Source organism: Nicotiana tomentosiformis, chromosome 2 (genome assembly GCF_000390325.3).
Source record: "Nicotiana tomentosiformis chromosome 2, ASM39032v3, whole genome shotgun sequence".
In the NCBI taxonomy this organism is placed as follows: Eukaryota; Viridiplantae; Streptophyta; class Magnoliopsida; order Solanales; family Solanaceae; genus Nicotiana; species Nicotiana tomentosiformis.
In genome coordinates this window covers 55,436,331-55,580,509 of record NC_090813.1, presented here as the reverse complement: position 1 = coordinate 55,580,509, position 144,179 = coordinate 55,436,331, and the positions used below count along the sequence as shown (strand labels likewise).

Genomic DNA, 144,179 nt, shown 5'->3' with positions numbered 1-144,179 from the left:
TTTTTAATACCGAACCGAAAACCGAATGCCCACCCCTAGTTCCAGTACCAAGTTTGAATATAAAAACTGAAGAAAAATCCGAAGCGTAAGAAATTATACTACCGTGTCACACTGTCTCTGAAATTTTGCAATGCGGCACATGGGGGGCGCATGGAATGTCGCGCCTGTGCAATATTACTACTAAGTTTTCTCACTTCAGCTTAGAGAGGGTAGTTTGATCCGGGTCCATCTCTACTTGGTATAAATATACTCAAAATACGTTTTTCAAGGGACTTTTGACCTACGAAAGATTGAGAAAGCATTGAAGACCTCAAGATACTAAGACTTCATCATCCTTCCATCAATTCAATACGCGAGTTTAGATTGTAACATTGGATTAATATTTTCTTATTCTACAACTTCATCTGTGCTGATTTCTCATAACATTATAGAGTAGATTACCTTAAGTTTGACATGGTTTGATGACTTGATTGTTATTTATGGATTTAATTATTGTTTAATTGCTTGAATTTGTTGGATGAGCTTTAATTCTATTTGTGATTTTATTCATTATCGTGTATAATTGAAAGAAACATAATATTGATTATTGAATATTATCACAACACATGCGTTAATTTATTTTAGTGGTTCTTTAAAATAATCGAAAGAGCTTTGTGATTCACTATTTGAATTAAGATTGAGAAATATTCGCGAGACATTTCTCTTAGACTATTCCTATAAATTACACGAGTTGGGTTTAATTGAGAGATGGATCTAAGTCAGAAGAATAAAATAATAACCTATTGAATTCGTGAGAATCAATAGAATCTACCACATTGTCAAATCCGGGATAGCAATCTTGCACCTATCATGCCATGACCCTTATTTCTCATATTGATAACTGTCATGCCCCAAAATTGGGGAGCGCGATCGGCGCTCAACCGAGTGAACCCGACCGAGCAAGCCTGTTAAAATTTCCTTCTACCCAAACTCATCCATGAATAATAATAATACATATTTTTGTTAATTATACAATAAGGTGATCATGTATACAATACCAATTCATTACCATTAGTTACTCAATTAATAATTACCAAAACACACACGTACACCTCTTCATGGTTCAAAGTGGAACAAGTGATTTAATCACAACACAACTTGTTTAACATTCCCAACACCCATACAAAACCCACACTTAGTCTATAGAGCCTCTAAAAATACCAAATAGTACAATGATAGTGCCGACAATAAGACTCCAGCTATACCTCAAAATACATATGAAACAAAAGATGTACAATCCCGGAATAAGATAGGGCTCACCAAGTCAGCTGGGAAGAACGAGCACTGCTGTCACTGGTTAGTATCTTCTGCTGTGGAACCACATGCATCCATTAAAGATGCAGCGCCCTTGGCAAAAGAGACGCTAGTACATATCGAATAGTACTAGTATGAAAACCAAACACCAATTTAAGTACTCAGAAATATAGTATGCATATGATGAATCAAGGCGACAACAGAATAGCATAGATAGCCGTTTAAACCAAAGCAAACTTATCAAGAGCTGTCATTAACATTTATAGAACTTAAGATGAGATCCTTTGTAACCATTTTCACACAAAGCGGCACCGCAGCCTCACCCCAATATATGCAGGTGGAGGTGTAAGCACAATACCAAAACTCTACTCAAACGGCCTTGCCGCCTCACCCCAATGTATGCGGGTGGAGGTGTAAACACAATACCCATTTCACACAAAGCGGCTTCGCCGCCTCACCCCAATATATACGGGTGGAAATGCATCAACGATACCAATACCTACACAAAGCGGCCATGCCGCCTCACCTCAATATATATATATGTGGGTGGTGGTGCAACAATAATACAAAAATCATACACAAAGCGGTATGCGGGTGGAGGTGTAATCCCAATCACAATCTATTTACAATTTAGCATAATAATTTCCACATAAATTACGACTTGGAATCAAAATATGTAGATACGCAATCTATAGTTTGGAACTAAGGGTGGCAAGTGGGCCGGTCCAGGCCCAGGACCGGCCCGGGTCGCGGGTCAAACGGGACCGTTTGGCCCAGTTTTAGCGGGCCTGGGCCGGTCTCGTGGGCCGGTCCTATGATTTGGGCCCGTCAGGCCCCAGACCGTTTAGTCCGCAGGGTGCGGGACCGGTCCGGTCCCTTAGCGGGCCAAACGGTCCCAACGGCGCTGTCAAAAATAGCCGTTGGACTGTCAAAAATAGCCATTTAACCCCCCAACTTTGTTTTAATCTCAAACTTTTTATAATTATACTTTTTTCTTATTTTCAACTATAAATACCCCATCATTCTTTCATTTTTTCTTACAAAATCATCAATCTATCACAATCTCTCTCTAATTTTCTTCTATAATTGCTACTATTGCTTACTTTATTGTTACAATTTGTGATGTTACACCAACTAGTCATGCTCCTGTTGTTAACCCAACTAGTGGTAACCCTGCTAATCCAAATGATGCCCCATTTGATACTCATGTTACTACCCCTACTTTTTCTAGACAACCTAACAAACAGACGAAAACATCTCCCGTTTGGCCATTTTTTACTCAACTAATTTCAGAAAATAAGGCTAAGTATAAAACTTGTAGCACGAAGTTAGTTTTTAAATATTTTGGATCGCGGGGGGGAGGGGGGGAGGGGGGAACTTTGGCTAGACACATAATGAAACACCCTCAAGATAAAGTGAGATATCTTCGTCTGAAAGCTTTGGCCGAGGGGAAAAATCTACCTACTCCTAGTCAGGTTGACCCTAGTACCGGTTCAAATCAATTTCAACAGGGAATTAACACTGTTACCGGTGGTATTTTATATTATGATCCAAAAAAAGATCGGGAAGAATTGGCAAAAATGATAACTGTTATGTGTTTACCCTATAGTTTTCCTTCTGATCCTAACTTTGTGCATTATATTAGAAATTTTTTTAATCCTACTTATAAAGGTTTTTCTCGCACAACTGTAAAGAGCGATATTTATAAATATAAACATGAATATGAACAATATTTACGCTATTTATTTACTCATATAAATTATCGTGTTGCTATTACAACTGATATTGGTAGAAGTGGTAACGACTATGATTACCTTACTGTTACCAGTCATTGGATTGATGAGGATTGGATAATGCAAAAGCGCATTATTTCTTATAGAATAATTAATTCACGTCACACATGACAGTTTATTGCTAGCACAGTTACAGATATTTGTAGATATTTTTGCATTAGTGATAAAATAATGTCAATTTTAATGGATAATGCTACTAGTAACACAAATGCTATAGCCTTGCTTACCACTACGCTAAATCCTACATTTACTGATATTTTTCATGTTAGATGTATTTGTCATATTTACTATTTAATTGTGGGTGATGGTATGAGAATTTTAAATATTAAAATTGAAAAGGTTAAAATGGCTCTTAACTGGATTTTTTATTCAAACCGTAGAAGTAGACTTAGAGAATATTTTAAAAGATGCGATGAATTTGGCCTAAGAGAAAGAAAGGTTCCTAAACCTTGTCCAACTAGATGGAATTACATGTATGAAAGTTTGGTTGTTGCATATGAATATAGAAATCCCATAAACTCAATATTTAATACACATGTAAGTGATGATGATGAGCACCTTACAAATGGAGATTGGGCTAATGTTAAAATACTTGTAGAATTTTTAGAAAAATTTTATATTGCTACAAATGAATTTTCTGGGCAATATTATCCTACTATTTCTAACTGTTTAGTTTATATTGCAGAACTTGCAAATTTGTTTGTTCATTTTTCAGAGGGTGGGGAAATTTATAAACTTGCTATTGATTCTATGAGAAAAAAGTTTAAAAAATATTTTTCCCTATTCCCCCTATTTATGGTGTTTCTGTTTTGTTAAATCCTTGTATGAAATTAGGAGGTCCTCATTTTTGGTATGAAACTGTTTATAATAGTTTAGCACTTAAAGATGAGGAATTGTCTCAACTTTCGGAAACAATAGCCTCAAGTAGAATAAATGCTCAAACTATTTTTAATATTTATCAAGTTGCATTAAATCATGCTAGACCAAATATTCCAACTCATTCTTCTTCTGATTCTCAATCATCTAAAAGAACTGCGGGAGTGAGAGTACTTAGTGCTTGGGCGGGGTTTAGGGGTTCTCAAGGTTCTAGTAGTAGTGATTTTTCACAACTAAATGAGCTTGAAGTTTATTTATCGCAGGGAATTGAGGAAGTGAATCCCGACGGTTCCTTTAATCTTTTGGAATGGTGGAAGGACAAAGAAAAATACTTTCCGGTTCTTTCAAGGATGACCCGAGATATTTTAACTATTCAAGCTTCAACAGTGGCATCAGAGAGCGCTTCCAGTCAAGCAAGACTTCAACTCGGTGATTATAGAGCGTCTATGAGGGAGAGTTTGGAAAACATCAGTACTTTTCAGAGATTGGATCCGGTCGGAAGAAGAAATTATGGACTTGCTGAATCACAACCAGATAAAGACGAAGCTTACGAAGAAATGCTAGCTGAACTTGCGGAGGATGTTGCTTCGCCCAGAAGTGGCGATGACCAAGCAACTTTTCCGCCACCACCAACGGAAATTCCTCCAGACCTTGATAGATTTATGAAGTTTGTAAGAGATACCATGTAACTTGTATGAACAAAAATTAGTATGTATTATGTAACTTATATTTTGGCACATCTTGATTAGTTTCTTTTTCTTCTCAATGGTGGTATTAGCACCTTGTTGTGCTCATTCCATAGGGGGATGAATACTAAGAAAGATATTGCCATATTTTTTTAATGCTATAATAAAATTACAAGGCATATCTCTTTACAATATTTTTGTCTTTAGACTTAGATATTATTTTTAACATCCTTTTGTCTTTAGACTAATATATATACTATACTATATATATACATCTTATATATAGTATATAAGCTGTATATATAGCTTATCGAATATAACTTTTATATATATATATATATATACATCTTATATATATATATATATATATATATATATACATCTTATATATATATACTATACTATATATAGTATATATATATACTATACTATATATAGTATATCTTATATACTATATATATATACTATACTATATAATATATATTATATGGCTTAAAAGCAATTTCTACCATACCAATATACAAATAATTATATAGTGTTTATAAATATCTACATCATGCTTGTTTAACAAACGAATAGTCTGTTCAGACGAATTCAAAGCTAAAGATTGCTCAGTTGTTTTAACAAGTTGTTTCGAAGAGAGTTTATCAAACCATCCATAATCATAGATTGTTCTAATAGGGACTTTAGGAATAGTCCATTTGTTTAACAAATCAAGGTTTTGAGGTATATCTACCTCTTCCAACCTAGATGTCATCAATTACCTCTTTCTGGATTCCATTTGTGTATCCAGGGAATGGTAATCCGCCATGCCTTCTCAACTAAGCTAAAACAGAAATCAACGTTTTACCGGGAACTGGGCTTGTTTCACACCTCACATCTGACATTTATATGTCTGGAAGGTTTCCACCAGTTAAAGATTTCTATTTTAACATACTTGAGAATTCTTAATCTAGCTAATTCAGCACCCTTATATTTAAAGACTGGCGGTAATCCGCACAATCAGTAAGGATAAGAATTGAAATATATTTGAATTTTATATATAGTTTAATGACTGTATGGAAGGTTAAAAACCTTAACTCAAGCAAGGGATCTGTCATAATATAACACATACTTTTATTGAGCCCATGTGTCTAGCAGTTCTAACCGTGAAAGAAGATGCCCTTTTAACTCCTTTATCGGGCTGAGGTTCACGGCTGGCTAGACGAAGTCACTAAGGCAAAGCCAATAAGGGCAGTGTTATATTAGACTGTACCGACCATCTTGACACCAAGTCAAAACTTTATATATAAAGTTCATTTATATTTAAATAGATGTCGTCTCTTTCTTGGTTTATATAAGAGAGAAGTTAGATACTCAACATAGATATGTAGTCTCTTAGCCGGACATCGTCACGGCCAGAGAGGAGAGACTAGAAGAAAAGCTAACTAAGAAAGAAATAAGAAATATGTAGCTTGTGGCCAAGATGCAAGGCCCTCAAGATGAAAAACTGAAAACTTTATTTACTTTTGTTCTTCTATTACAAGCTACCAGCTACAAACTCTTACTTACAACTTAGAGAGAGAGAGAGAGAGAGTTTGAGAGAGAGAGGGTCTCGACTTCGCTTCCCTTCCTTCTGAACGAATGAATCTATAAATAGAAAAAGAAAAGGAATTTATGAACAGTAAAAAATGGGTCCCGTGGATCCCTGTTACAGTGTTTCTACTGTTGAAACAGTGTATTTACTGTTGATAAACAGTGTATTTATTTTAACAAGTTGTTTAGAAGAGAGTTTATCAAACCATCCATAGTATATAAGATGTATATATAGTATAGTATTTATATTTTATATATATATATATATATATATATATATATATATATATATATATATATATAGATGTATATATAGTATATCGATATAAGATGTATATATATATAAGCTATATTCGATAAGCTATATATACATCTTATATACTATATATAAGATGTATATATAGTATAGTATATATATTAAATGTATATATATATATATATAAGGTATATTCGATAAGCTATATATACAACCATCCATAATCATAGATTGTTCTAATAGGGACTTTAGGAATAGTTTATTTGTTTAACAAATCAAGGTTTTGAGGTATATCTACCTCTTCCAACCTAGTATTTTTCATACTAGTTTCTCCTAAATCCATATTTCAGAAACATATCTATGTCGAATATTTCATATCTATCTTATATATACCATGAAAGTACCTAGGCTCTGATACCATTTTAACAGGATCAAGTGGCGGGCGGTAATCCGCCATGCCTTCTCAATTAAGCTAAAACAGAAATCACCATTTGACCGAGAACTGGACTTGTTTCACACCTCACATCTGACATTTATATGTCTGGAAGGTTTCCACCAGTTAAAGATTTCTATTTTAACATACTTGAGAATTCTTAATATAACTAATTCAGTACCCTTATATTTAAAGACTGGCGGTAATCCGCACAATCAGTAAGGATAAGAATTGAAATATACTTGAATTTTATATATAGTTTAATGACTGTATGGAAGGTTAAAAACCTTTACTCAAGCAAGATGTCTGTCATAATATAATACATACTTTTATTGAGCCCATGTGTCTAGCAGTTCTAACCGTGAAAGAAGATGCCCTTTTAACTCCTTTATCGGGCTGAGGTTCACGGCTGGCTAGACGAAATCACTAAGGCAAAGCCAATAAGAGCAGTGTTATATTAGACTGTACCGACCATCTTGACACCAAGTCAAAACTCTATATATAAAGTTCATTTATATTTAAATAGATGTCGTCTCTTTCATGGTTTATATAAGAGAGAAGTTAGATACTCAACATAGATATGTAGTCTCTTAGCCGGATATCGTCACGGCCAGAGAGGAGAGACTAGAAGAAAAGCTAACTAAGAAAGAAATAAGAAATATGTAGCTTGTGGCCAAGATGCAAGGCCCTCAAAATGAAAAACTGAAAACTTTATTTACTTTTGTTCTTCTATTACAAGCTACCAGCTACAAACTCTTACTTACAACTTAGAGAGAGAGAGAGAGAGAGAGAATTTTAGAGAGAGAGGATCTCGACTTCGCTTTCCTTCCTTCTGAATGAATGAATCTATAAATAGAAAACGAAAAGGAATCTATGAACAGTAAAAAAAATGGGTCCCGTGGGTCCCTGTTACAGTGTTTCTACTGTTGAAACAGTGTATTTACTGTTGATGAACAGTGCATTTACTGTTTAAGTGGGGTCCGGCGGCTTCACTATTCTTGTGGGGTCCAGCTGTTTCACTGTGCTGGTCTTTTGTCTGTTTCTTTCATTTTGCGGATGAATTCTTCCGCATTCCGCAAATCTTCATCAGAAAGTATTTTTTCTGATTCAAAGGGTTGAGAATCTTCAGCGATATCATCGTTGCTGGTTTCACTCTGCATAGAACTGTCTGATTTCTCATATTGATTAATGAAATGAAGTAAATTTCTTTTGACCTCTTCCAAGTAATTATTAATCATTTCTGCTTTATCTCCTTCTTGAAAGGAGATCCTTCTGGCAATATGCCTGACTGAGCTGTCATCAATTACCTCTTTCTGAGGTTGGCTGGAATATTCTTGGATTTTTATTTCGATTGAATCCAAGAGTTCTTGACCATATAAAGTCTTTATTTTGGGATCCTTCTTCATTAACTTGTCCCAAAAGTTATTGTAAAAAGTCCTGTATAAGCATGAGACTTGTTCTTCGGTGAATCCGACTTCTGGATTCCATTTGTGTATCAAGGGAATAGAGAATTCCAGAAAGAAATAAATCTGGTTAATTTTATCTGGGTAACAAATATGATCTGAGTGATATAAGTTGTTTATAAAAGAGAAAATTTTTATCCATTCTTTGTATAACCTAAGAAATAGATCTGGTAAAATTTTTGTTGTTGGATCGTGGTATGACCACCAGTTCAGAAACCAATTAGGAACAGCCTCTGCAAATATCTTTGCACATACTTTAATAATCCAAGTATGTTTGTATCTATCATTATTGTAGTATAACACTTTATCAAATGCCTAGATATAATCCCAATAGGTAAAATTCATTCTAGATTTTTTAAGGCTTATCTGCCTTTCTTTCATTGTGGATATACCCCAGTCTTCAACAGATATAATTTGTTTAATTATAATTTTTGAGAAGTTATAAACGTTCTCGTCTGTGCTATACCCAGAAAAGTGCTGAAAATCTGCACTGCCAGTACTGGTTAATATTATTTCATAATATGAGCGGGTTTTGTATGACTCACCCGGATAATATAAACCATTTATTAAATACCTTTGGAATATCTTCCACGGTTCCTCTTTTCTCTGAATGTCAAAGTTTTCTAAAAGAAATATCATTTCCCTTTTTGACACTTTCTCATATGACTTGATATCATCATTGTCATCTTTTGTGATGGAAGCAAAAGTATCACTTTGCTTGGCAGAAGTATCTTTCTGTTTTTGAGCAGTCAAATATGCCTGCAAATGTGCGTATAACAGATTATCTTCTGGAATATCTTCCAGATGGACAGATGGTCCGATTAATGATTCTTCTCTGAGAGATATCCTCTCATTGGTTAAACTCTTTCTTCCCATTTGTATAACCGGGGAGTTTGACGTGGATCCGTATAACGATCCTGAAGGTGATGATCTTCCTCTGGACTGTGGGGATGATCTTCCCCAACCTCTACCTCTTCCCCTATCCCAGGGGGTTCCATCCTGTAAATATTCACGGGATAAGAAATCTGGCAGAGAATTATCAATTCCCTTTTTATATTGTATTTCAAAATCAAAAGGGGCTAATTGAGCCTGCCATCTTGCAAATATCATTTTTGAGGCATCATGTTTAAAGTCTTTGTTAAACATATATTTAATAGATTGTGCGTCAGTTTTTATCAAAAACTTTTGATTGTATAAGTCGTCTTGAAATTTTAAAACACATTTTACTATGGTTAGCATTTCATGTGCCACAGTAGCGTATTTTCTCTGGGCTTCAGACCATTTACCAGAGTAGAATCTAATCAGATATTCATGCTTATCATTGGGATTTATTTGTTTTAAAATCCCTCCGTAACCAATATTAGACGTATCAGTCTCTATAATTTTTTGCCATGCAGGATTAGCAAGGGTTAAGCAAGGTAAAGATTTAACACGTTGCTTAATATTTTTAACCAAAGTAGTATGACTATCAGTCCAAGGATTACTATAATATATATATATATATATATATATATATATATATATATATATATATATATATACATTTAATATATATACTATACTATATATACATCTTATATATAGTATATAAGATGTATAAATAACTTATCGAATATAGCTTATATATATATATAAGATGTATATATTATATATATTCGATATTAAATATTGAATATTAAAATTTAGGATGTTAAATAAAATTTAGGTCACAATTCTATAATATAATTTACAAAGCATTGCCTTAGATATTTTTTTAACATCCTTTTGTCTCTAATATCTATTTAATTATTTTAAAAAAATATATATATGTTGGGCCCACCTAGCCCGTTTAGCCCGCGGGCCGGGACCGTTTAGCCCGGGACCAAACGGTCCCGATCCCGGTCCATACAAAAAGCCCGTTTAGGCCCAGGTCCGTTTGGCCCGTTTAATTTGGGACCAGCCCGGAACCGTTTGGACCGGCCCACTTGGCCCGTTTAGGCCCGGGACCGCCCCCACTTGCCAGCCCTATTTGGAACACATCCTCAATTTATAATACAATATAATAAGACCATTTGAAACACGAATTGACCATATATCTTTGTCACAAAACTTATTCGGAATATTCAATTTGTAATAAATATCTTGAAACTTACAAGGATATTAGAGTTCCAATTCTTAAAGAAGAGTTTAGCCAACATACCTCAATTGAGCTTTCTTAAACTCTAAAATGTTCCGAAAATCTTAGCAACTTCAATCTATTTTAGAAATATAACAAGTTGAACTAAAATTAGAAAGACGATCATGGTTCTAGCTCATTTGAGCATTTTATCAAACACTAGGTATGCATTAAGGTATCAAAGTCCTTTTATGGAGGATTCCATCACCCCACAACTCATTCTTTATCATTTTTAGCTCAACATTTTTTCTACACCCCTTTGATAACACATGCATGCAAAATAACCAACTCCCGTATCCAAGAATTATTTTACTAATTACCCAATTCTAGATAAAATTCGAGATTGAGGATTAGGGTATAGAATCTTACCTCTAGGATGAAGACCTAGTGAGTTTTCCTTGTTAATCTTCAAAGATTTGAGTAAGAATTGAAGGACATTTTGTTGAAGATCACTCTCCCACTCTTGGGCACTCTCTCACTTACAAAATATCAGGTTTTTGCTCAAAATAAGGTCATTTGCGTATATATAACGAAGTAGAGTCGAGTTATGAAAATCCAAAAATGAAACTCCAGAACAGGATATGCGGTTGCATATGCGATCATAGAATGGATATGCGGTCTGCATATTGGCCGCATAACTTGGTGCCAAAAACTAGAAAAATCTGCGTGGGTCTGCGGTCACTATGCGGCCCGCAGACTTGTTCTGCGGTCGCTCTGCGGTCGCATAGTCGATCGCAGAATGACATCCAATCCAGCCCATACCTGCCTCACTCTGCGGCCATTATGCGTCCCGCAGAGTGATTCTGTGGTCGCATAATAGACCGCAGAAACGCATTTCTTTGCCAAAAATTTTCCTTTACTCCTCAATGCATTGTTCGATCCAAAAAGTCCGAGCCGCGGTGAGCAAGTTCGCCGCGAAGAATTTCTACAATCCTCAAACATGTAAGCCTAGTCCGGCATCATGAAACATTATTTTCCTTTGCGAAATTTTACGGGGCCTTACAATAACAACCCGTTTAGCTCAACTCCATAGTTTTTCTGTGAATGAATTTGCTAATCATAGTTTTAGTTTAATAATTATAGTTAGTAATCATTCAAAATTAAAGTGTTGATCATCCTGGATAGTATTTAAGCCAGAAATTTACTGAAATATTATTTAATTAAATTCCTATGATGACGATAAATAATTTATATTATCTTTGACTAGCAAACTAAGTTTTAATATACTGATTTTGTGCTAGTCAGTGGGTGATCAATCAAATTCTAATTCTAGAAGGGTCAAAGTACTTGGTTATAACTATAACACTGATGGTTTACTTTTTACTAATTAAGCCGACCTCCTACCAAAAATTGAGAAAGAGAATTCAACTATACTATGTGTTGTTTGGATGAATTTAAAGATTGAATAGCTCAACATATTGTTCTGTGGGTGCTAATATAGAAGGTCCTTTTATTTCTTTTGCCTTGATGTTATGAATTGTACTAGTTGATTTACACTACTCCTTAATCTCTACAGTAAACTGTAGATTTCCGTTATGTATTTGATATGAGTTGAATAGTTTATTTAATTAGCTGTATTATATTTTATGTTATGTTCTGGATTAAGCTGAGCATTATGGAAAGGGATTTTAAGCAGTAAGCATGCATGTTGTGTTGAATTATTTATAAGCAGTTTAGATTGGACATATTAAGTTGATTCGATCAGTGAGATAAACTAACCCACTACATGCCGGTTTTTCGATGCGACATAAATCAGGTAAAGTAGTTGAAGTAAACCAAACTTTTGATAGCAACTAATAGGGGAATTTTATTCAACAAACAGAAAGGAAATATAAAAGCTGGAAACAGAAGGGTAAGAGGTGAGAAGGGATTACACCAAGAGAGTGGGGAGGAGACAGAGAAAGAGCTGCAACATTAGATATTAACGATACCACTACTGATACTAAACATGTCTATTATTATAACAATATAATATTCCCTTAGAACCAACCAGCTATTGACACTTGTGCCTCATCCAGCTTGCCATATAAAATCCCCCCAAAACCTATTGGGCTGTTTCAATGTTGAGGCAATTTCACTTTTAGCCACTCGGCCGAAACTTTTGACAAGTTCTAGCCCATAAATCTATTATACAATTTGAAGTCATAAACTAACTAATGACTTTTTTTACACGTTTGATCCTTTTTTAACTATTATTTAAAAAAAAAAATAGTATCATTTATTGTTTATTCCATAAAGAACATTTTTTTTTTCATTATTAGCATATTATAAAAATTAAGCTCAATATTTAATAAGTTAACTGACTCACTAATCACATGAAGTACTTTTTTTTGTCTATCTCTATTCTCCCTTTCCAACATTCATCTTCTTCACTCCATTTTTGAAAATCTGATGCATATGTGAATGCCACATAAATTCAAGATGTATTGATTTATACGTCTTTTATACTTTGTATAACAAGTATTACTTTAATTCAAAATGTATTTTTATGTATATAATTGTTGTATATTTATTTGTGAAGTGCCGTCTTATTTTAAGATGTATTTTTAATGTATATTTCAAATATATTTTATATGTCAAGTGCCACTTTAATTCAGGATGTATTTTTTATGTATATGTTTTTTTATATATTTATATGCCATCTTAATTAAATTTAAGATATATTTTTATGTATATTTTACATTTCTAAGTGTCATCTTAATTGAAGATGTATTTTTTATGTATATTTTTATAAATATATTTTATATATTTTAATTCAATGTATATTTTTTATATATGCGTTTTGTATATATTAAAATATATTATTATCGAAGTAAGATCTTTATGTTAAGAAAGGAAGAAAGAAGGAAGAGTAAAACTTAAGAAAGATAATTAAAAAGAAAATAAAAGGAACAAATTTAGAAAATATATTGGTTTCGGCAGAAAATAAAATTAAGAAGATGAAGAAAAAGAAGGAAAGCTAATAGATAAAGAGAAAAAAGGCATGATTTTTGTACAAAGAATTATTGACTCTCCATTGAAATTGCTTATGTTTAGGGATTAATAATTAATATTCCTATTTTAATGGAACTGTGTGTTACAAATATAAATATTTTTTTGCCACAACTATAATATTAGATTTCATGCTAAGAATTTATTATATTGTTTTAAAACTGTGACAATTATGTAAAGTTCCCAAAACTAATTAAATGCAGTTGATCCCCAGGCCCAAATGGTCTTCCAGCCCAACTACAACATTATCCAACATTGGGTCCAATATCACGGTAGTCGTTTATCTATTTTAGCATTCATCTCTTAATATCGATTCTAAATGTAAACTCATAATCCTTAATTAAATGCTTGTATTGTTTTCGTTGCTGCTTCCAGTTGCATTTTGTTTTAATCATGAAAAGGTTGTATTTTGTAAAGTCCACGTACTATGGGGATATACCAAGTCAACATCAAACCTCGTTCCAAACACGTGCCTGCCTAATTCAGCTGAACTGAAAACTTATTTCATCACTGGCTAAAAAAAGCACAACTTAAATTAGAGTTTGGATAAACATGTGGTCCGTATTTGTAAGTACAATGTCCACTTGTACATATTTAAGTTTATAGAAAACTATATATATATGGTCCAGTTCATGCCTTTGCTAATAGCGTTTACTTTTATTTTTCTATTATAGAAAACTAATTTTGGCTAAGTTATTGAATTGCATCATTATAGAAAACATATTCTATTTAATTTTTTATAAGATGAAGGGGAGCCTTGGCGTAACTGGTAAAAAGTTGCTTCCATGTGATCAGGAGGTCACGAGTTCGAGCCGTGGAAACAGCCTCTTGCAGAAATGCAGGGTAAGGTTGCGTACGATAGACTCTTATGGTCCGGTCCTTCCCACGAGTTCGAGCCATGAAAACAGCTTCTTGTAGAAATGCAGGGTAAGATTGCGTACGATAGACCCTTGTGGTCTGGTCCTTCCTCGGACCCCGCGCGTAGCGGGAGCTTAGTGCACCGTGCTGCCTTTTTTGTTTATAAGGTTATGGAATGAGAATGATTGGGCATGTTGATCACATTAGCTTAGTCGGTGAACCCACTTAATGCTGATATTTCTCTTGTGACATAAATTAATCAGATAAACTAGTTTATCTATTTTAGCATTAATCATTTGTGGATATTGAATGTAATTCACAATCATCAAATTAAATATTGCTTTTATTTCATTTCATTCACCCTTTCTTTCAGTTACATATTTATTAATCATGAAATGGTTGTATCTTGTAAATTCCACGCATGAATTGAAACCACGAAGTCAACATCAAAACTCGTTGCAAACACGTGGTTTCGTAATTAAGAACAGCAAACAACTCCTTAAAACACACATACCCTTTGTCGTTTTGGAATTAGGATGCACATGTCCGTATTTGTAAGTACAAACTCCATTTGTACTGAATTAAGTTTACAAATCATTTAGGTGCAGTTCATGCCATCGCTAATATAGTCGTTTACTTCTATTTCTCTATTCTAAAAATATTCTTGTGGCTGATTTCAGCTACGGCATGCCATATTGTTCATTCCATTATTTTTTAATCCTAGCACAAGAAATCAAAAAATTCTACGTATATATATATAGTTGCCCCCAGAAAACATAACTCATAACACCAAACAAAAGAAAAACACATTATCACTCAAACAATGGTTAGTTATAAGCACATAGCCATAATCTTAATTCTCATCTCAATTTTCACACCTCAAGCTTTATCAGTAGTAGAAGATTGTGGGGCAGAAGAAGACAACTCATGTGTCAACAAATCAAAAGCTTTAGGCTTAAAAATCATAGCCATAGTCTCCATCTTAATCACAAGTATGATTGGAGTATGTCTTCCACTGGTCACACGTTCAATCCCAGCCCTAAGCCCAGAACGTAGCCTTTTCGTGATCGTCAAGGCATTTGCTGCCGGAATTATTCTAGCCACCGGTTTCATGCACGTGCTTCCCGATTCATTCGACATGTTGTCGTCAAGTTGCTTGAAAGAGAACCCTTGGCATAAGTTCCCCTTCACTGGATTTGTTGCAATGTTGTCTGCTATTTTTACTTTGGCTATTGACTCCATGGCTACTAGTTTGTACAGCAAGAAAAACAAAGCTGGTGTAATTCCAGAAAGTCAAGCTCAAGGTGGTGATCAGGAAATGGGAGCTGGAAACCATGTTCATTCCCATCATCACCATGGATCCTTTTCGACTAAAGATGGAGTTGATGGCACGAAACTACTTCGATACAGAGTGATTGCCATGGTTAGTTTCCTATTCTGTTACTCCTTCCGTCCCATTTTATTATGTGATATATTTTACTTTTTAGTTTGTCCAAAAAATAATTTAACTTTAAATTTTTTATTTTATCTTTTAATTTAATTTTATAGCTACAAAAATATCATGGTAAGATCACAAATTTAAAAAAAATGGACGGAAGGAGTACTGATAATTAATTTGCTTTATGTCATTTTTAATTCCACATGGTAGAAATTTTGAAGCATGTCGTCACAATAGTTTGGAGATAATTAACTAACTTATCAAAGTGTAAATATACTAAAGGGAGTTAGAAAAGATTGGATTAGTTTGTAAGCTCTTTGATTATGTTATTATGTTTTGATAGAGACCAACTTAATTATTGTTCACTGTGTTGCTACGTTGTTGACGTTAGATTGTTATGTTATTTTAATTAGAATAATAAAACAGATTGATATCATCGAACTAGACAGTGAAGGATGGGAGAAAAACGAACACGGTATTGTTATCTAAGCCATGTGTATTGACTCAATGTACGATGGTCCTTTTAATATTTTCCGTATTAAGTTATGAAAACGGTAAATGTCCAAATATGTCCTTGTACTATAATAAATTGAGCACATTTGGCATTCGTTAATATTTTAGCTCAAATATGCCCTTACCGTCACATAGTTGGTCCATATATGCCCTTAGAGTTACACAGTTGGCCCATATATGCCCTTTTCGAAACGGAATTCACCCAAACTAATTAGTTCTTTCGTTAATTATATTAAAGTGTATTACAAAAACTATTTCCTTTTTATTAGTATTTTTTTCTTTACCTTTTTCTTTTCTTTCTTCTTTTTTCTTTTCTTCTTTTTTTTCCTTTTTCTTTCTCCTTTATCCGATTTCCTCCATTACTAATGTCTTCTCCATTTTTGTCACCAATTTCACTTGACAAAACTCATGAATTCCAATTACTAAGAAAATTCTCCCATAAGGTAATCAAGTTCCAATTTCACTGGCCCTCTAAATAAACGAAATTAAATTATTCCAAAAATTATGGTTTAAACTTTAAAATAATAAAAATATTTCAATACTCAAAAGACCAAAATATTTAAATTCTTTCCAGAAAGATAATTTAATGATTAAAAGCCTAGAGTTCAAGTTGTAGTGTTATAAATTTGAGTTTTTCATATTTTTTCAGCTAGATATTTTCTATTTTTTTTATTAACTATGTAAATTAGGGGTGTACATGGAACGAGTTGGTTCGATTTTTGTCAAAACCAAACCAAACCAATTATATCGGTTTGGATTGTTCGGTTTTGTTAGATTTTTAGAATTTTTTTTACATAAATATTATTTCAATCTTACTTTGTTAAATTTTTTAGAACTAAATATATGTTCAGTAAAAATTAAAAAATTGACAAACATATGATCTATAAAAATATTCTTATGGGAGAATTTTCTTAGTAATTAAAATTCATGAGTTTTATCAAGTGAAATTGGTGACGAAAATGGAGAAGACATCAGTAATGGAGGAAATCGGATAAGGGAGAAAGAAAAAGAAAAAAAAAAGAAGAAAAGAAAAAAGAAGAAAGAAAAGAGAAAGGTAAAGAAAAAAGTACTAATAAAAAGGAAATAGTGTTTGTAATACACTTTAATACAATTAACGAAAGAGCTAATTAGTTTGGGTGGATTCCGTTTCGAAAAGAGCATATATTGGCCAACTGTGTAACTTTAAGGGCATATATGGACCAACTATGTGACGGTAAGAACATATTGAGCTAAAGTATTAACGAATGGCAAATGTGCTCAATTTCGTATAATATAAGAACATATTTGAACGTTTTATGAAAATAATACTCTCATTCGATCTATATTCATAAAATATCCACACACAAAGAAAATAGCTAGTTGGTTATTTGACTCTTGGGAATTGAAATGGCTCCACTAGTTTGAGATGTGTGAAATGATTTGTGTTCAAGGATAACAATAGTATGTTAATTATTTTGTTACAGATAAATAATTGAGAATTAATGCCTTATTCTTGAAACATTTTATGTCAACATTTTCTTATCGTTATGTTGAGTTCCGCAAAATAATTTAAAATTACGGAAATGTTTTTTGGCAGGTGTTAGAGCTGGGAATCATTGTTCACTCGATTGTGATAGGGATTTCTCTAGGTGCTTCAAATAATACTTGCACAATTAAAGGACTTGTCGCTGCTCTTTGCTTTCATCAAATGTTTGAAGGAATGGGACTTGGTGGTTGTATTCTCCAGGCAAGTTTTTATTTTACGACATATAATAAAAATAATTCTCAGTTCACTTTCAATATAATTCATTGTTTACATTTACTAATTCATATACACTTGTTTTAATTCAGGCTGAGTACAAGTTCTTGAAGAAAGCAATAATGGCATTCTTCTTCGCAGTAACAACCCCATTTGGTATAGCACTTGGGATAGCACTTTCAAGCACTTACGAGGAGAACAGTCCTCGGGCATTAATAACCGTTGGATTGCTCAATGCGTCATCTGCTGGCCTTCTTATTTACATGGCTTTAGTAGATCTTCTTGCTGCAGATTTTATGGGTGAGAAGTTACAAGGCAGCATTAAGCTACAGATCAAGTCTTACATGGCTGTTCTTCTTGGTGCCGGTGGCATGTCTCTTATGGCCAAATGGGCCTAAGATTTGTTTCCTTGATTGTTTTAGGAAATAAGTTTTTGTGTGAATCCTCCCCCCTTTTTTTCTGTCCCTCCTTTCCTCCAATTTTAAAATTGTAATTTGGTATCATTTTCATTTTCGTGACTCATTGTGAGTTTTAACATATTGTGTAAAATATGTCTCCTCTTTTTTCCTTAAATGTTTGCCAATGACCAAATCGACATATCTTATATAAGTCTTTCTAGTGAGTGAATCTTTGCAACTATACTCTTTAGAAATCACTAGAATTTTTTTTTTGTCTCTACTGACTACTATTCTTTTGTCCTTTTGTCATGACCCAAGTAGGGATGACCATCACTTAGTTGGCTTAGTCCCCAACCATGCGAACCAACTTAACTCATAACCTTCTCCAAGCTACACAACGCAACTGAACTTAGCAACTGAAATCCGTAAATTCAAAACTCAAGAACTAACAAAGATTATATGGAGTAACTCAAGATATGTGGCCGTTGGACAACAGAAAAGTGAATATAATCCATTCGTTCCCACGGAAAGACCTCGGATGCTAGCTCAACACAAGAATGCCATAAAAATTATCTAGACTTTTTAAACAAATTCAGTCAAACATACAACAAATATACAATTTGTATATAATTTTTTATTGTAAAAAATCCGTACAAATACATACATCTTGCATGTAACTTGCACAATTATGTTATTTGTATATATTTTGTATGTCATTTGTATACCTGACATAAAATTTGCTTACAATTTATCTATGTTTTTCTCTTCGAGTTTCAATTTGACTAATCAAAACCAACTCGAGGTTTCACCGAACTCTCTCAAAATTGAGATATAAACTCCAAAGTATATTACAATCATTCGCAATAATACCAATCCAAACAAATAACAATGTCGCAAAACCCGATTTTCGAATTCTAACGCTTCGAAACTTTTAAATAAATGTCAATAGAGTTTTTAATGGAGTTTAATTAGGTTTATTATTTTGGATAAATGATTGAGATCTACTACTATTAGTCAAGGTTTATATTTCGCGATAACATAGAATTAAAATAATCCTCAGTTCAATTTCATTAATTCATTGTTTACATTCACTAATTCGTACTTTCTTTTAATTCAGGCTGAGTACAAGATCATATAGAAAACAATAATGGCATTCTTCTTCACAGTAACAACCCCATTTGGTATAGCATTTCGAATAGTGTATACGGTAGAAATCGGGTACTATTTGATGGAAGAGCTAGACATTGAGTCCGAAATCGAAGCCTTCTTCTAGATCGAGGTCGTTATCAATCGAAGCCAGAAGAGACAGACTTCGTGTAATATCAGGATAGCTTTGTAACGGAAAGAGCGAGATATCCGTGATTGGTCAAGGATCGTGGCGTGAATCTCGGAACGGATCAAATCGGCAGCGGTTAATCAGCTGTTTATACGATTTCCTTCTGTAATTAGAAGTATACCATAATTAGAATTCTTCTACTATATAAAGAGGATTTTCAGTCATTTGTAATCATCATTGTTCATTAAGAAAAAGCTATACAATCATTTCTCTCTTGCTTATTGTTCTGCTTATTGTTCATCAGAGTTATTTTATCTTACTCGTTCTTGTACTACTATCACCTCGAGAATACATCATTTCGAGGTCGAGGCTCAGCTTGCATACTAGTTTGATTTATTTTATAGTTTAATTTAGTCATTTACTTTCTCATTTATCAATTGGTATTGGGTGAAATCGCATATCCTTAAAACCATAATATAAGTTTAATTGTTATCCAAATTTTAGAGTAAACAGTTTGGCGCCCACCGTGGGCTAAGGATAATAGTGATTATTCAATACCGATTCCAATAACACACACTACTTTACGCTTATTCTTGTCAAGTATTTTTGCTTTCAGGATAAAAACATGTCAAACTCATAAACCGTACTCACACATGGTGACAATGGCCTCGGATTTCAAGGGGAAAACGACAATGTAATTGCTCCAGGGGTCGAGGCGCCATAAGCTGATCTCGGGGGAGCACCAGTTTTCAACCCAGTCGACGTCAGTTCACATATTGCTTTGAATGCGAATCTAGGCGCGGACCCCAAAGGGAGTGTACGTAGAGAAGGCCGACCCGGTGGTCAACTTACACAGGGTGGAGGAGATGGAGGAGTCAGTCTCCAAGTGATATTCGAAATGCTACAGGCCCAACAAACTGCTATTGCACAACTACAAAATCAACATCGAACTCCGAGTGGGGCCGAATCGGAAGCCGCCCACCGAACTGAGCTAGTACCAGAAAGGCCGAATGCCAGTGAATAGGGGACTGATCCCGCGATAATGAAGATGCTCGAGGAGCTCACCAAATGAATTGAGTCAGGATAGAAGAAAATTGAGGCAAATGATAAGAAAGTAGAAACGTACAACTCTCGAGTTGATCGCATAGCGGGGGCACCGCCAATTTTGAAAGGGATGGATTCAAAGAAATTTGTGTAGAAGCCATTTCCTCCAAGTGCGGCTCCGAAGCCCATTCCCAAAAAGTTTCGTATAACGGATATACCTAAGTACAATGGGACCACCGATCCCAATGAGCATGTCACCTCCTACACATGCGCCATCAAAGGTAACGATTTGGAAGATGACGAGATCGAATCTGTTCTATTGAAGTAGTTCAGAGAGACTCTATCGAAGGGGGCAATGATTTGGTACCATAATCTACCGCCAAATGTCATTGACTCATTTACCATGTTAGCGGATTCTTTCATAAAGGCACATGTCGGGGCCATAAAGGTTGCGACGAGGATATCAGACCTTTTCAAAGTAAAATAGAAGGATAATGAAATGCTTAGGGAGTTCGTGTCCCGATTTCAAATGGAACGCATGGAGTTGCCACTGGTCACGGACGATTGGGCTGTTCAAGCCTTCACTCAGGGGTTGAATGAACGAAGTTCGATAGCATCACGTCAACTGAAGCAGAACTTGATTGAATATCCAGCGGTAACCTGTGCCGATGTACATAATCGGTACCAGTCGAAGATCAGAGTCGAAGATGACCAATTAGGAACTACTTCTGGTTCCGTATATCCGAACAGGTCTGCCGCTAGAAATCAGGGATAGCACTTTCAAGCACTTACGAGGAAAACAGCCCACGGGCATTAATAACCGTTGGATTGCTCAATGCGTCATCTGCTGGCCTACTTATTTACATGGCTTTAGTAGATCTTCTTGCTGCAGATTTTATGGGTGACAAGTTACAAGGCAGCATTAAGCTACAGATTAAGTCTTACATGGCTGTTCTTCTTGGTGCCGGTGGCATGTCTCTTATGGCCAAATGGGCCTAAGATTTGTTTCCTTGATTGTTTTAGGAAATAAGTTTTTGTGTGAATCCTCCCCTTTTTTTTTCTGTCCCTCCTTTCCTCCAATTTTAAAATTGTAATTTGGTATCCTTTTCATTTTCGTGACTCATTGTGAGTTTCAACATATTGTGTAAAATATGTCTCCTCTTTTTTCCTTAAATGTTTGCCAATGACCAAATCGACATATCTTATATAAGTCTTTCTAGTGAGTGAATCTTTGGAACTATACTCTTTAGAAATCACTAGAAAAAAAAAAGATTTACTGACTATTATTCTTTTGTCCTTTTGTCATGACCCAAGTAGGGATGACCATCACTTAGTTGGCTTAGTCCCCAACCATGCGAACCAACTTAACTCATAACCATCTCCAAGCTACACAACGCAACTGAACTTAGCAACTGAAATTCGTAAATTCAAAACTCAAGAACTAACAAAGAATATATGGAGTAACTCAAGATATGTGGCCGTTGGACAACAGAAAAGTGAACATAATCTATTCGTTCCCACGGAAAGACCTCGGATGCTAGCTCAACACAAGAATGCCATAAAAATTATCTATACTTTTTAAACAAATTCAGTCAAAACATACAACAAATATACAATTTATATATAATTTTTTATTGTAAAGAATCCGTTCAAATACATACATCTTGCATGTAACTTGCACAATTATGTTAGTTGTATATATTTTGTATGTCATTTGTATACCTGACATAAAATTTGCATACAATTTATCTATGTTTTTCTCTTCGAGTTTCAATCTGACTAATCAAAACCAACTCGAGGTTTCACTGAACTCTCTCAAAATTGAGATATAAACTCCAAAGTATATTACTAATCATTCGCAATAACACCAATCCAAACTAATAACAATGTCGCAAAACCCGATTTTTGAATTCTAACGCTTCGAAACTTTTAAATAAATGTCAATAGAGTTTTTAATGGAGTTTAATTAGGTTTATTATTTTGGATAAATGATTGAGATCTACTACTATTAGTCAAGGTTTATATTTCGCGATAACATAGAATTAAAATAATCCTCAGTTCAATTTCACTAATTCATTGTTTACATTCACTAATTCGTACTTTCTTTTAATTCAGGCTGAGTACAAGATCATATAGAAAACAATAATGGCATTCTTCTTCACAGTAACAATCCCATTTGGTATAGCACTTCGAATAGTGTATACGGTAGAAATCGGGTACTATTTGATGGAAGAGCTGAGACATTGAGTCCGAAATCGAAGCCTTCTTCTACATCGAGGTCGATATCAATCGAAGCCAGAAGAGACAGACTTCGTGTAATATCGGGATAGCTTTGTAACGGAAAGAGCGAGATATTCGTGATTGGTCAAGGATTGTGGCGTGAATCTCGGAACGGATCAAATCGGTAGCGGTTAATCAGTTGTTTATACGATTTTCTTCTGTAATTAGAAGTATACCATAATTAGAATTCCTCTACTATATAAAGAGGATTTTCGGTCATTTATAATCATCATTTTTCATTAAGAAAAAGCTATACAATCATTTCTCTCTTGCTTATTGTTCTGCTTATTGTTCATTAGAGTTATTTTATCTTACTTGTTCTTGTACTACTATCACCTCGAGAATACATCATTTCGAGGTCGAGGCTCAGCTTGCATACTAGTTTGATTTATTTTACAGTTTAATTTAGTCATTTAATTTCTCATTTATCAATTGGTATTGGGTGAAATCGCATATCCTTAAAACTATAATATAAGTTTAATTGTTATCCAAATTTTAGGGTAAACAGTTTGGCGCCCACCGTGAGGCTAAGGATAATAGTGATTATTCAATACCGATTCCAATAACACACACTACTTTACGCTTGTTCTTGTCAAGTATTTTTGCTTTCAGGTTAAAAACATGTCAAACTCATAAACCGTACCCACACATGGTGACAATGGCCTCGGATTTCATGGGAAAAACGATAATGTAATTGCTCCAGGGGTCGAGGCGGCACAAGCTGATCTCGCGGGAGCACCGGTTTCCAACCCAGTCGACGTCAATTCACATATTGCTTTGAATGCGAATCTAGGCGCGGACCCCGAAGGGAGTGTACTTAGAGAAGGCCGACCCGGTGGTCAACTTACACAGGGTGGAGGAGATGGAGGAGTCAGTCTCCAAGTGATATTCGAAATGCTACAGGCCCAACAAGCTGCTATTGCACAACTACAAAATCAACATCGAACTCCGAGTGGGGCTGAACCGAAAGCCCCCCACCGAACTGAGCTAGTACCAGAAAGGCCGAATGCCAGTGAATAAGGGACTGACCCCGCGATAATGAAGATGCTCGAGGAGCTCACCAAACGAATTGAGTCGGGAGAGAAGAAAATTGAGGTAAATGATAAGAAAGTAGAAACGTACAACTCCCGAGTTGATCATATAGCGGGGGCACCGCCAATTTTGAAAGGGATGGATTCAAAGAAATTTGTGTAGAAGCCGTTTCCTCCAAGTGCGGCTCCGAAGCCCATTCCTAAAAAGTTTCGTATGACGGATATACCTAAGTACAATGGGACCACCGATCCCAATGAGCATGTCACCTCCTACACATGCGCCATCAAAGGTAACGATTTGGAAGATGACGAGATCGAATCTATTCTATTGAAGAAGTTCAGAGAGACTCTATCGAAGGGGGCAATGATTTGGTACCATAATCTACCGCCAAATTCCATTGACTCATTTGCCATGTTAGCGGATTCTTTCATAAAGGCACATGTCGGGGCCATAAAGGTTGCGACGAGAATATCAGACCTTTTCAAAGTAAAACAGAAGGATAATGAAATGCTTAGGGAGTTCGTGTCCCGATTTCAAATGGAACGCATGGAGTTGCCACCGGTCACGGATGATTGGGCTGTTCAAGCCTTCACTCAGGGGTTGAATGAACGAAGTTCGATAGCATCACGTCAACTGAAGCAGAACTTGATCGAATATCCGGCGGTAACCTGTGTCGATGTACATAATCGGTATCAGTCGAAGATCAGAGTCGAAGATGACCAATTAGGAACTACTTCCGATTCCGTATATCCGAACAGGTCCGCCGCCAGAAATCAAAGAGATATCGATAGGGAATCTCGGTCGAACAAAGACCGATATCAACCATACATCGCAGATCGTAGGAACGACGGTCCTGGATGCAATTCCACCCGAAATGACCGAAGAAGTGATCAAGGACAGAGTTCTCGGGGACTTATGAGCAAAAGTGGTTTTGATAAGCACACTGATCCCACAAAGGCACCTCGATTGTCGGAGTATAACTTTAATATCGATGCATCATGTATTGTATCGGCAATTGGACGAATCAAAGATACTAGATGGCCCAGGCCCATACAGACCGATCCTTCCCAAAGAAACCCCAATATTATGTGTAAGTATCACGGCACACATGGCCACAGAACTGAGGATTGCAGGCAACTAAGAGAGAAGGTAGCCCGTCTATTCAACGAGGGTCACCTTCGAGAGTTCTTATGTATTGAGCCAAGAATCATTTCAGAGAAAGGGATGCCAACAGGAAAAATGAACAGGAAGAGCCACAACATGTGATCCATATGATCGTCGGTAGGGTCGATATTCCACAAGGGCCTGTGTTCAAACGCACCAAGGTATCAATTACTAGGGAAAATCGGACCCGAGATTATGTGCCAGAAGGCACCGTATCATTCAACGATGAGGAAGCAGAAGGAATTTCTCAACCCCACAACGACGCTCTGGTAATTTCTATCTTTATGAATAAAGTTCAAGTTAAGCGTATTTTAGTGGATCCAGGTAGCTTGGCAAATATCATCCGATCGAGGGTCGTGGAGCAGCTCGGCCTACAAGACCAAATCGTGCCTGCAGCTCGGGTCTTGAACGGTTTCAACATGTCCAGCGAAACGACTAAAGGATAGATCATTTTACCAGTGAACGTGGCTGGAACTATTCAAGAAACCAAGTTCCATATAATTGAGGGCGACATGAGGTACAATGCCCTACTCGGGAGGCCCTAGATTCATAATATGAGGGTAGTCCCTTCGACTCTCCACCAAATATTGAAATTCCCGATGTTGGATGGGGTGAAAACAGTATATAGGGAGCAGTATGCTGCAAAGAAAATGTTCGCGGTCGATGAGGTAATACCAATATCGGCACTTTCGACGTCAAAGGGATCGGAGGTCAAAGGAAAACAGGAGGCCAAATAGCAACCACAGCCACCAACCTCGGCTGAATCGGAGAAGCATGGAATGGAAGAAGAAGACGACGATTATTGGATCCCTCGATCCTTCGTTATTCCCGAAGATTCCGACGACACCAAATCAACAGTCGAAGAGCTGGAACATGTTATATTGATCGAGTACCTACCCGAATGAAAGGTATACCTGGGTACGGGGTTAACCCCCGAACTCAGGAAGAAACTCATTAAATTTCTTATTGATAACATAGATTGTTTTTCTTGGTCCCACTTAGACATGATAGGGATCCCACCAGAGATAACAACACATCGATTGAGTCTGGACCCAAAGTTCAGGCCAGTGAAACAAAAGAGAAGGTCCCAGTCCGAGGTAAAACACACATTCATCAAGGACGAGGTAACTAAACTTCTCAAAATAGGATCCATTCGGGAAGAAAAATCTCCTGAATTGTTAGCCGATGTAGTTATAGTCCCTAAAAAACACAGGTTCTACCTACCAATGCCTAGTAAATAAAATGTTCGAAGAACAAATAGGTAAGTCAATAGAAGTATATATTGATGATATGCTAGTTAAGTCCCTACGCGCAGAGGACCATTTGACACATTTGTAGGAAACGTTCAAGATACTGAGAAAATACAACATGAATCTCAACCCCGAGAAATGTGCTTTCGGGGTCAGTTCGGGCAAGTTCCTTGGCTTTATGGTGTCGAATCGGGGGATCGAGATCAACCCCGATAAAATCAAGGCTATCGAAGACATCACAGTCGTAGAAAGTGTTAAAGCCGTATAAAGGCTGACAGGGCGGATAACTGCTTTAGGTCGATTCATCTCGAGCTCGTCAGATTGGAGCCATAGGTTCTTCTCACTACTCAAAAAGAAGAACAATTTCGCCTGGACCCCGGAATTCCAGCATGCGTTAGAAGAATTAAAACGATACCTCTTGAGCCCACCATTGCTTCATACTCCAAAGGCATATGAGAAGCTCTACTTATACCTAGCAGTCTCGAAAATTATGGTAAGTGGTGTCCTAGTTCGAGAAGAGCAAGGTACGCAATTTCCTGTTTATTATGTAAGTTGAACTCTAGAGGCAGGGTCTCGAAAATCGTCGCCGGTTTAGAGGACTTGGTGGTCTCGGCAGTCTTCCTCACTCGTGTCACAAGTACCGAGTCACCACGCTTGTTTTCTTCTTCTTCTTCTTCTTCTCTCTGCGTTTGGACTGACTCTACAGTCAGAGGGATAACATTCCCCCTGCATCTTCGAGCTGCTGCCTTTTTGGGTTTGGGGTCCTCGGATGTCGAGACCCTCTTTCTTTTATTATCTTTCCCCGGCTTCGGAGCCGGGGCCATAGCCTCTTCCTCGCTGCTCGGAGGCCTCAAAACTGCATCTTTGTTAAGTCCTGCACAAGAAAGAAGTAAGTAAAACACACATAACCAATGCCTCAGAAATAAGAAAACGGAAACTCACCATGGTTCTTTGCTTCCCACCGACCTTTTGCCATGTCACACCAACAGCGCTCAGCATAGGAAGAGGTCGAAACCAGCTTTTGAACCCAGTCCTCAAGGTTAGGGACTGCTCGAGGCATCCAAGCAACCGATGCACGACGAAGGAAGATGTTAAATGAAGCAGAAAATAAAAACATTGAAATTGATAATTAGAGTGCTACTTAAGCTTCGGGTTCCATTTCTTAGGAAATGGCATTTTCTCCTTCGGGATAAGGTCACAAGTCCTCACCCGAACGAACCGACTTATCCACCCCCAGTCCTTGTCCTCGTCGATACTCGAGAACAACATCTTGGTCGCTCAATGTTGCAGTTTGATCAACCCTCGAAAGATTCAAGGGCTGTATAACCTGATGAGGTGATCGAGGGTGAACAACAACCCCCCAGCTTTGCTAGTGAAGAATCGAAGCATGATCACAATGTGCCAAAAGGAAGGGTGTATTTGGCCTAGAGTCACCTGATAGTAACGGCAAATGTCAATGATGACCGGATCGGGGGGGACCAACGTGAAAGGATAAGTGTAAACACTTAGATACCCTTCCACGTGGGTAGTAATGCTTTCTTCAGGAGAAGGGATCTCTACAACTTTGTCCCCCCAGTTGCAATCCTTTTTGATATCCTCGAGATATCCCACCATTATCGAGCACATATACCTCGATACGTGCTCACATCGACCAGATATCGATGGAGGATTTTTGATTTTGAAGTCAGATTTAAGAACACACGGGTCGGGAACATACTCCCCAGGGAGCGGTTCCGCCGGCGTTTTATCACCTGCCGGCCGTGAAGAAGAAGAGGAAGCTTTTTCCTTTTGTGGAACAGTTTTGGATGTTTTCGCCATTATATGAGTTGAAGAAAGAGGAAAGTAGTAAGTTCTGGTGGTTCGAAACTAGCGGAGATAATCTAAGAAGTAATGAAAGATAAGAGATTAAGAGAGTTAAAAGCTTAGAAAAACTGATGAAGATGAAAGTAAAGTTTGATTCAGCAAAAAGAAGCCATATTTGTAGATTTACGGTGACGGCACGACGGCACTAGTGGCCGACCGCCCAGTGACGCGCATTAATTGTTTGGGGAACTGTACCGACGGGATGTTTCGGTCACTCCCATCGCTTATGTCACGAGGATGACATCATTATCTATCGAGTTCATAGAAAAATCAAGGCTCAATTCATTTCTTATCATTATATTCCAAGAAACAAGGGATTTATCTATATACAGTAGAAATCGGGGCTACCCGATTTCACTATTTGATCGAAGAGCTGAGACATTAAGTCCGAAATCGAAGCCTCCTTCTAGATCGAGGTCGATATCAATCGAAGCCAGAAGAGATAGACTTAGAGTAATATCGAGATAGCTTTGTAACGGAAAGAGCAAGATATCCGTGATTGGTCGAGGATCGTGGCGTGAATCTCGGAACGGATCAAATCGATAGCGGTTAATTAGCTGTTTATATGATTTCCTTCTGTAATTAGAAGTATACCATGATTAGGATTCCTCTACTATTTACAGAGGAGTTCCAGTCATTTGTAATTATCATTATTCACTGAGAAAAAGCTATACAATCTTACTCGTTCTTGTACTACTATCACCTCGAGAATAAATCATTTCTAGGTCGAGGCTCAGCTTGCATACTGGTTTGATTTATTTTACAGTTTAATTTAGTCATTTACTTTCTCATTTATCAATTGGTAATGGGTGAAATCGCATATCATTAAAACCATAATATAAGTTTAATTGTTATCCAAATTTTAGGGTAAACAAATAGCACTTTTAAGAACTTACGAGGAAAATAGCCCACAGGCATTAATGACCATTAGATTACTCAACGCATCATCTGCTGGCCTTCAGATCTATATGGCTTTGGTAGATCTTCTTGCTGCAGATTTTATGCGTGACAAGTTACAAGGCAGTATTAAGCTACAGATCAAGTCTTACATGGCCAAATGGGCTAATATTTGTTTTCTTGATTGTTTTAGGAAATAAGTTTTTGTGTGAATCCTCCCCCTTTTTTTTCTGTCCCTCCTTTCCTCCAATTTTAAAATTGTAATTTGGTATCCTTTTCATTTTCGTGACTCATTGTGAGTTTCAACATATTGTGTAAAATATGTCTCCTCTTTTTTCCTTAAATGTTTGCCAATGACCAAATCGATATATCTTATATATTACGTCTCCATATATTGTACTTATTCTTACAATCTATATACGAGGTAGGGGATAATGCCTAACCCCCATCACCTCAGGCCAGTATTGTAACGACCCGACTGGTCGTTTTGACAAATTGCATCCGTCTCGGCAGTTTGAGGTCACGAGTAGCTTCACACAGTGTATTATGACTTGCGTGCATCATCGGTTTGGGATTTTGGGAGGTTCGGAAAGGGTTTTTAGGAGTTACTCTCATTTGAGAAGCTTGAAGTTGAAGGAAATGACCTAGGGTTTGACTTTTGAGTATTTGATCTCGGATCGGAGTTTCGATGGTTCCGGTAGGTCCGGACAGTGATTTTGGTCTTGGGCGTATGCCCGAAATTTTATTTGGATATTTCTAAAAGGTTTCAGCATCATTAAGGCTATCGGGTCCGGATTGTGGTTTCGGAACTTGAAATAGGCTCGTTTCTTCATTTGGAACTTGGCTGCAAAATTTGGTATCATTTGGAGTTGATTTAATATGGTTCGGACGCTCTGTTGCGATTCTAGAAGTTCATTATGTTTTCACGTGTTTTGGCATTCGAATCGTGATTCTAGAGGTTATTTTGATATTTTGATCGCTCGAAGGAGTTCATGTTATGTTTTCAGACTTGTTAGGGTGTTTGGTTTAGAGCCCTGAGGGCTTGGATGAGTTTTGTACGCGTTTCAGAGTGTTGGATGAATGTTCAGTTATGCTGGTGTCTCTGTTCTTGCATTTGCGTGGTTTTCATCGCATTTGCAATGTCCGCATTTGCGAGATCATTCTCGCATTTGCGACGATAGGCTGGGGCATGGTACTTCTCATTTGCGAACTATTTCATCGCATTTGCGATTAGGCAACTCCGCATTTGCGACACAAGCAGTCGCTTTTGCGAAAACTCCGAGCTCACATTTGCGAGTCTTATGTCGCATTTGCAACTTTGATAGACCTGGTCAGCCTTCGCTTTTGCGATACTTTTGTCTCATTTGCGAGCATCGCATTTGAGATTATGATGTCGCAGAGGCTGGTATTAAGACTTCCATTTCGGGACTTAGCTTTATTTTATCATGTTTTGAACCCTAGCCTCGATGGGAGGCAATTTTGTAGAAGAATTTTCATACTAAATCATTGGGTAAGTACCTCTTATCAATTTTCAATTGTATTTTGTGATTGTACATTAGATTTAACATCAAATTGATGAGAATCTAAAGAAAAATTTGGGAAAAATTGTAAAATCTTTCAAAATGAAAAAAATGATGATTTGAAGGACGCTTGGTATCCGAACTTGATAATTTTGGTATGGTTGAACTTGTATCGGAATGGGTGTTCAGGTTTTGTAAATTGTATCGGGTTCCGAGGTGCAGGCCCCTTGGGGGGGGGGGATTGACTTTTGTTGACTTTTTGCAAATTGTATAAAGATCATAGCTTTGTTTATTGAAGTTGTTTTCTTTTGCATTGCTTGATGTATTTAAGTCGTCTTTAGCTAGATTGAGCCGAGCGGAGGTGAATTTGTAAAGAAAAATCTAATTTGAGTATTGATTTGGCCGAATTGAGGTAAGTGTCTTGCCTAACTTTGTATAGGGGAAGCTACTCGTTAGGAATTGAGTTAATTGTGCTATCTTGTTATGTGAAAGCCGTGTACACAAGGTGACGAGTGGGTACATGGTCTATATGTGGTATTTGATCGGTTTAGATTGTCTAGTGTCATTCCATGCCTTTAATTGAATTGTCACAACATGTAGTATCTCGTTGTTAGTCTACTCTTACATGCTTTATCTGACGTTGTTAGCACCTAACTGTACTTCTTACTCGTTATTTGGCCTTATATGCCTTAGTTGAAGTTATTGCCTTCTTTATGGTCTTGTTACAGCTTAATTGTTGAGTTTCTTCTATGTTTTGTACTTATCTGCTACCTGTACTAATTGTTGCGATTGCATACTTAGTTATCACGTGCCTTACCCGTCTGGTGATTTTTGTAAAGTTTGTTGTGTTCCTCCGGGTTCTATGTGGTTCCTTTGTTGTTGCGTACTGATACTCTTGATTGTAGAAATTCTTGTAAATGGAGTTATTAAATTGTTGTTGTTGATTTAAATTATTGTAAGGGGGATCAGGTTGCACGCCACAACATGTGAAATAAGGGAGGTGGTAAAATAAGTAAGGATGTTTATATTGTGATATTGTTATTATACGGTGGGATCGGGTTGCACGCCGGAACAGGTGAAATAAGAGTGAATTGATGTGGTGAAATAAGGGTGAATTATGATATTGATATTATATGGTGGGATCGTGTTGCGTGCCGCAATATATTTTATTTATTGGTATGATATTGATATTATACGGTGGGATCGGGTTACACGCCGCAACATGTGAAATAAGGGTGAATTGATATGGTAGAATAAGGGTGAATTTTGATATTGATTTATATGGTGGGATCGGGTTGCGCGCCGCAACATATTTTGTGTTTTGTATTCCATGTTTTGTGCATTAGTTTCAGTTCTTTCATACGAGATTCTGAGAATTTGTATTCCCGGTTCTTTACTGTTTTTCGAGGATTGAGTTATTGTCGTTGACTTAGCGCCTTGATGTCACTTCCTGAGTACTTTTTCCTAATACTATTATTCTGGTAAATTAATTTTCTAGGTGAATTTACTACGTTGAGTCATTGCCTCATGTCCTGCTGAGTTGTTAGTAATATAGTGATTTTAGATAAATAAAAGAATTAATATCATGCTGCCTTGTGTGACTTTTAAGTTAAAATCCGCCGTTTATTTCGATACTTACCATTTTCTACTAGTTGTCATATTTTACTTCAATTGATTTCTCAACTTAATCTCCTTGTCCCTTCTGAGTTTTTTTATTTTACTTTAAAAGGAATCGTTATTATATTGTAATTCAATAAATTCTATATTAAATTCAGTAGCTTATTCGATGTTGTATTTATTTGAAAAAGGTTATTTTCATTACCCAAATGATTTCCAAAATAAACTCATTTTTCTCATTGATTTCCTACTTGGTTCAGAAGCTGTAGTTTTACTTTTCGATATATATACATAAAGTTTCTTGAATATCCTAATTAGCATTTGTCACGGATATTATGTACTGTGTAGCACGTGAATTTTGCCATGCAATGTGAGATGGAAAGATGTGGGCACAAGGTGCCGTGGGTGTTAAAGGTTTGAAAGATGTGATCTATGGTATGAGATTACGAGAATTGGGATTATTGGAGTCGTGTATTAGAAACAATTTGATTGGTTGAGTTGACATCATTTTCCCTACTTGAGCACATTTACCCTTGTATGTATCCCAACTATGTTGTTGTCTAATTACTTGGTTATTTCTCGTTGCCGGTCGCATTTCCCCTATCGTTACTACTGTTTGTAATCTGATTCTGTTTGCTATTGACATTTTTTTAATATTCCTTTCTTGCTAGCTTTATGTCATATCCTGCACAAGTTAAGATGTTTAACGAGTGTCTTGACCTGGACTCGTCACTACTCTACCGAGGTTAGGCTCGATACTTACTAGGTACCACCGTGGTGTGCTCTGCTTCTACACATTTATTTTGTGTAGATCCAGGTACTTCGGATTGAGTCGGTTTTGAGACTCATGCTTGGTGTGACTGGAGATTTCAAGGTACACCTGTCGGGTGTTCGCAGGCTCCGAAGTCACCCTCTAATGTATTTGTTTCCATTGTTTCCTTCTATTCCGGAACAGTGATGTATTCATTATGTAAAATTTCTCCTAAAAAGGCTTATGACTTGTACTACCAGTTTTGGGATATTGTATCATACTGAGACTATTAGTTTATCCAGAATTTCTGGTTCATGTTCAATAGCTGTTTATTAGAATCTGTTATCTTTTTGGTATGTGTTAGTATAACGACCCGTCCGGTCATTTTTAGTATTATAATCCCGTTTCCCCATTTATTGATTAATTTATACTTAACAGTTATTTTATGACTTACCGGATTAGTTGGTTCGGGTCCGGAAGGAATTCGGAGTGAAACGAGATACTTAGTCTCATAATTGAAAATTTTAAGTTAGAAAAGTTGACTGAATATGGACTTATATGTAAACAACCTCGGATTTGAATTTTAATGATTTCAATAGATCCGTATGGTGATTTTGGACTTAGGAATGTGTCCGGAAAATTATTTTGGAGGTCGCTAGAGGAATTAGGCTTGAAATAACGAAAGTTAAATTTTTGAAAAGTTTGACGAGGGGGTTGACTTTTTGATATCGGGGTCGGAATCCGATTATAAAAATTGGAATACGTCTGTTATGTCATTTATGACTTGTGTGCAAACTTTGAGGTCAATCGGACGTGATTTGATAGGTTCCGGCATCGTTTATAGAAATTGGAAGTTTCAAAGTTCATTAGGCTTGAATCTATGTGTGATTCATGTTTTTAGTGTTGTTGGATGTGATTTGAAGACTCGACTAAGTTCGTATGATGTTTTAGGACTTGTTGGTGTATTTGGTTAAGGTCCCGAAAGCTTTGGGTGAGTTTCGAATGGTTAAAAGATCAAAAGTTGGACTAAAACAACTGTTGCAATTTCCTTCTGCTGGAAATTCCTTCTGCCAGAAATCGAGCCCAAAAATCGAGGGCCATGATTGAAGGCCAGGGTCTAGGGCCATGATTGAAGCCAGGATTGAGGGCCATGATCGAGGGTCAGAATCGAGGCCCAGGACCGAGGCCCAGGATCGAAGGCCAAGATCGAGGCAGGACCGAGGGCTGCCTAGACAGAATTATAAAGTAGGGGACTTCATCCCATTCGCCAATTTTGACAAATTGGAGCTTGAGGATAGGCGATTTTTGATAGATTTTCAAGGAAAACCATTGGCGTAAGTGATTCTAACTCGGATTTGGTAAATATACGCGAATATATCATTGTTTACACCATTTAATTAGTGTTTTGAGATTGATATTTGGAAAATTTTTAGAAATCTCATATTAACGAATTTTTGAGATTTCGGTGTCGATTCGGAGTCAGATTTGAGTCAAATTAGTATGGTTGAACTTGTAATTGGATGAGTTGTCGGATTTTGTGAGTTTCGCTGGATTCCAAGACGTGGGCTCCACTGGCTATTTTTGAACTAAATTTTGGATTTTTATGGAAAATTAGTATTTTCTTATGGAATTAATTCCAATAAATTTTATTGACTGGATCGAATTATTTGTGGCTAGATTCAAGGTGTTTGGAGGCCAATTCACGAGGCAAAGGCTTAGCGGTATAAGAATTTCACTGTTTGAGGTAAGTAACAGTTATAAATCTGGTCCTGAGGGGATGAAATCCCGGATTTTGTGTCATGTGATTATTCTGGAGGTGACACACATGCTAGGTGACGGGCGTGTAGGTGTGCACCGAGGGGATTATGACTTGGTACGTCCCGTGAAACTGTAAAGTTGAATAACTTGTTGTTAGTTATATGCCCTCTATGTGTTAAAGAAATTTTACTTTAAATCATGTTAGAAATCATGCTTAGGGTATGTTGGTCCTGTTGGGACCCGCATAGGTCGCGTACTTGTTGAATTATTTGCTAATTGCTGTCTTGTACTCAGTTAGGATTTTACTTGCATATCATACCTCAGTCTTTCTTGATTTTGTTGATACACTATGTTATCTTTGTTTGGACTGATCTTTGTAATTTTTGAGAGCCGAGAGCCGAGAGACGAGAGAGGTTGAGGACTGAGTAAGGCCGATGGCCTGTCGGTGAGGTAAGAATACTATAGCACGTGAGTTCTCCGTGCAGGATATTATAGCACGTGAGTTGTCCGCAGCACGTGAGTTGTCCATGCGGATTATGGCGCTTGGGATGTAGGAACCCCTCAGGAGTCTGTACACCCCCAGTGAGCGCGGGTACCCATTGAGTGTGAGTGCTAAGGGCTGAGAGCCGAGTGGTTGAGCTGTTGTGACAAGTTGAGTAACTGTTGCCTTGAGAGGCTGTACTTGTTTTTCATTTGTTGTTGCACTTAGTTGCTATCTGTCATTGTTGTGAGATTATCTAAAAGATTTTATATCCGGATTACATGAATTTGAACTGTATAAAATTGATTTGACTTAAACTGCTGGATTTGAAAGCATGTCTACTCTCTGCTGGAATTACTCAAAATGAACTATAAATGTGTAGCTACTCATTATCTTTAGTTCCTTAGTTATTATTGTTACTTGCTGAGTTGGTTGTACTCATACTACACCCTACACTTCGTGTGCAAATCTAGGTGTTTCCGGACAGAGTGGGTGTTGATTCTCTCGTACAGTTCATTTTTCGGAGATTCAGAGGTAGCTGATGTGTTTCACAGACCTTGTCTCTCCTTCCTTATCTCTTTGTTTACTGTATTTGGTTTTAGACTATTATAGACCGTATTTTCCAGACTGTATTCATATTAGATGCTCATGTACCCAGTGACACCAGATTTTGGGAATATTTATATTTGTACTAGTGAAATTGCTTTCGCTGAATTTAATCATTCTATTTTCAAATTTGAAAGATATGTGATTCATTGAGATTGTCGGCTTTCCTAGTATCAAGATAGGCGCCATCACGACGGGTGGGATTTTGGGTCGTGACAAGTTAGTATCAGAGCCCTAGGTTACATAGGTCTCACGAGTCATGAGCAGGTTTAGTAGAGTCTTGCGGATTGGTACGGAGACGTCTGTACATATCTTTGAGAGGCTGCCGAACCCTTAGGAAAATTTCACTTTCTTATATTCTGTCGTGCAAATTTGTTGATTCTGAAAACTAAATTTCTGTTATTATATTCTCTCACAGATGGTGAGAACACGCACTACCAGATTAGACGGTCAGCCACCAGTGCCACCAGTTAGGGCCGTGAGAGGCCTGGACCGTGGTAGAGGCTGGGGCAGAGGTAGAGGTCGAGGTGGAGCTCATTCTACAGTTGGACCAGCACATGTAGTACCACTAGTTGCTCTAGCTCAGGAGCAGATTAAAGATATAGCCGAGCCGACATGACCAGCTCAGGCACCAACTATGCCTATTGAGATTTCAGGCCTTCAGGAGACTTTGGCCCAGATATTGATAGTTTGCACTGGTCTTGCTTAGGTGGTTTCGGCTTAGGCCGCACCTACCACTTCTCAGGTCAGGGGAGGTACTCATACCGCTGTTGCTCGTACTCCAGACCAGGTAGTACAGGGACTTCATATACCGGGGGTACTACCAGCCCAGCCGGTTGCAGCTGCTCAGGCCTCGGTAGTTCCTGTTATGGAAGATGATAAGCACAGGAGACTTGATAGATTTGAGAGTCTTCGACTTCCACCATTTAGCAGTTCTGAGTCAGAGGATGCTCAGGGTTTTCTAGATAAGTGTCAAAGGATACTTCAGACAGCAGGTATTTTGGAGTCCAGTGGGGTCTCGTTCACTACTTTTCAGTTTTCAGGGGCTACCTTCAGATAGTGGGAAGCTTACGAGAGGCGTAGGCCGGTCGGCGCAACACCCCTTACCTGGCAGCAGTTCACCAGTCTATTCCTGGAGAAGTTCGTGCCTCAGTCCCGCAGAGAGGAGCTGCGCAAACAGTTCGAGCAACTTTGTCAGGGTGATATATCCGTGACACAGTATGAGATGAGATTTTCAGAGTTGGCCCGTCATGCTATCTGGTTGATTCCCATAGACAGAGAAAGGATTAGGAGGTTCATAGATGGCCTCACTTTTTAGCTGTGATTACTCATGACTAGAGAGAGTGTCTGGTGCTACTTTCGATGAGGTTGCCGACATTTCTCGTCAGATTAAGATGGTTCGCAGCCAGGAGCGAGTTAAGAGGGAGGCTAAGAAGCCTCGTGTTTCAGGTGATTTCAGCGGTATTCCTTCAGGGGGTTAGTTTTACCGCGGTAGGGGTCGTTCTTTCAGACACGCTTAGGCGACTCGTCTAGTTCATCGTGGTGCATCAGCTAGCCACAGTTCTTACAGTGCTCACTTAGGCCAGTCTTTATTCAGTGCACTACCAGCGCAGAGTTCTCATCATGCCTCGTCCGCTCAGGCTTCTATAGGTAATTCTTCGGGTTATCAGGAGCAGCAGTTCCGTTAGAGGAGGGGTTGTTTCGAGTGCGGAGAATTAGGTCATTTCAAGAAAAATTGTCCTAGGCTGTTGAGTGGGGCTCTACAGCAGAGTTCTCAACTAACGGCACCAGCACCAGCAGTTACACCACCCACCCACCTAGCTCGGGGTGGGGGTCAGGGAGCTAGGGGTCTCCCAAGAGGGGGATGCCGATCAGGTGGCGGTCATGCCCGATTCTATGCTTTTCCTGCTAGGCGAGATGCTGTTGCTTCAGATGCAGTGATCACATGTATTGTTTCAGTGTGCCACAGGGAAGCTTCTATATTATTTGACCCTGCCTCTACTTATTCTTATGTATCATCGCATTTTGCTCATTATCTGGATATGCCCAATGAGTCCTTAGTTTCACCTATTTGTGTATCTACACCGGTGGGCGATGTTATTACTGTAGACCGTGTGTATCGGTCGCGTGTGGTAACTATTGGGGAACTGGAGACTAGAGTTGATCTCTTATTACTCGGTATGGTAGATTTCTATGTAATCCTGGGTATGGATTTGTTGTCTCCATGTCATGCTATTCTGGATTGTCACGCAAAAACTGTAACGTTGACGATGCCGGGGTTGCCAAAAGTTGAATGGAGAGGTTCTCTAGATTTTGTTCCTAGCAGGGTAATTTCTTATTTGAAGGCCCAACGTATGGTTGGAAAGGAATGTTTGTCATATTTGGCCTTTGTGAGAGATGTTGATACAGATACTCCTATTATTGATTCAGTACCGGTCGTGCGAGATGTTTTAGATGTATTTCCTGCAGACCTGCCAGGTATGTCACCCGACAGGGATATTGATTTCGGTATTGACTTGGTGCAAGGCACTCAGCCCATTTCTATTCCTTCGTATAGTATGTCACAAGCTGAGTTAAAAGAATTGAAGGAGCAACTTTAGGAACTTCTTAAAACGGGGTTTATTAGGCCTAATGTGTCACCTTGGGGTGCACCGGTTCTATTTGTGAAAATGAAAGATGGTACTATGCAGATGTGCATCGATTTTAGGCAGTTGAACAAAGTTACAATCAAGAATAAATATCCCTTGCCGTGTATTGTCGACTTATTTGACCAGCTTCAGGAAGTGAGGGTGTTCTCCAAAATTGATTTGAGATCTGGGTATCACCAGTTGAAAATTCGGGATTCGGATATTCTATAAACGACATTCAAAACTCATTATGGCCACTATGAATTTCTTGTGATATCTTTTGGGCTAATCAATGCCCCAGTAGCATTTATGCATTTGATGAATAGTGTATTCCAGCCATATCTTGATTTATTTGTCGTAGTATTTATTGATGATATCCTGGTGTACTCACGTAGCCAGGAGGAGCATGTATAACACTTGGGTATTGTATTACAGAGGATGAGAGAGGAGAGACTTTATGCCAAATTCTCTAAGTGTGAGTTCTCGCTTAGTTCGGTGGCATTCTTGGGACATATAGTGTCCAGTGAAGGAATTAAGGTGGATCCGAAGAAAATAGAGGCAGTTCAGAGTTGGCCCAGGCCATCTTCAGTTACTGAGATTCGGAGTTTTCTCGGCTTGGCCGGTTATTATCGTCGCTTCATGGAGGGTTTCTCGTGTATTGCATCGCCTATGACTAAATTGACCCAGAAATGTGCTCCGTTCAGGTGGTCGGATGAGTGTGAAGAGAGCTTTCAGAAATTCAAGACAGCTTTGACTACAACTCCAGTATTGGTGTTGCCTATAGGTTCAGAGTCTTATACTGTGTATTGTGACGCGTCGCATATTGGGCTCGGCGTAGTGCTTATGCAAGACGGTAGGGTGATTGCCTATGCGTCCAGGAAGTTAAATGTACATGAGAAGAATTATCCGGTCCACGATCTTGAGTTAGCAGCTATTGTTCATGCCTTGAAAATTTGGCGGCATTACTTGTATGGTGTCCAGTGTGAGGTATATACCGATCATCGGAGTCTACATCATTTGTTTAAGCAGAAGGATCTTAATTTGCGGCAGCAAAGGTGGTTGGAGTTGCTTAAAGATTATGATATCACCATTCTCTATCATCCCGGAAAGGCCAATGTAGTGGCCGATGCCTTGAGTCGTAAGGCGGAGAGTTTGGGCAGCTTAGCATACTTACCGGTAACAGAGAGGCCTTTAGCCTTGGATGTTCAGGCCTTGGCCAACCAGTTTGTTAGATTGGATATTTCCGAGCCGAATCAAGTTTTGGCTTGTGTAGTTTCTCGGTCTTCTTTATATGATCGCATCAGAAAGCGCAGTATGATGATCCACATCTGCTTGTCCTTAAGGACACGGTTCAGCACGGTGATGCTAAGGAAGTCACTATTGTAGATGATGGTGTATTACGGATGCAGGGCAGGCTATGTGTGTCTAATGTAGATGGTTTGTGTGAGTTGATTCTCCAGGAAGCTCACAGTTTGCGGTACTCTATTCATCTAGGTGCCACGAAGATGTATCAGGATTTGAGGCAGCATTATCGGTAGAGGCGAATGAAGAAAGATATAGTTGGGTTTGTAGCTCGGTGTTCAAATTGTCAACAGGTGAAGTATGAACATCAGAGGCCGGGGGGATTGCTTCAGAGACTTGAAATTCCGGAGTGGAAATGGGAGCGTATTACCATGGATTTCGTAGTTGGGATTCCACGAACCTTGAAGAAGTTTGATATTGTTTGGGTGATTGTGGATCTGTTGACCAAATCTACGCATTTTATTCCAGTTGGTACTAATTATTCTTCAGAGCGGTTGGCTGGGATTTATATTCGCGAGATTGTTCGCCTACACGGTGTGCTAGTGGCCATCATTTCAGATCGGGGCACGCAGTTTACATCACAGTTTTGGAGAGTAGTGCAGCGAGAATTTGGCACGCAGGTTCAGTTGAGTACAACATTTCACCCTCAGACGGACGGAGAGTCCGAGCGCACTATTCAGATATTAGAGGATATGCTACGCACTTGTGTCATTGATTTTGGGGGTTCTTGGGATCATTTTCTGCTACTCGCAGAGTTTGCTTATTATAATAGCTACCAGTCAAGAATTCAGATGGCTCCGTATAAGGCTTTGTATGGGAGACGGTGACGGTCTCCGGTGGGTTGGTTTAAGCCGGGTGAGGCTAGGCTATTGGGTACTGACTTGGTTCAGGATTCTTTAGAGAAGGTCAAAGTGATACAGGAACGGCTTCACACGGCGCAGTCTAGACATAAGAGTTATGCCGACAGGAAGGTTAGTGATGTGGTTTACATGGTTGGGGAGAAGGTTCTGCTCAAGATTTCACCCATGAAGGGTGTGTTGAGGTTCGGGAAGAAGGGCAAGTTGAGCCCTCGGTATATTGGGCCTTTTGAGATACTTAAGAAAATTGGAGAGATGGCTTATGAACTTGCTTTGCCACCTAGTCTATCAGGTGTTCATCCAGTGTTCCATGTATCCATGCTCCGAAAGTATGTCGTGGATCCGTCTCATATTCTGAATTTCAGTACAGTACAGCTGGTCCGTAATTTGACTTATGATGCGGAGCCGATGGCTATTTTAGACCGGCAGGTTCGAAAGCTGAGGTCAAAGAACATAGCATCAGTGAAGGTACAGTGGAGAGGCCAGCCAATCGGAGGAGCTACTTGGGAGATTGAGTAGGAGATACGATACAAATATCCACACCTATTTGAGACTCCAAGTATGATTCTAAACCCGTTTGAAGACGAACGTTTGTTTAAGAGGGAGAGAATGTAACGACCCGACCAGTCGTTTTTAGTATTATAACCTCGTTCCCCCATTTACTACTCAATTTATTCTTTACAGTTATTTTATGACTTACCGAGTTAGTTGGTTTGGGTCTAGAAGGAATTCAGAGTGAAACGAGACACTTAGTCTCATAATTAAAAATTTAAGTTTGAAAAGTTGACCAGATGTGGACTTATGTGTAAACGACCTCGGATTTAAATTTTGATGATTTCAATAGCTCCGTATGATAATTTGGACTTAGGAACGTGTCCGGAAATTTTTTTTGGAGATCGGTAGAGGAATTAGGCTTGAAATGGCGAAAGTTGAATTTTTGGAAAGTTTGACCGGGGGGTTGACTTTTTGATATCGGGGTCGGAATCCGATTCTGAAAATTGGAATACCTCTGTTATATCATTTATGACTTGTGTGCAAAATTTGAGGTCAATCGAACATGATTTGATAGGTTCCGGCGTCGTTTGTAGAAATTGGAAGTTTTAAAGTTCATTAGGCTTGAATCTATGTGTGATTTGTGTTTTTAGTATTGTTGGATGTGATTTGAAGACTCGACTAAGTTTGTATAATATTTTAGGACTTGTTGGTGTATTTGGTTGAGGTACCGAGGGCTTTGGGTGAGTTTCGGATGGTTAACGGATCAAAAGTTGGACTAAAACAGCTGCTGCAATTTCCTTCTGCCAGAAACCGAGCCCAGAAATCGAGGGCCATGATTGAAGGCATGATCGAAGGCCAGGGTCGAGGGCCATGATCGAAGCAAGGATCGAGGGCCAGGATCGAGGGTCAGAATCGAGGCCCAGGATCGAGGCAGGACCGAGGGCTGCCTGGGCAGAATTATAAAGCAGGGGACTTCGTCCCATTCATCATTTTTGACAAATTGGAGATTGAGGAGAGGAGATTTTTGATAGATTTTCAAGAAAAAATATTGGGGTAAGTGATTCTAACTCGGATTTGGTCAATATATTCGAATATATAATTGTTTTTACCATTTAATTAGTGTTTTGAGATTGATATTTGGGACAATTTTAGAAATCTCATATTAATTTTTTTGAGATTTCGGTGTCGATTCGGAGTCGGATTTGAGTGAAATTAGTATGGTTGAACTTGTAATTGGATGGGTTGTCAGATTTTGTAAGTTTTGTCGGATTTTGAGACGTGGGCCCCATGAGCGATTTTTGAGCTAAATTTCGGATATTTATAGAAAATTAGTATTTTCTTATGGAATTAATTCCAATAAATTTTATTGACTGAATCGAATTATTTGTGGCTAGATTCAAGGTGTTTGGAGGCCAATTCACGAGGCAAAGGCTTAGCGGAATAAGAATTTCACTGTTTGACGTAAGTAACAGTTATAAATCTGGTCCTGAGGGTATGAAACCTCGGATTTTGTGTCATGTGATTATTTTGGAGGTGACGCACATGCTAGGTGACGGGCGCGTGGGTGTGCATCGAGGGGATTGTGACTTGGTCCGTACCGTAAAACTTTAAAGTTGAATAACTTGTTGTTAGCTATATGCCCTCTATGTGTTGAAGAAATTTGACTGTAAATTATGTTAGAAATCATGCTTAGGCTATGTTGGTACTATTGGGACCCGCAGAGGTCGCGTACTTGTTGAATTATTTGCTAATTGTTGTCTTGTAATCAGTCAGGATTTTACTTGCGTATCATACCTTAGTCTTTCTTGATTTTGTTGATACACTATGCTATCTTTGTTTGGACTGATCTTTGTGATTTTCGAGAGCCAAGAGACCAGATAGGTTGAGGACTGAGTAAGGCCGATGGCCTGTTGGTGAGGTAAGGATACTATAGCACGTGAGTTGTCCGTGCAGGATATTATAGCACGTGAGTTGTCCGTACGGATTATGGCGCTTGGGCTGTAGGAGCCCCTCCGGAGTCTGTACACCCCCAGTGAGCCTGAGTACCCATTGAGTGAGGGTGCTGAGGGCTGAGAGCCGAGTGGTTGAGCTGTTGTGACGAGTTGAGTGAATGTTGCCCTGAGAGGCTGTACTTGCTTTTCATTTGTTTTTGCACTTAGTTGCTATCTGTTATTGTTGTGAGATTCTCTGAAAGATTTTATATCCGGATTACATGAATTTGAACTGTATAAAATTAATTTGACTTAAACTGCTGGATTTGAAAGCATGTCTACTCTCTGCTGGAATTACTGAAAATGAACTATAACTGTGTAGCTACTCATTATCTTTAGTTCCTTAGTTATTATTGTTACTTGCTGAGTTGGTTGTACTCATACTGCACCCTGCACTTCGTGTGCAGATTCAGGTATTTTCGGACATAGCGGGTGTTGATGCTCTCGTACAGTTGATTTTCCGGAGATTCAGAGGTAGCTGCTGTGTTTCGCAGACCTTGTCTCTCCTTCCCTATCTCTTTATTTACTGTATTTGGTTTTAGACTATTATAGACCGTATTTTCCAGACTGTATTCACATTAGATGCTCATGTACCCAGTGACACCAAGTTTTGGGAGTATTTATATTTGTACTTGTGAGATTTCTTCCGCTGAATTTAATCATTTTGTTTTCAAATTTAAAAGATATGTGGTTAATTGAGATTGGGATTTTGGGTAGTGACAGTTAGGCTTACCTAGTTTTAGAGACTAGGTGCCATCACGACTCTATCGGAGGGATTTTGGGTCGTGACAAGCATAGCCCGGGTGAATGGTTTATAACCAAAAAAAAAAAAAAAAAAAAAAACTCCTAGCTACATACAACTTAATGAAATCTACGGCTTAATGAGTGTAATTGCAACTGAACTTAGCAACTGAAATCCGTAAACACAAAACTCAAGAACTAACAAAGATTATGTGGATCGAGCAACTCAAACTATGCGGCCGTTGGACAATAGAAAAGTGAAACATAATCAATCCATTCGTTCCGACAGAAAGATCTTGAAAGCCAGCTCAACACAAGGATGCCACAAAAAGAATCTAGCTAGAGTTTTTTTTTAAAACAAAATATATTCAAATTCCGTCAAAACATACAACCTTTTTTTGCACAAAATTTAGTCAAACACATATTGTATCTCGTTTTTACACCTCAAATACAACTTATTTACGTCTTTCTCTTCGAGATTCAATATGAAATTCTAACGAAAACCAGCTCAAATATTCACAAAACTCTCTCAAAATTGAGGTCTAAACTCCTAAGAATATTTTCAATCATTTGCAACAACGCATAATCAAAACAAATAACAATTTTGCAAAACCTAATTTTCGAATTATAAAGCTTTGAAATTTTTTAATAGCTGTCATGGAGTTTAAAATGGATTTTAATTAGGTCTATTATCTTGGATGAAATGATTTAGACCGTCTACTATTGATCAAGGTTTATATTCTGATCTATAATAAATTTCAGTGGTCATACTTCAATTTAATTCATAGTATCATATGTTTGAATCTTAATTGATCTTCTAATCATTACTGTCCAATTGAATCTTGTAGATCTGCTCTAATTTAAACTTTATGAAGAAAAGAAAAACCTCTAGTCAGAGAAATATGGGAATGATATGAAGTGTCATCAAGTGGTAAAAAAATTGGGTTTGAGAAAGAAAAAAGGGTGAGAGAGAATGGAAAAGAGGGAATGAAATTAGGAAAGATTGAAGTCTAATATTTTATTTAATAAATAATTGGTAATTATGTATAGGATATGTAATTAATTGAGAAGTCCTCTCTAATATTGATAATTAGGTTCATAATATAGCATAAATAAGTAAGAATCCCTTGTATTTGATTTAAGTCATTTGAATTAAATAATTAATCCAAGGTTATTGATGTAAAAAAATGACTTGGTCCAATGTGCCTTAAATTAAGGATCCAACCCAACTTTGTATTGACTGATCTAAGAAATTTCTTCTTCTTTTTTTTTTTTTTGGGCCAAAGAAAATTTTGATGTCTACAAATACGATAAGACATGTAAGAAGAGAAGGCTAAAGTTAAAAGCAAAGGGTTAAAACTTAGAGTTTTTGTTAAATGTATAAGATATGTTATACTACTATATATGCACTATATAACATATTATATACTTGGATCATTTGAGATATGAGTTTGTTGTGCATCGTGTGTTGCATTATATATTGATGATTTCAGAATTAGTATGTCCAAATCAAGTCTTGGATTGGATTACTACTCACTTAGTCATGCAAACTGATCCCTCAATCGTTATGTCTTTCAAGTATAGATCTGGGCAGACGTGCTGATAAAGATTTGTAGAGGCTGACACCTTGTGAGCGCCACATACGTTCGTGGATGCTGGTTGTTTTGTACTGTTTGCAAGCTTTGTTTATGTTCTAAATTTTAGAGTGATGATTATCACTCACCGGTTGTATATTAATATAAGGCATTTTAATTTTACCACCAAAAAAACGTTTGACTAATTTGACAATGAAAAGCTCCAAATAGGCACACAGTAATTTTGAGGGGAAAGAAAAAGAGAGAAGACACATTTTACAGAATATTTTGCCAACTCAAAATCTGTCATATAATTAAGAAGAAGGCGAAATTACAATTTTAAAATTGGAGGAAATGAGTGATGGAAAAAGGGGGACAAGGTTCACACAAACTTCTTTCTAAACAAATTAAGGTACAAATCTTAGGCCCATTTGGCCATGAGAGACATGCCACCGGCACCAAGAAGAACAGCCATGTAAGACTTGATTTGTAGCTTGACACTGCCTTGTAACTTGTCACCCATAAAATCTGCAGCAAGAAGATCCACCAAAGCCATATATATCAGAAGGCCAGCAGACGACGCATTGAGCAATCCGACGGTTATTAATGCCCGTGGACTGTTTTCCTCGTAAGTGCTTGAGAGTGCTATACCAAGTGCTATACCAAATGGAGTTGTTATTGTGAAGAAAAATGCCATTATTGCCTTCTTCAAAAACTTGTACTCAGCCTGAATAAAAAGAAGAGTATATGAATTAGTGCATGTAACAATGAATTAGTGAAAGTGAACTGAGAATTATTTTTATTATATGTCGTAAAATGAAAATTTGCCTGGAGAATACAACCACCAAGTCCCATTCCTTCAAACATTTGATGAAAGCAAAGAGCAGCGACAAGTCCTTTAATTGTGCAAGTATTATTTGAAGCACCTAGAGATAGCCCTATCACAATCGAGTGAACAATGATTCCCAGCTCTAACACCTGCAAAAACGTTTCCGTTTTTTATGATGAATTTGCTTGGCTAAATATAATTTAACAATATTTTATTTTTGGTTTAGAGAATAAATAAGAATTTATAACAAGTATAGATAACTTGCTAAAAGTGAATATTGCCCTTGTGCATTTCTTAGGTTTAGAAACGGAGTGTACATCAAAACTTTGCCCATCAACTTTTCCAATTCCTTTAAAATTTGAAGGAAAAAAAAAAAGAAATAAGTGGTAAAGTTATTTATTTAAATCCTTCCCAGGTATGAACGAAAAGAAAAACAAGTACACTATTCAACGAAGGTATGTAAACAATTCGTCGCTGATTAATGAATCCTATATTCATCTTTTAGTTCAATGATTGAAGAACCAATTACCGATCAAGAAGCAATAAACTCAGTCAAAGGGACAAAACAATATGAAAATGATAAAAATGACAGTATAACAAAAATAAACAAATAGATAAGTTGCTTGTAAACTAAGAAGACCAGATCCCGACTATGCAACTCGTCTCTAATTCAGCCGTGGTACTTGAATCACTATCAGGCAAGTACACCAAATAATTGATCGTTTGACTTTCACCTTATTGAACGGTTTCTTTTCTTAAAAATGATGAATGCATGCAAGATTCTTTATTATATAAGGATCCATAAGATATCATCAATATAAGTCACGACAACTATTGCCACTCCATTTTATCTGATATAGTTTTTCCGATCATTTTGAAATACTTGATACTTTACCATTATTTATAAATGATGACACGATGATAAGAACAACAAAATTAACAATAATAATGTCATAATCATCATCATAAATAAATAAGTAAATAGATAAAAATAAATGAATTAGATGAGTAATGATAATGAAAACTACGACCACGAGAACAACGATTAAGTGGTTATTCGTTATATATCAAACATACTACCGATATATTCAACAGGTTTTCAAACTAATCCAGCCTTTTCTTCCCTATTTCAACTAGATATTTCACAACGATAAGATTATTAAATTATCTTCAAAATATTTGTGAGTGCTTAGCCAAATTTCTACCACATTAATATTAATTAAAATAATGATTTATTTGTGTACACCAACCGCGTAAAACAATTAATAGCATGTAACTTACTTTATTGTCCAGGTTACTAATTTTACAAGCAAAAAATTATATTTGTGGGGGATAGGGCATAGATGTTAAAAGAAAATAAGAGAGCAAAGGCATGACCACTAATAGATCGAATAGGAAACTAACCATGGCAATCACTCTGTATCGCAGTAATTTCGTGCCATCAACTCCAACTTTAGTCGAAAATGATCCATGGTGATGATGGCCATGACCATGACCAATTCGTCCTTCAAATCATCATTTTTTTTTTATTTTGAAAGATTTTACAATTTTTCCCAAATTTTTCTTTAGATTCTCATCAATTTGATGTTAAATTTAATGTATAATCACAAAATACAATAGAAAATTGATAAGAGGTACTTACCCAATGATTTGGTATGAATATTCTTCTACAAAATTGCCTCTCATCGAGGCTAGGGTTCAAAACATGATAAAATAAAGCTAAGTCCCGAAATGGAAGTCTTAATACCAGCCTCAGATATTGCATTTGCGACATCATAATCTCAAATACGATGCTCGCAAATGAGACAAAAGTATCGCAAAAGCGAAGGCTGACCAGCTCTGTCAAAGTTGCAAATGCGAGCTCGGAGTTTTCGCAAAAGCGACTGCTTGTGTCGCAAATGCGGAGTTGCCTAATCGCAAATGCGATGAAATAGTTCGCAAATGAAAAGTACCATGCCCCAACCTATCGTCGCAAATGCGAGAATGATCTCGCAAATGCGGACATCGCAAATGCGAGAACAAAGACACCAGCACAACTGAACATTCATCCAACACTCCGAAACGCATACAAAACTCATCCAAACCCTCAGGGCTCTAAACCAAACACCTTAACAAGTCTGAAAACATAACATGAACTCTCTCGAGTGATCAAAACATCAAAATAAACTCTAGAATCACGATTCGAACGCCAAAACACGTGAAAAACACAATGAACTTCTAGAATCGCAACCGAGCGTCCGAACTATATTAAATCAACTCCAAATTATACTAAATTTTACAAGCAAGTTTCAAATAAAGAAACGGACCTATTTTAAGTTTCGAAACCACAATCCGGACCCGATAGCCTTAAAGTTAAACCATGGTCAAATTTAGAAAACATTTAAACCTTTAAATTGCCAACTTCTGCCAAATGATGTTGAAACCTTTTAGAAATATCCAAATAAAATTTCAGGCATACGCCAAGACCAAAATCGTTGTCCGGACCTACCGGAACCATCGAAACTCCGATCCGAGATCAAATACTCAAAAGTCAAACCCTGGGTCATTTCCTTCAACTTCGAGCTTCTCAAATGAGAGTAACTCCTAAAAACCCTTTCCGAACCTCTCAAAATCCCGAACCAATGATGCACGCAAGTCATAATACACTGTGTGAAGCTACTCGTGACCTCAAATTGCCGAGACGGATGTAATTTCTCAAAATGACCAGTCAGGTCGTTACAATGCTGGCCTGAGGTGATGGGGGCTTGGCATTATCCCCTACCTCGTATATAGATTGTAAGAATAAGTACAATATATGGAGACATAATATATAAGATATATCGATTTGGTCATTGGCAAACATTTAAGGAAAAAAGAGGAGACATATTTTACACAATATGTTGAAACTCACAATGAGTCACGAAAATGAAAAGGATACCAAATTACAATTTTAAAATTGGAGGAAAGGAGGGACATAAAAAAAAGGGGGAGGATTCACACAAAAACTTATTTCCTAAAACAATCAAGGAAACAAATATTATCCCATTTGGCCATGTAAGACTTGATCTGTAGCTTAATACTGCCTTGTAACTTGTCACACATAAAATCTGCAGCAAGAAGATCTACCAAAGCCATATAGATCTGAAGGCCAGCAGATGATGCGTTGAGCAATCCAATGGTCATTAATGCTTGGGCTATTTTCCTCATAAGTTCTTGAAAGTGCTATTTGTTTACCCTAAAATTTGGATAAGAATTAAACTTATATTATGGTTTTAATGATATACGATTTCACCCAATACCAATTGATAAATGAGAAAGTAAATGACTAAATTAAACTGTAAAATAAATCAAACCAGTATGTAAGCTGAGCCTCGGCCTAGAAATGATTTATTCTCGAGGTGATAGTAGTACAAGAACGAGTAAGATAAAATAATTCTGATGAACAGTAAGCAGAACAATAAGTAAGAAAGAAATGATTGTATAGCTTTTTCTCAGTGAAAAATGATGATTACAAATGACTGGAATTCCTCTGTATATAGTAGAGGAATCCTAATCATGGTATACTTCTAATTACAGAAGGAGATCGTATAAACAGCTGATTGACCGTTATCGATTTGATCCGTTTCGAGATTCACGCCACGATCCTCGACCAATCACGGATATCTTGCTCTTTCCGCTACAAAGCTATCTCGATATTACTTTAAGTCTATCTCTTCTGGCTTCGATTGATATCGACCTCGATCTAGAAGGAGGCTTCGATTTCGGACTTAATGTTTCAGCTCTTCGATCAAATAGTGAAATCAGGTAGCCCCGATTTCTACCGTATACAGATAAACCCCTTGTTTCTTGGAATATAATGATAAGAAATGAATTGAGCCTTGATTTTTCTATGAACTCGATAGATAATGATGTCATCCTCGTGACGTAAGCGATGGAAGTGACCAAAATGTCCCGTCGGTACAGTTCCCCAAACAATTAATGCGCGTCACTGGGCGGTCGGCCACTAGTGCGGTCGAGCTGTCACCGTAAATCTATAAATATGGCTTCTTTTTGCTGAATCAAACTTTACTTTCATCTTCATAAGTTTTTCTAAGCTTTTAACTCTCTTAATCTCTTCTCTTTCATTACTCCTTAGGTTATCTCCGCTAGTTTCGAACCACCAGAACTTACTACTTTCCTCTTTCTTCAACTCATATAATGGAGAAAATATCCAAAACTGTTCCACAAAAGGAAAAAGCTTCCTCTTCTTCTTCACGGCCGGCCGGTGATAAAACGCCGGCGGAATCGCTCCCTGGGGAGTATGTTCCCGACCCGTGTGTTCTTAAATTTGTCTTCAAAATCGAAAATCCTCCATCGGTCTATGGTCGATGTGAGCACGTATCGAGGTATATCTGCTCGATAACGGTGGGATATCTCGAGGATATAAAAAAGGATTGCAACTGGGGGGACAAAGTTGTAGAGATCCCTTCTCCTGAAGAAAGCATTACTACCCACGTGGAAGGGTATCTAAGTGTTTACACTTATCCTTTCACGTTGGTCCCCCCCGATCCGGTCATCATTGACATTTGCCGTTACTATCAGGTGACTCTAGGCCAAATACACCCTTCTTTTTGGCGCATTGTGATCATGCTTCGATTCTTCACTAGCAAAGCTGGGGGGTTGTTGTTCACCCTCGATCACCTCATCAGGTTATACAGCCCTTGAATCTTTCGAGGGTTGATCAAACTGCAACATTGAGCGACCAAGATGTTGTTCTCGAGTATCGACGAGGACAAGGACTGGGGGTGGATAAGTCGGTTCGTTCGGGTGAGGACTTGTGACCTTATCCCGAAGGAGAAAATGCCATTTCCTAAGAAATGGAACCCGAAGCTTAAGTAGCACTCTAATTATCAATTTCAATGTTTTTATTTTCTGCTTCATTTAACATCTTCCTTCGTCGTGCATCGGTTGCTTGGATGCCTCGAGCAGTCCCTAACCTTGAGGACTGGGTTCAAAAGCTGGTTTCGACCTCTTCCTATGCTGAGCGCTGTTGGCGTGACATGGCAAAAGGTCGGTGGGAAGCAAAGAACCATGGTGAGTTTCCGTTTTCTTATTTCTGAGGCATTGGTTATGCATTTTTTACTTACTTCTTTCTTGTGCAGGCCTTAACAAAGATACAATTTTGAGGCCTCCGAGCAGCGAGGAAGAGGCTATGGCCCCGGCTCCGAAGCTGGGGAAAGATAATAAAAGAAAGAGGGTCTCGACATCCGAGGACCCCAAACCCAAAAAGGCAGCAGCTCGAAGATGCAGGGGGAATGTTATCCCTCTGACTGTAGAGTCAGTCCAAACGCTGAGAGAAGAAGAAGAAAAAAAAAATAAGGGTAGTGACTCGGCGCTTGTGACATGAGTGAAGAAGACTGCCGAGACTGCCAAGTCCTCTAAACCGGCGATGATTGTCGAGACCCTACCTCTAGAGTTTGACTTACATAATAAATAGGAAATTACGTACCTTGCTCTTCTCGAACTAGGACACCACTTACCATAATTTTCGAGACTGCTAGGTATAAGTAGAGCTTCTCATATGCCTTTGGAGTATGAAACAATGGTGGGCTCAAGAGGTATCATTTTAATTCTTCTAACGCATGCTGGCATTCCGGGGTTTAGGCGAAATTGTTGTTCTTTTTGAGTAGTGAGAAGAACCTATGGCTCCGATCTGACGATCTCGAGATGAATCGACCTAAAGCAGATATTCGCCCTATCAGCCTTTATACGGCTTTAACGTTGTCTACGACTGTGATGTCTTCGATAGCCTTGATTTTATCGGGGTTGATCTCGATCCCCCGATTCGACACCATAAAGCCAAGGAACTTGCCCGAACCGACCCCGAAAGCACATTTCTCGGGGTTGAGCTTCATGTTGTATTTTCTCAGTATCTTGAACGTTTCCTACAAATGTGTCAAATGGTCCTCTGCGCGCAGGGACCTAACTAGCATATCATCAATATATACTTCCATTGACTTACCTATTTGTTCTTTGAACATTTTATTTACTAGGCGTTGGTAGGTAGAACCTGTGTTTTTTAGGGACTATAACTACATCGGCTAACCATTCAGGAGATTTTTCTTCCCGAATGGATCCTATTTTGAGAAGTTTAGTTACCTCATCCTTGATGAATACGTGTTTTACCTCGGATTGGGGCCTTCTCTTTTGTTTCACTGGCCTGAACTTTGGGTCCAGACTCAATCGATGTGTTGTTATCTCTGGTGGGATCCCTATCATGTCTAAGTGGGACCAAGCAAAACAATCTATGTTATCAATAAGAAATTTAATAAGTTTCTTCCTGAGTTCGGGGGTTAACCCCATACCCAGGTACACCTTTCATTCGGGTAGGTACTCGATCAATATAACATGTTCCAGCTCTTCGACTGTTGATTTGGTGTCGTCAGAATCTTCGGGAATAACGAAGGATTAAGGGATCTAATAATCGTCTTCTTCTTCTTCCATTCCATGCTTCTCCGATTCAGCCGAGGCTGGTGGCTGTGGTTGCTATTTGGCCTCCTGTTTTCCTTTAACCTCCAATCCCTTTGACATGGAAAGTGCCGATATTGGTATTACCTCATCGACCACGAACATTTTCTTTGCAGCATAATGCTCCCTATATACTGTTTTCACCCCGTCCGCAATCAAGAATTTCATCATTTGGTGGAGAGTCGAAGGGACTGCCCTCATATTATGAATCCAGGGCCTCCCGAGTAGGGCGTTGTACCTCATGTCGCCCTCGATTATATGGAACTTGGTTTCTTGAATAGTTCCAGCCATGTTCACCGGTAAAATGATCTCTCTTTTAGTCGTTTCAGTGGCCATGTTGAAACCGTTCAAGACCCGAGCTGCGGGCACGATTTGGTCTTGTAGGGCGAGCTGATCCACGACCCTCGATCGGATGATATTTGCCGAGCTACTTGGATCCACTAAAACACACTTAACTTGAACTTTATTCATAAAGATAGAAATTACCAGAGTGTCGTTGTGGGGTTGAGAAATTCCTTCTGCTTTCTCATCGTTGAATGATACGGTGCCTTCTGGCACATAATCTCGGGTCCGGTTTTCCCTAGTAATTGATACCTTAGTGCGTTTGAACACAGGCCCTTGTGGAATATCGACCCTGCCGACAATCATATGGATCATATGTTGTGGCTCTTCCTGTTCATTTTTCCTGTTGGAGTCCCTTTCTCTGAAATGATTCTTGGCTCGATACTTAAGAACTCTCGATGGTGACCCTCGTTGAATAGACGGGCTACCTTCTCTCTTAGTTGCCTGCAATCCTCATTTTTGTGGCCATGTGTGCCGTGATACTTACACATCATATTGGGGTTTCTTTGGGAAGGATCGGTCTGTATGGGCCTGGGCCATCTAGTATCTTTGATTCGTCCAATTGCCGATATAATACATGATGCGTCGATATTAAAGTTATACTCCAACAATCGAGGTGCCTTTGTGGGATCAGCGTGCTTATCAAAACCACTTTTGCTCATAAGTCCCCGAGAACTCTGTCCTCGATCACTTTTTCAGTCATTTCGGGTGGAATTGCGTCCAGGACTGTCGTTCCTGCGATCTGTGATATATGGTTGATATCGGTCTTTGTTCGACCGAGATTCCCGATCGATATCTCTCTGATTTCTAGCGGCAGACCTGTTCGGATATACGGAACCAGAAGTAGTTCCTAATTGGTCATCTTCGACTCTGATCTTCGACTGGTACCGATTATGTACATCGGCACAAGTTACCGCTGGATATTCAATCAAGTTCTGCTTCAGTTGACGTGATGCTATCGAACTTCGTTCATTCAACCCCTGAGTGAAGGCTTGAACAGCCCAATCATCCGTGACCAGTGGCAACTCCATGCGTTCCATTTGAAATCGGGACACAAACTCCCTAAGCATTTCATTATCCTTCTATTTTACTTTGAAAAGGTCTGATATCCTCGTCGCAACCTTTATGGCCCCGACATGTGCCTTTATGAAAGAATCCGCTAACATGGCAAATGAGTCAATGACATTTGGCGGTAGATTATGGTACCAAATCATTGCCCCCTTCGATAGAGTCTCTCTGAACTACTTCAATAGAAGAGATTCGATCTCGTCATCTTCCAAATCGTTACCTTTGATAGCGCATGTGTAGGAGGTGACATGCTCATTGGGATCGGTGGTCCCATTGTACTTAGGTATATCCGTTATACGAAACTTTTTGGGAATGGGCTTCGGAGCCGCACTTGGAGGAAATGGCTTCTACACAAATTTCTTTGAATCCATCCCTTTCAAAATTGGCGGTGCCCCCGCTATGCGATCAACTCGAGAGTTGTACGTTTCTACTTTCTTATCATTTGCCTCAATTTTCTTCTATCCTGACTCAATTCATTTGGTGAGCTCCTCGAGCATCTTCATTATCGCGAGGTCAGTCCCCTATTCACTGGCATTCGGCCTTTCTGGTACTAGCTCAGTTCGGTGGGCGGCTTCCGATTCGGCCCCACTCGGAGTTCGATGTTGATTTTGTAGTTGTGCAATAGCAGTTTGTTGGGCCTGTAGCATTTCGAATATCACTTGGAGACTGACTCCTCTATCTCCTCCACCCTGTGTAAGTTGACCACCGGGTCGGCCTTCTCTACGTACACTCCCTTTGGGGTCCGCGCCTAGATTCGCATTCAAAGCAATATGTGAACTGACGTCGACTGGGTTGAAAACCGGTGCTCCCCCGAGATCAGCTTATGGCGCCTCGACCCCTGGAGCAATTACATTGTCGTTTTCCCCTTGAAATCCGAGGCCATTGTCACCATGTGTGAGTACGGTTTATGAGTTTGACATGTTTTTATCCTGAAAGCAAAAATACTTGACAAGAATAAGCGTAAAGTAGTGTGTGTTATTGGAATCGGTATTGAATAATCACTATTATCCTTAGCCCCACGGTGGGCGCCAAACTGTTTACCCTAAAATTTGGATAACAATTAAACTTATATTATGGTTTTAAGGATATGCGATTTCACCCAATACCAATTGATAAATGAGAAAGTAAATGACTAAATTAAACTATAAAATAAATCAAACTAGTATGCAAGCTGAGCCTCGACCTCGAAATGATGTATTCTCGAGGTGATAGTAGTACAAGAACGAGTAAGATAAAATAACTCTGATGAACAATAAGCAGAACAATAAGCAAGAGAGAAATGATTGTATAGCTTTTTCTTAATGAACAATGATGATTACAAATGACTGAAAATCCTCTTTATATAGTAGAAGAATTCTAATTATGGTATACTTCTAATTACAGAAGGAAATCGTATAAACAGCTGATTAACCGCTACCGATTTGATCCGTTCCGAGATTCACGCCACGATCCTTGACCAATCACGGATATCTCGCTCTTTCCGTTACAAAGCTATCCTGATATTACACGAAGTCTGTCTCTTCTGGCTTCGATTGATAACGACCTCGATCTAGAAGAAGGCTTCGATTTCGGACTCAATGTCTAGCTCTTCCATCAAATAGTACCCGATTTCTACCGTATACACTATTCGAAATGCTATACCAAATGGGGTTGTTACTGTGAAGAAGAATGCCATTATTGTTTTCTATATGACCTTGTACTCAGCCTGAATTAAAAGAAAGTACGAATTAGTGAATGTAAACAATGAATTAATGAAATTGAACTGAGGATTATTTTAATTCTATGTTATCGTGAAATATAAACCTTGACTAATAGTAGTAGATCTCAATCATTTATCCAAAATAATAAACCTAATTAAACTCCATTAAAAACTCTATTGACATTTATTTAAAAGTTTCGAAGCGTTAGAATTCGAAAATCGGATTTTGCGACATTGTTATTTGTTTGGATTGGTGTTATTGCGAATGATTGTAATATACTTTGGAGTTTATATCTCAATTTTGAGAGAGTTCGGTGAAACCTCGAGTTGGTTTTGATTAGTCAGATTGAAACTCGAAGAGAAAAACATAGATAAATTGTAAGCAAATTTTATGTCAGGTATACAAATGACATACAAAATATATACAAATAACATAATTGTGCAAGTTACATGCAAGATGTATGTATTTGAACGGATTTTTTACAATAAAAAATTATATACAAATTGTATATTTGTTGTATGTTTGACTGAATTTGTTTAAAAAGTCTAGATAATTTTTATGGCATTCTTGTGTTGAGCTAGCATCCGAGGTCTTTCCGTGGGAACGAATGAATTATGTTCACTTTTCTGTTATCCAACGGCCACATATCTTGAGTTACTCCATATAATCTTTGTTAGTTCTTGAGTTTTGAATTTACGGATTTCAGTTGCTAAGTTCATTTGCGTTGTGTAGCTTGGAGAAGGTTATGAGTTAAGTTGGTTTGCATGGTTGGGGACTAAGCCAACTAAGTGATGGTCATCCCTACTTGGGTCATGACAAAAGGACAAAAGAATAGTAGTCAGTAGAGACAAAAAAAAAATTCTAGTGATTTCTAAAGAGTATAGTTGCAAAGATTCACTCACTAGAAAGACTTATATAAGATATGTCGATTTGGTCATTGGCAAACATTTAAGGAAAAAAGAGGAGACATATTTTACACAATATGTTAAAACTCACAATGAGTCACGAAAATGAAAAGGATACCAAATTACAATTTTAAAATTGGAGGAAAGGAGGGACAGAAAAAAAAGGGGGAGGATTCACACAAAAACTTATTTCCTAAAACAATCAAGGAAACAAATCTTAGGCCCATTTGGCCATAAGAGACATGCCACCGGCACCAAGAAGAACAGCCATGTAAGACTTGATCTGTAGCTTAATGCTGCCTTGTAACTTGTCACCCATAAAATCTGCAGCAAGAAGATCTACTAAAGCCATGTAAATAAGAAGGCCAGCAGATGACGCATTGAGCAATCCAACGGTTATTAATGCCCGAGGACTGTTCTCCTCGTAAGTGCTTGAAAGTGCTATCCCAAGTGCTATACCAAATGGGGTTGTTACTGCGAAGAAGAATGCCATTATTGCTTTCTTCAAGAACTTGTACTCAGCCTGAATTAAAACAAGTGTATATGAATTAGTAAATGTAAACAATGAATTATATTGAAAGTGAACTGAGAATTATTTTTATTATATGTCGTAAAATAAAAACTTGCCTGGAGAATACAACCACCAAGTCCCATTCCTTCAAACATTTGATGAAAGCAAAGAGCAGCGACAAGTCCTTTAATTGTGCAAGTATTATTTGAAGCACCTAGAGAAATCCCTATCACAATCGAATGAACAATGATTCCCAGCTCTAACACCTGCCAAAAAACGTTTCCGTAATTTTAAATTATTTTGCGGAACTCAACATAACGATAAGAAAATGTTGACATAAAATGTTTCAAGAATAAGGCATTAATTCTCAATTATTTATCTGTAACAAAATAATTAACATACTATTGTTATCCTTGAACACAAATCATTTCACACATCTCAAGCTAGTGGAGCCATTTCAATTCCCAAGAGTCAAATAACCAACTAGCTATTTTCTTTGTGTGTGGATATTTTATGAATATCGATCGAATGAGAGTATTATTTTCATAAAACGTTCTTATATTATACGAAATTGAGCACATTTGCCATTCGTTAATACTTTAGCTCAATATGTTCTTACCGTCACATAGTTGGTCCATATATGCCCTTAAAGTTACACAGTTGGCCAATATATGCTCTTTTCGAAACGGAATCCACCCAAACTAATTAGCTCTTTCGTTAATTGTATTAAAGTGTATTACAAACACTATTTCCTTTTTATTAGTACTTTTTTCTTTACCTTTCTCTTTTCTTTCTTCTTTTTTCTTTTCTTTTTTTTTTCTTTTTCTTTCTCCCTTATCCGATTTCCTCCATTACTGATGTCTTCTCCATTTTCGTCACCAATTTCACTTGATAAAACTCATGAATTTTAATTACTAAGAAAATTCTCCCATAAGAATATTTTTATAGATCATATGTTTGTCAATTTTTTAATTTTTACTGAACATATATTTAGTTCTAAAAAATTTGACAAAGTAAGATTGAAATAATATTTATGTAAAAAAAAATTCTAAAAATCTAACAAAACCGAACAATCCAAACCGATATAATTGGTTTGGTTTGGTTTTGACAAAAATCGAACCAACTCGTTCCATGTACACCCCTAATTTACATAGTTAATAAAAAAAATAGAAAATATCTAGCTGAAAAAATATGAAAAACTCAAATTTATAACACTACAACTTGAACTCTAGGCTTTTAATCATTAAATTATCTTTCTGGAAAGAATTTAAATATTTTGGTCTTTTGAGTATTGAAATATTTTTATTATTTTAAAGTTTAAACCATAATTTTTGGAATAATTTAATTTCGTTTATTTAGAGGGCCAGTGAAATTGGAACTTGATTACCTTATGGGAGAATTTTCTTAGTAATTGGAATTCATGAGTTTTGTCAAGTGAAATTGGTGACAAAAATGGAGAAGACATTAGTAATGGAGGAAATCGGATAAAGGAGAAAGAAAAAGGAAAAAAAAGAAGAAAAGAAAAAAGAAGAAAGAAAAGAAAAAGGTAAAGAAAAAAATACTAATAAAAAGGAAATAGTTTTTGTAATACACTTTAATATAATTAACGAAAGAGCTAATTAGTTTGAGTGAATTCCGTTTCGAAAAGGGCATATATGGGCCAACTGTGTAACTCTAAGGGCATATATGGACCAACTATGTGACGGTAAGGACATATTTGAGCTAAAATATTAACGAATGCCAAATGTGCTCAATTTATTATAGTACAAGGACATATTTGGACATTTGCCCTTTTCATAACTTAATATGGAAAATATTAAAAGGACCATCGTACATTGAGTCAATACACATGGCTTAGATAACAATACCGTGTTCGTTTTTCTCCCATCCTTCACTGTCTAGTTCGATGATATCAATCTGTTTTATTATTCTAATTAAAATAACATAACAATCTAACGTCAACAACGTAGCAACACAGTGAACAATAATTAAGTTGGTCTCTATCAAAACATAATAACATAATCAAAGAGCTTACAAACTAATCCAATCTTTTCTAACTCCCTTTAGTATATTTACACTTTGATAAGTTAGTTAATTATCTCCAAACTATTGTGACGACATGCTTCAAAATTTCTACCATGTGGAATTAAAAATGACATAAAGCAAATTAATTATCAGTACTCCTTCCGTCCATTTTTTTTAAATTTGTGATCTTACCATGATATTTTTGTAGCTATAAAATTAAATTAAAAGATAAAATAAAAAATTTAAAGTTAAATTATTTTTTGGACAAACTAAAAAGTAAAATATATCACATAATAAAATGGGACGGAAGGAGTAACAGAATAGGAAACTAACCATGGCAATCACTCTGTATCGAAGTAGTTTCGTGCCATCAACTCCATCTTTAGTCGAAAAGGATCCATGGTGATGATGGGAATGAACATGGTTTCCAGCTCCCATTTCCTGATCACCACCTTGAGCTTGACTTTCTGGAATTACACCAGCTTTGTTTTTCTTGCTGTACAAACTAGTAGCCATGGAGTCAATAGCCAAAGTAAAAATAGCAGACAACATTGCAACAAATCCAGTGAAGGGGAACTTATGCCAAGGGTTCTCTTTCAAGCAACTTGACGACAACATGTCGAATGAATCGGGAAGCACGTGCATGAAACCGGTGGCTAGAATAATTCCGGCAGCAAATGCCTTGACGATCACGAAAAGGCTACGTTCTGGGCTTAGGGCTGGGATTGAACGTGTGACCAGTGGAAGACATACTCCAATCATACTTGTGATTAAGATGGAGACTATGGCTATGATTTTTAAGCCTAAAGCTTTTGATTTGTTGACACATGAGTTGTCTTCTTCTGCCCCACAATCTTCTACTACTGATAAAGCTTGAGGTGTGAAAATTGAGATGAGAATTAAGATTATGGCTATGTGCTTATAACTAACCATTGTTTGAGTGATAATGTGTTTTTCTTTTGTTTGGTGTTATGAGTTATGTTTTCTGGGGGCAACTATATATATATATACGTAGAATTTTATGATATGGTATGCAAGTTGGGACTAAAATATAGTAGTAGTATATATTCTTTTAGCCCAATATCTAAATATTTTTTGTTAAACAACTATAGAGTGATCAACTAATTGGTGGTTATTTTCCATTAAAGAGAATTATAAAATAACATTGAAGCCAAATGGCAGTGCAGCCAAAGCATGTGGCGGCATGAATGATTCATGCCAATGCCATAGCTGGTGGAATCAGCTAAAAAGGACATTTACAATAGAAAAATAGAAAGTAAACTCTATAAACTTAAATATATACGTACGTACAAGTGGGTACTTGCGCGTATATACCAATAAGGGCATGTGTATGTATGTGGTTTTGACAAGTGAATTGAATTATTTAGCTTTCCTGCATTACACAGGCACGTGCTTGGAACGAGTTTGAAAGTTGATTTCTCGTAATTTCTTTTCCTGCGTAGGATTAAAATTATACCACACCCTTCATGTTAAAAAGAAAAGGCGAATGAAGCAATGAATTCTATTTATGAGGGATGTAGTAGTTTCTTAGGTGGTAGTTGTAGTAGTAATTAATTTTCTTTTTCACCGCCATTTCATATATACTTTCTATTCTAATAACTCAATATTCAGTAATAATTTATATTCAATTGTTTCAAACATTTTAGCAGATTATAATACACTGCAAGAGTAGTGTTAGAAGGGAAATCACAACCTCTTGAATACAACTTCAACATTTCTTGATTGAGCTAGGACTCATAGTTGGACCTGGAGTGAAATTAATTTTGTTTAGCACAAAATCAAGTGCATATGAATTTTTACACTTCTGAGATATCAGGTTTAATTTAGTATAGTTCAAAGTTTTTCTTTAACAAATCGGAATTCTTGTATTATCCCGCCACCATAGGTTATTAAATCCTGTGGCTACAATACTGTGATCGGGCTAGATTTTCTAGATTGCTAGTCAATGAGCTAAAAGCAGTTATAAAACTCCACATGATAATCCAATATTTATTCATCTCACCATTATCCGTTCATTATTAGCACCAAATAGCCCAGTCTGTTTTCTAACTTAACAAAGGAAACACTTCTTAAGACATTTTTGTTCCTTTCCTTTCTCTTCATATTCCTATTCCTAGATCCCATATTAAATCCTCCCTTAATCCATATTGTCTTTTGCACATCCTTTAAAAAAAGACAGTTTAACCGATTTGCTTATAAATATTTTTTGTGTAAACTATCATTTACCTCTTCTTAAATGTCTCACTTTATTAACACTACATGAACTACTGATAAGTAATTTCATATTTTTTCTAAAATATTATATATTTTGAAACAAATTTAATTTGTTAAAACACTACTACAACTTTTAGGACAGGATGGAGCAATCTTGAAAACAATTCTCCAAGTCAACTGCCAAAACTGGGGATAATTAATATTGATTAAAAAAACAAGGAGAGATTCTCGGAATGCAAATGGTACTGTTCATCAGAACAGCTAATTGTTGGTGATTTTTTTAAAAGCAACGACGGCATAGATAAATTTATTTATTAATAAAAAAGATTTGGTATAAAAGAAAAACTAAAGAACGTTTGGTAATATTTATACCTCATGACAGTAGAGTGGAATAATTCTCTCTATTAAAAAAAGAATGGAATAATGAGAAGTCATCTTTGAGATTTAAATCTTTAACTTTTAAATTAGACACATATAGTTATATTGTTTAGGAACCATTTAGCTTGCTGTTAGTAAAATGAAAAAAAAACTATCACCAAAAATTAAAGAACAGTTGATTTTGGTGTAAAATTTGTCTAATTCAAACAGCTAGATGGTGCTTTAATTTTTTGTCATTTAATAAAATTAAGGTGGGGTTTGCAGATAATTCATCTACATCTTTTCTTTTCTCATATTTACTTATTTATATCTTTTTTCTTTATACTTTGGCCCTTTCTTTTAGTGTGGTTGGCATTTGCTTCAAATAGTTGGCTCCTTCTCTCATTTGACTTCCGACAAATAAACTCAGAATTCAAACATTCGTCTAACGTATAAATTTCATGATTTTTTACCAAGAAAATGACAAAATTGACAAACTACATAAAGGTTTTTGTTTACCCGTAAAACGGTACAGTTGAATTTATACATGATTTTTAGACAAGTGAACTAATTTGATCCTAAAATAATGCAATAATTGAAGAAATGTACAATACTTAGCCTTGAAATATAGACGAAACAACAGAGATGACGGTTCCGGGAACAAGGTTTCTGCGCACAGCAATGATGAGATCATATAGTAAGCTTCGTATAGAATATAGTATAAGTTTTGCCTGAAAATTCGTATTCTTTACAATAATAACTGAGATCACTATTTATAGTTATGTTTAGGGAAGGGGGTCCTAGGATCGTTCCCTCCTTTAATGTCAATTATGAGAGTCATTGATGAAGATGTAACGGTGAATATAAATGTCGAATTCTCTATAACGGATCGTCGCTCTTAATGCTGCAGAATATTCCCTATTAAATGCTACCGGGCACAGAGCATTTAACACACCTTTATGAACATTATCCTTTCTGGTGAGCGGAATGACTGCGTTCGGTCTTCGTCCATCCCTGTCTTGGGTTCCACGTGTCCTCCCTTTAGACGATCACGTGTCATATCATATTTTACCCTATACAGATAGTCCCCCTGCTATCCGGTGACATAACTTTGTGTTACCGAAAAGTTGATAGAAATACCCTTTTTGCGGGAATTACTATAACTCCCTCTGAATATCCCTGACAGTTGATTAGACGCACGTCTCTCCGCATAAAATGTCCCGAACACGCGTCATCCTATGATTCAGCACAACTTTTACCGATTATCGAGGTAATCATGTCCATGAATTTAGTCGCCAAAATTTTACTTATACGCAACATTCTTTTCCTTTGCGTTTCACAATTTGTCGAGCTTCTGATTTGCATCTTTGTTTTTCATCCTTTCTCTAATTCTCTTCAAACACAAAACCTTTTTCTTCTTCTTTTTCAATGGCTTCTTCCACCAAGCGTGCTGGTCCTTCAAACCAAGCTTGTTGGTCCTTCATCCACTCTTCCATCAAAAGTTGCTATAGCACCTCCATCGGCCGCATCTGACCATAAAGAATGTTTCTGTTCCACAGTCCCCAGTTCATAGGAATCTGGGAAAAATTTATGATGCCCCTTCTAAAGATACACAAAGGGGAAGGAATGTTACTCTTTCGGTCTCTATCGGATACAACTTGCTATCCCGACCGGTGGAGCTTGCTAATTATCTGAAGCCTTTGGCTTCAGAAAAAGACTGGGAAAAGATTCAGGCACTCTCGGGAGAGTGAACAATGCCATGCACAACGCCGCAGCAGTACGTCCTTCTCTTCCTTCATTACTTCTTCTATTTTTGTATGAATGTATTCTAAGTTTTACTTCTTCTTGTCTTGTAGGCCAACTTTCTTGCTTCTGAGAACCTTCAAAGGTTGATTCGTGAAAAGGAAGAACTTACTTCTGAACGGAATCAAATTTTGGTGGAACGAGATCAAACTGTTCTCTGCCTCTCGTAACTGGAAACTAAAGTTACTGAGGCCGTTGTTTTGAAGGCTCGTTTGCAGCAAAGAGACCAAGAAGTGGCAACCTTTATCCAAGAAATTGGCCCTTTGAGGGTTAGATTTGATGAAGCTAAGGCCAAATAGGCTGAAGTCCAGGACGTCGTTCTTGCTGCAACCGAGTGTGAGGCTGCTACTGCCAAAAAAGTGACTAACTTAGAAGCAGCCCTGAATTCCAAACTCGAAGAGCTTGCTGCTGTGGGGGCGAAACATGCCCAGCTAGAAGAGAAGTACAAGAAAACTATCGATCATAATAGGCTCTTTAGTTCAACTGTCTACGACCTTGAAGTCAGCCTCAAATCTGCTAGGTCCGCCCTGGAAAGCCTTTCTGTCGAGGTTACCTGACTCAAAGAAGAACTTAAGCACCGACCGGCTTCCCTCGTTGTTGAAAAAACTTACGCCATGTATAGCATGAGGAGAAAACCTTAAAGGAGGCCAAAGTTGGTATCATCGACTTTGATGCCGAAATTGCTAAGCCCCGAGAGCTTGAGTTAGCTGCTAAAAATGGACTCTCGGTGCAGTCTGATACTCCTGGTTCTTCTGGTTCCGGTTCATAGTTTTCGAAAATCGAAGAGAATCGGAAGGTGACGACGCTGAAGACAAAACTAGGGAAAACGTCTAGCCATTGGTGGATCCACCTATTTCTCCCAAGAATACGGACACTTCTTTTCCTCCTGGTTCCGGAGGCGCTGCAGTTTAGCTTTTCTTTTCTTTTTCCCATTTTGAACTTTTACCGTTTTGACACATTTTTGTAAATAAAGACATACTTTTGCTCAAGTATCGTTTTGTATTACTTTCGTTTGAATATCCATGCAAGTTTTTAATCTTTGCATTTGCTCAAGAATTCTGCGCATATTTTCGTGTTCGCGCTTTACTATGTGTAGTCTCGAATGTATTTCCCTCGAAGCACTTTGGTTCCGAGCATTATCCCTTTTACGTGAGGGTTTTTATAAGTATTTGCGCGAGTTTACTTTTTGCGTCCTTTTCATATATGGCTTCGGGTGTATTTTCCCCGAAGGCACTTTTGATTTCGGGCATAAATTCTTCCGGAACCAACCCTTTAACGTGAGGGTTTTTATAAGAGAGGGCCCTCTTATATTTACGGTGCTCTTAAAGAGGACGTCTCTTATTCATTATGGCACTAACATTTGAAGTACTTGTTTAACTTTCAAATGACAAAGTTTATTCATTGTTCAGACAAGAAACAAGATAAAAACAAAAGGATTTCATTTTATTCCTTCTATTTTCAAAAAATACATAAGCATTTGCTATGCAGAAAAGAAATTGCCATTACTTATGGCTATCTTGTACAACTTGTTTCTACGGGGTTGGCTGTGCAATCCTCGGTCCCGATGATGCGTTTAGTTTCCGGATTTTCGATCCCCGGTTGACATGGCAGTCGTTGTTGTCGTATCCTCATATCATTCCCCCTCAGTGTTCGAATGCGAAGAGTGCAAATTGGAATACTGGAAGTCTTGTATCTTCAAAGATCCCACTAATGAATTGCTAGATAATCCTCAACTTGGTAACACAATTTTACTTCCCCTCAGGAATTTATGCTATCGAGCGAAGGAATATATAACAATCCTCTAGTGGTTTGTGCTCGTGAACGGTTCGGTAACATTTGTTCGGTAGCAAACTTAATTTCCCAGTGGGAATTTTCTATCGAACTAAAGATTATCTAATTGTCCCCTAGTGTAAGCTTGCTTGTTTGCCTTGCTATTAAAGATCTTATTGTTACTGTCTTCATAGTATGCTTTTTGTTATTGCCTCGTTAAAAACCTTGCCAGAAAAACCCAATTGGGAAAAAAACTAAACGAAGGAAAAAAGAGTGAAACACATACTTTCCGCTTGATTAATGCTCATCATCAATAATATCTTTTGAGGTGTGCCACGTTCCAGTTGCTAGGCAACTTGTCTCCATTCTAGTTCTCCAACTCGTATGAACCTTTCCTAGTGATACCTGAAATCTGGTAGGGACCTTCCCATGTTGCACCTAGCTTCCCCGCATTGAGCTCCCGTGTATTTTGGGTTACTTTTCTAAGAACCAAGTCTCCTACTTTGAAATAACGGAATATGGCTCTTCGATTATAATATCGCTCAATCCTCTGCTTTTGAGATACCATTCTTACATGCGCCAAGTCCCTGCGTTCTTCGAGCAGTTCCAAGTTTATTAACATCGCTTCGTTGTTCGATTCTTCATCTGCCGGAAAATATCTCAAAGTGGGTTCACCTACTTCCATCGGGATTAGGGCTTCAGCACCGTACACAAGGGAAAATTAGTTTCTCCTGTACTTGATTTGGTTGTTGTTCGATATGCTCATAGAACTCCGGGCAATTCTTCGGGCCATTTGATCTTTGCTTCTTCCATCCTGAGGTTTTGAATAATCACTTTGTTTGTTGACTCTACTTGACCGTTTGCGCTTGGATGATAAGGAGAAGATGTGATCCTCTTTATCTTCAAATCTTCCAGGAATTTTGTAACTTTTGCACCGATAAATTGTGGCCCATTGTCGCATGCTATCTCTTTTGGTATTCCTAACCTACAAATTATATTTTTCCATAGGAAATCGACCACTTCGCATTCTCCGATCTTCTGATAAGGACCTGCCTCTACCCATTTAGAAAAATAGTCAGTCAAAATTAAAAGAAACCTTACCTTTTCAGGAGCTGGTGGTAGCGGTCCGACGATATCCATCCCCCATTTCATGAACGGCCATGGGGACAAAACCAAATGTAAGGGTTCTACTGCTTGATGTACTAGTGGTGCGTAGCATTAGCACTTATCACATTTTCGTACGAAGTCTTTGGTGTCTTGTTCCATGCTAGGCCAGTAATATCCTACCCGTACTAACTTCAGCATCAAAGAATTTGTGCCCGAGTGATTGCCGCATATACCTTCGTGGACTTCTCTCATGACATAATTAGCTTCTGACGCTCCTAAGCATAGGGCCAGTGGGCCTTGGACAGATTTTCTATACAATTGGCCTCTCTTGAAGCTATAACATGCAGCTTTGGCGCATAACGCTCGTGATGCTTTGGGGTCTTCGAGCAACTTCCCGTGCTCGGGATAGTTGATTATTTCATTTCTCCAGTCCCAGACCAGACTAGTCGAATTTACCTCATAGTAACCGTTCGTATCCAGGACTGAGCTCATCAGTTGTACTACCATCCCGGATTCTGATCCATTTATTTCCGTCGATGATCCTAAGTTTGCTAATGCATTCGCTTCTCCGTTATCCTCCCTCGGGATGTGAGTAATTGACCACTCCCAGAATCGTGCCAAAAAAGCCTAGACCTTTACCACGTATTGTTTCATATGTTCTTCTTTGGTATCAAAGATCTTGTAGACCTGATATACCACCTGTTATGAGTCATATTTAATTTTCGATAACTTTGGAATCAAGTCCCCGAGCCAATTCGAGCCCTGTAATCAAAGCTTCATACTCTGCTTCATTGTTAGTTAAAGGGATCGTTCTGATGGCTTGCCTTAGGGTTTCCCCCGAAGGCGTGATTAAGACTATTCCGAGCCCAGACGCATTTACATTTGAAGCTCCATCCGTAAATAAGGTCCAAACCCCTGATGTCGATTCTAACACTATTACTACCTCCTTGGTTGCTAGAGGCAGTAGTCCCGGACTGAAATCGGCCACGAAGTCAGCCAAGACTTGTGACTTAATTGCAGTCCTTGGTTTATATTCTATGTTGAACTCACTCATTTCGACGACCCATTTTGCTAATCTGCCAGAGAGCTCGGGTTTATGGGGGATGTTCCGCAAAGGGAAAGTAGTCACCATAGCTATCGAGCCTCAGCTTCCGAGCGGCGACTACGAGAACTAAGGCCAGTTTTTCAAAATGTGGGTAGCGATTTTATGCTCTCGTTAAAATTTTGCTAACGTAATAAATGAAAAATTGCATACCTTCGTCCTCCTAGACTAAAACCACATTTACCGCAACTTTTGAAACCGCGAGGTAGACTAGCAATGTTTCACCTTCTTTTGGTTTTGAGAGAAATAGAGGGCTCGATAAGTACTTCTTCAGATCCCTCAGAGCCTGCTGGCCCTCCGGTGTCCATTCAAAATTATTCTTCTTATTGAGCAGTGTGAAGAAGCGATGACATTTTTCCGATGACCGAAAAATGAACCTGCTCAAAGCTGCTAATCTTCCTGTGAGCCTTTGGACTTCCTTTACGTTCGACAATTGATCCAGGATATCCTCTATGGCCTTGATTTTGTCAGGGTTTACCTCAATTCCCCTTTGTGAGATCAGAAATCCCAGAAACTTACCAGAACTGACCCCATAGGCGCACTTCTCGGGATCAAGTTTTATATTATGCTTCCTGAGGATGTCGAAAGTTTCTTGCAGATGCTTATCATGGTCACCTGAATTCATAGACTTAACGAGCATATCATCTATATAAACTTCCATAGTTTTTCCTATTTGCTTTTCGAACATCTTATTTATGAGTCGTTGATAAGTGGCTCCGGCGTTTTTCAACCCAAAGGGCATTATATTGCAACAATATGTACCGAAATTCGTTATAAATAAAGTTTTTTCCTGATCTTCCGGTTTTATCTTGATTTGGTTATACCCGGAATAAGCGTCGAGGAAGCTCATCAATTCGTGTCCGGCCGTGGCATCAATCATTTGATCGATATTTGGCAGTGGGAACGAGTCTTTCGGGCATGCCTTATTAAGGTCTTTATAGTATACACACATGCAAAATTTATTGTTCTTCTTAGGAACTACTACTACATTGGCTAGCTAATATGGATATCTTACCTTTCGTACCTAACAGATTTTAAGCAAGCGGGTTACCTCTTCTTTGACGAATTTATTCCTCACCTCGGCAGTATGGCATTTCTTATGCCTTACTGGATGTATGTTGGGATCCAAACTCAGCTTGTGCACGGCTATTTCCGCCCGGATACCTGTCATATCCTCGTGCGACTATGCAAAACAATCAGCATTAAATTTAAGGAATTCAATAAAAACCAAACCTAAGCTCCGGGTGCAGTCCTGTCCACAAATGGAATTTTCTTTCTGGGAATTCCTCGAACAATGCAACTTGCTCCAGTTCCTCCACCGTGAACTTCGTTGCGTCCGTCTCTTCTGGAACTTGGAAATATCGTGGCACCTGATATTGTTCTGATAACTCTGTTTTCGGGCTAACTCCTTCTAGTTCGGGAATAGGTGCCAGTTCCTGTAATTGCTATGCCATGCGTTCCTTCCTTTTGCTACTGGAAACTGAGATTGAATTCATCTCCCTTGCTGCCGGTTAATCACCTCTTATCTGCTTGATGCCTTAGGGCGTTAAACACTTCAACAATTGGTGATATGTTGATGGTACAACTTTCATCTCGTGTAACCATGGCTTTCCTAGGATAATATTGTATCCCATTTCACCATCTACTACTTCGAAGAGAGTTGTTTTCATTACTCCTTCAGCATTTGTGAGCAACAAAATCTCTCCCCGGGTCGTCACACTTGCAAGGTTGAATCCAGCAATGAGCTTTGTTGCCGGAATAATGCTTCCGATGAGTTTAGTTTGCTCCAATACTCTCCATTATATGATATTAGCTAAATTTCTTAGATCCACTAGAATACGTTTAATCTTAAAATCTAACACATTTAAGGAAATTACCAGTGTGTCGTTGTGTGGAAACATCAATCCGTATGTGTCCTCCTCCGTGAAAGTGATATCGTCTTTTCGGAGTCTTTTACTATGATTTATTGATACTTTTGTCTTCTTCGCTACCGAAAAAGTGACCCCGTTAATCTTATTCCCCCCGAAGATCATATTGATCGTTTGGCGCGGGGGGTTCTTCTCCTGCTTTCAGAAGTTCCACGTTATCTCTGTTACAACCATAATTGTTATTAGCTCGGTCACTCAAGAATTCTCTAAGGTGACCATTCTTCAATAATGTTGCCACCTCTTCTAGGAGGTGTCGGCAGTCCTCTGTCCGATGACCGTTTGTCCCATGGTACTCGCACCATAAGTTAGGATCTCTCTGGCTGGAGTCAGATCTCATAGGTCTCGAGAATTATGTATCTTTAATGTTTCTCATGGCTAACTCCAACTCCACTATACTGGCATTGAAGTTATATTCTGATAACTTGGGGTAAGAAGGATCCCGAGACCTCGACATCTCCTTATCCTGGAGTGATCTATTATTTCGACCACGATCACTCCCTCTATCAGCGATGAACTTCTTTGTTGCCCGAAAGTTTCTGCCACGTCCTTCGGTTCGCTCGTAGGGCAGAAACCAGCCCCTCGAAGTTCGTCTGTTCGCGTCGTAGTCATCCTTTGATTTTTCCCTGGTCTTCTCCCATCCTTTGGCCGATAATGTGGAACTGACCTGGTCATCTTCAATCCTTATCTTTGACTTGTACCGGTTATGGACATCTGCCCAAGTTGTTGCTTGAAACTCAAGCAGGCTCTCCTTCAGCTTCCGGGAAGCGTCTGAGCTTCTCGGGTTCAATCCTTTGGTGAATGCTTCAGCTGCCCATTCATTCGGGTCAGCCGGGAGCAACATTCTTTCTTTTTGGAATCGGGTAACGAATTCTCATAATAATTTGGATTCTCTCTGTGCGATCCTGAATATGTCGGCCTTCCGGGATTGTACTTTTTTGGCCCCGACATGAGCCTTGATGAAAGAATCCGCGAGCATCTCAAAGGAATCTATGGAATGCTCGGGTAATAATGAATACCACGTTAGGGCTCCCCTCGTGAGAGTTTCTACAAATTTCTTTAGCAGCGCAGATTCAATTTCGTGAGGAGCTAGATCATTTCCTTTTACCGTCGTTGTGTAGGTGTTAATATGCTCCTCTGGGTCTTAAGTCCTGTCATACTTTGGCATTTCAGGCATTTTGAATCACTTCGAGATTAGTTCTGATGCCGCACTAGGCTTGTACGGCAATTGAGTATACTTTTTCGAGTCCGGGCTTTTCAATACTGGTGGCGAGCCTGGGATTTCTTGAACGGGTCGTTTTCGTTGTTCATACCGGATCTGCTCCCCCCCCCCAAGCCCCGTCGGAGCCAACGTCGCCCCTGGGAGTGTTGTTATCAACTCTCTGCATCGTTTGGTTTACGGGAACACCAGGAGGAATTGGATCTCGTCTGTTTGCATTATTTGAAGCCTCCGATATTGCCTACTTCAGTTCCGTCATAACTTGATCCTGCCGCATGAGATGGCCTAGAATGATTGTATGTTGTTCTCGCAGGACCCTCATCGCATCCACGACATGTTCCTCATCAGCATCATCGGGAGTTGTATCCCGAACCTGTCAAAGGTACTGCCTGTCATGCACCGGCGTGGCGTCATTCTCATAATTGCGGGTGTCTCTGATTGAATCCTCGAAATGAGGCTGATCCCCTCGAATTTCAGGGCTGTGCGTGTCGTTTACAGTGTTATCTGCCATTTCTTATGATTTGTTTAAGATAAAATAATCAAATCGCATTAGTAAACAAGGTAAGGATCAATTTAATTGCACGGCTGTCTAGGCCCCATGGTGGGCGCCAAACTGTTTACTCGTAAAACGGTACAGTTGAATTTATACGTGGTTTCTAGACAAGTGAACTAATTTGATCATGAAATAATACAATAATTGAAGAAATATACAATACTTAGCCTTGAAATATAGACGAAACAGTAGAGATGACGGTTCAGGGAACAAGGTTTCCGGGCACAACAATGATAATATCAAAGAGCAAGAAAGTAAGATTGTATTATTAGTTTTGCAGAAAATTCGTGTCCTTTACAGTGATAACTGAGCTCACTATTCATAACTATGTTTAGGGAAGGGGGTCCTAGGATCGTGCCCTCCTTTGATGCCAATTATGAGAGTCATTGATGAAGACGTAACAATGAACATAAATACCGAATTCTATGTAACGGATCGTCGTTCTTAATGCGGCAGAATATTCTCTATTAAATGTTATCGGGCGCAGAGCATTTAACATATCTTTATGAACGTTATCCTTTCCGGTGACAAGCGGAATGGATGCGTTCGGTCTTCGGCCATCCCTGTCTTGGATTCCACGTGTCATCCCTTTAGACGACTACGTACCATATCATATTTCACCCTATACAGTTTTGTCGTATATAGTGTTTAGATTTCTGGAAGTGATAAAAATTAAATAAATTTATGTTTGACTAATGTGTAATTTCATCTTTTAAAATTAGCGTGGGCGTAAATGGTGGGACAGATGTATTATAAAAGTCATTGATGAAAACGTAACAGTGAACATAAATATCGAATTCTATGTAACGGACCGTCGTTCTTAATGTTGCAGAATATTCTCTATTAAATGTTATAGGGCGCAGAGCATTTAGCACACATTTATGAACATTATCCTTTGCGGTGACAAGCGGAATGGTTGCGTTCGGTTTTCGGCCATCCCTGTTTTGGATTCCACATGTCATCCCTTTAGACGACCACGTGTCATATTATAATTCATTTTGTGTATATAGTGTTTAGATTTCTGGAAGTGATAAAAATTAAATAAATTTATGTTTGACTAATGTGTAATTTCATCTTTTAAAATTAGCGTGGGCGTAAATGGTGGGAAGGATGTATTAGCTAACACCGGTGGTGAAATGATTCCAAATTAAATAAAAGTTCCAATTCCTAAAACAATAAAGTAGTGGAAGCTGGTAACCAGTCACTCTCATGTGGGAGTTATTAATTGAAAATTTTCAAAAATATTCTGTGATTGAACTGAAATTGTCAACTAAAAGCCATTTTGTCCATTTCCCACAAGTCAGACCCAAGTATATCCAAAGTTGTACGAAATTTCAATGTAGGGGCACGGAAAATGTTCATTAGAAAGATATTCGTTTTTCACTTTTTAACAATATCCTATCTTATTAGCCTCTCCGTACATCCATAAGATAAATTAGTTTTTAGATTGACCAAAAAAAATAATAAGATTAATTAGTTTGATTTAGTCTTCAACGGCTCCATAGGTCCCACTAATGATGCATCAAGATTCAAGCAATCACATCTGGAGAGCTTCGACTATAATATATATATATATATATATATATATATATATATATATATATAAAATTCAAAGTGTTATGCAGATGGTGTTGTGAAAGACAAAATTAAAAGAGTAACATGATCTGTCATATTCATTCCATATTTTGGCCTAAGCACGAAAAATAAAAATAAAAAGTTAAGAGCTGCACCATAATTGACTGTGCATATGATCATACGTAGTCACGGACCACATATAGATAAAGAAATGGACAAACTTAATATCTATACTTGAATTTCATATTTTTGCCGTCATTTTTTTCCCTCGAGAAAACAGTTGCTAAGAGCCCGTTTGGACATAAGGAATTTTTTTTAAAAAAAAAAATTCATTTTTTTTTTGAAATCAGCGTTCGTTCATAAAATTTTTAATTTTCACTTGAAAATGCATTTTGAAAATTTTTGAAAATTTGAAAAACTCCAAAAAGTTATTTTACAAAATTTTCACTCAAATCACTCACAAAACTTCAAAAACAACCCAAAATTATATTCATGTCCAAACACAACTCTAAATTTTAAATATCATTTTCACTTGAAAATTTTCTCCCCATATATTAGAATTTTACAATTCTTATGTCCAAACGCCTACTAAGACTCTTGTAGTTTGTTCCAGTTCTTAGTCAATGTTGGTCTGAAGCTTCCTCTTTGTTCGTAGCCCAGGCTTTACCTAGTGTCGTTGTAAGATCTTCCTCAGCCCAAACCTAACAAATACAAGAGGCTGCTCTATGAGTAGAAATGACACTAGGTAGTCACTTTAAGGGGCAATTAGTCAGTGCGTTCTGAATTTCTATTTTTCAGTTTAAATTTTTAGGACTAAAATATCCTAATTTGTCATGAATTTGAGATTTTTAGTCTAAAATTTGAGGACAATATAAGTACTAGTTAATCTTTAAATAATATCCCTTAGAATGACTATCTACGCACTTGCCCCGTTTTATGAAGAGTTTTGCTTTTTGAAGCCTATTATAATGAAGCCATTCCTTGAGCATTATGGCTTTAATCTTACATAGTCCACCATCATAAATTTAAGGGTAAATGACACAGTTACTCACAAACACAAAATTATTTATCCTTGTCTACCTATTTACTTTTCTATCCATCAAGCTTATTACTTTTCTTACCCATAGTAGTTTTTGTGGGTAATTTTCTCTTTTTTCTCCTTTTCTTTTTTATTTCTCTGCTTCTTTTCTTTTTTTCTTTCTTTTCTCCTTTTCTTTTTTCTCGTTTTCTTCTTATTTTTTTCTTTTTTCTCTTTTTCTATTGATTTATTTTTTGCCTAAATCGTATTATTGTTATTTTTATCAAAACTTAATTTCACACTCAATTTTGACTCCTTATTTATTTATTTTTTCTTTTTATTTATTTTCTTTATTTCTTGTTCCTTTTCTAATTCCATTTAACTCTTTTTTTCTTTTATTTTCTTTTTTTCATACAATAAGAAAAGATAATTGATATAGTAAATATTTGTTCACCTTTTTAATATAACTAGTATAATATACATTTTATCTTTTTCTTATTTTTTAAAAATCAATTATTAGAACAACTTATACATTATAACTGTTTTATCTTCTCTTTTTTGTTTTTATTTTTTTTTCATTTTTAATTTCATTTATTGTAGCTTTGTGCTGGTTTAGTTGCCGCGCCGAGCTATGATAGAGTGAGGGCATGTCCTCGAGGGGAGCGGGGGGTGGCATGGGGTTAAGGCACATTCTAGGTTGAGAGTGGGGTCATGGAACATAATGACTCTAACAGGGAAGTCTATAGAGTTAGCAAAGATTCTCAATAAGAGGAAGATTATCATAGCTTGTGTCCAGGAGGCTAGATGGGTAGGGAACAGGACTCAAGAGGTTGATGGGTTTAAGTTGTGGTATTCAGGGAGGGTGAGAGGGAAGAACGGGGTAGGCATTTTAGTTGATAAGGATCTAAGGGAGCTAGTGGTTGAGGTTAAGAGGGTGAATAACAGATTGATGGCCATTAAGATAGTCGTGGGAGGGTATACTCTGAACGTAGTTAGTTCTTACGCGCCTCGGGTGGGTTTGGACGAGGTGGTTAAAAGACGCGTCGGGGAAGATTTGGATGGGTTGGTATGGGGTATACCATCCATCGAGAAGCTTATTATATGAGGTGATTTTAACGGCCACATTGGGAGGTTGCCTGGGGGATATAACGGTGTGCATGGTGGTTTCGGTTTTGGAGATAGAAATGGAAGAGGTACTTCACTGCTGGAGTACGCTAAAGCTTTTGAGCTGGTGATCGTTAACTCGTATTACCCGAAGAAGGCGGAGCACCTGATAACCATTCGAAGTACGGTGGTCAAGACCCATATAGATTATCTACTTCTCCGAAAATGTGATAGAGGTTTATGCACGAATTGCAAGGTCATACTGAGTGAGAATCTTACGATCCAACATATGCTTTTGATTATGGACTTAGAGATCAGGTGGACGAAGAAGAAGAGGGATATGTCTGGTATTCCTAGGGTCAGGTGGGGTGCATTGACTAAAGACAAGGCCCAGGAGTTGGGGGAGAAGTTGCTGGCTATGGTAGCCTGGAGGAGTAGCGGAGACGTGAGTTGTATGTGGTATATGACAACAAATTGTATTAGAGAGGCGATGAGAGAGGTGTTAGGGGTCTCGAAGGATTTTTTTGATGGCCATAAAGGGAACTGGTGGTGGAACGAAGAAGTTCAAGGGAAAGTGAAAGCAAAAAAGTGGCATATTTGAAGCTAGTAGAGAGTATAGACGAGGGACAGAAGAGTGCCAACAAGGAGGGGTATAAGAAGGCTAGGAAGGAGGCGAAGTTTGCGGTTACTACGGCTAAGACCGCGTTGTTTAGTCATTTATACAAAGAAATTGGGGATAAATATGGGGTCAAGAAGTTGTACATGCTGGCGAAGGTGAGGGAGCAGAAGGCTCGGGATCTGGACCAAATCAGGTGCATAAAAGATGAGGAGGGTAGAGTTTTATTAGAGAGGGCACAGATTAGGCAGAGATAGCAGTCTTACTTTCATAGACTCTTGAATGAAGAGGGAGATAGGAGCATTGTGCTGGTGAGTTGGAGTACTCAGAGCGGCATCGAGATTTTGGGTATTGTAGACGCATACGAGTGGGGAAGGTTGTAGGGGCTATGTGCAGGATGACTAGGGGTAGAGTAACTGGGCCGGACGAGATCCTGGTGGAATTATGGAAGAGCATGGGTAAGAAGGGATTGGAATGGTTTGCTAGGTTGTTTAACGTCATTTTTAGGATGAAGACGATGCCCGAAGAGTGGAGGAGGAGTACGATGATCCCATTGTACAAGAACAAGGGGGATGTCCAAAACTGCAATAATTATATGAGTATCAAGTTGTTAAGCCACACGATGAAAGTGTGGGAGATGGTGATTGAAGGGAGGTTGAGGAGGAATGTGTCCATTTTCGAGAACCAGTTTGGTTTCATGCCGGGACGGTCGACTACTGAGGCCATTCACATTGTGAGGAGATTGGTAGAGCAGTATAGAGCTGTGAAGAAGGATTTGCATATGGTGTTCATTGACCTAGAGAAAGACTATGACAAAGTCCCGAGAGAGGTTCTATGGAGATGTTTGGAGGCTAGATGAGTGCCTGTAGTATATACTAGAGTGATTCAGGACATGTATGATGGAGCTAAGACACGGGTTAGGACAGCAAGAGGAGACTCTGACTACTTTCCGGTTGAGATGGGGTTGCATCAGAGATTTGCACTTAGCTAATTTTTGTTTTCCCTGGCAATGGATTCATTGACGCAACACATTAAAGGGGAGGTGCCTTGGTGCTTGTTATTTGCGCAAGACATAGTCCTAATTGATGAGACGCGAGGTGGCGTTAACGATAGGCTGGAGGTCTGGAGACATACTCTAGAGTCTAAGGTTTTCAAGTTGAGCAGGACCAAGACAGAATACTTAAAGTGCAAGTTCAGCGGTATTACCCAGGAGGCAGACGGGTATGTGAGGCTCGATATGCAAGCCATTCCCAGGAGAGAGAGTTTCAAGTATCTGGGGTCTATAATTCAGAAGGATGGGGAGATAGATAAGGATGTCACACACCGTATCGGAGCAGGGTGGATGAAGTGGAGGCTCACTTCCGGTGTCTTGTGTGATAAGAATGTGCCGTTGATACTTAAGGGTAAGTTCTACAAGATAGTGGTTAGACCGACTATGTTGTATGTGGCAGAGTGTTGGCCAGTCAAAAACTCCCATGTCCAGCAGATGAAAGTGGCGGAAATGCGGATGTTGAGATGGATGTGTGAGCATACTAGGTTGGATAGAATTAGGAATGAAGTTATTTGGGACAATGTGGGAGTGGTCCCTATGGAGGCAAAGATGTGTGAGGCGAGGTTGAGATGGTTCGGGCATGTTAAGAGGAGAAGCACAGATGCCCCAGTCAGGAGATGTGAGAGGTTGGCTTTGGGAGGTGAGAGGAGGGGTAGAGGTAGGCCAAAAAAGTCTTGGGGAGAGGTGATCAGGCGGGACATGGCGCAACTTGAGCTAACCGAGGACATGACCCTAGATAGAAGGGTATGGAGGTTGAAGATTAGGGTAGAAGGTTAGTAGGTAGTCGTGCGTTTCCTTTTGTCTTTTCTAGTTCGATAGTATTAGTGCTAGTAAAGTACCTTTTTTTCCTTAGTTTGCTATATTCGCATGCCTTTTTCCATTATTACTTGCCATCGGTAATTCTGTAGTTTGCTAGAAGTACTTCGTTCATATTCTCGTTTGCTGCCTTGGACTTAGTTTTCTAAATATATTGTCTTAATATTACTTGTTATCAGTACCTCTTTCATATTCTCTGTTGCTATCTTCGATTTAGTTTTCTAATTATTTGTCTTGCTATTACTTGCTATCAGGGCTTCTTTCACTATCTTTAGCCGAGGGTCTATCGGAAATAATCTTTCTGCCCTTCCATGGTAGGGGTAAGGCTGCGTACATCCTACCCTTCCCAGACCCCACTTGTGGGATTATACTTGGTGGTTGTTGTTGTTGTTGTTGTTGTTGTATTTTATTTTTTCATAGTCTAATTCTGCACACATTTATGGCTCCTTTATTTTTATTATTTTTATTTATTTGTATTAGTAACAATTAAAGTATATTATTTTTCTATGATACCCACATGCTATTTATCATATACTGACAAGGTATATGATATCGAAAACTCTGTTAGAAAATTATAAAAAGACTCATTGAATTTTTTTTTAAAATAAAAAAATACCAAATTTAACTATATTGTTACGTTATCCCATATACTGTAATAGTATACTGTTGCAATAAGTATACATCATTGAATCAAATATTATATACCAAAACAGTATGTAGTATGTTATTTTAGTATATAGTACAAATTAGTCTTCTTCGGTAGTTCAACTCAATTTCAACCTAAATTTCAAAAATCTACTCCAGATTTTTCACCAATTGACTTAAACTTTAGCCACAATCTCCGACAAGCGCAAAACACAATAAAAAATAGACACCGCATTTATTGTCTTTTTTGGATTTCTCTCAGTAACAACAGGTAGAGTTCCTAGAACCCTCTCAAATAATAGATTAGCTAGTTGCCCCACCTGTCGTTCCAAGTTTCGAATGGCCGTGCCTTGTTCTCGGATAGTCATGCCATGGGTTTCAAGCCTCTCATTTGTCTTACTAATAAAGGCCTTCATCAGATCTTCCATGCGAGACTGATTAGATAGTGGAGGATGATATTGCTGCCTCTGTTGATTTTAAAAACCTGGAGCTCCCTGTCCCTGGGGTCTGGAGTTATTCTGCTGCCATGCATTTGCACTACCACCTGGTGAACTCCAAGAAAAAACTGGGTACCTCTATCCCATGAAGTTAAAATTGTTGCCACTTTAGTTGTTGCCTCTACCAGAACTACCCACAACATTTACTACTTCAGCTGAAGCTTGACACTCATATGTAGGGTGTCCCATTCCACAAAAGTTACATGCTGCTTGTGGCTCACTCTGTACCTTGGCCAATATTAACTTTCTTATTTCTTTGACCATGGTGTCTAGCTGGGCTTGCACTGATGTGTTAGAATCTACCTGGCGCACCCCAGTTGATTTTCTTCCATGGTTATCATCTGTAACCTATTGATTTGCATCTTTAGATAATTTATTCAGAGTTGCAACAATCTCCTCAGGAGTTTTCTTCATAAGAGGACCTCTAACTGTGTTGTTTAGCATCCTCTTGCCAGATGGTGTCAGGCCATACCAGAAATCTTGGAGTTATATCCACACGTCTACTCCATGATGATGACATCTTTTCACAATATCCTTAAATCTTACCCATGCTTCAAACACTATATTTGTCTCTTTCTGCTCGAAGTTATGGATTTCTCTTCGAATTTTTCCTGTTTTTGCAGCTGAAAAATAATTTTCAAGGAACTTCTTTATCATGTCTTCCCAAGTTTGAATTGCCCCAGTCGGCAAATTCCGGAACTAGTGCTTAGCATCTTCCCTCAGTGAAAAAGAAAATATCCTTAAGTAGATAGCATCTTTCAATACTCCGTTGTGCTGGAAGGTATTCATAATCTTATCAAAATCCATCAAATGAGTATTTGGATCTTCATTGGGTTTGCAACGGAAGACACAATTGTTTTGAATGGTCTGAAGTAGCCCTTGCTTGATCTCAAAATTATTGGTTGCGATCGAAGGGGGTCGTACACTAGATACTCCTTGGTTGTATACTGGCCTGACGTAGTCTCCTAGTGATCGTCCAGGCCTGAGCATATTATTTTCAAATTCGTCTTCAAACAGAGGTCGGTTCAGGTTGAATCTTCGTCTTCCATTCCCGTCAACCGTTTCATCAGCTCTGAGAGCTATTGTCACGACCCCAATTTTTCTCCGTAGGATGTGGTGATGACACCTAGTCTTAGGGATTAGGTAAGCCTAACACTTACTGAATTAATGACACACTCAACCAAAAACTATTAAACATGAAAAAGAAATTTTCTATACATGCCAACAATCTCAAAACCGGCAGTACAAGTCATAAGCTATACTGAGTTTACTAGAAAATCTTCTAAGTACAACTGTTTCAGAATAGAAATAAACAGTGTGGACATGTAATTTTTGACCCTCCTCAAAATTTTATACCTTTTAGTGCTTAGATGTTGATTTTAGATATAATATTGTTATTTTGACTATTTTTAACTTTTTAGTTTATTTTATCTTAAAAATAAAAACTACAAAAATATTTTCCTCTATTCTAGCTAATTGGTATTTTGTCTAGCAATTTTTAAGTTATTTAGTCTTAACCAAAATGAAAAAAAAAAGAACAAAAACAAAAAGAAGAAAGAAACGAAAAGGGAAAGAAACGAAATCAAAGAATGGAAAAACAAAACAAAAGCAAGAAAAGAAAATTGGAAGCGGTCCCCACTTCTCTATTTTTACTTCATATTCACGTGCCTTTCCATTTTTGACATTTTCTTCAAAATTCTTTCTCTTTCCTTAACCAATCAAATGCTGCCATCTCATCCTTTGGGTTCTGGAATGGTCTTTGCTTTCTCTCCAAGATATATTCTTGAGAGATAAATAGACGGAGAGCAGAACAATTAAGGGGGATTGAGAAGAGAGGGCATAAAAAAACATTAAAGAGAGACGTAGAAATACCTAGGCGCCGCAACACTTCTTCCCCATTTGTCTTAGTTCCTGACTCATTTTCTCTGCCTAAGACCACCATTTTAGCATTGTAAATTCACCATTAAATCATCGAATTTACTGCAATCCACCCATAAACCTTTTTTTTTCATTAAAATAGTTATGTAAACTCACTACTGCAATATCATCTCCTCCAGTTGACCATCACTTCATTTTTCCTTCATTATTAAAGCCATGGATTTCGATTTTGGAGAGATCGATTTTTAATCAAATTTCAACAAATATATTTGAGTCTTTGCTGAAATACAGTCCGGTTGAAGGTCATAATTTTGCTGATTATTCGATTTTGGTGTAGGTTCCGTCCGTCGAGTTTCGATTTCGGGTCCTTGTTCTTGGTCAAGTTTTGGTTAACGAGTCGGGTTTTGTTTAATACAATCGGAACAAATTGTAGCTGCTTTGGGTCATTCTATTGGAGGTCCATTTGATTGATTCAAAAGAAGATCGCAGTTATAAAGGTTAATTTCGCTTCCCTTCACACAATTATTTGAATATTCTTGAGTGAGTTTCTGACTTAATGTTGTTTGACATGCTTTAGTTGTTTCGTTCACTAGTCTGTTTTTTTTTTAAAATTTGCTTATTTTGTTCGAAATTAGTTTGATAACTTTATAAGAATATTGAGTTGCTTGTTGTTTTTGTGAATTATTAATTGTTCAGTAAAGTGGAATTAGGCAGAACAAAGACAAACGGGCAGTGGAAGTTTGAACATAATTAAAGAGAATTGGGCTTAATATGATATGCTTCGTTTCTGCTTCGTTACTATTAGTTTCATTAACGCTAGTAGCATGTTAGGCCGATAACACATGTGTAGGCAAATATTAAGATATTTATACATATTTAATTTTGAGGCAACATGTAATTGAAGACCAAAGACGGCTGTAAGGCACTCTTTTGCGGTCCACAATAGTGTGGCTGCAAGATAATCTTCTACGGCCACACAAATCTTGTGTGGACCGCAATTCGAGGAAACTCTGAACTTGGCTTTTTTGTCAACTCTCTGATCTTGGATCCGAACCTAGCTTTTGCGGCCGCACAATTCATGTGCGGTCCGCAATTTGCTTAGAAGTCTGCTGAGTTTTTATTCCTTATTGCGGCCGCAGATGGAATTTTGCGGATCGCGCAGTTTAGGCTTATGTGCCTTTTATTGCCTTGTGTTTAGACTACTCTTTTTAGTCGGATTTCATCTCGGGAGTCCAACATCCAGCATTTCTGCAATTGCGCACATTTTATTAGTTTCGGGAATACAATTTCAATGCTTTTAGACTAAAACAAAGCTAAAAGACGCTAATAAGTAGTCAAAATTTCCACTTATCAATGCATTTCAATGCTTTTATTTTTTATTTTTGCATTTTTCTTTTTGTTCTTTTCTTTCCTTGCCTTTCATTCTCATCATTTCTTTTTCTCTTTTTGTGCCTTGATACCTCTTTCAAGTTCCTCGTATCTCCCCCCAAACTTACGTTTTTAGCCACTTGTTTCACAAGAGTGTTAAGGAAAGTTCGAGTGTCAAGAGAGGGTCACGACAAAACGGGTAAAGACTTGTAACATGGTTATCAAATGAGAAAGACTCAAGGCTCAAATGGGTTGACTAGGGATAACAACATTGGTAGGCAATGAAAAATTTAAATTGGCCAAGGAAAGCCTACAATCACTTCTCAAGCCAAGCAAAACTTATGATTTCACCTTGCAACACATTCGGAGCAAGGTTTAGACCTTTCGCACGTGTACTTGGACTAACAACAAAGCATTTCACCCCTCACGCAACTGGATTGTTAAAGAGGATAGAGTCGAGGGCCCACAACGACCACATTCAAGATTGAAAATCACTATGGTTTGATTAAACCACTAGATAATTGCCTAAGTTAACACAAGAGTCACAAAGTCACTAACTAGAGCTATTTCTTTCAAAAAAACTATTGTTTCTAACCATAAGCATGTAGTTAAGTGTGTTGGTACCAAGTGAAGCATTTTTGACTCTTCAAGCATGACTTAATTAGGTCTTTTTATTCATTACTACTATTATTTCTAAACACAAAACAGACTCATTCCCTTAAGAAGGTTGTCACGCCATCTATCGTTGGGACGAGTCACCCGGTTCGCACAAAAACTATCCTTGGAAAGAACCATGGCATTAAGAAAACCAAAAGTTTATTATCTACTAAAACATAAGAAGAAGCTATTAAATCAAAAAGAAGCTACTAATTCAAAAGGAAGTTACTAAATTAAACACTAACCAATAAGAAAATAAACATAAAGAAACTACAAAGCAAAAACTATCGAAAGCATAACGAATGTACATAATGAGGGAGAAGGAGCAGATATATACATAATGAGAGAAGAAGAGAGAATATATACAGAATAAGGAAAGAGAAGAAAATGATGTCAATTTATTACAAGCCAAATGTCTCAGAATCATCAAATAAAATCAAATAAACTCCACCCCCACCCCCGAATAAAAATAAGTATTGTCCCCAATGCTTAACAATATAAGAGTAAACGAAGGGTAAGAGTGAAGAAGACTCCCTATGGCTCCTTGGATAGATATGTGTCCCCTGCAATGTCGTCATCCTCAACTTTGGGAGTGACTGGGTTGGTGAATATCTGACGCACTGCCTCGGCAGTGTCGGTAGCAGAGTCTGGCTCCTCAGACTAGCCAGTCAGTACCACTGGTGCTGTAGGATCTGGGCCTGGATGGTGAGGGTCAATCAGCGTGTCAAATGGAATATCTCTAGCTGCAGCAAGCTTGGCAACCTGTCTTCGGAGCTTGTCCAGTGACTTCTTGGAGGCCTGGGATTTTCTCATCTTCTTTACTTCTTTTCCCATCTCTTCGATCATTGACCCATGCATTACCAATGTAGCCATGATGGTGTTCTGGTTCTCCAGGAGCTTCTTCAATGTTTCTTCCACTGATGGGGGCATCTAAGGTGCCGGAATAAAAGACTATGCTGCAACAGTACTGGATAAGTCAGACAACTTTGCAGTGGTTGTCTGCATCCAGTTGTTGAGGCTCGCCAATGTCTGGGAGACTCGCATCGCATAAAGTGGAGCAGTAGGCATTGACACCGGCTTCAAAGCCGAGGTGGAACCTGTGACAGGAACTGCTGTAGGAACTGAGGATGGTGGTGGAGGCATGGCTGCAGAACTAGATGAAGGCTCGGCCGAAGTGGATGGAACATTAACTGCCTCTGCAACTACCACTGATGGCTCATCAGATTGGCCTGTAGTGGTAGACGACTGACCCTTTCTATTAGGGTTGTGTGCATCCATTAATGAGTACCATGAGAAAGGTTTCTTCGCTCGCACCTTTGTATCAAAGTCCCTCGGCTCTACCCTCGCATCCGTGAGATACTTTGTAATGGTGTTGGGATGCGGGTAGGATGTGTCAGCTTACCGGGCGACCATAGAGATGTTGGCCGACATCACGACACCCACATTGATAGGGTACCCGGCCATGATGGAAGCAACTAAATTGCCCGAGGGATCGGAAGATATGTCTCATTTTAGCACGAGTCTAGTCTGCTGCATACAAAGGTTTGCCACCCCTTTGCCTCGAAGCTCAGAGTGCTCATGTGAATAGAAACCCCTGCTATGATCCATGGTGGTGGTGGTCTAGGAGCTGCTAGAATCTCTGCTAGCCAAGGATGAGATGTATCCCCAAGTGCACATTTTCTAAGTACTCTGTGGGCTCGACATCATCAAATCCCAAGTAGGTGTTCAATGTGTGCCGATCAAATCGCACCTTGAGGTTTCTCTCTTTTGTCACCTTTGTCCCTTTCTTTATATGTGCCACATTGGCGTAGAAATCCCGGACAAGGTACTCCTTAGCATCCACCACGCCCTGGGTAAACCACATCCACCCTTTGCGTTCTCTAAACTTCCTCAAGATTGTCGGGTTATACCTCTCAAGATCTTTTAACTAAAATTGGCGCTCAAGAGTGAGCGACCTCACTGGCCACCACTCACGAAAGCTGGTGAAGGCTGCTAAACTGACAAAGCGGTCCTCCCATATTTCTTTCTTCTTCGACCTCTCGAGGCCGGTAGCAGTAGCATCTCTCCCTCTACCATCATCGGGGATGTCCTGCACTGATGTCTCAGGTGCCTCAGGGGCAGGTGTAGTAGATGGCTGAAAAGCCTGACTAGCACTTTTTGAGCCCTCGGAAGTGCTATGCGATGTGGACGACTCGTCCTTGAGATGATATCTCTCTGGCGGTCTTGACTGGACAGTCATTTGCTCATGTACAGAGTCTGAATTTCCCTCTGATGCTTCCCTAGATGGGGCATAAGAACTGGTTTAGGAAAGATCTGCACCTCTCCCTCTGCCGTCTGCTGTTTTATTTCTAATCTCATGTTGTTAGGCACTAGGTAAGGGTCTCTTCCCTTATCCCCGAGAAGGGTCACCCCTTCCTTTCGAAGTGTCACCTCTACCTTTAGATTGCACCATTTTCTGCACCAAGCAAAATTGATTGTTAGTTGCATTTCAAGTTCAAACATGCAATGAGATCTGTAAGGACACATCAGAAGGCAGGGAGGAAACACAGTTGAAACTGCGGTCCGTATATTTTTCATTGCGGCAACAGAAATAGCCTTGCGGACTGCACAATTTTCTTTTGCGGCCGCAGATTTGGGTTGCGGTCCGCACATTTTATCCTGCATCCGCAACTCAGATACCACAAATATGCCAACTCTTTGATAACAGAGAATTGGTTATTTTGCGGTCGCTCTGCGGTCCGCACAATTTTCTTGTGACCGCACATTGAATCACAAATAGCACCCTTCTCTAAAGTCAGGAAAAGAACAGTTTTGTGGCCGCAATGGAAATTCTGCGGTCTGCACAATTTTTCTTGCGGCCGCAAACTCATGATTATTTAAACTTACCTAGAATCAACTTGTGCGGTCGCAGATTCCAACAATTACGAATAGTTCGGCAATTTTATCTAGGGCTTGCAATGTTTTGCACAAATTTTGACATGGAAACAACGTATAAGCATGAAAATCTATTGACCCATCCCCCCTAGAGTATTTATCAGTTTACCCACTACAGATTTAACCCCACAAGTATGTACAACTAGATTCAACAGACAAATGGCCTAAAATTAATTAAAAAGCTATGAATCAAACTAAAAATTGAAAAATCTACCAAGTAATTGAAGCATATCAGATATGAATGAGTGCAAGAAATGAGTGATCAACAGTTGCTAGGCGTGTGGGCAGATGATTTAAGAAGAAATTTCAATTTTGTCCAAGTTTTTGTGCTCAGAGAGGGAAAAGGGAAACAGTGCCCTGGCCTCTTTATTTATACTTGTCGATTTTCCCAAAGGAAGGAGAAGTGAGTGCAGCCGCGGAATTTCAGTTGCGGACCACACTCTGTTACCTGGTAAGCTTATACACCATTTGGTCTGCGGTCCGCAGATTTTTGTGTGTGACCGCAGATTTTATTATGGACCGCAGATTTTGTGTTGCGGCCGCAAATCGGCCATTTTTCTGACAGGCCAACTTCAGAGAGCTAACAATTTCCACCTTCAATTGGTGCGGTTCGCAATGTAATTGTGCAGCCATAGAGCACCTTCTGCTGCAACAACCATACTTGTGCGGTCCGCACAATGCAATTGCGGTCCGCAATTCTTTCAACACTTAACCAAATTTCTGTCCACAATTCCTGTAAAGCACACTCATCCCTGCAACACACTTCAAATCAAGTTAGCACCAAAATGACTCCTAACTACAAAAGAAACAAAAAAAAAGAAAAAAACACATGGGTTGCCTCCCAAGAGGCGCCCGATTAACGTCGTGGCACGATGCAGATTACCATCATTCGAAATGAATCACTGCCACAACTTGGCGATCACAAACTTTACCCAAATAGTGCTTCACCCGGTGACCATTGACTCGGAATATCTCATTTTTTTTTCTTCAAGTCCAATGCACCAAAAGGCATCACACCCACAATTTCAAAGGGACCACCCTATTTAGACTTTAGCTTTTCGGTAAACATCCTTAACTGTGAGTTGAACAACAATACAAGATCACCCACCTTGAACTCTTTGTTCCAAATATATTTGTCATGAAGATATTTCATCTTTTCTTTGTATAAGGACGAACTTGTATAAGCATGGTACCAGAACTCATCCAATTTATTCAAATGTGCAACCCTTAAGTTAGCGGCTACATCCCAATCAAGATTCAACTTCTTTAGAGCCCACATAACTTTGTGTTCAAGTTCCACCGGAGGATGACAAGCTTTTCCGAACACCAGCCGGTATGGAGACATTCCGATAGGTGTTTTGTAAGCCGTCCGACAAGCCCATAATTCATCATCAAGCTTCTTGGACTAATCCGTCCGGTTAACATTCATTGTTTTGGACACGATACTCTTTATCTCCCGGTTGGAGACTTCCACCTGACCGCTAGCTTGTGGATGATTGGGAGTCGTAACTTTATGTGTAACACCATACTTCCTAAGTAAAGTGTCAAAAGCCTTGTTGCAAAAATGCGACCCCCTCCCCCATCGCTTATGATAGCCCGTGAAGTACCAAACCTTGTGAAAATATTCTTCTTCAAGAACGCCACCACACTTCTCGCTTCATTGTTGGGTAGAGCAATGACCTCAACCCATTTAGACACATAATCAACTGCGACCAAGATGTAGGTGTTTCCACAAGAACTCACAAAAGGACCCATAAAGTCAATACCCCACGCATCAAAGATATCAATCTCCAAAATGGTAGTGAGAGGCATTTCATTCTTCTTCGAGATTCCACCGGCCCTTTGACATTCTAAAATCTATTCACTAAATCACTTGCATCCTTGTAAAGAGTGGGCCAATAGAAATCGAAACTTAGCACTTTGGCTGTCGTTCTTGATCCACCATGGTGACCACCATATAGCGAAGAATGACAAGCCCCAAGAATTTCACCTTGCTCTTCTTCCGGTATACATCTTCTAATTACCCCATCCGTACAAATCCGGAAAAGGTATGGCTCATCTCAATAATAATCTTGACAATCTCGTTTGAGCTTCTTCCTTTGATTTGAAGAGAACTCATCCGGAATGATTCCACACATAAGGAAATTTGCTAGAGCCACGAACCACGGCACCTCCTTCATTGAAATATCCAAGAGTTGCTCATTGGGGAAGGAGTCATTGATTTCAAGGCCATCATGCAGCGTCCTCTCCTCCTTCAAACCAGACAAGTGGTCCGCCACTAGGTTTTCACTTCATTTTCTATCGTGGATGTTAATATCAAACTCTTGAAACAAAAACACCCATCTCATCAACCGAGCTTTGGAATCTTTCTTGCTCATAAGATAGCGAAGTGCCGCATGATCCGTGTGGACAATAACTTTTGCACCCATCAAGTACGGGCGGAACTTCTCAATTGCAAACACAATGGGAAGGAGCTCTTTCTCTGTAACGGTGTAGTTGACTTGGGCACCATTCATGGTCTTACTAGCATAGTAGACCAGATGAAAAATCTTATTCATGTGTTTTCCCAAAAGAACCCCAACCACTATGTCACTAGCATCGCACATGAGCTCAAAAGGAATACTCCAATTAGGAGTGGTGATAATGGGAATGGTTGTCAATTTGAACTTTAACAATTCAAAGGTTCTCATGCAATCATCAGTGAAGTGAAACTTAGCATCTTTCTCTAAAAGCTTGCACAACGGGTTCACCACTTTAGAGAAATCCTTGATGAAGAGCCGGTAAAACCCCGCGTGGCCTAAGAAGCTTCGCACGCCTTTCACCGAAATTGGAGGTGGAAGTTTAGAAATCACCTCAATCTTTGCCTTGTCGACTTCAATGCCATTCTTTGAGATCTTGTGGCCAAGGACAATGCCTTCCTCGACCATGAAATGACACTTCTCCCAATTTAGCACCAAATTCGTTTCTTCACATCTTGCCAATACTTTATCCAAATTTGCCAAGCAATCATCAAAGGATCCAACTACCGAGAAGTCATTCATGAAAACTTCAAGGTAGTCCTCCACCATGTCCGTAAAGATAGCCATCATACACCTTTGAAAAGTCGCCAGTGCATTACATAACCCGAATGGCATCCACTTGAAGGCGAAAGTACCATAGGGACATGTAAAGGTTGTTTACTCTTGATCTTCTGGAGCAATAAGGATTTGGTTGTAGCCCGAATATCCATCTAGAAAGCAATAGAAAGCACGGTTGGCCAACCTATCAAGCATTTGGTCAAGGAAGGGAAGTGAAAAACGATCCTTCCTTGTGACTTTGTTGAGCTTGCGATAGTCCATACACACTCTCCACCCGATCACCGTTCTTGTGGGAATCAACTCATTCTTGTCATTGGTGACCACCGTCATGCCCCCTTCTTTGGGACACATTGCACCAGAGAAGTCCACGAACTATCGAAAATGGGGTAGATAACCCCGGCACCCAACCACTTGATAATCTCCTTTTTGACCACTTCTTGCATAGACTCATTGAGTCTCCTTTGATGTTCAATAGATGGTTTGGCGTCTTCCTCCAAGTTGATCTTGTGCATGCAAAATAAGGGGCTTATTCCCTGAATATCCGCCAATGTCCATCCAACATCCTTCTTCCTCTTATGTAGCACCGCTAATGTAGAGTCAACCTGCACGTTAGTCAAGCAAGAGAAAAGAATAACCGGTAAAGTAGAATAAGGGCCAAGAAATTCATATCGAAGATGTGGAGGCAATGGCTTCAATTCCAAGGTCGGAGGCTCTTTAATTGAAGGCTTTGTAGGAGAAGTTTTCCTATTTTCAAGATCTAAGGAGAGTTTTCGGGGTGCATAGTTGTACGAACCCATTCCTTGCAAAGAGTTCACACATTTCATGAAGCCATCCATCTCGTCATCATCAAAGTTGAGCAAGACGGCCTCCAACATATTACCCACATTGATCGTGGCACATGTATCATCAATAATCACATCGGTCACCAAGTCCACAAAAGAACACACTTAGTTGCTATTTGGGTGCCGCATGGATTTGCACACATGGAATACCACTTTTTCATCACCCACCCGAAAAGTGAGTTCTCCATCTTCCACATCACAAAGAGCCTTCCCTGTAGCAAGGAAAGGTCTTCAGAGAATAATCAGCACCTCATAATCCACTTCACAATCAAAAATGACAAAATTCGCCGGAAGGATGAATTTATCAACACGAACCAAGACATCTTCAACCAAAGGTATCTTTATGGTCTGATTGGCCATTTGCAATCTCATATAGGTGGGTCTTGGTTGCCTAATTCCCAAGGTTTTGAAAAGTGAATAGGGCATCAAATTGATACTTGCCCCAAGATCACAAAGAGCTTTAGCAAACTCGGCACTTCCAATTGTACTTTGAATTGTGAAAGCGTCGGGATCTTCCAATTTGGGAGCCATTGAATGCATAATTGCACTCACTTGATGAGTGACTTTGATAGTTTCAAAATTCATCGAACGCTTCTTTGTCACCAAATCCTTCATAAACTTTGCATAACCGAGCATTTGATCCTAAGCTTCCACTAATGGCACATTGATTGAGAGACTCATCATCATTTGAATGAACGTTTTGAATTGATTCTCGCCATTTTTCTTGGCAAGCCTTCGAGGGTAAGGAGGTGGGGGGCTTAGGCAATGGTGCCTTAGCCTTTTGCACTACCGGCTCCGGTATGTCAATAATGTGATCCGTAGACGGGTTCACCTCCTATTGAGTCTCTTTCACATTGTCATCAATATCAATCTGAACTTCATCATTTGATTGCATCACATTGCTCGAGACCTCTTCTTCTTGTACCACTTGCTCATCATCCACAAGTTGCCTTTGACTTGAGGTGGGTGCATTCCCACCTCTTCCACTTCTTGTAGTAACGGCCATGGCATGCCATGTGTTGTTCCCACCCTTTGGGTTCACCACCGTGTCACTTAGTACTGCCCCCTTAGGACGAGAATTTAGAGCTTGAGAGATTTGCCCCATTTGTACTTCTAAGCTGCGGATCGATGTGTTGTGTGAGGCAAGTTGGGCATCGGAATCGGCATTCTTTTCCATTATTTTCTTGAAAATGTTCTCAATACGCCCCATTTCATTGTTGGAAGATCTAGGACCATGGGAAGGATAAGGAGGCGGATTGCTCGGTTGTTGATACATCGGGGGACTTTGAAAACCCGACCCCCAGTTGCCTTGATTATTGTTCCATTCACCTTGATTGTTGCCTCCCCAATTACCTTAATTATTGCCATTCCAATTTCCTTGATTGTTATTATGCCAATTCCCTTGATTGTTTCCACCACTCCAATTACCTTGGTTGTTAGAATTTCAATTGCCTTGATTGTTTTGAGGTCGCCATTGTTGTTGATTTGGGCCTTGGAAATTATTTCGTTGCCCTTGAAAGTTGTTCACATATTGCACCTCCTCTTCTTGGTCATTGTAAGAATCATCTTGATCAAACCCACTATCTTCTTGCATAAAATTGTCCACTCATTGTTGCACTTGTGGACCCTTGGTTTTCCGTTTGTTCACCATCATGTTTACTCCTTCCATGGCATTGACTTTCCTAGGATTTTGCACTTGAAGTTGAGCATTTGCTAGTTGATTCATGGTGGTAGTCAATTCGGCTATGGTTTGCCCATGGTCATGCAACTCTTTGTGGAGGTTAATCACATTAGATCACCTTGTGGAACATTAGTCCGGGATTGCCATGCCGATGATGTGCCCGCCATTTCATCTAAAATCTCACATGCCTCCGCATAAGGCATAGTCATGCAGTTCCCACCGGCAAGTTGATTCACTACACATTGGTTGGTTGTGTTGATCCCATGATAGAAATGTTCTCCGTCGTATCATTTTTGGGACATTATTTAACCATTTTTCTATATCGCTCCCATATCTCGTGTAGTGGTTCATTGGGCTCTTGCTTGAATGCTAGAATCTTATCCCTAAGTGCAGCCATGTGCCCCGGAGAGAATTACTTAGAAATGAACTTTTCCGTCAATTCATCCCAAGTGTGAATGGAATGGTTCGGCAGACATTCCAACCAATCTAAGGCTTTCCCCCGTAGAGAGAAGGGAAAAAGCCTTAGCCTCAAAGCATCCTCGGAGACATTTATTTGTTTACTCCCCCAACACGTGTCCACAAACCCCTTCAAATGTTTGTATGCATTTTGACCTGGAGCACCGGTGAAGAAGCCTCGTTGCTCTAGCAAAGTGAGCATCACATTGGTTATTTGAAAGTTGCCTGCCCTAATACGGGGAGGGACTATTGCACTTGCATGTCCTTCATTTAGCAACACTTGGTGTGGAGACGCTCGTGGTGGAGGTGGGGGTGGAACGAGCACATTATCATGAGGCACTCGGCCTCTTCTATTGGCTTGAGGTTCAAGAGGAACCTCATCTACTTGATCATCCTCAATGTCCACATCCCCCAAAGCAATATTTCCGAGCTCATTGTTTTCCATGGTTGTACCTATGATTTCTCAAACACGTTAGTAACACGGAAGGAAAAGAAGATATTCCCAAAACACACTCAAAGATATAGCTAACACCGTTTTTAACTCCCCGACAACGGCGCCAAAAATTGATCGCGTCCAAATGCACACCTCTAAACAAGGTATGAAACGGTCGATTGCAATTATAGTAACCCAACGAAGAATCGGGGTCGAATCCACAGGGAGCTAGATAGGAGTTAGAGGTATATAATCTAATGCGTAAAATTGAATTATCTTAATTTTTACTTCCACAAAAAGGGTTTTGTTTCTATTTCTAAGTTTAAACTAAAGTTTACAGAATAAAGAAATAAGACTAGGATAGTTGTTTTTGATGTTTTTCAAATTGGTAAAAAGCCTAGGGTTGTGACCATTATCTAGGTGTTTGCCTAATGGGATAAAGACCTTAATGCTTGTTTTGTGGATCGGGGGTATGTTATAGCTATCAACTCTCAATTACCCACTCAATACCTCTCGATAAAAGAGTTTTTTTTTTTTTTCCAATTTGGCTTTCTCAAGACCATATAGGTATCACACAAAATAGTTGATAAAATCTCAAGTTGGGTTATTACTATCTATAGGTTGAACCCTTTAATTGGGTTAATCAATCTCTCGATTAACCCAATTTCTTGTTAGCCAAGTTTTCCTAGACTAAGTCTCTCTTTCTCAAGTAGAGACTAAGTCAAATAGGCATGAACCAATGTTTGCAACCATTAATTCCACAAATTAAATCATGAACTAGGCTAAATAACAAACACCCAATCATAAACAAGCACTAATTTAATTACCTATAAGGTTAACACACTAGAGTTGGGTCACAACCCTAGTAAAGATCTAGCTACTCATGATTGGGTTTGAAGAAGAAGAAGAAGAAAAACTAATTAAACTCATAATGTAAGCTTAAAATGATAAAATCTATTGTAAAATACACCAAAATATAGTAAACTTCCAAAAAAGGTGAAGAAAAATGGCAATTGTACTTGCTGATGTCAACACTTAACCTAATTTTGTGAAACTCTTCTATTTATATAAGTCTGAAAATCTCGAGCAAAAATGCCCCTCGGGAGGTTCTGCGGCCGCCCAATTCCATGTACGGTCCCGAGGCAATATTTCTGCGGTCTACAAATTTAGCACTGCGGCTGCAAAGCACTCTTTTATGGTCCGCAAGATAATCTCCTACAGCCGCACAAATCTTGTGCGGACCGCAATTCGAGAAAACTTTGGACTTGGCTTTTTTGTCAACTCTCTGATCTTGGATCCGAACCCAGCTTTTGCGGCCGCATAATTCATGTGCGGTCCGCAATTTGCTCAGAAGTCTGCTGAGTTTTTATTCCTTGATTGCGGCCGCAGATGGAATTTTGCGGACCGCACAGTGTAGGCTTCTGTGTCTTTTATTGCCTTGTGTTTAGACTACTCCTTTTTGAGTCGGATTTCATCTCGGGAGTCCAACATCCAACATTCCTGTAATTTTGCACATTTCATTAGTTTCAGGAACATAATTTCAATGCTTTTAGACTAAAACAATAGCTAAAAGACGCTAATAAGTAGTTAAAATCCCCACTTATCAAGCATCCTCAGACTCAGCCCCACTGAATGTTGGAGGCTTAAGCCTCCTATATCTCTCTAGTTTCTTCTGCTCCTCATCTCTCATAATGCGACCCACCTGGGCCTGAGCAACTGCAATCGGGTGGGATGGTAGTACCCCCGATGTATGAAGTCCTTGCACCACCTGCTCTGGATTACAGGCGGCAGGAGTTTGAGCACCTCCCCCGGCTTAAGAAGTGGCTGATGCGGTCGAAACTAAAATTGCCTGAGCAAGTCTAGTGCAAACAGTCAATATCTGGGCTAGAGCCTCCTAAAGGTCTGGAATCACAATGGGTACAACTAGTGCTTGAGTTGGTCCCATCAGCTCAACCGCATCTGGAATTTTCTCCTGAGCTGGAGCAACTGGTGGGTCTACAGGTGCTGCTCTAGCTGTTGTACGAGCTGCACCTCGCCTTCTATCGCGGCCCGACCTCTCGTGGCCCTAGCTGGTGGTACTGGTGGTCGTCCGCCCGATCCGGTAGCATGTGTCCACACCATCTGTGAGAGAATATAATAATAGAAGTTTAGTTCCCAAAATCAACAAATTTGCACGACAAGAATACGAGAAAGTGAATTTTTCTTAAGGGTTCGGCTTCCTCTTGAAGATAAGTACAGACGTCTCTGTACCGACCCGCAAGACTCTACTAAACCTGCTCATAACTCGTGAGACCTATGTAACCTAGGCCCTGATACCAACTTGTCACGACCCAAAACTCTACATGTCGTGATGACGCTTATCACAGAACTAGGCAAGCCGATATTCACAATAAAACTAGGCATTTTGTATTAGAAATAAGATGAAGCAAGTTTAACAGTAATAACTCTCATAAATAGCCTATGTAAACAACTGCGACTCGAATGTAATTTTTTCAAAATTCGGGTGTCACTGAGTTCATGAGTATCAACTATAACATAGTCTGAAACACTATCTAGAAAGGTAATAAGTAAGTGTAAGAGATAAAGGAGGAGAGTCAAGGTCTGGGGACGCCAAAGCAGCTACCTTGATTGTCTTCGAAAAGGTTAAACTCCAAGATCAGCAACCACCGTTCCCGAAAATACCCGGATCTGCACATGAAGTGCAAGGTGTAGCGTGAGTACAACTAACTCAATAAGTAACAAGTCTAACCTTTGGGCTGAAACCAGTGACGAGCCCAACAAATATAGTACGAATACAAAGTTTAACATTATAGAAAATGTAGACATGTTTCTAGGTTTAACAGTTAAGTTCAACACAAATAAAATATGCCAAGTGTGATTGATATGAGGAATATGACATCTCTATATCTGTATGCCAATATGAATACCGTATGTGATGCAACATAATGAAAATCTCACGTACCTGCACTCTCACAACACTTAATCTAACTGTCTCAATTCTCGCTCGTCACACTCAGTCACTCAGCACTGTACGATGCCTGCTGCGGCGTGCAGCCCGATCAACCTATAGCCATAAGGCCTGTTGCGATGTGCAGTCCGATCCACAAATAGCCATAAGGCTTGTTGCGGTATGCAACCCGATCCACATATAGCCATAAGGCTTGTTGCGACGTGCAGCCCGATCCACATATAGCTCTAAGGCCTGTTGCGGCGTGCAACCCGATCCACATATCTCACTCACAGCACGACTCTCAGGCCTTAACTCAGTCATCAATCTCTCTAGTCTCTCGGGCTCACCACACTTATGCTAAGCAGCCCAAATCAACAATACATGATGTGGCAATAAATGATACAGAGACGGAGATATGATATGAAATGATGAATGCGACTGAGTACGTAACTGCAAATTAAGTAAATAATCTCAACAACAAAAGAACGACCATTGTGCTTCCTACTAGTACCAGCTCATAGCCTAAACATGATTTCTAACCTAATTCACAGCTCAAGTGCTCTAACACATAGAGTACAGTAATAATATTCAGATAAGGTGACTACACCGTCCCACGAAATCGACTAAGTCATAATTACTATAGTGCACGCACACACGCAAGTCACACTCAATACTGATCACATAACATGAAATTCAGCAATTCATACCCTCAGAACCAAGTTTAAAAGTATTACTTACCTCAAACCGTGTAAATCTCTACTCCAATAAGCTCTTGCCTCGTGCATCGGCCTACGAACGCCTCGAATCTAGCCGCAAATAACTCAATACGATCAACACAAGCTATATGAATCAATTCCATATGAAAAAGCTAAGTTCTTAATCAAAAGTCAAGTCAACTCAAAAAGTCAACCCCGGGCCCACATCAAAATCCGACAAAATTAACAAAATCTGAACACCCATTCAACCACGAGTCCAACTGTCACGACCAAAAACCAATCGTCGTGATGGCACCTATCGTGAAACTAAGCAAGCCAACTACTCAACCAGTTCAACCAAATAAAAACATTGAAAATTAAACGGAAGCAGTTAATATTTAAGAAAAACCCTTTAAAAACCAAAATAAAACAACAACGCAATACAAATCTATCCCAAAATCTGGGTGTCACCGAGTACATGAGCATATATACCAGGATACAACCTACTACAATGTCTAAGGAATAAGAACTGACATACAAATAAAGATAATGAAGGAGAGTCAAGGCCTGCAAATACCATCCAGCTACCTCGATAGTCTCCGAGATCTCGATTCCTCACTCAGCAGCCACCGTACCCGGAAGCACATGGATCCGCACACGAGGTGCAGGGTGTAGCGTGAGTACAATCAACTCAATAAGTAACAAATCCAAACTTTGGACTGAAAGTAGCGACGAACTTAACCGGCACAGTTCAATATAAAAAATAACAATGCAGAAATGTAGACATGCTTTCAAGTTCGATAGATATCTCAAAATAGTAAAATGGATCAAATGTGAATGATAGGAAGAATATAACTCCTCTACTTCTACATGTCAATGCACATGTTGTATGTGACACACCATGCTAACAGCCTCATGTGCTCACACTCTCAAATGCTCAATCACTCAGTATTGTATATGGCCCATACGGCCCAGGGAAGATCCATCCCGAAATATATACATCACTGACCATCAGTCACCCAGTACTGAGTAGGACCAATCCAGCCCGCGGAGAAGATCCATCTCCTAGTATAAAATGCTTCGGACGAGATCATGTCCAGGGAAGATCCATCCCTCAATATAATCAACCGCGCTCATTGTGGGTGTGTGCAAATTTCGGAGGGGCTCGTTCAGCCCAAGCAATAGCATAAATTAGTATAACCGCTGCGGCGTACAACCCGATCCCATAATTGCCACTCATAATCAGGCCCTCGGCTTCACTCAGTCATCAATCTCTCTAGTCTCTCTCTCACGGGCTCACAATATCATGATACTAGCTCAAGAACAGTGATATGATGTATCAATAAATAACAACAGAGACTGAGATATGATATGAAATGAATGAATATGACTAAGTACGAAATATCAATGAAATTAGTAAGACAACAGCAAGAAACGACCAGTATGGGTCCCAACAGTACCGGTATAAAGCCTAAACATGATATCTAGCATGCGTGACAGCTCAATTACTTTATCACATGATGAAAACACGGATATCAACAATATAGAACCACTAGACAGTTCCATGGAATCTACCACGTCCCAATTCTCACGGTGCACGCCCGTCACTTGGCATGTGTGTCACCTCAATACCAATCACATAACACATAAATTCGGGGTTTCGAACCCTCAAAACCAAGTTTAGAAGTGTTACTTACCTCAATCCGGGCAAAACTCTACTCCAACATACCTTTGCCTTAAAAATCGTCCTCCAAATGATCCGAATCTAGCCACAAGCAGTACAATACAATCAATACTGGCTAAAGGAATTAATTCTACAAGAAATTACTAAGTTATAACTCAAAATCCGAAATTGGTTCAAAACCGTCCTGGGCCCACGTCTTGAAATCCAACAAAACTCATAAAATCTAAAAGCCCATCCAACCACGAGTCCAACCATATAATTTTTATCAAAATCCAACACCCAATCGTCACCCGAATTCCCAAATCAACTCTCCAAATCCCTAGCCTCAAACTCCCAAATTACACCTCAAAAACACCCAAACTAGGTGGGAAAATCAATGGGGATACAAGATTATTGAATAAAAATGATCACAACGAGCTTACCTCAAGAATCACCTCGAAATTCCTCTAAAAAATCTCCAAAATTCGAGCTCAAAATGTTAGAAATGGTAAAAATCTCGGAACCCTCGCTTATATAGGTTCTGCCCAGCGATATCACTTCTGCGGCTCACTTAGCCGCTTCTGCGGACTCACATGAGTGACTCCAAGCCCTCTTCTGCGGTTAACTCCGCACCTGCGGCAAAAATTTCGCTCCTGCGGACTTGCTTCTGCGCGAGAAATCTCCGCTTCTACGGAGCCCAGCTTCACAAGCCAATTCCGCTTCTGCGGCCCTCCTGACCGCAGATGCGGGAAAACCTTCGCACTTGAGACCATCTGCCTCCTCTCCTCAAACTTCGCATCTGCGCTGCCATCCCCGCATCTTCGGGATCGCATCTGTGGTCCCCCCTCCGCAGGTGCGATTATACCAGAAATCCTCAAAACATCAGCAGCTTATCGATTTCAATTCCAAGTCCGTTAACCACCCGAAATCAACCTGAGGCCCCCGGGACCTCAACCAAACATACCAACAAGTCCTAACACACGATTTGAACTTAGTCAAGCCTTTAAATCACCTCAAACAACATAAAAAACACGAATCACACCCCAATTCAAGCCTAATGAGTTTTGAAATTTCTAAATTCTACAAACGACGCCGAAACCTATCAAATCACGTCCGATTGACCTCAAATTTTGCACATAAATCACAAATGACACCACGAACCTACTCCCACTTCCGAAAATTCAATCCGACCCGATATCAAAAAGTCCACCCCTGATCAAACTTTCCAAAATTTCAACTTTCGCCATTTCAAACTTAATTCTACTACGGACATCCAAATCACAATCCAAACGCGCTCCTAAGTCCAAAATCACTCAATGGAGCTGACGAAACCATCAAAACTCTTATCTGGGATCGTTTACACATACGTCAATATCCGATCAACTTTTCCAACTTAAGCTTTCCATTATGAGACTAAGTGTCTCAATTCACTCCGAAATCTCTCCATACCCGAACCAACTAACCTGATAAGTCATATAACAATTGTAAAACACAAAAGGAGTAGAAATTAGGGGAACGAGGCTACAACATTCAAAACGATCGGCCGTGTCGTTAGTTCCTCCCTCTCTTAAACAAACGTTCGTCCTCGAACGGGTCTAGAAACATACCTGGAGTCCCAAATAGGGGTGGATATCTGCCCGCATCTCCCGCTCGGTTTCCCAAGTAGCTTCCTCAACGGGCTGACCTCTCCACTTCACCTTCACTGAAGCTATATCCTTTGACCTCAACTTCCGAACTTGCTGCTCCAAAATGGCCACCGGATCCACATCATAAGTCAAATCATCATCCAACTGAACCGTGCTGAAATCCAAAACATGAGGCGAATCGCCAACATACTTCAGGAGCATAGAAACATGAAATACTTTATGCACGCCCGACAAACTAGGTGGCAAGTCAAGCTCGTAAGCCACCTCCCCAATCATCTGAAGCACTTCAAATGGCCCAATGTACCGAGGGCTCAACTTCCCCTTCTTTCCGAACCTTATAACACCCTTCATGGGTGAAAGCTTCAGCAGGACCTTCTCCCCAACCATGTAAGCAACATCACGGACTTTCCTGTCGGCATAACTCTTCTGTCTGGACTGCGCTGTGCGAAGGAGCTCCTGAATCAATTTAACCTTGTCCAATGCATCCTGAACCAAGTTAGTACCCAATAGCCTAGCCTCACCCGACTCAAACCAACCCACCGGAGACCGACATCGTCTCCAATATAACACCTCAAACGGAGCCATTTGAATGCTCGATTGGTAGTTGTTATTGTAAGCAAACTCTGTCAGTGGCAGAAATTGATCCCAAGAACCCCAAAATCAATGACACACGTGCGTAGCATATCCTCCAATATCTTAATAGTGCGCTCAGACTGTCAGTCCGTCTGAGGGTGAAATGTTATTCTCAGCTGAACCTGTGTACCTAATTCTCATTGCACTGCTCTCCAAAACTGTGATGTGAACTGTGTGCCCCGATCTGAAATGATGGACACTGGCATACCGTGTAGGCGAACAATCTCGCGGATATAAATCTCAACCAACAGCTCCAAAGAATAAGTAGTGCCGTCTGGAATAAAATGTGCGGACTTGGTCAGTCGATCTACAATCACCCAAACAACATCGAACTTCCTCAAAGTTCGTAGGAGCCCAACTACAAAGTCCATGGTAATACGCTCCCAATTCCACTCCGGAATTTCAAGTCTCTGAAGTAATCCGCCCGGTCTCTGATGCTCGTACTTCACCTGTTGACGATTTAAACACCGAGCTACAAACCCAACTATATCTGTCTTCATTCGCCTCCACTAATAGTGCTGCCTCAAATCCTGATACATCTTCACGGCACTTGGATGAATGGAGTACAACGAACTGTGAGCCTCCCGGAGAATCAACTCATGCAAACCATCTACATTAGGCACACATAGCCTGCCCTGCATCCGTAATACACCGTCATCCCCAATAGTAATACGGGGATCATCATACTGGCGCTCTCTGATGCGATCATATAAGGAAAATCGAGAAACCACACCAGCTAGAACTCGACTGGGCTCCGAAATATCCAATCTCATGAACTGGTTGGCCAAAGCCTGAACATCAACTGCCAGAGGTCTCTTCCCAATGGGAATGAATGCGAGACTACCCATACTCACCGCCTTTCTACTCAAGGCATCGGCCACCACATTGGCCTTCCCGGGATGATATAGAATGGTGATATCATAGTCCTTTAGCAGCTCCAACCATCACCGCTACCTCAAATTTAGATCCTTTTGTTTGAACAAGTGCTGGAGACTCCGATGATCCGTAAACACCTTACAAGACACACCGTAGAGATAATGCCTCCAAATCTTTAATGCATAAACGATGGCAGCTAAATCCAAATCATGAACAGGGTAGTTCCTCTCGTGACGCTTCAATTGACGCGAAGCATAAGCGATCACTCTACCCTCCTGCATCAACACACACCCAATGCCTATCTGAGAAGCATCACAATACACTGCATAAGATCCTGAAGCTAATGGCAAAACTAAAACTGGAGTTATGGTCAAGGCAGTCTTGAGCTTCTGAAAGCTCTCCTCACACTCATCCGACCACCTGAAAGGAGCACCCTTTTGGGTCAATTTGGTCAAGGGCGATGCAATAGACGAGAAACTCTCCACAAAGCGACGATAATAACCGACCAAGCCGAGAAAGCTCCGAATCTCCGTAGCTGAGGATGGTCTGGGCAAACTCTGAACCGCCTCTATCTTCTTCGGATCCACCTGAATACCCTCACTGGACACCACGTGTCCCAAGAATGCCACTGAGCTGAGCCAAACTCACACTTGGAGAACTTGGCGTAAAGCTTCTCCTCCCTCAACCGCTGCAACACAATCCTAAAATGTTGGGCATGCTCCTTCTGGCTACGAGAGTAAATCAGGATATCATCAATGAACACTATAACAAACGAGTTGAGATAAGGCTGAAACACATTGTTCATCAGATGCATGAATGATGCTGGGGCGTTGGTCAACCGAAAAGACATCGCAAGGAACTCATAATGACCATAACGGGTCCTGAAGGCTGTCTTTAGAATATTCGAGTCCCGAATCTTCAACTGGTGATACCCAGACCTCAAATCAATCTTGGAGAACACCCTCGCTCCCTGAAGCTGGTCAAACAGATCATCACTACGCGACAACAGATACTTGTTCTTGATTGTAACTTTGTTCAACTCTCTATAATCAATGCATATCCTCATAGTACCGTCCTTCTTCTTCACAAACAGAACTGGTGCACCCCAAGGCGACACACTAGGCCTAATAAACCCCTTATCAAGGAGTTCCTGAAGCTGCTCATTTAATTCCTTCAACTTAGTTGGTGCCATACGATACAGTGGGATAGAAATGGGCTGAGTGCCTGGTACCAAGTCAATACCAAAGTCAATATCCCTGTCGGGCGGCATTCCCGACAGGTCTGTAGGAAACACATCCGGAAACTCTCGCACCACCGGAACAGAATCAATAGTGGGAGTATCAGCACCAACATCCCTCACAAATGCCAAATAAGATAAACAACCCTTCCCAACCATCCGCTGGGCCTTCAAATATGAAATCACACTACTAGGAACATAGTCTAGAGAAACTCTCAACTCAATCCCCGGCAACCTCGGCATCGCTAACGTCATGGTCTTAGCGTGACAATTTAGAACAGCGTGACATGGAGACAACCAATCCATACCCAAAATCACGTCGAAATCAACCATACTAAGCAACAGAAGATCAACTCTAGTCTCCATTCCCCCAATAGTCACCACACACGACCGATATACACGGTCCACTACAATAGTATCGCCCACGGGCGTAGAGACATGAACAGATGAAACTAAGGACTCACGGGGCATATCCAAATGATGAGCAAAATACGATGATACATATGAATAAGTGGAACCAGGGTCAAATAATACAGAGGCCTCCCTATGGCAAATTGAGACAATACCTGTGATCACTGCATCTGAAGTAACAACATTTGGTCTGGCAGGAAGAGCATAGAATCGGGCCTGACCGCCATCTGATCGGCCTCCCCCTCTAGGGCGACCCCTAGCTGACTAAGGTCTACCCCGAGCTGGCTGAGCGAGTGGTGAAGTAACGGGTGCTGAATTCATAGTCTGACTTCTCTACTGAGCTGGACCTCCCGTAAGGCGGGGACAATACCTCTTGATGTGACTCATATCTCCACGCTCGATACAACCCTTCCCTGCGAATGGCGGTGGGGACTGGAGGGAGCCCCGAGAACCAGAATACCCACTAGAAGAACTCGGTGCCGATGAGCCCTGAACTGAAGGTGCATGGGACGAACTCTGAGCTGGAAGGGCACTAAGAGATGCCAGGCCCTGATGTGTACTGTATGAACCATGGCCGGGTGATGCACCACGGTGGAGTGGATGAGCCGTCTGAGCATGCCTATAAGGACGACCCCTACCGTGGTAGAACTGGCCTCCAAAAGGAACACCACTAAAACCTCCTGACCCCCGAGGCCTCTTGGCCTCCCTCTCAACCCGCTCTTGGCTGCGGACCATCTCTATCTGTCGAGCAATATCGACAACCTCATCAAAAGTAGCACCAGATATCCTCTCCCTAGTCATAAGCAATTGCAGTTGATATGCGAGGCCATTAATGAACCTCCTGATCCTCTCCCTATCAGTGGGAACCAACTAAACTGCGTGACGATCTAACTCAGAAAACTTCATCTCGTACTGCATCACAGATATGCCATCCTGACAAAGCTGCTCAAACTGTCTGCACAACTCCTCTCTGCGAGACTGCGGCACGAACTTCTCCAAGAAGAGAACGAAAAACTCCTGCCATGTAAGTGGTGCTGCACCGACCGACCTGCGCCTCTCATTAAATTCCCAACATCTGAAGGCAACCCTAGAAAACTGAAAGTGGTGAACGAGACCCCACTGGTCTCCAGAATACCCGCTGTCCGAGGCAATCGCTCGCACTTATACAGAAAGCCCTCAGCATCCTCTGACTCAGCACCGCTAAATGATGGAGGTCGTTTCCTCCCAAATCTCTTAAGTCTCCTCTGCTCATCATCGGCCATAACGGGGATCACCTGGGCCTGAGCAGCTGCAACCGGCTGGACTGGTGGTACCCCCGGTATCTGAAGTCCCTGCACTACCTGCTATAGAGTACGGGCAATAGGGGTATGAGTACCTCCCCCGGCTTGGGCCGAAACCACCTGGGCAAGGCCAGTGCAAACTGTCAATATCTGGGCCAAAGCCTCCTGAAGGCCTGGAATCACAATGGGCACAACTGGTGCCTCAGCTGGCCCCACTGGCTCAATTGTATCGGGTACCTGCTCCTGAGCTGGAGCGACTGGTGGGTCTGCAGGTGCTACCTTAGCTGCTATACGAGCTGCACCCCCACCCCTACCGCGACCTCGGCCTCTTGGGGCCCTAGCTGGTGGTACTGGTGGTTGTCCATCCTACCTAGTAGTATGTATCCTCACCATCTGTGAGAGAATAGAATAATAGAAGTTTAGTTACCGGAATCAACAAATTCGCACGACAAGAATACAAGAATGTGAAATTTCCTAATGGTTCGGCAGTCTCTCGAAGATAAGTACAGACATCTCTGTACCGATCCACAAGACTCTACTAAACCTGCTCATGACTCGTGAGATCTATGTAACCTAGGCTCCGATACCAACTTGTCATGACCCAAAATCAACCGTCGTGATGGCGCCGATCGTGGAACTAGGCAGGCTAACTACTCAACCAGTTCAACCAAATAAAAACTTTGAAAATTAAACGGAAGCAGTTAATATTTAAGAAAAACCCTTTAAAAACAGAAATAAAACCACAACGCAATACAAATCTCTCCCAAAATCGGGGTGTCACCGAGTACATGAGCATCTATACTAGAATACAGCTTACTACAATGTCTGAGGAATAAGAACTGAAATACAAATAAAGATAATGAAGGAGAGTCAAGGCCTGCAAACACCATCCAGCTACCTCGATAGTCTCCAAGATCTCGATTCCTCACTCAGCAGCCGCCGTACCCGGAAGCACATGGATCCGCACACGAGGTGCAGGGTGTAGCGTGAGTACAACCAACTCAATAAGTAACAAATCCAAACTTTGGACTGAAAGTAGTGAGTAACTGAACCGGTATAGTTCAATATAGAAAATAACAGTACAGGAACGTAGATATGCTTTCAAGTTCGATAGATATCTCAAAATAGTAAAATGGATCAAATGTGAATGATATGAAGAATATAACTCCTCTACTTCTACATGCCAATGCACATGTTGTATGTGACATACCATGCTAACAACCTCATGTGCTCACTCTTAAATGCACAATCGCTCAGTACTGTATGTGGCCCATACGGCCTAGGGAAGATCCATCCCGAAATATATACATCACTGACCATCTGTCACCCAGTACTGAGTAGTGCCAATCCAGCCCGCGAAGAAGATCCATCTCCTCGTATAAAATGCTTCGGATAAGATCCATGTCCAGGGAAGATCCATCCCTCAATATAATCTACCGCGCTCATTGGGGTTGTGTGTAGACTCCGGAGGGTCTCCTTCAGCCCAAGCAATATCATAAATCAGTATAACCGCTGCGGCATGTAGCCCGATCCCATAATTGTCACTCATAATCAGGTCCTCGGCCTCACTCAGCTCACAATGTCATGATACTAGCTCGAAAATAATGATATGATGTATCAATAAATAACAACAGAGACTGAGATATAATATGATATGAAATGAATGAATATGACTGAGTACGAAATATCAATGAAATTAGTAAGACAACAGCAAGAAACGACCACTATGGGTCCCAACAGTACCGGCATAAAGTCTAAACATGATATCTATCATGTGTGACAACTCAAGTACTTTATCACATGATGAAAACACATATATCAACACGATAGAACCACTAGACAGTGCAATGGAATCGACCAAGTCCCAATTCTTACGGTGCACTCCCACACGCCCGTCACTTGGCATGTGTGTCACCTCAATACCAATCACATAACAGATAAATTCGGGGTTTCGAACCCTCAGAACCAAGTTTAGAAGTGTTACTTACCTCAACCTGGGCAAAACTCTACTCCAACACGCCTTTGCCTTGAAAATCGGCCTCCAAATGACCCGAATCTAGCCACAAGTAGTACAATACAATCAATACGGGCTAAAGGAATCAATTCTACAAGAAATTACTAAGTTATAACTCAAAATCCGAAATAGGTTCAAAACCGCCTCCCGGACGTACATATCGGAATCCAACAAAACTCACAAAATCCGAAAGCCCATCCAACCAAGAGTCCAACCATACAAATTTTATCAAAATCCAACACCCAATCGTCACCCAAATCCCCCAAAGCAACTCTCCAAATCCCTAGCCTCAAACTCCCAAATTACAACTCAAAAACACCCAAACTAGGTGGAAAAATCAATGAGGACACAAGATTATTGAATAAAAATGAACACAAGGAGCTTACCTCAAGAATCACCTCGAAATTCCTCTCAAAAATTTCCGAAATCCGAGCTTAAAATGTTAGAAATGGTGAAAATCCCGGAACCCTCGCTTATATAGGTTCTGCCTAGCGATATCGCTTCTGCGGTTCACTTAGCCACTTCTGCGGCCTTGCAGGAGCGACTCCAAGCCCGCTTCTACGGCTAACTTCGCACTTGCATCCAAAATTCCGCTCCTGCGGACTCGCTTCTGCGAGAGAAATCTTCGCTTCTACGGAGCCCAGCTTCACAAGCCAATTCCGCTTCTGCGGTAACGCAGATGCGGGAAAACCTTCGCACCTGCGACCATCTGCCTCCTCTCCTCAAACTCCGCATCTGCCCTGCCATCCCTGCATCTACAGGCTCGCACCTGCGGTCCTCCCCCCCTCCGCAGGTGCGATTACACTAGAAATCCTCAAAACTTCAGCCGCTTCCCGAATTCATTTCCATGTCCGTTAACCACCCGAAATCAACCCGAGGCCCCGAGGACCTCAACCAAACAAACCAACAAGTCCTAACACACGATACGAACTTAGTCTAGCCTTTAAATCACCTCAAACAACATCAAAAATATGAATCGCACCCCAATGAGCCTAATGAACTTTGAAATTTCCAAATTTTACAAACGACACCGAAACTTATCAAATCACGTCCGATTGACCTCAAATTTTGCATACAAGTCAAAAATGACTCCACGAACCTTCTTCCACTTCCGGAAATCCAATCCGACCCCGATATCAAAAAGTCCACTCTGGTCAAATTTCCAAAATTTCAACTTTCGTCATTTCAAGCCTAAGTCTACTACGGACCTCCTAATCACAATCCGAATGCGCTCCTAAGTCCAAAATCACTCAACGGAGCTAATGAAACCATCAAAACTCAAATCCAGGGTCGTTTACACATAAGTCAACATCTGGTCAATTTTTCCAAGTTAAGCTTTCCACTATGAGACTAAGTGTCTCAATTCACTTCGAAATCTCTCAGGACCCAAACCAACTAACCCGGTAAGTCATATAACAACTGTAAAGTACAAAAAAAAAGAGTTATTAGGGGAACGGGGCTACAACCCGCAAAATAACTGGCCGGGTCGTTACACCAACTATACCAAAATTACTCAAATTCGATAAAATTAACAAAATTCGAACACCCATTCAACCACGAGTCCAACTGTCACGACCAAAAACCAATCGTCATGATGGCGCCTATCGTGAAACTAAGCAAGCCAACTTCTCAACCAGTTCAACCAAATAAAAACTTTGAAAATTAAACGGAAGCAGTTAATATTTAAGAAAAACCCTTTAAAAACCAAAATAAAACAGGGTGTCACCGAGTACATGAGCATCTATACCAGGATACAGCATATTACAATGTCTGAGGAATAAGAACTGAAATACAAATAAAGATAATGAAGGAGAGTCAAAGCCTGCGAACGTCATGCAGCAACCTCGATAGTCTCCGAGATCTCGACTCCTCACTCAGTAGCCGCCGTAACCGGAAGCACCTGGATCTGCACACGAGGTATAAGATATAGTGTGACTACAACCAACTCAATAAGTAACAAATCCAAACTTTGGACTGAAAGTAGTGAGTAACTCAACTGGCACAGTTCAGTATAGAAAATAACAGTACAGAAACGTAGACATGCTTTCAAGTTCGATTGATATCTCAAAACAGTAAAATGGATCAAATCTGAATGATATGAAGAATATAACTCCTCTACTTCTACATGCCAATGCACATGTTATATGTGACACACCATGCTAACAACCTCATGTGCTCACACTCTCAAATGCACAATCGCTCAGTACTGTATATGGCCTATACGGCCTAGGGAAGATCCATCCCGAAATATATACATCACTGACCATCTGTCACCCAGTACTGAGTAGGGCCAATCCAGCCCGCAGAGAAGATCCATCTCCTCGTATAAAATGCTTCGGACAAGATTCATATCCAGGGAAGATCCATCCCTCAATATAATCTACCGCGCTCATTGGGGTTGTGTGTAGACTCCGGAGGGGCTCCTTCGGCCCCAGCAATATCATAAATCAGTATAACCGCTGCGGTATGCAGCCCGATCCCATAATTTTCACTCATAATCAGGTCCTCGGCCTCACTCAGTCATCAATCTCTCTAGTCTCTCTCTCACGGGCTCACAATATCATGATACTAGCTCGAAAATAATGATATGATGTATCAATAAATAACAACAGAGACTGAGATATGAAATGATATGAAATGAATGAATATGACGGAGTACGAAATATCAAATAAATTAGTAAGTCAACAGCAAGAAACGACCACTATGGGTCCCAACAGTACCGGCATAAAGCCTAAACATGATATCTATCATGAGTGACAACTCAATTACTTTATCACATGATGAAAACACGGATATCAACAAGATAGAACCACTAGACAGTGCAATGGAATCGACCAGGTCCCAATTCTTACGGTGCACAACCACACGCCCACCACTTGGCATGTGTGTCACCTCAATACTAATCACATAACACATAAATTCGAGGTTTCGAACCCTCAGAACCAAGTTTAGAAGTGTTACTTACCTCAACCCGAGCAAAACTCTACTCCAACACGCCTTTGCCTTGAAAATCGGCCTCCAAATGACCCGAATCTAGCCACAAGCAGTACAATACAATCAATACGGGCTAAAGGAATCAATTCTACAAAAAATTACTAAGTTATAACTTAAAATCCGAAATTGGTTCAAAATAGCCCCGGGCGCATGTCTCTGAATCTAAAAAAACTCACAAAATCCGAAAGCCCATCTAATTACGAGTCCAACCATACAATTTTTATCAAAATCCAACACCCAATCGTCACCCAAATCCCCCAAATCAACTCTACAAATCCCTAGCCTCAAACTCCCAAATTACACCTCAAAAACACCCAAACTAGGTGGAAAAATCAATGAGGATACAAGATTATTGAATAAAAATGAACACAAGGAGCTTACCTCAAGAATCACCTCGAAATTCCTCTCTGAAATTTCTAAAATCCGAGCTTAAAATGTTAGAAATGGTGAAAATCCTGGAACCCTCGCTTATATAGGTTCTGCCCAGCGATATCGCTTCTGCGGCTCACTTAGCCGCTTCTGCGGCCTTGCAGGAGCGACTCCAAGCCCCCTTCTACGGTTATCTTCGCACTTGCGTCCAAAATTCCGCTCCTGCGGACTCGCTTCTGCTAGAGAAGTCTTTGCTTCTACGGAGCCCAGCTTCACAAGCCAATTCCGCTTCTGCGGTAACGCTAATGCGGGAAAACCTTCGCAACTGCGACCATTTGCCTCCTCTCCTCAAACTCCGCATCTGCCCTGCCATCCCTGCATATGCAGGCTCGCACCTGCAGTCCCCCCCTCCGCAGGTGCGATTACACTAGAAATCCTCAAAACTTCAGTAGCTTCCCGAATTCATTTCCATGTCCGTTAACCACCCAAAATCAACCCGAGGCCCCGAGGACCACAACCAAACAAACCAACAAGTTCTAACACACGATACGAACTTAGTCGAGCCTTTAAATCACCTTAAACAACATCAAAAATACGAATCACACTCCAATTCAAGCCTAATGAACTATGAAATTTCCAAATTTTACAAACGACGCCGAAACCTATCAATTCACGTTCGATTGACTTCAAATTTTGCACACAAGTCAAAAATGACACCAAGAACCTACTCCTACTTCCAAAAATTCAATCCGACCCCGATATCAAAAAGTCCACCCCGGTCAAACATTCCAAAATTCCAACTTTCGTCATTTCAAGCCTAAGTCTACTACGGACCTCCAAATCACAATCCGGACGCGCTCCTAAATCCAAAATCACTCAACGGAGCTAACGGAACCATCAAAACTCAAATCCAGGGTCATTTACACATAAGTCAACATCTAGTCAATTTTTCCAACTTAAGCTTTCCATTATGAGACTAAGTGTCTCAATTCACTTCGAAATCTCTCAGGACCCAAACCAACTAACCCGATAAGTCATATAACAACTGTAAAGTACAAAAAAAGGAGTTATTAGGGGAACGGGGCTACAACCCTAAAAAAATGGCCGGGTCGTTACACCAACTATACCAAAATTACTCAAATCCGATAAAATTAACAAAATCCGAACACCCATTCAACCACGAGTCCAACTGTCACGACCAAAAACCAATCGTCGTGATGGCGCCTATCGTGAAACTAAGCAAGCCAACTTCTCAACCAGTTCAACCAAATAAAAACTTTGAAAATTAAACGGAAGCAGTTAATATTTAAGAAAAACCCTTTAAAAACCAAAATAAAACAACAACGCAATACAAATCTATCCCAAAACCGGGGTGTCACCGAGTACATGAGCATCTATACCAGGATACAGCCTACTACAATGTCTTAGTAATAAGAACTGAAATACAAATAAAGATAATGAAGGAGAGTCTTAGTAATAAGAACTTAAAATAAGAGAATCTCAACAAATGCATCTCGCAACCTAAGTGGGGTTTGGGTGGGCGGGTAATTTATTTTGGTCGTATAGGTATTTTATGTAATTATTTTAAAGATGGGTAGAAACGGATAATATAATAGGTCCAAGTAGGTATTTTGTGTAGTTCCCTCTAAATTTAATGCCCTAAATTGCACTTTTACACTTATCATCTGAAAATAGGGTAGGATTCTCATACGCTTCTTGATTGCTTGGCTAAAGTTATTTATGTTCGTTTTGGATTGAACAAGAGATATTCACTAGAATTTATAGGAGTGCCTGATATATCAAATAAAAAAGATGTCACAACAATAAAGAAAAATTTGGGCAAATATCAAATTTAGCACACGGTCGAAACTATTTATATTCGGTAGCCGCAAAAGTATATAAAATTAATTTGTACATGACATACAGAAATGTACATATATACAAAAAATTGACAAAAATACGCTCAAAACTTTTGAGACTATATTTAAGAGTAGAGCCGTCAAAATGGGTTTAGCCCGTGAGTCCAACTCTTCCCAACCCGCTACTTGGGTAGGGTTGGGTTGGAATTTTTTTAGCCCATTTAAAACTGAGGCTTATAACCAAATCAGTTCGTTGGCCCTTGAGGCTTGACCGATGCTCGACCATGGCCGGCCCGTGCTCGCAAATCCAAGCTTGTGAACGCATAGCACAAAAAGTCCAGCTGCCCCAACAACACTTCGCGATCGCGATCGCGTACAATGACACCAGCACCAGCAAAATCAGCAGTCTTCCAAGTTTCGAAATGCGCCGAACATGATCTGAATCACACCCGAGGCCCCCGGGACCTCAACCAAACATACCAACCAAGTTCTAAAATATGATACGAACTTAGTTGAGGCCTTAAATCACATCAAACAGCATCAAAAACACGAATCGTACACCTATTCAAGCCTAATGAACTTATGAACTTCTAACTTCTACATTTGATGCCGAGACTTATCAAATAAACTTCGATTGACCTCAAGTTTGCACACAAGTCATAAATGACACAACAGACCTATTCCAACTTCCGAAACCAAAATTCGAATACGGTAACCATAAAGTCAACTCTCAGTCAAACCTCTCAATTCTTCAAACATCTAATCTTCCAACTTTTACCATTTCAAGCCAAAATCACCTACGGAGCTATCGAAATCATCAAAACTCCATTCTGGAGCCGTTTACACATAAGTCAATATCCGGTCAACTCTTTCAACTTAAGCTTCCAACCTTGGAACGAAGTGTCCCAACTCATTCCGAAACATCTACGAAACCAAACCAACTACCCTGGTAAGTCACATAATAGCGATTGAGCAAAGAATAAGTAGTAAATGGAGGAACATGACTATAACACTCAAAACAAACGGCGGGTCGTTACACCTTTACTCAGACTTCAAAACTCCATATTGTTCGACTTAGTTCTAAATTATGTTTTTAACTCTGAAGCACTTCCCGCAAGGCATTAAATACAGAATAAGTGCAATTCACTATTATTTAAGCTCAAACACAAGTAAAATACATTAATTAAAGTGCAAACTATGACCAAAATACGGGATTCTAGCCTACCATCAACCTCCAATCAAATATTTCAAACTATATATTTTGATTTAAGAAAAACAATGAAACCATATGAGAATTCCGTTGAAAATCTGAAAAAGAACTCAATGAAATTTTTTAAAAAATATAAAAGGGCCAAATTGTAATAGTATACTCCTACATTATATAGTATACTGTAGCATTATATCGTTGATATGAAATGTATACCTGTCACAGCCCGAAATTCCCACCTTCGGACCGTGATGGCGCCTAACATTTCACTTGCTAGGCAAGCCAACGTTAGAATAATATTATCTATTTTTAAAATAATTTTTAAATTTATTAATAATTAAAGAACAAATGCGGAAGTAAAGTCTGAAATATAGTGAAATAATCCATAAAAACAACAGTGTCTAAATACCATCCCAGAATTGGTGTCACAAGTGCACGAGCTTCTAGAATAATACAAATAAAGGTCTGCATAAAATAAAGTTGTCTGGAAATAAACACACAACTAAAGTAAAATAGACTGACACTTCAGAACTGCGGACCCCATGCAGTTATATCTCAAGTCTCTTCCGAGTAGCTGAAATCTGAGCAAGTCTATGATACGCCACTGGGACCAACTTCGAAATCTGCACAAGAAGTGCAGAGTGTAATATCAGTACAACCGACCCCATGTACTGGTAAATGCTGAGCCTAACCTCGACGAAGTAGTGACGAGGCTAAGACGGGTCACTTACATTACCTGTACGCATTATTAGTAACAACAACAATAATAGAAATAAATCAAGTAACTCATTTATAATAATTGAAGCCAACTCAGCAGTCATAACCAATTATCATTTCCATCAATTCTGTTGCAGCGTATAACCCGCTCTAACAATATATTCACATTCAATTTTGTTGCAGCGTGAAACCCGCTCTCACAATATATTCACATTCAGTTCTGTTGCGGCGTGCAACCCACTCCTCCAATATATTCATTTTAATCAAGTCTGTTGCGGCGTGCAACCCGATCCCCCAATATATATATATATGTATGTCGACTTTTAAATAAGTCTGTTGCGGCGTGCATCCCGATCCTCCAATATGGACTTTTAATAAGTCTGTTGCGGCGTGCAACCCGATCTTCCAATATATTCATTATAATTAATTCTGTTGCGGCGTGCAACCCGATCCTCCAATATATTCATTATAATCAATCCTGTTGCGGCGTGCAACCCGCTCCTCCAACATATTCATTTACCAATTCTTATAGAAGAAATTTCCCCAATAAATGCAACAATTAATATAAAATTATAAGACAACAAGCATACAATAATTATGATTTAATTATGAAACTAACAAAGGCAAAGAGTAAATTATTATGAAAATCAGAGAGAAAATATGCAGTTTAATATTTAATATGCTAAATGTCAAATAATAATTAAGGCACATAATTTAAATAACATGTAACAATTAATGCAGGAATTCAAGAATTATTGTTTGACAAAGAATAGGAGAGAAACAATTATTATAATAATTAATTCATGATTTAAAATAATTTATGATTTTTTTCAAGTAAGCAGGCAAACAATTAATTTGACGACGTATAGACACTCGTCACCTCGCCTATACGTCGTTCACATGCAATTCACATAACAAGTAATTTAAGGGTTCTATTCCCTCAAGTCAAGGTTAACCACAACACTTACCTCGCTTTGGAAATTCCAATCAATTACTCGACCTCAACTTTTCCTTTTAAATTTGTCTCCAAAACCTTCAAATCTATTCACAACCAATTCAATATACTCAATACGAATCACAGGAATTAATTCCATATGAATTTTCTAATTTTTCGGATAAAATTCGAAATTTATTAAAATATTCGGCAGTGGGACCCACGTCTCAAATCTCGGAAAAACTTACGAAATCCGAACACCCATTCCGAGACGAGTCCAACCATATAAAAATTATCCAATTCCGATATCAAATGGACCTTCAAATCTTAAATTTTTATTTTTGCAAGATTTTATAAAAATCTGATTTTTCTTCCATAAATTCACGGATTCATGATATAAATGAGTATGAAATCATGAAATATAATCAATATAGGATAAGGAACACTTACCCCAATATTTTTCCGTAAATATCGCCCAAAAATCGCCTTACCCGAGCTCAAAAATGGAAAAGAGTAGAAAATGGGTCGAAACCCCATTTCCAGAACTTAAGTTCTGTTTCTGGGATTTTTACCCTTCGAGAACGCGGTCAGTGCCTCGCGTTCGCGATGAACAAATTCCTACTGCTCCATTTTACTCTTCGCGAATGCGAGGGCTACTTCGCGAACGCGAAGCATGCCTGGCTTGGCCTTCGCAAACGCGAGATGCCCTTCGCGAACGCGAAGGCAATTGTCCTGGCCAGCCCCTTTCCCTTCGCGAACGCGAGGCTTCGATCGCGAATGCAAACCTTCGCACCTCAAGCCTTCGCGAACGCGTTCTCTGTCACGAATGCGGAGCACAAAATGTGCCAGCCTCAATTTTCTCTTAGCAAACGTGAGACTCCCCTCGCGAACGCGAAGAAGGAAACCAGAAGCAGGTTTCTGCAGTTTCCTCAATCCAAAAATGATCCGTTAACCACCCGAAACTAACCCGAGCCCTCGGGGCTCCAAACCAAACATGCACCCATGTCCTAAAACATCATACGAACTTGCTCGCGCGATCAAATTGCCAAAATAACACCAAGAACTATGAATCAGACACCAAATCAAAGGAAATTTTCAAGAAAACTTTAAAACTTATATTCTTACAACCGGACGTCCGAATCAGTTCAAATCAACTCCGATTCCCACCCAATTCGGCAGATAAGTCATAAATATTATGGTGGACCTATACGGGCTCCGAAACCAAAATACGGACCCGTGGTCAATAAATCCAACATCAGTAATTTCTTAAAAATCATTATGCTTTCAAGCTTTTAATTTTTCATCAAAATTCCATATCTCGGGCTAGGGACCTCGGAATTCGATTCCGGACATACGCCCAAGTCCCAAATCACGATACGGACTTACCAGAATTGTCAAAGCACTTATCCGAGTCCGTTTGCTCAAAATGTTGTTGAGTTTTAAAACTCTATTTCACATTTTAATCCATTTTTCACATAAAAACTTTTCGAAAAATTGTACGGACTGCGCACGCAAGTCGAGGAATAATAAATGGTATTTTTTGAGGTCTTAGAACACAGAATTACTTATTAAATTTAAAGATGACATTTTGGGTCATCACATTCTCCATCTCTAAAACAAACGTTCGTCCTCGAACGGAGTTAGAAAAAGTACCTGAGATGGAGAAAATGTGTGGATATTTACTCCGCATGTCCGACTCGAACTCCCAAGTAGATGCCTCTACCGGTTGACCTATCCATTGCACCCGAACTGAAGGATAACTCTTAGACCTCAACTGTCGGACCTGCCGGGCTAGAATAGCCACCGACTCCTCTTCGTAAGTCAAATCTTGTCCAATTGGACTGAGCTGAAATCTAACACATAGGACGGATCACCATGATATTTTCGGAGCATAGACACATGGAATACCGGATGAACCGCTGATAAACTAGGTGGTAATACAAGCCTGTAGGATAATTCACCCACCCTTTCAAGAATTTCAAAGGGTCCGATATACCTAGGTCTTAACTTGCCCTTCTTTCCGAACCTCATTTCACCTTTCATAGGTGAAACCCGGAGCAATATTCTTTCTCCAACCATGAATGCAATATCACGAACTTTACGGTCGGCATAACTCTTTTTCCTAGACTGAGCTGTGCGAAGTCGATCCTGCATAATCTTGACCTTATCCAAGGCATCCTGTACCAAATCGGTACCCAACAACTGAGCCTCTCCCGGTTCAAACCAACCAACTGGTGATCGACATCGCCTTCCGTATAATGCCTCATATGGAGCCATCTAAATGCTCGACTGGTAGCTATTATTATAAGCAAACTCCACAAGTAGCAAGAAATGATCCCAAGAACCTCCAAAGTCTATAACACAAGCGCAGAGCATATCTTCCAATATCTGAATAGTGCGCTCTGACTGTCCGTCTATCTGTGGATGAAATGTTGTACTCAACTCCACCCGCGTACCTAACTCACGCTGTACAGCCCTCCAGAAATGTGAGGTAAACTGCGTACCTCGATCTGAAATAATAGACACGGGCACACCGTGAAGGTGGGCAATCTCACGAATGTAAATTTTAGCTAACCTCTAAGAATAGGTAACTGCCACTAGAATGAAATGTGCTGACTTGGTCAACCTGTCCACAATGACCCAAACTGCATCAAATTTTCTCTGAGTCCGTGTGATACGCTCCCACTTCCACTCAGGAATTTCTAACTTCTGAAGCAAACCACCAGGTCTCTGATGCTCGTACTTAAGTTGCTGACAATTCAGACACCGAGCTACATATGCAACTATATCCTTTTTCATTCTCCTCCACCAATAATGTTGCCGCAAATCTTGATACATTTTGGCGGTACCTGGATGAATAGAATACCTGGAACTGTGTGCTTTTTCAAGAATTAATTCACGAAGCCCATCCACATTAGGCACACAAATATGACCTTGCATTCGCAGAACCCCATCTTCCCCCACAATAACCTGTTTGGCATCACCGTGCCGCACCATGTCCTTAAGGACAAGTGAATGAGGATCATCATACTGCCTCTCTCTGATGCGCTCATATAAAGAAGACCGAGCGACTGTGCAAGCTAGAACCCGACTGGGTTCTGAAACATCTAACCTCACGAACTGATTAGCCAAAGTCTGAACATCTGCAGCTAATGGCCTCTCACCAACCGGAATATATGCAAGGCTGCCCATACTCACATCCTTTCTACTCATAGCATCGGCCACCACATTGGCCTTTCCGGGGTGATACAAAATGGTGATATCATAGTCTTTCAACAACTCCAACCATCTTCTCTGCCTCAAATTAAGATCCTTTTGTTTGAACAGATACTGAAGGCTATAATGATCAGTAAATACCTCACACGAGACACCGTAGAGGTAATGCCTCCAAATCTTCAGCGCATGAACAATGGCTGCCAATTCTAAGTCATGAACAAGATAATTCTTCTCGTGAACTTTCAACTTCCACGACGCATATGCCATTACCTTGCCATCTTGCATTAATATTGCACCAAGCCCAATGTGGGATGCGTCACAATATACCGTATACGATCCTGAACCTGTGGGTAATACCAACACTGGCGCCGTAGTCAAAGCGGTCTTGAGCTTCTGAAAGCTCAACTCACACTCCTGTGACCATCTGAATGGGACACCTTTCTAGGTCAATCTAGTCAATGAGCTTGCTATAGATGAAAACCCTTTCACGAACCGACGATAATAACCTGCTAAACCCAGGAAACTTCGGATCTCTGTAACTGAAGTAGGAACAACCTCAATCTTCTTAGGATCCACCTTTATTCCTTCTGCCGATACAACATGCCCCAAAAAGGCAACTGAGTCTAACCAAAACTCACATTTTGAAAACTTGGCATATAACTGATTATTCTTCAAGGTGTGAAGCACACTTTGAAGATGTTCCTCGCGTTCCTCTCGACTGCTGGAGTAAATCAAGATATCATCAATGAATACAACCACAAAAGAATCCAAATAAGGCCTGAACACCCGATTCATCAAATCCATAAATGCTGCTGGGGCATTTGTCAACCCAAATGACATCACTAGGAATTCGTAATGCCCATACCGAGTTTGAAAAGCTGTTTTAGGGACATCAAATCGATCTTCGAAAATACCGGACCTTAAATCGATCTTCAAAAATACCTTGGCACCCTGAAGCTGATCAAATAAGTCATCAATTCTTGGCAGCGGATATTTGTTTTTGATAGTGGCTTTGTTCAACTGCCGATAATCTATACACACTCGCATAGAGCCATCTTTCTTCTTTACAAATAATACTGGTGCACCCCAGGTGTAACGACCCGACCGGTCGTTTCGAGAGTTATAGCCCTGTTTTCCCCATTTCTACTTCCTTTTGTGTTATTCAGCTATATTATGTTGTATTGGGTTAGTTTGTTCGGGACCAGAGTGGTTTCAGAGTGAATTGAGACACTTAGTCTCTTAAGTAGAAACTTAAGCTGGAAAAATCAACCGGATGTTGACCTATGTGTAAACGATTTCGAATTTGAATTCTGATTTTTCCGTTAGCTCCGCTAGGTGATTTTGGACTTAGGAGTACCTCCGGAATGTGATTTGGAGGTCCGTGATAGAATTAGGCTTGAATTGGCAAAATTGGAAATTTGGCGATTTTCGGTCGGCAGTGGAAAATTAGATATCGGGATCGGAATGGAATTCCGGGGGTTGGAGTAGGTTCGTAGTGTCATTTGTGACATGTGTGCAAAATTTCAGGTCATTCGGACGTGGTTTGGTTGGTTTCGACATCGTTGGCGAATTTTGGAAGTTTAGAAATCCTTAGGCTTGAATGCAGGGTTAATTCGGTGTTTTGGTGATGTTTTAGGTGTTCCGAAGGTTTGACAAATTTTGTATGGGGTTATGTGACCTATTAGTGTAATTGGTTGAGGTCCCGAGGGCCTCGGGATGATTTCGGAAGGTTAACGGGAAGTTTGAAGTTGGAAAATGCAGCTGGTGCTACTGTTCTGGTGTGGCCGCACCTACGGGTTGGGAACTGCAGGTGCGGAATTTAGTCGCAGGTGCGGAGTTTGGAAGCCTGGGGTTTTATCACAGAAGCGGATGAGGGCTCGCACCTGCGAGACCACAGGTGCGAAGAGGTGATCGCAAGTGCGGTTTTAGGACCTTAAGTGACTTCCGCAGACGCGGGCTTTTGGGCGCAGAAGCGGAGGCCGCAGGTGCGCTATTTGGACCGCAAATGCAGTTTTGCTGGGCAGAAAGGCATAAATTGAACCCTTCGCGAATATTTGGTCATTCTTCACAATTTCAACTCGGTTTTTAGAGCTTTTGGAGGGTTTTGAAGAGGGATTAAAGGGGAAACTCGTTGAGGTAAGGTTTTTGAACTTAATACTCGAATCTATGATGAATTTCAATTGTTTAAGCATGGAAATTGTAGAAATTAGGGGTGAAAATTGGGGAAACTAGGGCTTGGAATTTTTGGAGAGTAATTTAAGGATTTGAAGGACCAAACGATGTCGGATTTTAATGAATTTGGTATGGTTAGACTCGCGACTGAATGAGCTTGCTAGTTTTGTAAATTTTGTCAGATTTCGAGACGTGGGCCTGGGGGCCGGGTTTGAGCCAATTTCTGGGTTTGGTCTAATTTTGTAGATTTTCTTGTGGAATTCATTCCATTAGCGCGTATTGATGGTATTATACTGATTGTGAATAGATTCGGAGTACTTGGAGGCCGAGTCTAGAGGCAAGAGCATTACGGTGTAGAGATTTGACCGGTTTGAGGTAAGTAACGATTGTAAATCTAGTCCTGAGGGTACGAAACCCCGGATTTTGTATCATTCTACTATTTTTAGTGACGCACATGCTAGGTGATGGGCGTGTGAGCGTGCACTATTTGGGATTGTGACTTGGTCCGTCCCGTAGCAGCTCTAAAGTTGCATATTTTGTTGAAACTATATGATACTTATATGTTTTAGAAAGAGTTTCTGTAAATTGGGCTGAATGCCATGTTCGGGCCTTGCGCTAGTGCTGTTTATACTTGTTTACCGCGTAACTCAGTTTCATGACTCTATTTTGATGCATATAAATATTTTGGGCCAAATGCCCTGTTTTACTGAAATGCCCAAATGGCTTGATAGGTTTATGACTGAGTGAGGCCGAGGGCCTGATTTGTGAGGATGAGTGTGGATCGAGGCTGCCCGCCTGCAGCATACTTTGTTATTATAGCACGTGAGTTGTTAGTGCAGCACGTGAGTTGTTTGTGCAGATTATAGCGCTTGGGCTGAAGGAGCCCCTTCGGAGTCTGTACACATCCCCAGTGAGCGCAGGTACCTACTAAGTGCAAGTGCCGAGTGCCGAGTGACTGGGAGGCATGAGTGATTGTGAGGTATGCCCGAGTGGTAAGAGTGATTGTGAGGTATGCCCGAGTGGCAAGAGTGATTGTGAGGTATGCCCGAGTGGCTGTATATGAATGATGTTTTGCCCGAGGGGCTGTTTATGATTTTACCATTTTGCTCACCTTTGCATTTTTCCTCTGTTTGAAAACTGTTGAAAAATATCTTTAAATGATTTTTTAACTGGAATTGGGTTTAAACGAGATGTTTTGATTCAAATCCTAATTTTAAAAGCATGTGGTATTTTATTGAGTTTTCCTGATATGAATGTTGTATGCTTTATTGCTCATCACTACTGCTCAGTCTTTATTTATTTTTGTTACCTACTGAGTTAGCGTACTCATGTTACTCCCTGCACCTTGTGTGCAAATTCAGGTGTAGCTCAACGCGGTAACAGTTATTGATTGTTCTGGTTGCAGATTTTCTTGGAGATAGCAAGGTAGCTGTTTGGAGATCGCAGCCCCTGCTCCTCTCCCTCTTATCTTCCTCTAGTTGTATTTAGCTATTTTTCAGGCTGAGTTAGCCTCTATATTGTTAGACAGATTGTAGTAGATGCTCATGACTAGTGACACCCCGATGTCGGGCTTTTCCTTCCGCACTTTTATTTTGATTTGAACTCCTTTACGAAGGTTTTTATGTTAAATAACATTGAAATTATCTTTGAAATAAAAACATCAGTTTGTTTTGGAAATGAGTCGGCTTGCCTAGTTCCACAATAGGCGCCATCACGACAGGGGTTAGTCTGGGTCGTGACAGATTGGTATCAGAGCCTAGGTTACATAGGTCTCACTAGTCATGAGTGGGTTTAGTAGAGTTTTGCGGATCGGTACAGAGACGTCTGTACTTATTTTTGAGAGGATGCAAAACCTTTAGGAAACTCCACATTCGTGAGTTCTTGTAGTGCGAATCTGTTGATTCTAGTAACTAAACATCTGTTGTTTCATTCTCTCACAGATGGTGAGGACTCGTGCTACCGGTCAGGAGGGCCAGCCACCAGTACCACCAGCCAGGGCCGTGACAGGCCGAGGCCGCGGTAGAGGCCGTGGTAGGGGCAGAGGTACAGCTCGTACAGAAGCTGGGGCAGTACCTGCAGATCCACCGGTTGTCCTAGATCAGGACCAGGTTACAGTTGTTGATGCACCAGCTCAGGCACCACCTGTGCCTATTATGATTCCAGGCCTTCAGGAGGCCCTAGCTCAGATTCTGACAGCGTGTACTGGCCTTGCTCAGGCGGTCTCTATTTCGACGGTCGCAACCACTTCTCAGGCCAGGTGAGGCACTCAGACTCCCGTCGCTCGCACACCCGAGCAGGTTGTTCAGGGACTTCAGACACCGGAGGCACCACCAGCCCAGCCGGTTGTAGTTGCTCAGGATTATGTGGTTCCCGCTATGCCTAAGGAAGATCAGCGTAGGTTGGAGAGATTTGGGAGACTCCAGCCACCACCTTTCAGTGGGCACAGAGAAAGAGGATTCTCAGGACTTTTTGGACAGGTGTCAGAGGATACTCCGTACTGCTGGTATTCTGGAGACTTGTGGGTTCTCATTTACTACCTTTCAATTCTCTGGGGCTGTAATCAGATGGTGGGAGACTTACGAGAGGCGTAGGCCTGATGGCGCAGCACCCCTTACTTGGAAGCAGTTCTCCGTGGTCTTTTTGGAGAAGTTCGTGCCTCGATCCTGCAGAGAGGAGCTGCGCAGACAGTTTGAGCGGCTTCGCCAGGGTGATATGTCTGTGACACAATATGAGATGCGATTCTCTGAGTTGGCCTGTCATGCTATCTGGTTGGTTCCTATGGACAGAGAGAGGATCATGAGGTTTATTGATTGCCTCACTTATCAGCTACAGTCGCTCATGACTAGGGAGCGGGTTTCGGGTGCTACCTTTGATGAGGTTGTCGACATTGCTCGGCAGATTTAGATGGTTCGCAGTAAGGAGAGGGTTGAGAGGGAGGACAAGAGGCCTCGTGGTCAGGGTGGATTCAACAGTGCTCCTTTTGGGGGTCAGTTCCAGCACGGTAGAGGTTGTTATTTCAGACAGGCTCAGTCAGCTCGGCCATTTCACCGTGGTGTATCATCTAGCCATGGTTCTCACAGTTCTCATCAGGGCCACTCATCACTTAGTGCCCTTCCAGTTCAGAGTTCGTCCCGTGCTCCACCTGTTCAGGGCTCTTCCATGCCAGGTTTTTCTACCAGTTATCCCGGTGCTAGGGGTTCCCTTCAGTTTTCGCCGCCAGCACCAAGGAGTTGTTTTGAGTGTGGGGTGCTTGGGCATATGTGGAGGCAGTGTCCTCGTCGTCATGGAGGTCTGTCTCAGTAGAGGAGTCAACCTCCGACTACAGCACCAGTTACCTCACCACCCGCCCAGTCAACTCGGGGTGGAGGTCAGTCAGCTAGGGGTCGCCCTAGAGCGGGAGGCAGATCAGGGGGTGGTCAGGCCCGTTTCTATGCTCTCCCTGCCAGACCAGATGCTATTGCTTCAGATGCTGTGATTACAGGTATTGTCTCAGTTTGTCACAGAGATGCCTCATTATTATTTGACCCCAGTTCCACGTATTCATATGTTTCCTCGTATTTTGCCCATTTTCTGGATATGCTCCGTGAGTCTCTAATTTCTTCTGTTCATGTATCTACTCCTGTGGGAGATACTATTATTGTGGACCGCATATATCGGTCATGTGTGGTGACTATTGGGGGTCTGGAGACCCAAGTGGACCTTTTGCTGCTCAGTATGGTCGACTTCGATGTGATATTGGGCATGGATTGGCTTTCTCCATGTCATGTTGTTCTAGATTATCACGCTAAGACTGTGAACTTAGCGATGCCGGGATTCCCGAGGGTTGAGTAGAGAGGTTCCATTGATTATGTGCCTAGTAGGGTGATTTCATACCTGAAGGCTCAGCGCATGGTGGAGAAAGGGTGTCTATCTTATTTGGTTTTCGTGAGGAATGTCAGTGCTGAGACTCCCACTATTGATTCTATTCCTGTGGTATGTGATTTTCCGGATGTGTTTCCTGCAGACTTGCCGGGCATGCCGCCTCCCAGGGATATTAATTTTGGTTATGATTTGGTGCCAGACACTCAGCCTATTTCTATTCCACCGTATCGTATGGCACCGGCGGAGTTGAAAGAATTGAAAGAGCAGCTTCAGGAACTCCTGGATAAGGGGTTTATTCGGCCTAGTGTGTCACCTTGGGGTGCACCGGTTCTATTTGTAAAGAAGAAGGATGGTTCCATGAGAATGTGTATTGATTACAGGCAGTTGAACAAGGTCACAGTCAAGAACAAGTATCCTTTGCCTCGTATTGATGATTTATTCGACCAACTATAGGGAGCGAGGGTGTTCTATAAGATCGATTTGAGTTCCGGTTATCACCAACTGAAGATTCGGGATTCAGATATTCTTAAGACAGCTTTCAGGACCCGATATGGCCATTATGAGTTCTTGGTGATGTCTTTTGGGCTGACCAATGCCCCAACAACGTTCATGTATTTGATGAACAATGTATTTTAGCCCTATTTGGACTCATTCGTTATTGTATTCATTGATGACATCCTGGTGTACTCTCGTTGCCGGGAGGAACACGCTCAGCATTTGAAGATTGTATTATAGAGATTGAGGGAGGAAAAGCTTTATGCAAAGTTCTCCAAATGTGAGTTTTGGCTCAGTTCAGTAGCATTCTTGGGGTACGTGGTGTCCAGTGAGGGTATTCAGGTGGATCCGAAGAAGATAGAGACGGTGCAGAGTTGGCTCGGACCGTCCTCAGCCACAGAGATTAGGAGTTTTCTTGGTTTGGCGGGTTACTATCGTCGCTTTGTGGAGGGATTTTCATCTATTGCATCGCCCTTGACTAAATTGACCCAAAAAGGGTGTTCCATTCAGGTGGTCGGATGAGTGTGAGGAGAGCTTTCAGAAGCTCAAGACTACTTTGACCACAACTCCAGTGTTAGTTCTGCCATCAGCTTCAGGTTCTTAAACCGTGTATTGTGATGCCTCGAGGATAGGCATTGGTTGTGTTTTGATGCAGGAAGGTAGGGTTATTTCCTATGCCTCGCGCCAGTTGAAGACCCATGAGAAGAACTATCCTGTCCATGATCTTGAGTTAGCAGCCATTGTTCACGACTTGAAGATTTGGCGTCATTAGTTGTATGGGGTTCATTGTGAGATCTATATTGATCACCGGAGTCTGCAGTATCTGTTAAAGCAGAAGGATCTTAATTTGCGTCATCGGAGATGGTTGGAGCTTCTTAAGGAATATGATATCACTATTTTGTACCATCCGGGGAAGGCCAATGTGGTGACCGATGCTTTGAGTCGCCGGGCATAGAGTTTGGGGAGTTTAGCATATCTTCCAGCAGCAGAGAGACCTTCTGCATTAGATGTTCAGGCCTTAGAGGGCCAGCTTGTTAGATTGGATATTTTGGAGCCTAGTCGGGTATTGGCTTGTGTGGTCTCCAGGTCTTCTCTTTATGACCGTATCAGGGAGCGTTAGTATGATGACCCCCAGTTGCTCGTTCTTCAGGACAGGGTTCGGAGAGGTGATGCTAGGGATATGACTATTAGTGATGACGCCGTGCTGAGAATGTAGGGTTGGATATGTGTGCCTAATGTAGATGGGCTTCGAGAGTTGATTCTTGAGGAGGCCCACAGCTCACGGTATTCCATCCATCTGGGTGCCGCGAAGATGTACCAGGATTTGAGGCAGTACTATTGGTAGAGGCAGATGAAGAAGGATATAGTTGGGTTTGTGGCTTGGTGCCTCAACTATTAGCAGGTTAAGTATGAGCATCAGAGACTGGGTGGCTTGCTTCAGAGATTAGAGATCCCAGAGTGGAAGTGGGAGTTGGGATCCCACGGACTTTGAGGATGTTCGATGCTAATTGGGTTATTATGGATCGGCTGACCAAGTCCGCGCACTTCATTCCAGTTGGTACTACTTACTCTTCAAAGCGGGTGGCTGAGATTTACATCCGAGAGATCGTTAGCCTGCATGGTGTCCCAGTTTCCATCATTTCAGATAGGGGTACTCAGTTCACATCACAGTTTTGGAGGGCCGTGCAGCGAGAGTTGGGTACTCAGGTTGAGTTGAGCATAGCTTTTCACCCTCAGACGGACGGGCAGTCCGAGCGCACTATTCAGATATTGGAGGACATGTTGCGTGCTTGTGTTATTGACTTTGGGGTTTCATGAGACCAGTTTCTGCCACTCGCGGAGTTTGCATATAATAACAGTTATCAGTCGAGTATTCAGATGGCTCCGTACGAGGCTTTATATGGAAGGAGGTGTAGATCTCTGGTTGGATGGTTTGAGCTGGGTGAGGCTAGGCTCTTAGGTACAGACTTGGTCCAGGATGCATTAGATAAGGTGAAATTGATTCAGGAGCGGCTTCACACGACGCAGTCTAGGCAGAAGAGCTACGCGGATAGGAAGGTTCGTGATGTGTCTTTTATGGTTGGGGAGAAGGTTTTGCGGAAGGTATCACCCATGAAGGGTGTTATGATGTTTGGGAAGAGGGGTAAGTTGAGCCCCCAGTTCATTGGGCCTTTTGAGGTATTTCAGAGGATAGGGGAGGTGGCTTATAAGCTTGCCTTGTAACCCATCTTGTCGAGTGTGCATCCAGTGTTCAATGTTTTCATGCTCCGGAAGTATATTGGAGATCCGTCCCATGTTTTGGATTTCAGCACGGTTCAGTTGGAGGGTGATATGACTTATGATGTGGAGCCGGTGGCTATTTTAGATCGGCAGGTTCGAAGGTTGAGGTCAAAGGATATAGCTTCAGTGAAGGTGCAATGGAGAGGTCAGCCTATGGAGGAGGACACCTGGGAGACCAAGCGGGAGATGCGGAGCAGATATCCATGCCTATTCGAGACTCTAGGTATGTTTCTAGACCCGTTTGAGGACGAACGGATGTTTAAGAGAGGGAGGATGTAAAGAGCCGGCCGGCCGTTTCGAGAGTTATAGCCCCGTTTCCCTATTTCTACTTTTATTTTGTGTTATTCAGCTATATTATGTTGTATCGGGTTAGTTGGTTCGGGACCGGAGTGGTTTCAGAGTGAATTGAGACACTTAGTCTCTTAAGTAGAAACTTAAGTTGGAAAAGTCAACCGGATGTTGGCCTATGTATAAACGATCTCGGATTTGAATTCTGATGGTTCCGTTAGCTCCGTTAGGTGATTTTGGACTTAGGAGTGCGTCCGGAATGTGATTTTGAGGTCCGTGGTAGAATTAGGCTTGAATTGGCGAAATTGGAAATTTGGCGATTTCCGGTCGGCAGTGGAAAATTAGATATCGGGGTCGGAATGGAATTCTGGGGGTTGGAGTAGGTTCGTAGTATCATTTGTGACATGTGTGCAAACTTTCAGGTCATTCGGACGTGGTTTGGTTGGTTTCGGCATCGTTGGCGAATTTTGGAAGTTTAGAAATCCTTAAGCTTGAATTCGAGGTTAATTCGGTGTTTTGGTGTTGTTTTGGGTATTCCAAATGTTCGACTAAGTTCATATGGGGTTATGTGACCTATTAGTGTAATTGGTTGAGGTCCCGAGGGCCTCGGGATGATTTCGGAAGGTTAATGGGAAGTTTGAAATTGGAAAATGCAGCTGGTGCGAGTTTCGCAGGTGCGGAATTTAGTCGCAGGTGCGGAGTTTGGAAGCCTGGGGTTTTATCGCAGAAGTGGATGAGGGGTCGCACCTGCGAGACCGCAGGTGTGAAGAGGTGATCGCAGGTGCGGTTTTAGGACCTTAAGTGACTTCCGCAGATGCGGGCTTTTGGGCGCAGAAGCGGAGGCCGCAGGTGCGCTATTTGGACCGCAGATGCGGTTTTGCTGGGGTAGAAAGGCATAAATTGAACCCTTCGCGAATTTTTGGTCATTCTTCACAATTTCAACTCGGTTTTTGGAGCTTTTGGAGGGTTTTGAAGAGGGATTCAAGGGGAAACTCGTTGAGGTAAGGTTTTTGAACTTAATACTCGAATCTATGATGAATTTCAATTGTTTAACCATGGAAATTGTAGAAATTAGGGGTGAAAATTGGGGAAACTAGGGCTTGGAATTTTTGGAGAGTAATTTAAGGATTTGAAGGACCAAACGATGTCGGATTTTGATGAATTTGGTATGGTTAGACTCGCGAGTGAATGAGCTTTCTAGTTTTATAAATTTTGTCAGATTTCGAGACTTGGGCCCGGCGGCCGGGTTTGAGCCAATTTCGGAGTTTGGTCTAATTTTGTAGCTTTTCTTGTGGAATTCATTCCATTAGCGCGTATTGATGGTATTATACTGATTGTGAATAGATTCGGAGCATTTGGAGGCCGAGTCCAGAGGCAAGAGCATTGCGGGGTAGATATTTGACCGGTTTGAGGTAAGTAATGATTGTAAATCTAGTCCTGAGGGTACAAAACCCCGGATTTTGTATCATTCTACTATTTTTAGTGACGCACATTCTAGGTGACGGGCGTGTGAGCGTGCACTGTTGGGGATTGTGACTTGGTCCGTCCCGTAGCAACTATAAAGTTGCATATTTTGTTGAAACTATATGATACTTATATGTTTTAGAAAGAGTTTCTGTAAATTGGGCTGAATGCCATGTTCGGGCCTTGCGCCAGTGCTGTTTGGACCCTTAGGGGCTTTTTCTTACCATCCTCTCATTGTTTTCGATTGAAAATCCATACTCAGTCATGTTTATACTTGTTTACCGCGTAACTCAGTTTATGACTCTATTTTGATGCATATAAATGTTTTGGGCCGAATGCCTTGTTTTACTGAAATGCCCAAGTGGCTTGAGAGGTTTATGACTGAGTGAGGCCGAGGGCCTGATTTATGAGGATGAGTGTGGATCGGGGCTGCCCGCCTGCAGCACACTTTGTTATTATAGCACGTGAGTTGTCCGTGCAACACGTGAGTTATCCGTGCAGATTATAGCATTTGGGCTGAAGGAGCCCCTCCGGAATCTGTACACACCCCCAGTGAGCGCAGGTACCTACTGAGTGCGAGTGTCGAGTGTTGAGTGACTGGGAGGCACGAGTGATTGTGAGGTATGCCCGCGTGGCAAGAGTGATTGTGAGGTATGCCCGAGTGGCAAGAGTGATTGTGAGGTATGCCCGAGTGGCACGAGTGACTGTGAGGTTTGCCCGAGGGGCTGTATATGAGTGATGTTTTTCCCGAGGGGCTGTTTATGATTTTACCATTTTGCTCACCTTTGCATTTTTCCTCTGTTTGAAAATTGTTGAAAAATATCTTTAAATGATTTTTTAATTGGAACTGGGTTTAAACGAGATGTTTTGATTCAAATCCTGATTTTAAAAGCATGTGGTATTTTACTGAGTTTTCCTGATATGAATGTTGTATGCTTTATTGCTTGTCACTACTGCTTAGTCTTTATTTATTGTTGTTACCTACTGAGTTAGCGTATTCACGTTACTCCCTACACCTTGTGTGCAGATTCAGGTGTAGCTCGACACGGTAGCGGTTGTTGATTATTCTGGTTGCAGATTTTCTTGGAGATAGCAAAGTAGCTGTTTGGCGATCGCAGCCACTGCTCTTCTCCCTCTTATCTTCCTCTAGTTGTATTTATCTATTTTCCAGGCTGAGTTAGCCTTGATATTGTTAGACGGATTGTAGTAGATGCTCATGACTAATGACACCCCGATGTCGGGCTTTTCCTTCCGCACTTTTATTGTGATTTGAACTCCTTTACGGAGGTTTTTATGTTAAATAACATTAAAATTGTCTTTGAAATAAAAACATCGGTTTGTTTTGGAAATGAGTCGGCTTGCCTATTTCCACGATAGGTGCCATCACGACAGGGGTTAGTTTGGGTCATGACATCAGGGCGAGACACTGGGTCTAATGAATCCTTGATCAAGCAAGTCTTGTAACTACTCTTTTAATTCTTTCAACTCCGGCGGGGCCATACAGAATGCTGGAATAGAAATGGGCTGAGTGCCTAGAGCCAAATCAATACAGAAGTCAATATCTCAGTCGGGTGGCATCCCCGACAAATTTGCAGGAAATACTTCTGAAAATTCACGAACAACTGGTACTGAGTCCATAGAAGGAGCATCCGCACTGGGATCGCGAATATAAGCCAAATAGGCTTGACACCCTTTCTCTACCATACGTCGAGCTTTCATATAAGAAATAACCCTGCTGATAGAATGACCAGGAGTTCCTATTTACTCTAACCAAGGTAACCCCGACATAGCTAGGGTCACTGTCTTGGCATGACAATCCAATATAGCATGATAAGGGGACATCCAATCCATAACCAAGATGACATCAAAATCTACCATATCAAGAAGTAGAAGATCCACACTAGTCTCAAGATTACTAATAGTAACCTCACACGAATGATAGACATGATCTACTATAACAGAGTCTCCCACCGGTGCAGATACACACAGAATCACTCAGAGAATCACAAGGTACAATCAAATATGAAGCAAAATAGGAGGACACATAGGAATAAGTAGATCCTGGATCAAATAGAACTGAAGCATCTCTATGGCAAACTAGAATAATACCTGTGATCACATCATCAGATGATTCGGCCTGAGGCCTAAAAGCATAAAATCGGTGCTGGGCCCCACCACTCTAAACTGCGTCCCTGGGACGACCTCTAATTGGCTGGCCTACACCTCTAACGGTCTGACCTCCACCTCTAATGGCCTGACCTCCACCTCTAGCTGCCTGACCCCTACCTCTAGCTGGCTGAGCAGGCGGTGAAGCAACCGGTGCCTTTATGATGGCATGCAAATCTTGTCGAGACCTGTTACTCGCCAATCTAGGGCAATACCTCCTGATGTGACCAATGTTCCCACACTCATAACACCCATCCTGATGTTGTGGTTGCTGAAGCTGAAGCTGCCCCAAATGGGCTGGATAACTGCTCTAGTAACTCTGGAATGGTGAGGCACTGATAGGAGCTGAATGTGCACTGAATACTAACTGCCCAGAGTAAGGCATAATAGGACCGTGACTCCCTGAAGCACCGGGAGATACATGAAGTGCTGAATGAAATGGTCTGGGAGGATGACCCCTACCAAAATTACCTCTGCCTCCAGACGAGGCACCACTAAAACCACCGAACTGACGAGGCCTTTTATCGAACCTCCGCCCTCTCTCCTGTGCAAGAACCATCTTGATCCTCCTTGCGACATTAGCAGCCGCCTGAAAAGAAATCTCACTTCCGGTCTCCTTGGCCATCTGAAGTCTGATAGGGTGAGTGAGTCCCTCAATAAACCTCCACACTCTCTCTCCCTCCGTAGGTAGTAAAAGGAGAGCATGACAGGATAAATCCACAAAACGGGACTCATACTGAGTAACAGTCATACTGCCCTGCTGTAGACGCTCAAATTGCTTGCGGAATTCCTCTCTCAGTGTGATAGTGTCACGACCCAAATTAACCCTCCGTAAGGTGTCGTGATGAGACCTAGTCTTTACGACTAGGTAAGCCTAACATTTGCAAAAAATATAAAGTCCCCAACACAAGGTTAGGCAAGCCACTTACCTCGAACCGCTCAAATGAACTTGATATCACGTTCTTGCCACGAGTATCCGACTCCCAATGGCCCGAATCTATTCAAAACAGTACAATACCATCAATACGCGCTAATGGAATGAATCCCACAAGAAAAACTATAAAATTAGGCCAAAACCCAAAATTGGCTCAAACCCGGCTCCCGGGGCCCACGTCTCGAAACCCGACAAAATTCACGAAACTAGAAAGCTCATTCACTCACGAGTCTAACCATATCAAATTTACTAAAATCCGACACCAAATGGTCCTCCAATCCACAATTCAAACTCCTAAATCCCTAGTCTCCAACTTCCAATTTCCACCTTAAATACACATTAACTAGGTGGGAAAATACATGGCAAGGCAAGATTATTGACCAAAAATAAGCACAAGGAACTTACCTCAAGAAATGCCTCGAATATTCTCTCAAACATCGCCCTAACCCGAGTTTGCAAAGCCAAAAATGATAAAACTCGCGAAGCCCTTCGATTTTAATCACTGCCTAGGTATTTCCGCACCTGCGGAACCTGGGCACGCACTTGCGGGTGCGCTTGTGCGGAAACCGTGCGCATCTGTGTAACTCACTTATCCCCTCTGCCTTCGCACCTGCGACGAAAGGGCCGCATCTGCGCCCTCGCGCCTGCGGAGTCCCTTCCGCTTCTGCGCATCTTGCGCATGTGCGAACATCCTTGCACATCGCATTTGCGGGCATCGCAGATGCGGAAACTTCCTCGCACCTGCGACCCCAGAACAACTCTCGATTTATTGCATCTGCGCTTCCATCTCTGCATGTGCAGCTCGCACACCTGCGGTCTCTTTTCCGCAGGTGCGAAAACACCAGAACTAGCAAAGTTCAGAAATTCCTCTAAGTCCAAGTTTTCATCCGTTAAGCATCCGAAACACACCCGAGGCCCCCGGGACCTCAACCAAACATACCAACCAATCCTAAAACACCTTACAAACTTAGTCGAGCCTTTAAACCACGTCGAACAACACCAAAATCATGAATTAATCACGGATTCAAACCTAAGAATTTAAAGTTTTCCAAATTCTACAAACGACGCCGAACCACATCAAATCTAATACGAATGACCTCAAATTTTACACACAGGTCACATATGACATTAAGAACCTATAGCCTCTTTCGGATTTCCATTCCGAGCTCGATATCAAAATTTCCACTATCAGCCGACATCGCCGAAAAACTAGCTTCCGCCAATTCAAGCCTAAATCTACTACAGACCCCAAAACACTTTTCGGACATGCTCCTAAACCCAAAATCACCTAATGGAGCTAACAGAACCGACGGAATTCTATTCTGGAGTCATCTTCACGCAGTTCCGACTACGGTCCAAATCCTAAGGCTTAAGCTCTCATTTAGGGACTAAATGTCCCAAAACACTCCGAAACCCAAAACCAATCATCCCGGCAAGTCACAATAGCAGAAAAAAGATTTGGGGGAGACAATTAATAGGGGATCGGGGCTATTACTCTCAAAACGACCGGCCGGGTCGTTACATCCTCCCCCTCTTAAAACAATCATTCATCCTCGAACGAGTATAAAGACATACGTGAAACTGTGAAAAGATGAGGGTACTGGCTGCGCATATCCTACTCGGTCTCCCAAGTCGCCTCCTCGACCTGCTGACCCCTCCACTGGACCTTTACTGAAGCAATATTTTTTGACCTGAACTTTCTGACCTGCCTGTCCAAAATGGCTACTGGCTCCTCAACATAAGATAGATCTGTGTCCAACTAGATAGAGCTGAAATCCAATACATGAGTCGGATCACCGTGATACTTCCGGAGCATAGACACGTGGAATACCGGGTGAACTCCTGCTAGGTTGGGAGGCAAGGCAAGCTCATAAGCAACCTCCCTAACTCGCCGCAATATCTCAAAAGGACCAATGAACCTCGGGCTCAGCTTGCCCTTCTTCCCGAACCTCATGACACCCTTCATAGGCGATACCCGAAGCAAGACCCGCTCACCAACCATAAACGCCAAATCACGAACCTTACGGTCTGCATAACTCTTCTGCCTGGACTGGGCTGTGCGAAGTCTCTCCTGAATCACCTTCACCTTATCCAGGGCATCCTTGACCAAATCTGTACCCAACAATCGGGCCTCGCCCGGCTCAGACCATCCCACTGGGGACCGGCACTGCCTACCATACAAAGCCTCATACGGTGCCATCTGAATGCTGGACTGGTAACTGTTGTTGTAAGCGAATTCTACAAGTGGCAAGTATAGGTCCCATGACCCTCCAAACTCCATCACACAGGCACAGAGCATATCCTCAAGAATCTGAATTGTGCGCTCGGACTGCCCGTCCGTCTGAGGGTGGAAGGATGTGCTCAACTCCACCCTAGTACCCAACTCCTGCTGTACGGCTCTCCAAAACCGTGATGTGAACTGTGTACATACGGGAATGAAATGGGCTGACTTGGTCAGCTGATCCACGATCATTCAAATAGCATCGAACTTACTCAAAGTCCGAGGAAGTCCAACCACAAAGTCCATGGTGATCCGCTCCCACTTCTACTCTAGGATCTCCAACCTCTGAAGTAATCCACCCAATCTCTGATGCTCATATTTAACCTGGTGACAGTTGAGACACTTGGCCACAAACCCAACTATGTCCTTTTTCATTCTTCTCCACCAATAGTGTTGTCTTAAGTCCTGGTACATCTTCGCGGTACTCGGATGAATGGAGTACCGCGAGCTATGGGCCTCCTCAAGAATCAACTCCCGAAGCCCATCTATATTGGGCACACAGATCCGACCCTGCATCCTCATCACACCGTCATCACCAATAGTCACATCTCTGGCATCACCTTACCGAACCCTGTTCTGAAGAACTAGAAGATGAGGATCATCATACTGGCGCTCCCTGACACGGTCATAAAGAGAAGACCGAGCAACCACACAAGCTAATACCCGGCTAGGCTATGAAATATCCAATATCACGAACTGTTTGGCTAAGGCTTGAACATCCAAGGCTAAGGGTCTCTCAGCTGCCGGAAGATATGCCAAGCTCCCCAAACTCTCTGCCCGGTGACTCAAGGCGTCGGCCACTACTTTGGCCTTCCCCGGGTGGTATAATATAGTGATATCATAAACTTTAAGTAGCTCCAACCACCTCCGCTGACGCAAATTAAGGTCTTTCTACCTGGACAAGTACTGCAAACTCCGGTGATCAGTGTAAATCTCACAGGGAACACCGTACAAATAATGACGCCAGATCTTTAGGGCGTGAACAATAGCTGCTAATTCGAGATCACGAACTGCATAATTCTTCTCATGCACCTTCAACTGTCTAGACGCGTAGGCAATCACCCTACCGTCCTGCATCAATACCGCTCCAAGGTCAATCCTCGAGTCATCACAATAGATAGTGTATGACCCTAAACCTGTAGGCAATACTAATACTGGGGCTATAGTCAAAGTTGTCTTGAGCTTCTGAAAGCTCTGCTCACACTCCTCGGTCCACCTGAACGGAGCACCCTTCTGGATCAGCCTGGTCATAGGTACTGCAATGGATGAAAATCCCTCCACAAAGCGACGGTAATACCCCGCCAAACCAAGGAAACTGTGGATCTTTGTAGCTGATGACGGTCTAGGCCAACTCTGCACTAGCTCCACCTTCTTCGGATCTATCTTGATCCCATCACAAGACACTATGTGGCCCAAGAATGCCACTGAATCAAGCCAGAATTCACACTTAGAAAATTTTGCATACAACCTCTTCTCCCTCAAAGTCTGAAGCATGATCCTCAGGTGCTGCTCATGATCCTCCCGAGATCGGGAATATACCAGGATGTCGTCAATAAACACAATGACGAAGGAATCAAGATAAGGCCAGAATACATTGTGCATCAAATGCATAAAGGCTGCTGGGGCATTGGTCAGCCCAAATGACATGACAAGAAACTCATAATGACCATATCTGGTCCTGAAAGCAGTCTTCGGGATATCCGGCTCCCGAATCTTCAACTGATGATAGCCAGAACGCAAGTCAATCTTGGAAAACAACCTGGCACCCTGTAACTGATCAAATAAATCATCAATGCGAGGCGAAGGATACCTGTTCTTCACTGTAACCTTGTTCAATTGCCGATAATTAATACACATACGCATAGAACCATCCTTCTTCTTTACAAATAAGACCGGAGCACCCCAAGGTGACACACTGGCTGAATGAAGCCCTTATCAAGCAACTCCTGCAACTGCTCCTTCAACTCCTTTAATTCAGGAGGAGCCATACGATATGGAGGAATAGAGATGGGCTGAGTGCCCGGCAACAAATCAGCCAAAATCAATATCTCTGTCGGGCGGCATGCCTGGAAGATCAGCTGGAAACACATATGGGAAGTCCCTCACTACTGGAACTAACTCTACTGTAGGGGTATCAATACTGACGTCTCTCACATAGGCCAAATATATATCACACCCCTTCTCAACCATTCGCTGAGCTTTAAGAAATGAAATGACCCTGCGGGGAGTATACTCTAAGGTACCTCTCCACTCTAATCTCGGCAAACCTGGCATAGCCAGCGTCACGGTCTTAGCGTGACAATCAAGAATATCATAATGGGGCAACAACCAGTCCATGCCCAAGATAACATCAAAATCTACCATACTGAGAAATAACAAATCGACTCTGGTCTCAAAACCACTAAGAGCAATCAAACACGACCGATATACGCGGTCCACAATGAGAGAATCTCCCATGGGAGTAGATACATAAACAGGAGAACTCAATGAATCCCGAGATATCACCAAATGTGGGGCAAAATAAGAAGACACATATGAATATGTAGAGCCTGGGTCAAATAATACTGATGCATCCCTATTGTAGACGGGGACGATACCTGTGATAACTGAATCTGAAGCAACGGCCTCTGACCTGGCTGGAAAGGCATAGTACCTAGCCTGGCCTCCCCCTCTAGGGTGACCTCGACCTCCCCGACCTCCACCTCGAGCTGGCTGAGGAGGTGGGGTAGCAGCTGGTGCTGGAAGAAGGGCCGGAAGATCCGGTAGAGCACGTGGAAGCTGATAAGTCTGTGGAGGTGCACCCCTCCTGGCTCTGGGTCAATCTCTAACTAGGTGACGAGTGTCACCACACTCAAAAAAACCTCTTGGAGGACGCGGCGGCTGAGACTGACTCGGACCTGACCTGCTGGACTGGCCGATAATAGCACCTCGAGTAGGAGGCATACTGGATACTGGCGGTGCATAATAGGGCTCCTGAGGTCTAGGAGGAGCTGGGACACCGCTGGCTGCTGGAAAAGCTGAATGAACGGGGCGACTCACAAAAGCCCTACCATAGCGTGCTGCTGGTGCACGAGCTCCTGAATAATGACCAGTCTCTCGAGACCTCTTGGCCACTCTTTCCTCTCGGTCCCGGGCGAAAATGCCCTCCACTCTCCTGGCAATGCTCACTACCTGCTGATAAGTGATGTCCATCTCCAACTCCCTGGCCATACTGGTCCGAATACTGGGGTGGAGTCCCTCAATGAAGCGACGAACCCTCTCTCTGCCTGTAGCAACTAGAGCCGGTGCATGGCGAGCTAACCCACTGAAATAGACTGCATACTCCGACACAGTTAAAGAACCCTGACGCAACTGCTCAAGCTCTGCGCGCCAAGCATCCCTAAGGCTATGAGGAATATACTCACGCAAGTCGCCTCCTCCCTGTTAATCCAAGTGAGTGAGTCTGCCTCGTTCGGACTACTCAGCTCATAGGCACGCCACCACTGATATGCTGCTCCCCTCAGCTGGAAAGCGGTGAAAGAAACCCCACTCGTCTCCACAATGCCTATAGTGCGGAGAATACGATGACACTCCTCAAGAAAACCCAGAGCATCATCTGAAGCTAGTCCGCTGAAAGTTGGGGGTGGTACTTCTTGTACCTCTCAAGTCTGAGCTGCTCTTTCTCAGAAGCAGCTAACCTGATCTCATGCTGAACCGGAGCCACTAGGGGCATAGGAATATACTCTGGGGCCTGATCAACCTTGACCCTATACTCAGTGGTGCGGGCTGCGGGAGTCTGTGGCTCTCCCCCGGCCTGAGATGTAGTGGGAGCCATCAGAAATAGTCCAGCTAGAGCCACAGTGCTGAACATGCTCAAGAACTGAGCTAAAGTCTCCTGGAGGGCTGGAGTAGCAATAGGGATCTCTGGCGCTGGCCCTCCAGCTAGAGCTGCTGGGGGCTCCTCTAACGTAGCTCTCGCAGGTGCTCGGGCTGCACCGCGTGGTCGTCCTCTACCCCGACCCCGGCCTCTGGTGGCTCTGGCAGGGGGCTCGGGTGCCTAATCGTCGGTCCTCCCAATGCGGGTCCTCACCATCTGTGAGAAAGAATAGAATATAATAGAATCTTAGATTTTTTGGTGTCAATAACTCGCACGACAAGGAAATCAAAGTAATATGATTGTTCTTAACAGTTACATAGCCTCCCGAAGATAAGTACGGACGTCTCCGCACCGATTCGCGAGACTCTAATAAATCGGCTTGTGACTCGCGACTCCTACGAACCTAGTGCTTTGATACCAACTTGTCACGACCCAAATTAACCCTCCGTAAGGTGTTGTGATGGCACCAAGTCTTTACAACTAGGTAAGCCTAACATTTGCGGAATATATAAAGAAAACACAACATTTTTAAGATAAACTATATATTTTAAATAGCCAAGAGTAGTACTACTCGGCATACACAAAATAATTTTTCAAGACCCGGAATATCACTAAGTCACAAGCTGCTATAATATATGTAGCTCTATACAAAAGTCTGAAGACAGTAAGGAAAATCTCTAGACGAGGGAGTAGAAGGGGACTCCGAAGATCTGCGGACGCCAGCAGAGGTACCTTGAAGTCTCCTAGAATCAGCAACACGTACTAACCCCGAGGCTGATAGCTCGCACCTGGATCTGCACACGAAAACATGTGCAGGGAAGGGCATGAGTACACCACAATGGTACCCAGTAAGTGCCAAACCTAACCTCGGTCGAGTAGTGACGAGGTCAGGTCAAGGCCCTACCAGAGTAAATATAATAAATTAAACAGTAAAAGATATAAGTAGAATTAACAGTAACACAGTTAAAGAAATTCTCAAAAATTTAACAATTAAGGGAGCCCTCGGCTCAAAACAAGGTAAACACGGTGGGAAATCTCTCGGGATACCGTCCCATAGTTTCAAATGAATATGCACTACAGGGGGATCTCCCGAAATACGTCCGTAGTCCCAAAGTAAATATGCAGTGCTGGGGGATTTTTCGGAATACGTCCGTAGTCCCAAAGTAAATATGCAGTACATGGGGGATCTCCTGGAATACGTCCGTAGTCCCAAAGTAAATATGCAGTACAGGGGGGATCTCCCGGAATACGTCCGTAGTCCCAAAGTAAATATGCAGTACAAGGGGATCTCCCGGAATACGTCCGTAGTCCCAAAGTAAATATGCAACGCAAGATGAAATGACAGGTATGACATCGAGTTATACAGTTTATACTGGACACAGATAAGGAAAATAAGGACTTATCTGAACATGACGCACAGAATGTCAATTAGGCAGTTAAAACACGTAAGCATGCTTTTCTAGTCTAAACTACACAATTAAACATATTAGTACAATTAATAAGAGAAGCAATTTATGATTTAAAAAGGTTAAACATGATTTTTGCAATAATAGCCTGTGTATGTACTCGTCACCTCACGTATACGGCGCCCACACACCAAATAATATTAAGATATCTTAAGGGGAAAGTCTCCAACACAAGGTTAGGCAAGCCACTTACCTCGAACCGCTCAAATCAACTTGATATCACGTTCTTGCCACGAGTATCCGACTCCTAATGGCCCAAATCTATTCAAAACAGTACAATACCATCAATAAGCTCTAATGGAATGAATCCCACAAGAAAAACTACAAAATTAGGCCAAAACCCGAAATTGGCTCAAACCCGACCCCCGAGGCCCACGTCTCGAAACCCGACAAAATTCACGCAACTAGAAAGCACATTTAGTCACGAGTCTAATCATATCAAATTTACTAAAATCCGACACCAAATGGTCCTCCAATCCACAATTCAAACTCCCAAATCCCTAGTCTCCAACTTTCAATTTCCACCTTAAATACACATTAACTAGGTGGGAAAATACATGGCAAGGCAAGATTATTGACCAAAAATAAGCACAACTGAACTTACCTCAAGAAATGCCTCGAAAATGCTCTCAAAAATCGCCCCAACCCGAGTTTGCAAAGCCAAAAATGATAAAAATCGCGAAGCCCTTCAGTTTTAATCACTGCCCAGGTATTTCCGCACCTGCGGAACCTGGGATCGCACCTGCGGATGCGCTTGTGCGGAAAGCGTGCGCATCTGCGCAACTCACTTACCCCCTCTGCCTTCGCACCTGCGACGAAAGGGCCCCATCTACGCCCTCGCGCCTGCGGAGTCCATTCCGTTTCTGCGCATCTTGCGCATGTGCGAGCATCCTTGCGCATTTGCGGGCATCGCAGATGCGGAAACATCCTCGCACCTGCGACCCCAGGCCAACTCTCGATTTATCACATATGCGCTTCCATCTCCGCATGTGCGGCTCGCGCACTTGCGGTCTCTTTTCCGCAGGTGCAAAAACACCAGAACCTGCAAAGTTCAGAAATTCCTCTAAGTCCAAGTTTTCACCCGTTAAGCATCCGAAACACACCTGAGGCCCCCGGGACCTCAACCAAACATACCAACCAATCCTAAAACACTTTACGAACTTAGTCGAGCCTTTAAACCACGTCGAACAACACCAAAATCATGAATTAATCACGGATTCAAACCTAAGAATTTAAAGTTTTCCAAATTCTACAAATGACGCCGAACCACATCAAATATAATCCGAATGACCTCAAATTTTACACACAGGTCACATATGACATTACGAACCTACAACCACTTTCGAAATTCCATTCTGAGCTAGATATCAAAATTTCCATTATCGACCGACATCGCCGAAAAACTAACTTCCGCCAATTCAAGCCTAAATCTACTACAGACCCCCAAAACACATTCCGGACATGCTCCTAAACGCAAAATCACCTAACGGAGCTAACGGAACCGACATAATTCTATTCCGGAGTCGTCTTCATACAGTTCTGACTACGGTCAAAATCCTAAGGCTTAAGCTTTCATTTAGGGACTAAGTGTCCTAAAACATTTCGAAACTCAAAACCAATCATCCCGGAAAGTCACAATAGCAGAAAAACGATTTGGGGGAGATAGTTAATAGGGGATCAGGGCTATTACTCTCAAAACGACCGGTCGGGTCGTTACAAATAGGGAGGACCTTCTCCAAAAATATTTGAGAGAACTGCTCCCAGGTAAGTGCAGGCAATCCAACTGGCCTGGTCAATGTATAATCTCTCCACCATCTCTTGGCAGAACCCGTCATCTGAAATACAGCAAAATCAACCCCATTGGTCTCAACTATACCCATGTTCCGCAGCATCTCATGGCAGTGTTCAAGATAATCCTGTGGGTACTTAGAAGGTGTACCACTGAAGTGAACTGGAAAGAGCTTGGTAAACTTATCTAGTCTCAATAAGGCCTCCAAAGACATGGCGGGCCTATCACCGGTCTGTGCCGCAATAACTGGCTGAACTACCCCAACTAGCGGGGCTGCTAGAGCCTGATTCTGGGGAGCCATCTGCTCCGGAGCGGGAGTAGTGGGAGTTTCTGCTCTTCCCCCAGCCTGTGAAATGGCTGGTGCCATTGGAAATGTACCATTCTGGGCCACGCCCTCCATAAGACTCACCAAACGGACTAGAGCGTCCTGAAGCACTAGAGTAGCTATGAATCCTTCCGAGACCTGAACTGGTCCAGCTGGTACATTCTGAACTGGAACCTCCTCCTGAAGGTCCACCTGAGGTTCTACAACAGATGCAGCTGCTCGAGCTGTGGAATGAGCTCTACCTCGGCCCCTGCCTCGGCCTCTAGCACGACCTCGACCTCTACCCCTGGCCATAGTTGCCACCGGGGGTTCTGGTCCCTGACCATCGATAGAGGTATTACGTGTTCTCACCATCTGCGAGAGAATAAGAGTAGAATGGTTCAATCATCGAAGATAAAAATAAAATCGCACGACAAAATAAGAAAGAAGTGATATTGTTCCTAAACTTCATAGCCTCTGAGAGATAAGTACAGACGTCTCTGTGCCGATCCTTCAGACTCTACTAAGCTTGCTCGTGACTCGTGAGACCTATGCAACCTAGTGCTCTGATACCAACTGTCACAGCCCGAAATTCCCACCTTCGGACCGTGATGGCGCCTAACATTTCACTTGCTAGGCAAGCCAACGTTAGAATAATATTATCTATTTTTAAAACAATTTTTAAATTTATTAATAATCAAAGAACAAATGCGGAAGTAAAGTCTGAAATATAGTGAAATAATCCATAAAAATAACGGTGTCTAAATACCATCCCAGAATTGGTATCACAAGTGCACGTGCTTCTAGAATAATACAAATAAAGGTCTGAATAAAATAAAGCTGTCTGAAAATAAACACACAGCTAAAGTAAAATAGACGGGGACTTCAGAACTGCGGACGCCATGCAGTTATACCTCAAGTTTCCTCCGAGTAGCTGAAATCCGAGCAAGTCTATGGCACGTTGCTGGGACCAACTCTGAAATCTGCACAAGAAGTGCAAGGTGTAGTATCAGTACAACCGACCCCATGTACTGGTAAGTGCTGAGCCTAACCTAGACGAAGCAGTGACGAGGCTAAGGCGGGTCACTTACATTTCCTGTACGCAATATTAGTAATAACAACAATACTAGAAATAAATCAGGTAACTCATATATAATAATTGAAGCCAACTCAACAATCATAATCAATTATCATTTCCATCAATTCTATTGCAGCGTGCAACCTGCTCTCACAATATATTCACATTCAATTCTTTTGCAGCGTGCAACCCGCTCTCACAATATATTCATATTCAATACTGTTGCGGTGTGCAACCCGCTCCTCCAATATATTTATTTTAATCAAGACTGTAGCGGCGTGTAACCCAATCCCCCAATATATATATATATATATATATATATATATATATATATATATATATATATATATATATATGTATGTATGTTGACTTTTAAATTAGTCTGTTGCAGCGTGCAACCCGATCCTCCAATATGGACTTTTAAATAAGTCAGTTGCGGCGTGCAACTCGATCCTCCAATATATTCATTATAATTAATTCTGTTGCGGCTTGCAACCCGATCCTCCAATATATTCATTATAATCAATCATGTTTCCCTCCAACATATTCATTTACCAATTGTTATAGAAGAAATTTCCCCAATAAATTCAATAATTAATATAAAATTTTAACACAACAAGCATACAATAATTATGATTTAATTATGAAACAAACAAAGATAAATAGTAAATTATTATGAAAATCAGAGAGAAAATATGCATTTTAATATTTAATATGCTAAATGTCAAATAATAATTAAGGCACATAATTCAAATAGCATGTAACAATTAATGCAGGAATTCAAGAATTATTGTTTGACAAAGAATAGGAGAGAAACCATTATTATAATAATTAATTCATGATTTAAAATAATTTATGATATTTTTCAAGTAAGCAGGAAAATAATTAATTTGATGATGTATAGACACTCGTCACCCCGCCTATACGTCGTTCACATGTAATTCACATAACAAATAATTTAAGGGTTATATTCCCGCAAATTCCAATCAATTACTCGACCACAACTTTTCCTTTTAAATTTGTCTCCAAAAGTTTCAAATCTATTCACAACCTATTCAATATACTCAATACGAATCATAGGAATTAATTCCATATGAATTTACTAATTTTCCAGATAAAATCCGAAATTCATTAAAATATTCTGCAGTGGGACCCACATCTCAAATCTCAGAAAAACTTACGAAATCCGAACACCCATTCCGAGACAAGTCCAACCATACAAAAATTAACCAATTTCGATATCAAATGGACCTTCAAATCTTAAATTTTCGTTTTTGGAAGATTTTATAAAAATCTGATTTTTCTTTCAGAAATTCACGGATTCATGAAATAAATGTGTATGAAATCCTGCAAAATCGCCGTTTTTTCCAATGTTTTTCCGTAAAAATCGCCTTACCCGAGCTCAAAAATGGAAAAGAGTAGAAAATGGGTCGAAACCCCATTTCCAGAACTTAAGTTCTATTTTTGGGATTTTTACCCTTCGCGTACGCGGTCAGTGCCTCGCGTTCGCGAAGCACAAATTCCTACTGCTCAATTTACTCTTCGCGAATGCGAGGGCTACTTCGTGAACGTGAAGCTTGCCTGGCTTGGCCTTCGTGAACGTGAGATGCCCTTCGCGAACGCAAAGGCAATTGTCCTGGCCAACCCCTTTCCCTTCGCGAACGCGAGGCTTCGATCGCGAACGCGAAGCTTCGCACCTCAAGCCTTCGCGAACGCATTCTCTATGTCGTGAACGTGAAGCACAAAATGTGCCAGCCCCAATTTGCTCTTCGCGAATGCGAGACTCCCCTCGTGAACGCGAAGAAGGAAACGAGAAGCAGGTTTCTGCAATTTCCTCAAGTCCAGAAATGATCCGTTAATCACCCGAAACCAATCAAACACGCACCCAAGTCCTAAAATATCATACGAACTTGCTCGCATGATCAAATCGTCAAAATAACACCAAGAACTACGAATCGGATACCAAATCAAAAAAAATTTCCAAGAAAATTTTAAAACTTATATTTTTACAACCGGACGTCCGAATCTCGTCAAATAAACTCTGATTCTCACTAAATTCGGCAGACAAGTCATAAATATTATGATGGACCGATACCAGGCTTCGGAACCAAAATATGGATCCGAGGTCAATAAATCCAACATCAGTAATTTCTTAAAAATTATTAAGCTTTCAAGCTTTTAATTTTTTATCAAAATTCCATATCTCGGGCTAGGGACCGCGGAATTCGATTTCGAGCATACGCCCAAGTCCCAAATCACGATACGGACCTACCGGAATTGTCAAAATATAAATTCGGGTCCGTTTGCTCAAATGTTGACCAAAGTCAACTTAGTTGAGTTTTAAAGCTCTATTTTACACTTTAATCCATTTTTCACATAAAAACTTTTTGAAAAATTGTACGGACTACGCACGCAAGTCGAAAAATAATAAATAGTATTTTTTGAGGTCTTAGAATACAGAATTACTTATTAAATTTAAAGATGACATTTTGGTTCATCACAATACCAAAATGGTATATAGTATATCGTTTTGGTATACAATACAATTTTTCGTCGCCAGTTATACGCAATATTGGATTAAAAGTGTGTTGATTGCTATACAATCTTTCTGGTCACAGATCTTCCCTCTACCAAAGAAAGTCATACAAGCAATTAAAGCCATTTGTAGAAGATTCCTATGGAAAGGAGATGCTGCACCAAAATGAAAGCTTTGGTGGTATGTGACAACTTGTGCAGGCCCAAGACAGCAGGGGGGCTCAACATCACTGATATATATACATGGAACAAAGCTGCATTGTTGAAGCATTTAAGGAATTTGTGCAAAAAGAAGAACAAGCTTTGGATACAATGGGTACATAAATACTAT

At 40.5% G+C, this 144,179-nt stretch overlaps 5 protein-coding genes and 1 long non-coding RNA gene across 7 annotated transcripts; 4 read left to right on the top strand and 2 right to left on the bottom strand.

Annotated features, from left to right (window-relative positions):
* Nucleotides 1–15,153: 15,153 nt before the first annotated feature.
* Nucleotides 15,154–18,734, top strand: LOC138906485 (probable zinc transporter 10). The gene is made up of 3 exons (XM_070195360.1): nt 15,154–15,802; nt 17,907–18,056; nt 18,161–18,734. Exons 1-3 carry the CDS (start codon nt 15,203–15,205, stop codon nt 18,464–18,466), a joined length of 1,056 nt encoding a protein of 351 aa, XP_070051461.1. The 5' UTR covers nt 15,154–15,202; the 3' UTR covers nt 18,467–18,734.
* A 5,577-nt stretch (nt 18,735–24,311) lies between these two features.
* Nucleotides 24,312–25,364, top strand: LOC138904835 (uncharacterized). Its single transcript, XM_070193337.1, has one exon. It carries the CDS (start codon nt 24,312–24,314, stop codon nt 25,362–25,364), a length of 1,053 nt encoding a protein of 350 aa, XP_070049438.1.
* Nucleotides 25,365–46,013: 20,649 nt separating this feature from the next.
* LOC104105306 (probable zinc transporter 10) lies at nt 46,014–49,583 on the bottom strand. Its single transcript, XM_070193336.1, has 4 exons — nt 49,481–49,583; nt 47,826–47,926; nt 46,421–46,570; nt 46,014–46,319 (listed from the first exon to the last, which is right to left on the bottom strand). Exons 1-4 carry the CDS (start codon nt 49,581–49,583, stop codon nt 46,014–46,016), a joined length of 660 nt encoding a protein of 219 aa, XP_070049437.1.
* A 7,288-nt stretch (nt 49,584–56,871) lies between these two features.
* LOC104103428 (probable zinc transporter 10) lies at nt 56,872–60,436 on the bottom strand. The gene is made up of 3 exons (XM_070195359.1): nt 59,792–60,436; nt 57,550–57,699; nt 56,872–57,445 (listed from the first exon to the last, which is right to left on the bottom strand). Exons 1-3 carry the CDS (start codon nt 60,389–60,391, stop codon nt 57,140–57,142), a joined length of 1,056 nt encoding a protein of 351 aa, XP_070051460.1. The 5' UTR covers nt 60,392–60,436; the 3' UTR covers nt 56,872–57,139.
* A 14,407-nt stretch (nt 60,437–74,843) lies between these two features.
* On the top strand, nt 74,844–76,701 carry LOC138904834 (uncharacterized). Its single transcript, XM_070193335.1, has 4 exons — nt 74,844–75,195; nt 75,538–75,671; nt 75,830–76,038; nt 76,350–76,701. Exons 1-4 carry the CDS (start codon nt 74,844–74,846, stop codon nt 76,699–76,701), a joined length of 1,047 nt encoding a protein of 348 aa, XP_070049436.1.
* A 3,919-nt stretch (nt 76,702–80,620) lies between these two features.
* On the top strand, nt 80,621–128,691 carry LOC138906484 (uncharacterized). Of its 2 annotated transcripts, none has more exons than XR_011413893.1 (2): nt 80,621–81,226; nt 128,467–128,691. It is a non-coding gene; the product is annotated as an uncharacterized lncRNA (long non-coding RNA). The 2 variants fall into 2 exon arrangements; XR_011413894.1 differs by lacking the exon at nt 128,467–128,691 and adding an exon at nt 120,457–120,728.
* The last annotated feature ends 15,488 nt before the right edge of the window (nt 128,692–144,179 follow it).

Coding starts and splice junctions, on each gene's coding strand:
- LOC138906485 (XM_070195360.1), top strand. CDS start 15,203: ATGGTTAGTTATAAGCACATAGCCATAATCTTAATTCTCATCTCAATT. Junction 15,803..17,906: donor GATACAGAGTGATTGCCATG/GTTAGTTTCCTA, acceptor GTTTTTTGGCAG/GTGTTAGAGCTGGGAATCAT. Junction 18,057..18,160: donor TTGGTGGTTGTATTCTCCAG/GCAAGTTTTTAT, acceptor GTTTTAATTCAG/GCTGAGTACAAGTTCTTGAA.
- LOC138904835 (XM_070193337.1), top strand. CDS start 24,312: ATGACGGATATACCTAAGTACAATGGGACCACCGATCCCAATGAGCAT.
- LOC104105306 (XM_070193336.1), bottom strand. CDS start 49,583: ATGACCATTGGATTGCTCAACGCATCATCTGCTGGCCTTCAGATCTAT. Junction 47,927..49,480: donor GTGTGACAAGTTACAAGGCA/GTATTAAGCTAC, acceptor GATGATTTGAAG/GACGAATTGGTCATGGTCAT. Junction 46,320..46,420: donor TTGGTGGTTGTATTCTCCAG/GCAAATTTTCAT, acceptor CTTTTTATTCAG/GCTGAGTACAAGTTTTTGAA.
- LOC104103428 (XM_070195359.1), bottom strand. CDS start 60,391: ATGGTTAGTTATAAGCACATAGCCATAATCTTAATTCTCATCTCAATT. Junction 57,700..59,791: donor GATACAGAGTGATTGCCATG/GTTAGTTTCCTA, acceptor GTTTTTTGGCAG/GTGTTAGAGCTGGGAATCAT. Junction 57,446..57,549: donor TTGGTGGTTGTATTCTCCAG/GCAAGTTTTTAT, acceptor GTTTTAATTCAG/GCTGAGTACAAGTTCTTGAA.
- LOC138904834 (XM_070193335.1), top strand. CDS start 74,844: ATGACTCTAACAGGGAAGTCTATAGAGTTAGCAAAGATTCTCAATAAG. Junction 75,672..75,829: donor CCTGGAGGAGTAGCGGAGAC/GTGAGTTGTATG, acceptor GCATATTTGAAG/CTAGTAGAGAGTATAGACGA. Junction 76,039..76,349: donor CGGGATCTGGACCAAATCAG/GTGCATAAAAGA, acceptor CGTCATTTTTAG/GATGAAGACGATGCCCGAAG.